The sequence below is a fragment of the Rhipicephalus microplus genome, chromosome 6 (assembly GCF_043290135.1).
Source record: "Rhipicephalus microplus isolate Deutch F79 chromosome 6, USDA_Rmic, whole genome shotgun sequence".
Lineage (NCBI taxonomy): Eukaryota > Metazoa > Arthropoda > Arachnida > Ixodida > Ixodidae > Rhipicephalus > Rhipicephalus microplus.
The window spans coordinates 174,951,269-175,095,447 of record NC_134705.1 but is presented as its reverse complement, the minus strand read 5'-3'; the positions used below and the strand labels follow the sequence as shown (position 1 = coordinate 175,095,447).

Below are 144,179 nucleotides of genomic sequence, written 5' to 3'. Positions count from 1 at the left end.
GTGCTTAAGCGAGTTTAATGCTCCTTCAGCTTCGCGAACGCGGCTTCGGCTTCCTTCAGGACGTCGTTCAAGTGAGAGGGGGTGGTGACCGGCAGCGACTGCTCCGTAGTGGCCGGGTTGTCTGTGTGCACGGGAATCGTGTTGGCCTTGCGGTCAATGGTGGGTTCCACTGTCGAACCGTCCTCCGCGAGAACGCCGGTGTCTGGGCTTTCCGTGACGGTACCGAATTCATCGGCGCGTGTGGCGAGGTCGAGCGTCGCGGTGACGACAGTCGCTGGAGTCGTGGCCGCCTCTGTTGTCTCGTAAGTGGCTGGGGTGGACGTGACGTCTGCGGCCCGCGTGACCACACCCGTGACCTGCTGTGCTGCTGTCCAGTCCGTACCGTAGGTCGGCGTGGTGACCATGAGTCCGTCGGTGGTGGTGGCGCCCGTGACTTGACCGGCCTGCGAAGATCCGAGGACTGCGTGCGGCGCCTCGTTCCCGCGGATGACCTTGATGCAGGGAAAAGCGAAGTTGGCGATGGGCGTCCTGACGTCGCGGCACGGAACCAGCATGATGACGGGACGGGGCCTCGGGAAGAAAGGCAACGGCAGCGCCGGGAAACCGCCGTAAGCGCTCGCCTGGTAACTGAAGGAGCCCTGGTAGGAAGGCTTCGCCCATGGACGCTGCTGGGGCGCGTGGCAGTTCCAGTTGGGCACGTGGTGTTCGATGTGGCGCAGCTGGTCCTTGACCTCGTCTACGCGCCGGAGCAGGCTTGCCTTGACGGCCGGCAGCAGCTTCAGCATGGTCCCGCTGGTCCCGGCGACGACCAGGGCGGCGGCGACGAGTGCGAACAGAACGAACCTCATGGCGGATTCGAGGAACTGCAAGAACAAAGAGTTGCAGGAGAATTAGAACTAACGTCGCTTGGAAAAAAAAAAGTTCAGAACACAGCAAGCTCGTGCATGCCTGCTTCATTGAAAGCGGCCGAAGACTTCGAAATACAGCTCCCCCTCAGCGAAAGCTTCTCGCAACAGTGGTAGACGTTGAAAAGAAAATTCGGGAAAGCATTGTGTGCCGAGTCAGTTCCTGCAGAAGGGCTGCCCTTCGTGGCCATGCTTATTCCGCGGTCATTGCTAACGACCTTTGATGTCAAGCACGAAAAGCGATTAGGGACAAGTAGTAAAGACGCTAAAATCGGAACGCGGCCCCGTGATTCACTATCGAAGGAGAATATCGCGTCCATTCATATGCGGATTGCGCGTTAATGTGTCAATTAGACGTCTCTGAAAACACGTGGCACATTTGAATGCCTCTCACAAAACAACCGTACAACGCGAGAACACGTGGCTGGTCCAAACGCACCAATTATGGCAGCAAAACAGCTGATGTATAGACTAAGCGATGCAAGAGAGGTCGCTTCCAACATATTCTCTAGCGTCGTTCTAAATCCACGGTAAGGTTGTCAAAAATAGGCTTAGTAGTGAGGCTAAACGCACACAATTGTTCTTCCCAAGTGCCAACGCGACGGCACAGTGCACGTCTCACAGACAGACACCCGACAAAAAAACGGCCCGAACACGTTCAAACTAGTCCGACATACGCATAGCCAATGCTTAAGAAAAACCGTTCTACGACTGTTCGAGAAAAAAAAAAAAAAAACAGGTAGGAGACCTTCAAACTTACCTGCTGCTTGTGGAGAGAACTTTTGGTCACTACGATGGTTGCGATTCAAATGTTCCCCTGCTTTGCCTGTCACTGGCAATATACCCCTGTTCCGCTGGGCATGCTGGGAAGCGGAGAGAGTGAAATGCTGTCCGTGAGAAGTCGGCCAATGAGGTTTTTCAGAGATTCTCTTGGAACTCAGAAGGGGCAAACGGGAACAAATGGGGAAGGTGGGATCCGAAGCAGGTGCCTCCTTTTCTCTCATTCTCGAGGGGGTGACGAAGGAGAGAACCTGTTCTGCAGTCACGTGATCAACTGAAAGCGTGGCGAGGGTATATGGAGAGGAGATAACTGCATTGGGATTACTGGTCATAAACATCCGTGTCATTGTCATCCGCGTCATTAACATCCGTGTCCTTATCATGTCATCCGTTTATGACAAGATAATAATAAACTGATTGATTGGTTACAGTGATGTGAGTTCGTCACCACCCTTGAGATGAACTTGCCTGAAGATGTATCCCCCTTCCCACAATTAAAAAAAAAAAACCATTTGCTGGCTTTCTTGCTGCGCGTTCGATTTTTCTGTTTGTGCGGGAAGTTGCCGCTCGTCAGTAAAATGAGTCATGACGGACGGTGCCGACACGGGGCATTTCAGAGCGAATCCTATTATACTTAGTACTCCGTTCTTTATAAAATATGCAAATTTTGTGATAGTTGAACGCTTGAGCTATGCGCGTAAGCTAATCATAGGCTCCTTCATTCTATTTTCTCCGCTTGCGGAGTGAAGGACTCCCTCAATGATCTGTTACACCCAACTGTCTTTTTTTTTTCATTTATTGAAATAAATAAAATGAAAGAGCTGGTGCCATTTCATGGCAATGGCTACTTCTTTGTTTTGAGGGGTGGCAGGAAGGGGGGGGGGGTGGCTAAAGGAAATAAAGATTGAAAAAAAAAAAGGTAGCATTGCGTTTGGTGGGCTCAGTGGTTCTGGTTTTAAAACATTACATTTCTCTATGGCCCATGCGAGGACTACAAGCGATCTAAAATACAGTTGTCATCACAGATATCTTCAAAGAAGCGTTGAAAGGCTTTCATCGCTTTATGACAAATTTTCCTGACCTTTTGCCGTTTTCTGTATCTTATATCGTGGTATCTAGTCATGTATCACGTGCCGCGATCTGCTTGTGAGGCTTGCCACAGTACGTTGATTTCCGGATTACATTGACTGGCGGGGATATGATGAATAACGATGTCCTAGAGGGAACGGAATATATTACAAAAATTGGATGTCTGTTTTTAAGATAACTATATATATATATATATATATATATATATATATATATATATATATATATATATATATATATATATATATATATATATATATATATATATATATATATATATATATATATATCAACGGATGTTACAACCCGATGTTCATCTTCTCAAGTGAAGCGCAAAAAAAAAAAAGGGAAGCAGATTCGTCGCATGCACAGAATTCATCACAGCGTGAATGATTCACTTCATCTGAACGTTTCTAATGCCGCTGTGAAATTCGTCGCATGTTTGCCACCAACTATGTTCGTTCGGGTTATGCTACCGCTTCGAAACATTCGTGCTTAGAAAGGTCGCGGTTATTTGGGTTCGAAAACATCCAACGAATAGCAGGACAATCGCGATTTTGCGATATTGTCACACTCCTTATGTTGCACCTATATTTCGCGACCAATGCCTTTGTATTTCGTTCCCTCCCTACCCCAACAATATGTCGGTTCGGGAATCAAACCCTAGAGCATGGCAACGCGACGCCTGTTCTTTCAACGAAAGATATAGGAATGTGTTAGAAGGGCAAGAGTGGGGGCTAGTTGGTTGAACATTGTTGAGACTCACACCGCGCTGGAATTAAACACACAAATAAAAGACACACTGAAGCACAGGTAGGACACACACGAGCGCGAACTAACAACTGTTTATTCGATGGAAATGTGACACACACATATATAGGTTGAAAGGAGAGAAAAAGAAGAAAAAGAAAGAGCGTGAACATGCGCACTGCCCACCAAGATAAAGCGCCCATCAGTGCTAATCAAATCCAGCCTTGTCAACTATCTAAAATGTCTACGTAAAAAAGTATATTCATTGTTTGACAAATGAATAGATGGCACACTAACACATTTGTCCTCACCAAACCTGCGCATCATGAAAGCTTCAATGATTTCTCTTTCCCTTTTGTCTTCTGATCTGGATAAAACAATGGTCTTTTCAAAGTTCGGCTTACAATGACACTTCATGCAATGGGTAGCTAAGTTACTGGGGTGACTGATTTGCTTGCAGTTATAATCATGCTCGCGTAAACGTGAGTTAAGGCACCTACCAGTTTGCCCAACGTACCAATTTCCGCAAGGCAAAGGAGTACCATATACAACATTTGTTTCACATGGAACAAATTTGTTAACATGCCTAACCGAACATATGTGGTTGTTCCCTTGGTTGCCGCTGTTTACTTGGTGACAAAGCGAAATTAATTTGTGAGGTGCCGTAAAGGTCATGGGTATGCCATGCCTACTTGCAATTTTTTTCAGTCCATGCGAAATGCCGTGAACGTAAGGCATAACAATAGGCCTCTCCTCTGGCTTCTCTTTTATTCCTACGTTCGTGTTGTGCGTGCTGCCGATGGTTTTTAAAAGCCTCTCGGCCAAGGCTGTGATTAAGGCATCAGGGTAATCACTGTCCCTAAGTCTATCAATCTGCTTCATCAAACTACGTGCAACCATGTGGTCACACGACTTTTGGCAGCTGTTTAACATGCACGCATATGCAACACTTCTTTTCACAAGCTTGGAGTGACCCGAGCTGTAGCTTAACAAACTTTTATCACCTCTAACGTCATATTCCCAGCACATGTGTCCCTCACCTTGCGAAATCATGATGTCTAAAAACTTTATGCCAGAACTTGTGGGCAACTCGTAAGTGAAATCAAGACCACGAAATGTTGTTTTAAACATCGCGACAAAAACTTCGGGTTTTATGTTGGCACATTTCGACCTAGGGAAACATAATAAAAAATCATCAACGTAGCGGAAACATGCCACAACGCCGTACCCTTGCAATCGGGGTTGCAATTCACGATCTCCTTTCGCCATGTACAAATTCGATAAGATCGGCGCCAAGCACGAATGTTGGAACTCATCGCAGTGGAAGACCCTTTTGGGGTGAGCAACTCAAACGGTATTATTGAATTCCTAAAGAAGGGACAATCAGTGACGTGCATATCTATAGACGTCAAGGACATGTACTACAACATCCCACAAACTGAGGCCATTACTACGGTGCAGGAAGGCATTGACACTTACGGGGTTGTTAGATTTCAAAACGAGTGTGGGATTAGTGTTCGTAGTTTTTTGGATTTGCTGCGCCTTTACCTTCAGTCATTGTACGTGGAATTCAATGGATCCATTTTTGTTCAGAACGACGGTATCTGCATCGGCTCGTGCTTGGCGCCGATCTTATCGAATTTGTACATGGCGAAAGGAGATCGTGAATTGCAACCCCGATTGCAAGGGTACGGCGTTGTGGCATGTTTCCGCTACGTTGATGATTTTTTATTATGTTTCCCTAGGTCGAAATGTGCCAACATAAAACCCGAAGTTTTTGTCGCGATGTTTAAAACAACATTTCGTGGTCTTGATTTCACTTACGAGTTGCCCACAAGTTCTGGCATAAAGTTTTTAGACATCATGATTTCGCAAGGTGAGGGACACACGTGCTGGGAATATGACGTTAGAGGTGATAAAAGTTTGTTAAGCTACAGCTCGGGTCACTCCAAGCTTGTGAAAAGAAGTGTTGCATATGCGTGCATGTTAAACAGCTGCCAAAAGTCGTGTGACCACATGGTTGCACGTAGTTTGATGAAGCAGATTGATAGACTTAGGGACAGTGATTACCCTGATGCCTTAATCACAGCCTTGGCCGAGAGGCTTTTAAAAACCATCGGCAGCACGCACAACACGAACGTAGGAATAAAAGAGAAGCCAGAGGAGAGGCCTATTGTTATGCCTTACGTTCACGGCATTTCGCATGGACTGAAAAAAATTGCAAGTAGGCATGGCATACCCATGACCTTTACGGCACCTCACAAATTAATTTCGCTTTGTCACCAAGTAAACAGCGGCAACCAAGGGAACAACCACATATGTTCGGTTAGGCATGTTAACAAATTTGTTCCATGTGAAACAAATGTTGTATATGGTACTCCTTTGCCTTGCGGAAATTGGTACGTTGGGCAAACTGGTAGGTGCCTTAACTCACGTTTACGCGAGCATGATTATAACTGCAAGCAAATCAGTCACCCCAGTAACTTAGCTACCCATTGCATGAAGTGTCATTGTAAGCCGAACTTTGAAAAGACCATTGTTTTATCCAGATCAGAAGACAAAAGGGAAAGAGAAATCATTGAAGCTTTCATGATGCGCAGGTTTGGTGAGGACAAATGTGTTAGTGTGCCATCTATTCATTTGTCAAACAATGAATATACTTTTTTACGTAGACATTTTAGATAGTTGACAAGGCTGGATTTGATTAGCACTGATGGGCGCTTTATCTTGGTGGGCAGTGCGCATGTTCACGCTCTTTCTTTTTCTTCTTTTTCTCTCCTTTCAACCTATATATGTGTGTGTCACATTTCCATCGAATAAACAGTTGTTAGTTCGCGCTCGTGTGTGTCCTACCTGTGCTTCAGTGTGTCTTTTATTTGTGTGTTTAATTCCAGCGCGGTGTGAGTCTCAACAATTAGGAATGTGTATTTTTTGTAATTAAATAATGAAATATATACTTAATTAAAAATTATGTAACGCTACTCATTAACTGTTACTACATATGTCCCCGGATCGTTTGTTGTATTTCAGGATTGCATCTTTGGTTTTCTCTGTGGATCGAGCTAGCATTGTTCAAATATGACATGCAGATGCCTCATCGTCTGTGTTTTCTGCCATATTTAATATGCGATATGTGTATGTGTGTATAATTCGTCTCCTCGTGTCATACCTCGTACAGGGAGCCCGAATATTCACCAAGTGGACGTAAGAGATGTTTGATAGCATTGTTATAATTCTTCAGAGAAGGACAAATGTCTTCTTTAGTAATACAGCTCGCCCAGACGGGAACAAAAAGTTACACGAAGCACACATACACAGCGCCGTGTTTGAGTTCTTGCAACATTTTGTCACGTCTGGTATGTTTGGTATGTACAAACTGGTCCCATGACAATCTTGTTTTTTTTTTTACATCGATAGCTTGCCCGTATAGCACAGTGGAACAACCTGTCATGGATACACAAACCTGCTACTTCGTGTAGAAAGCCAATAGTGAGCTACGAAATCGTTTTTGGAATGTAACCGCCTTCCGCCGCGCTGGTGTAGCTTGGACGGGTGCTGGCTTGTTGACACGAGGATTGCAGGTTCGACTCCGCATTTCAATGCATTCGAAGTGCCAGGTGCCATTTTTTTTTTCAAGGGAGCTCAGAATTCGTTCGCGGTCAACAATGACAAACGCAGCAGTGCTATGCCAGACACGGGTGCACCCACAAATTCCGAGATAAAGCTTCCTTCCCTGCTTTACGTTCCTTTCGGCATTCATCGTCCTCTGAACGTTCGCCATCACCTGAACGTGTCGAGCAGGGCGCAGTGCCCCAAACCAGGCACTGCACCGTGCTCCCGACCGGAAATTAGGTGCCTTTTCTCATCTTCTAACCACTACCACCACCAACGTGTCGTTTGCTCGTCAACCAGCTTGTCCGCGCACAGGTGCGCTTATCAAGCTCGCCCGGCGAGGAGAAACACTCGGCCAGGAGGAGGAGACGACCCGACGAGCGAAGGAAAGTAGGAGACCACCGAGACTGCCTTGGTACACAACAAAAGTTCGGACACCCATGCGGCCTTTTTGCGCGGTTCAAGTGCGCCGCAAAGGTGTCACCGTTAATAGGCCTGCACTGAGGAAGAGCTCTTTGAAATCATAACTATTATGATATGACATATGCATCATATCCAATAATCTCGTATGGGCACGTTTGAGTCACACGCGTTCTCACGTGCTCATATGATATCGTAGGTTGTGTCTCACACCTGCCATATGAGATTATTCGCACTGCCTTTGCACTACGTAGCGCAAAGGCCGTGCAGAAAAAATTGCGTGTTTTTATACATGTAGGTCAAGCCAGGCAGAATATATGAGTTTGGAACGTAGTTCACGTACTCGAACTTATGCTAGACTATTTAGGACTCACGTATTGTTCGATTGTGCTGTTTATGCATGTTTTGTGTTTTACGGCTCGGCATATTTTACCTGTCCTGTTTTTTTTTGTTTATTGCATATTTCGCCCACTTAGCGAGAAGAAGTAGCCGGTGTCTTCGTAAAAATCGACCTCCAGAAAGAAGTGAGAGAGACGCTTTTTCGCGCTCCTGTTTTGCAAGAAATCAAACCTGAAATCGCGAGAGTTCGTTATCGTTTTCTTTGAGTAACGACAACCATCGAAGCGCCGCCCACGAATGCCATCACTCATCAGCTGACGGCTTCTTCCGTTAACAATCTTTGTCCTAACGCTTTTCTAGAAGTTTGGCTGCTTGGGCTAGTTGGTATCACCTGACGATAGTTATAGCGCGAGAACGAAACGACGTGTCCTTCCTGTCTCTTTGTCGTCGTTCTGTTCTCGCGTTGTAACTATCGCTTTTCTAGAGTTTCCTCTGAAGCAAGGTCAGACATGACTGGTCTCATCCTTCGTGACACACTTCATGCAGTCACCATTTGTTCAGAGATAACCGTGGAAGAAAAACTGCGTGTTTCATACTAAATCAGCGTCTATACTTCAGTCATTTTGAATACTAGTATTGATGTGTCTGGAATCGAGACGTCTAATTCCTTGCAGAAATAACCCGTATTGAGATACGAAATAGGCAGAGTCGCTAACATAACCCGGCGAAACAGGGGGGAAGGGAGGGGGGGGGGGGGGTACCTGCTTCGCGCTTACTAATGATGGGGGGGATTGGCGTTGGGAGGGGGGGGGGAACTCAGGTTTGGTGTACACATCTTGCTCGCTGAAAATGCGCATAGGTTGGATGCACTTAGACGTGCGTGGTCTTGTAAATTTTCTATAAGTGACGAAGAACATGGCGTCAGACTCTTGCTGCACGTGAGAGGGTGTCTAGGGAGGAAACAAATGTCTGAAGTGTTAAAAAAAACAGAACATACACAAGTTTTTTGAACTTTCTTGATGAACCCCAGACATTCAAGCGGTGAAAGGCCTAACGACTGGTTACCAGAAGAAGAAGAAACAAAGCAAGAAAAAGAGGCCAACCATGCAGTTCTCACATTTTCTCGAAATGGTCAAGCATGGGAGGCAGACAAAGCACAGCACCTGGCTGGGGTCGGTATGTGTCGATTACCGAAGGAACCCAAGACAGCGCGAATAGGCATATTAGAGACGTGGCGTGGTATGTATAATCACGTTTAGTCATGCTCGTACTTACTGTGAGCATGTGGCCTGCGCCGAAAAAAAAGGCGTGTTTTTATGAATGTGCTAGATGGCGGGGGGGGGGGGGGGTAATTCTTCAAAAAGGAAACGAAAAAAAAAAGCGAACCCAGTGACTGCCTGCAGCTGAGTGCGACGGGTCCCCATGAAAACGCCGGAAATTAAGATGCCGGAAACTGAAATGCAGAAAAATGAAATTCCCGAAGAAAATATAACATCTAAAACTACCTGAAATTTGTTCATTGCTTAAATGATTTTCATTGATTCGGAGGGAAATATACGCGGTGCGATGTGCTCCCGAAATGCAAATTGGTTACGCTTACGCGTTTAACAAGCACGTAGGTTCTAGACACTTTTGGACTTCGCAACTTTCACGACGTATAGGCGTCGTGACTGTATACCCAACATGGCGGTCATTAAGATGAAGGTGGTCGACCCGAGAGAGACGGTACCTATGATAGCGCAGCATGCCACGCCACGTGTATATCTGGACGACAATCAGCGTGCAATTGATGTGACGTCACATGTCTGTATATATATGCACATCGGCGCTGAATAAAGGCACAATATTCCTGCCGAACTGTCTGATAACGTTATGCAGTATCAGCTCAGTGTTTTAACCTTACACTGTAGCACGGCCGCTGGATGAAAAAGTGCATCGTGACTGTAGTACTGTATATTTTTGGCAAGCACACTAGAATGGGGCAGTGTGCCGTCTCGCGCCCCAGGCGTGGCTCTTTTCGCGATGAGGACCAGCGCTGCCTCACACCGTACTACTGGGTCGCTACCTGTCGGCGCCCCGGTGTTTCACAACGCCTTCGAGATTGGTATACTTGCAGTTCCCCGGCTGGTCGTAAAATATATAAAAAAAGATTAGAAAAATGTATATAGAAGCAGACCAGTACGTCCCTGACATTTTTTTTTGTTTTTTAACAGCGCGAGTGCTTACTCTCCTGGCTCACGCAGGTAAGTTGTGGTGGTGTAACTCGCCCGGTGATAACGTTATCCTTCAGGACCTGCTCGTTTGTTTCGTCTCGTGACTTTGAGTTAGTGGGATAGCTAGGCAAGGGGTACATACGGGTCAAAGGAATACCGATGCGCTTCCTTATCCCTTCTGCAGTTAAAGCAGTAATGGCGAATTCCACTGGTAGATCCGGACTCGCCGCTGAAATCCTGGAGCTAGCACTCGGATGATTCCGCTAAGCCGGATCTGCGAGTGGAACACGTGAATGTCCCGCCTGAGGTCGCGCCAGAAGTTGTTTACACATACGTCACTAAACCAACCCTGCAAACTTCCTCTACATAGCCGATTATCTTCGGTCGAGACTTAGGCTATGCTACAGCTATGCACACGGCGGGAACGCACGTGCAACTCGTTCTCGCTGCTGCTACTAGTGCTCTCGCTGTCGCTCAAAGCAAACCAGGAGCAGCACGTCTAACAGCATCAAACAATGCCATTTTAGAAATGTCAACCCGCGCAGAGGGCACTGCCTCGAAAAAAAGAATCGCTCAAGGCAGCTGCAGGCAACAACGCTGCCCGACTGTGACGGAAATGACGTCAACGCATTCTCGGAATTCCGGCGAAATCCGTCTTTGCAAGACGGAGTTATGAAGCGTGGAAACTTGGGCAAGTTGGTAGGAGATAACTGAATGCAGGAAGAGCGCAACCTAGAAGTAGTTACTAGTAGTTACGGAAGCGAAAAAGTCAGCGCTCTTTTCTATTCTTGTTTTTTGTTTTCGCTTCCGTAGTTACGAAGTAACTACTTCAAGGTTGCGCTGTTCCTGCATTCAGTTCTGCAAGATGGAGCACGCGGAACGCTCCGTCACGGAGTGAGTTGCTCCTAATCTGCCAGTGGAACACGCGAGCTTGCCCCGAATCTACCGGCGGAATGCAGATTCTCGGCCGCGGAGCGAGAAAACGTGCTCCTGCTCGACGAGTGGGAATTCGCCATAAGCTATAGCAGACGATCTGGATCCCTGTTCTGCGGTAGGAATTGTGCGAGCTCGACTACGCAGAAGCAGCCTTATTTATGAAATAAATACATCTATATGTGTTAGGTGTGCTTCAATCTTACAGATACCTTTAATTTCAATCGTGTTTTTCAAAGACCGAGATAATGCCGAGAACTTAGTTCGTGGTATACGACGATCATGTGCTCACGTGAGACCACAAATATGGCGACTGTTGCGCTGGCGCACCTTGCCGACGACGTCACGGTAATGCACTGTGGAGTTCGAAATTCCTGGTGAGCTCAACAGGTGATTAACCAAATGCGACCACTTGAAAACAAGTGGAAGGTGCAGCTGCGGACGTTGCAAAGCAACGGTGATTGATTGATACGTGGGATTGCACGTCCCAAAACCACAATATGATTATGAAAGACGCCGTAGTGGAGGGCTCCGGAAATTCCGACCACCTGGGGTTCTTTAACATGCACCCAAATCTGAGAACACGGGCATCGCCGCCTCCATCGGAAATGGAGGCGTAAAGCCGCCTCAGTCGGGATTCGAACCCGCGACCTGCGATGCAACGGCCGAGTACTTTGGACACTAGACCACCGCGGTGATGATGCGGAAAGCAAAGCCCATTCGCCCCCCAAATTTTTTTAGATCATCGAGACCGGGACGGAAATGTTTTTTTTTTTGTTTGTTTCCTATTTCTAGAGGGTCAGCAAACCTTTTTGAAAGGAGGTTCAGGATTGGCTAGTGTACAGCGAAAAAAAAAAATGGCTTGGAAAAATGGATCGAGCGTCCCCTTTAGAACGGGGCGGTGACAAATGCGACACCTGGCTTGACAAATAAACAAAAAAAGTTCCTTGCAATTGGCAACTTCACTTAATGCCTTACTTTTTTTTTTGTTGCGATTAGATCTACCTTATCATGCCAAAACACAGTCTGCTACTACTATGTTTTGTCCAGGATATCGTCTTTAAGAATACAAATAACCTTACGATTTTACAGCACGACTGAGACAACGGACGAAAAACACGTAGAAAAACACGATCTAAGAATGATGGTCGTGATTCGTTTATCAAACAAGATACACGCGATTTGACCAGCCGCGATTTGACCAGCGTATACAACAGAGCCCAGAAATGGAAGCTTTTCAGTACGTAGCTACCGGCACCATCACAATGGTGTAGTAATTCACAGAGGCAAGTTCAAAGGATTAAAAGAAGAGAAAGCATAAACAGATGCAATGATAAAACACAGATAAAACTACAAGATACTCGATCTCGGTGTCTGACGTTTTTTTTTTCGTTTTAGTAAGTCAGCTGCGATAATTTCGCGCTCAGTCCGTTCGCTTGAACTGGTGAGCAGCCGCACATCTTGCAATGCTCAGCTGCCCCGCCGCGGTACAGCCGTTACATCTGGTTAACAACAATTGCCCCACCGGCGGTGGTCGAGTGGCTAAGGTACTATAAGACCCCACGTATCAATTGCAATACTCAGCTGTTAATAATTCGAACATTCACTTGTGAAAACAGGAATGTGTTGAAATGTGGGCGCCAGTGATCGAGCGCTCGTGTTTATTTCGTCCATTGTCTCAGTCGCGCTGCTCCTTTCTAGTGCTATGACGGAGACGATAGTGATAGCGCGAGAACAAAACGACGACACAGAGACAAGAAGGACACGAAAGACAGTTGTCTCTGTCGTCGTTTCGTGCTCGCGCTATAACTATAGTCATGCCATACCAACTAGCCCAAGCTGCCACACTTCAAAGCTATGACGAAACTCCCCCAGATCAGCAAAGTTGACTATCGCGACATGAACGAATCGGCTGAACTAAATTTATTCACAAGATGGATGCCCCCAACAAATATCGCATCCATCCACTGTAGAGTGTCAAATTTGTTTTATTTACATATGTACATCGGAAAATAAATAACGCAACACAGGCCTTCAAAATACCGTTTGGTGCTTAAGCGAGTTTAATGCTCCTTCAGCTTCGCGAACACGGCTTCGGCCTCCTTCAGGACGTCGTTGAAGTGAGAGGGGGTGGTGACTGGCGGCGACTGCTCCGTGGTGGTCGTCGGGTTGTCTGTGTGCACTGGAATCATGTTGTCCTTGCGGTCAATGGTGGGTTCCACTGTCGAAGCTTCCTCCGTGGTGGCGCCGGTGCTTTCCGTGACGGTACTGACGTCATCGGCGCGTGTGACGAGGTCGAGCGTCGTGGTTACGCCAGTCGCTGGAGTCGTGGCGGCCTCTGTTGTCTCGTAAGTGGCTGGGGTGGACGTGACGTCCGCGGCCCGCGTAACCACACCCGTGACCTGCTGTGCTCCTGTCCAGTCCGTTCCGTAGGTCGGCGTGGTGTCCAGGAGTCCGTCGGTGGTGGCGCCCGTGACTTGACCGGCCTGCGAAGATCCGAGGACTGCGTGCGGCGCCTCGTTCCCGCGGACCACCTTGATGCAGGGAAACACGAAGTTGGCGATGGGCGTCCTCACGTCGCGGCACGGTACCAGCATGATGACGGGACGGGGCCTCGGGAAGAAAGGCAACGGCAGCGCCGGGAGACCGCCGTAAGCGCTCGCCTGGTAACTGAAGGAGCCGTGGTAGGAAGGCTTCGCCCACGGACGCTGCTGGAGCGCGTGGAAGTTCCAGTCGGGCATCGTGATCGAATGAAACAGGCGGCGGTCGATGTCTTGGCGCAGGATGTCCTTCACGTCTGCAACGTGCCGGAGCAGGCTGGAACCCAACGAGAGGCTGGCCCGGACGGCCGGCAGCAGATGCAGCTCCGTGCCGCTGGTCTCGGCGACGACCAAAGAGGCGGCAACGAGCACGAACAGAACGAACCTCATAGTTGATTCGAAGAACTGCAAAAAAAGAGGTACAAGAGAATTGGGAATTACTGCGCTTGGAAGAATGTTCGAAACATCCCAAGCCCCTGCATGCATGCTTCATTGAGAGGGCCGAAGACCTCGAAATACAGCACCCCATCAGCGAAAGCTTCTCCCAAAGGCGGCAGACGTTGAAAAGAAAAGAGAAAGCATTGTGCGGAGAGGCAATTCCCCCAACAGGGCTGCCATTCGTTGCAACCTTTACTCCGCGGTCGTGCATAAGTGCATTTTTGCGAGGATGCAGCAAAAAAGAATGTGCGACATCAGCCACGTGGAGTGGTTGACGGGAGTGACGCAATGATTGCGGCAAAAAAGTAAAACACGCATGGCCTTGTACCGCGTAGTATACTATAAACGAGACTTGCAACGGAAGAAGAGAACGGGACAGAAGCGCCCTGTGCTTCGTTCGCGATATTTTGCAGTTTTCTGCAGCAAAGAAAATAGACGCCATAAAGAAACGAACAACCAGACAACGCTGTACTTTTTACGGTGTTTATGTCCTCTGCCGCGATACAGCGAATCCTGATAATATTAAGTTATCCACCGCTATCAATTAAGGACATACATACATCCTCACTTTAATCTGCCTCTGGAGGAGCCCCGTGCTCGATGCCACAGATGAGAAATTCTCGGCAAGTGCAATGGGTCAAAAAAAAAAAAAAAGCAGCGTGATACAATGCGCTGTGACAGGGCAGCGCCTTTACGGAGACTCGTAGGCCCAGCAAGCGCACGAGTGGACTTCGCTGTGATGAGCCATGCGAGGGACCCGATAAGATAGTATACTATTCGGGGAAAAGCGGGGCGATTGGTCATGCTTTCCGGAGCGATTATGGGACGTTAAAATTCTAACGCCGCCACGTGATTTGCTATCGAATGGGAATATCGAATCCGTTGATATGCCAATTGGGCTTAAGACGTCGCAGAAAAACGCGTGGCATTGGGGATTGCCTCTCGCAAGATCAGCCTTCGACGCGAGTGCACAAGCCGAATCAGATTTCCCAAACGGTCTGGTCGAAACACGTGGCTGGTTGAAATGTGCTAATTATGGCAGCTAAATGGCTGCTGTATAGACAAAGCGGGGCAAGACACGTCGCTTCCAACATAGTCCCTAACGTCGTTCTAAATGCACGGGTAGGTTATGTAGGCTTAACGCATACAATTACTCGTTCTTCACAAGCACCAACGCGACGGCATGGGGCACGTCGCACGGACACCCGACAGAAAAACGACTCAAACACGTTCAGACAAGTCTGTCATACACATAGCCAATGTTCGAGACAAGCCATTCTACGACACAGAGAAGAAAAACAACAACATAAGAACGAAGAAAGCATAGGTCTTCAAACTTACCTGAGGAGCTGCTTGTTGAAATAACTTTTGGGCGCTATAGGACGGTTGCGATCCAAATGGCCCTGCTTTGCCAGTCGCTGGCAATATACCCCTGTTTCGTGGGGCATCCTGGGAAGCGGAGAGAGGGAAAGGTACGTGAGGAGTCGGCGAATAAGGTTTTCCCAGACGTTCTCTTGCAGCTGAAAGAGGGCTGACGGGGGACAAATGGGGAAGGCCGGACCCAAGTTTTTTCGAGGAGATGACGAAGCGGAGAACCTGTTCTGCAGTCACGTGATGAGCCGAAAGCGCGGCGAGGTTAGAAGAGAAGGAGGTAGCTGCAATAGGATTACTGGTCACGGTCATTTGAGTTCGTCGCCATGGTTAACTTGACTTAAGATGTATCCCCCTTCCCGCATTAAAAAAAATACACTTTTCTGGCTTTCTTGCTGCTCGTTCGACTATTCTGTTTGTGCGTGAAATCGCTGGCCGTCAGTAGAATGAGTCATGACGGCCGGTGCCGAAGACACGTGGCATTTCAGAGGCACTGTGTCGTGTCTCCCAAGGAGCTGACATGTATGTGCCTTCTCCATCCTTCTAGAATTACTCAACAACATTTCAGAGCGAATCCTTATGCGCGCAATCTCATCATGGTCACCTTCATTCTACTTACTCCCACTGCAGATTGAAGGCCTCTCTCAATGATGATTTCTTACACCTAGAAGTTTTTTTTTTCTTTATTCAAATAAATAATATGAAGGAGTTGGCGTCATTTTCTGGCGATGGCTACTTCTTTTCGTTGGGTAGTTCGCGAAGGGAAATAAAAACGTGGACAAATTAAATACTAGTACTGCTTTCAGTGAATTCAATGCTTCTGGTTTAAAATTAAACATTACATCATTCTTTGGCCCGTATAGGAGCGCGATGACCACAAGCGATCGAAAATACTGTTGTCATCACAGACAGTCGTATCTTCCAAAGAAAAGCGCTGAAAGGCTGTCATCGTTTTAAGACGAATTCTCCTCACCCTTTGCCGTCCTCGTGTACGGTATCTATATCGTGGTATCGAGTCATGTATCACGTGCCACTACCTGTTTCTGAGAGGTGCCACAGTGCGTTGATTTCCAGATAACGTTGCCTGGTGGAGATATGGTGAATAATGACGTCCGAGAGGGAATGGATTATATTAGATAAACTGGATGTCTGTTTTTGAGATAAATATCAAATCTATCAACGGATGCTTACAACCCGATGTTCATCTTCTCAAGTAGAGCGCAAAAAAAAAAAAAGTGGATTCGACGGATGCAGAGAACTCCCCACAGCTTGAATTATTCGTTGCATCTGAGCGTTTCTGATGCTGCCGTGAAATTTGTCGCATGTTTTCCGCCAACCATGTTAGTTTGGGTTATGCTACCGCTTATAAACATTCGTGCTTACAGTACCTGCGGCTACTATCTAGATTCAAAAACACCCAACGAATAGCAAAGCGATCGCGTAATTGGTGATCATTCTCACACTCCTTATGCTGCACCTATATTTTTTCGACAAATACGTTTGTATTTAGTTCCCCCCCCCCCCCCCCAACAATGTGCCGTTGCGGGAATCAAACCATCGAGCCCGGCAATGCACCGCCTGTTCTATCGTTAAGATATTTAGAAATGTGGAATTTCTTTGTACTGAAAAAAAATGAAATTAAGCGCTTAATTATAAAATCACGTAACACATGTAACACTACTCATCAACTGTCATTACATGTCTCTCCGGATCGTTTCTTGTATTTCAAGGTTGCATCTTTGGTTTTCTCTGTGGCTCAAATTAACTAGTATTGTTTGTTTAGCTACGACACGTAGATGCCGACATGCGTCTGTATTTTCTGTCATATTTACTATGCTTCACTTTCCCTTTTTATTTCCTTAAGGGCCCCCTCAAGGGGGGTATTACATGAGGATCGGGGTTACAATTGGGCGAAATATATACATAATGATAATACACAACTATACACACAAAAATATATACGTAAACAATATATATATATGCATTTGTAATTATGCACATTGTTCGTATTACTCGTCGCCTTGTTGCATTCCTTGTACAGGGGCCCCGAATATTCATCAAGTTGGCGTAAGTAAGGTTTGAGAGCGATGTTGTAATCTTTCGGAGCCGGGAAACGTCTTTTTCATTTTTCGGGATAGAGCTCGGTCAGGTGGGACAAAAAGTTACAAGAAACACACATACACGGCACTCTGCACGTGGGCTTCTTGTGAATTTTCGCCCTGCTCAAGGTGACTTGACTGGTCCGCCAACATTTTTTTTTTTTTTTGCGCTACGGTGGACTCATGTGTGGCGTACAGAGCTTGTTCGCGTGAAATGCGTATAGGTTAATGTATACCTAAACGTGCGTGACTGTAGGAAGAACACGGCAGCAGACTCCGACGATAGTTTTAGCGCGAGAACAAAACGACGACACAGAGACAATTAAGAAGGACACGAAAGACACCTTGTCTCTGTGTCGTCGTTTTGTTCTCGCGCTATAACTATCGTCATGCCATACCAACTAGCCCAAGCTGCCACACTTCTAAGAAGACTCCTACTGCGCGTGAAAGGGGGGTTCCAGAGAGGGAGCAGATGTCATTACTGAAGTTAGTGTAAAAAAAAAGAACAAGCCCAACACAGCACACAAAGAAGTTTTCGAACTTCGTCGACGGACCCCGCACATTCGAGTGGTGGCAGGTCTGACCACCGCATGGCTTCCTGAAGAAGAGAGAGAGAGAAATAAAAAAAAAAAAAGAGAAACGTGTCAGTTCTCAGAATTTCTTGAAAATGGGCAAGCATGGGAGGCAGACAAAGCACAGCACCTCGCTGCGGTCGGAATGTGTCGATGACCGGGCGAACGCTTTCAGAAGAAGGGCAAGGCCGCGCGAAAAGTCATTTGTTGTTGGTGGTGGTTCCAGGAAGAATGAGACGCCTGATTTCTGCAGCCCGTTAGGGAGCATGGCATATAGCTCCTTGGGGAAGATAGTTAGAGCGCGAGAACAGAACCACGACACAGAGACAAGAGGGACACGACGTCGTTCTGTTCTCACGCTATAACTATCGTAATGTCATATGCAGTAACTTCATGTTGTACTTCTTGTGTCGTGACCCCTGCGCTGCCCATTTGAAAAAAAAATTAATAATAATCATTGTTGGAGTTTAATGTCTAAAAACGACCATATTACCACGAGACACCGCAGCGAAGGGCTCTGGAAATTTCGACCACCCGGGGTTCACCTAAATCTAAACCCACGGGCCCTCAAGCATGTTCGGCTGCATCGAAAATGCGTCCACGAAACCACAGTGGCGACATTTTGCAGACTTCTGCCTGGTTGGCAAGAAAATAACCTTTGCTGCGCCTTACGTGGTAATGTTTGGGTGACTTGGGTCGAGATGAACTAGTATATTTTAAGATAAAGAGAAAGGTGCCAATTTCTGTCCACAACAGTGTACTAGGATCTTCTGTCCACGAAGTGGGGACAAAAGGAAAAAAAAAAAAGAAAGAATCGTTGAGTGCGCAGTCATGGGTGGCGGCAGCACTTGATCTTGGAAAGGGCAAACACGTGTTTCATCTTAGCGTGGGAGAGAGTGTTCTGTGCTCCCCTGCAGTTCTTCAGAGGGTGTTCCTGGTATTTGGACTTCTTTCCCGTGTCCATCTTGGCCTGTCCTGGCAAGTTAGAAAGGAGGCACAGCCCTGCTGCAAGTGCCCCTTTGGCACCCAGTTGTCCACGCAGGTGCTTTTTTTTTTCACAGTGTAGTGCAATGGTACCGTGAAAGTGTTTCTGTGCCCCAAAAAGAGACGTGATCTTTTGGCCCCGTCCTATCGCCCAAACCGGTGTCGCGCTTGTAAGCAGTACGGTGGAAGTTGTCGAAGGAATGCTTCTGGTATTTGTAGAAGCACACGAGGTGGCTTGGGGAGGGGTTAAAGGAAATGGCGTGACTAAAAGATTTCAGATGGAGGACCATTTCTCCTTGTTTGCTCTGGTTCACTTATCACTTCTTCTGCCTGGAGTTCCTTGAAAGCATGCAGCGCGGGTCGGGTGCCCACTGGGGAATGCGATGAAGGAGCGAAGGCGACGAAAAAACCTATCACGGGATGCCACTCATGTATGAATAAAGACGCACCCCTTTTTTGCATTCCCTGACTTTTTGTAACTTCTTTTTTTATTAGCCTTGTGCCACTGACTCGCCCAACATGACAATTTTCCGTAACGAGAGCTAAAAGTGCGCGCTCGAGTAATGCAACCCGCGCATGCCAAGACCAATACCAGGACCAGCGATGGTCCTGGTATTGCGAGCGTTCCTGGACATTCTTTGTAAACGTGACTTCCAAAAATACATTTGAAACGTGCTATGTTCACGATTCTGTGGGTGAACGACCTTTTACGTGTACATCGTTAGGTTCACTCTGCGCTCGCACAATCCAAGAAATGGTCGCCTTCAGCCACTGTTGCCCGAATGCTTTTCCAATGTAATCAGGCGTGATCCTGGTTCCATTTTATGTCCGCCGAATTCTGGATTTCATACCCTCAACTAACCTTCTTCCGTCTTTGGCTGCGTTGCCGATCTGCCGGTATTCAGTCTATCTATGTGGGTCGGGCATATCTCTGGACAGAATAACCCGGAACTACCCCGACATTTTTTTTTTCCGCCCAGGCACATCTTGTGAGGTGGGCGCAGCAGAGGAGCAAGGCGTGTGTAGAGGGGGGTGGGGGGCAAAGTTTGTTGCGTACGTTTATTCAGTTATAGTCACTTAGGCTGCTAAAAAAGTTTTTCGAAGACGTGCTTTCTTCGTTCGTTCACCTGCATTTTATGAACCGGTTCACGGAGGCGCTGCGCATGATCGTTTCACGAGTTTACTACGGCGGCGTCTGCACCGTGGCCGTGGTGGTGTGCGTTTCGAAAAAGTACAGCACCTACGCGTGAAGTAGTGCCGGTACGAATGAACACCTGCAAATATAGCTAAATAAGTCTGCATTGTTCTTGTACAACCATTACAGGCTGCCGAAAATCTTTTACTTCATATAAAAGACCGTGCAGCACAAGATGGTTTCAATTCAATGCAGCTTTATTTCAGGTGTGCCCTGAGGCGACAGAGGCTAAAGGCTTTAATCACCTGACGGTGGCCTCTGCCCCCCCGGAGTTCGGAGCAGGTACACAATGCACAAAGCATAACAGTAACGTTAAAAGCCACACATATACAAAAGATAAATTATGTATAAAATGTAGCTGTAATGAGACGCTACGACAGTGGTACCGCTGCACGACCCGTACCGCTTACCGTACGAGCGCTATGTTGTACGTACAACACGGCGGCGCTCTCGGAGGCCCGATTCGAAGTGATTTTGGCGTAGTTGTTGGAATTTTCGCTTTCTTCTCAGCAAACGACTCTTTTGAAGTGGCTTCGCTTGCCTTCAGTTAGCTAAGTTGGCGTAGTTTCGAACGCGTCTAACTACAAAATCGATGTAAACAAATCGGCACCATAAATGCTTTCGCGGTTGGTGCGCAGTTCATCTGTATTTACTTCTATTATTACTAAAATGAAGTTGTAACACCATAGGCAAGCATTCTCGTTTTCTTTTTTTTCTCATTGTTCTTAAACGTATTAACAACCCGATAGGTGGCGCCACCATCCCAGTCGGGGCACGTAAACCACATAAACGAAACTATATATAAGACGCTGTCCACAACTAACATTTGCTGCACGTTAACGCCATTATATTAACGTCCGCTATCACGCTAACGGTAAAGTGTAACTATACAATGTCGGCACCCCACAGTCTTAGGGTACACTTTCGACAGAAAAATAAAATGCAGGACCGTTCTTCCAGCTGGACTGAATGGTCCAGAACAAACTACCTCACCGTTTGTTTTTTTTTCTCCCATGCGCATATTTGTCGCTGCGTCATAATTGCCTACGGGAGGGGAGGGAGGGTTCGCCTCATACGTTCATTCAGTTATGGCTTGCCAGGTTTGTTAAGAATGTTTTTAAAGAAATGTCTTGTTCGTTCATGCTTTCACAGGAAAGTACTCGAAAACAATCAATATAGCACAGGCCTCTTACAAGACATCTGCACACTCGTATTCGTTTCTGTGTCTCGTTGCTGCTTCACTTGCTGAAACATCCCCTGCACGACGACAGCATCGAATGGACCTGTTTAAACTGTTTACAGGGGCACAAAGAAGCTAGACAATCGAGCGCCAACTCACGCCCGACTATATGCTTGTCTGCAATTCGGCTATTTCGCTTGCATGTGTCTCACCTATCTGCTACGGTGCTCCAGTGGTTATGGTGCTCGTCAGCTGACCCAAGCAAAGGACGCATCATCAAATATAGACTCCGATTTCGGCGGATGCAGAAGTGCTTTAGGTGGTCGAAATTTCCGGAGCCCTCCACTATACGGTGCCCCGTTTAATCATATCGTGGTTTTTGGGACGGTCAACTAAATAAAGTTGTACTTTTTCAGTGCGCACATGCAAGTGGTATTCACTCACTGGTGTGCACTCATTGGCATTTATCATTTTGTCATTCACCCGGAGCTGCACTGAAATTCATGCGGATATACTATAGATAAGTTGAACAATACGTATATACTGACGCAAAAATTTTGCATCTTTTTTGTTTTTGTTTGTTGAAATGGGTAACAGACGCCCTTTACGGCTAGAAACCTCGTTTGCACGAGTGCGCGACGGTTATTTATTTAGAAACGCTTTTAGAGCACCCAGTTTCGGTTTCAAAGAGCAGTTCCGGGGGCAAGGTAAACGATTGGGTAAACACGTGGTCACGTGACCATGCAAAACTGTGACGTGGCGCCACGCACGTGAGTGAGTGTCGCACTGACAGCCAGCACACGCGAAGCCACAGATGAGAAAAAAAAAAAAAGGCAAATCCCACGTACAGTGGGAATCAATTATATGCGAAGTACGAATGAGAAATGTTGATATGTCACTTTAAAATCAGCACAACGTTACGAGGTGGAGGTAAATGATGCCGTACATGACTTCCTTGTTATGTTTATCATGTTTGGATGTGTTGTTTACGTTCGTCATCTATTTACGTCACGTGATACCAAATTTAGTATATGTGGAGCTAGCGAAACGTCCGCGAGCACGCTATGAGCGCGGTATGCTGCCATGTTCTTACATGACACGCGTGTCAGGATTATAGTGTTTGCACCGGTCATATATTTCGTCATCCATTGACGTCACGTAACACCAAGTTTGGTATACGTGGAGCTAGCAAATTGGCCGTGAGCGCATCATCTATCTAGCGTTGACGCGCGCGCACGCTGGACACAGCGACGCTACGTTAGCAAAACGCGCTCACTTTACAGTCTGACGCCAGGCGCGACCAGCGTCCGTCGGCGCGGCCCGATGGCAACCAGCGCGAAATGCGACAGGCTGCATTTCGCGCCGATGCGTTACTTCCAAAATAAGGTCTCTCTCTTATCGTGACGGAGGGACGCCGAACGCGCTGAAATGCGCACGCGTCAAAGCAGCGCGGCGCGCACCTGCGAGTATATGGCAGGACCGGCGCCTGGCGTGGCGACGCCGGCATGACGCGACGAAACGAACGCCGGTGAGCACGCACATATCACGTCACGTCGAAATGTATTGGCGCCTTGACAGTGGCATGTAGTCATGTTCTCACATGACACGTATGTCATGATTGTCATGTTTGCACCAGTCACATACCTTCATTATCCATTCACGTACTGTAATACCAAATTTGGTAATGTGACGATGGCGAAAGGGGCGTGAGCGCATCATGAGCGTGCATGTAGTCATGGTTTTACATGACGCGCATGTCATGATTATCATGTTAGGGTCTGTCGCTTGTGTTCGCCATGCAATCATGCCATACAATACCAGTTTTGCAACATGCCACGTGAACGAAACCACCGCAAGAGCTGCAGGATCATGAAATGTAAATCATGACATTCATGACACACATATCATGATTTTCATGTCACGACTAGTCAAATATGTTCTTCATACAGTCATGTTATGCCATACCAAGTTGGGTATGGATAACATTCTTTGAACAGCCAGGAGAGCTAAAATTTGTAGGCGGCTAGATAGATACGCTCAAAGTCGCCGAAGTTCGCTAAAAAATGTTTCGCATTTAAAATAAACCTTGCGCAAGCGCTAGGTGCGTTTCAGCAACCAGCCAACACAAACTCTGACGTACGTTAATTTGTGGTTTACCAAGATTGACCTTGGTTTACCTCCGTGGTGGTGTTGTTCTTATTGCATTGGTGGCACTCGCTCACAGAGGGGGATCGGCCAAGAACCGTGCGGCAGGATCTTTGGGTTAGTTGGTTATGTATTTCGAATCATTCAATAGAGTTTCAGTAAAACATAAAACAAATCTTAAATGTTGTATGAAGACGCTACGCGACCTAGCAGTCAGGCAATTATAGTCTCGTAGCAAGAAATAATAGTATCAATGGACTAACAAGATAATATTCTTGTTTCCATTATGTACGTTTACATTGCCCCTGCGTTGATGACGGTGTCGAGAGGGGCTCCGCATCTTGCCCATTCGCGTGTCATGCACTGTAAAATCGATTTTAAGCATGTTCTGGGCTATAATTGGTCTTGATATCTCGTAAATGTTGTGTATGTCTACACATAAATCTATCACGCCTCCGAAGTTTTGGGCCAGTGCTTCTTTAAAGGCCAACTCCGGCAATTTTTCGAGGTCAGTGGATCTCAATGAAATTCACCGAGTACGTTCACTTGCACGTTCGCGCCATTCATTCGCACCACCTGTTTACGGCGTAAACAGGTAGCGTCATCTGGCGGGAATCGTGTGCACCTAAGCAGGTTGTGTTTCGGTATTGCGGTTTTTTTCGCAATGAACAATTGTTTTGGAATTTTTTGAGCATTTGAGCTGTTCGGCACGTGAGAAGAGTATCCAAGGAACATAAGAGCACCATTAACATGACATGGACAAAAAATCGCCGGAGTTGGCCTTTAACGCTCTTTATGAATACATTCTCAATAAATATATGTGCTAAGAAGCTCCCGCTTGTTAGCTCTCTGTGCTCTACGTTCGCCACACAAGATATTTATGATACTGGGAACTTGGTAATGGCTGTTTATGAAATAAAACTTCAGAATTTAGCCACCCTCTGCTGGTGTGGAGGAGGAGGTTCAATGAGCACTAATCCTAAACTAAGGTTATGTCGTGTTGCCAAAATAAAAAAAAAATTACTGTTAACTAAAACACACGCCAAAACTCAAGTGATTTGTAGTTCAAGTAAAAAACTCGTAATAAAATGAAAACAAAAAATATTTGAAAAACATTCGAAGCACCATTGCGTGCGCATCGCGAAGAAAAACATGGCGGCCAACGTAGCGTTAGCGTTGTGTTGAAGTCCGCGTCGTTAAGTTGTTTACGTTCACGAATAACCCGTGAAATATAATAAAAAGTAGCCATGGGATCGTCCAAGAAACACAAGGACAAGGATCGCGATCGGGGAAAGACAAAGGAAAAGAGCAAGGACAAGAAAAAGTCGCGTCGTTCGCGCTCCAAGTCCAGGGAGCGAGACGGGACCAAGGAAAAACATCGTCACCGCGACCGCAAACGCACTCGCACCGCCGTTCAAGATGAAGGACAACCCGTGGAAAAGGTCCGGGTCAAAGAGGAGCGTGAATTGTCTCCTCCCAGACCCAAGCAAGACCCAAGCGGGTCCGAAAGTGAGTGACCGTGCCGTGACGGCTTGCCTCGTGCGTTGGCAACTTGGCAACACAAACCACTCGCCGCGATCGTTTAGGGGTTGCGGCGCTCGAATGCTGACCACAAGGTCGCGGGTTCGAATCTCGGCTGGAGGCGAAACGCTAGGGGCCAGCGTACTTTTAAGATTTAGGTCCACGACGGAGAACACCAGATGGTGCGAATTTCCGGAGCCCTCCACTGCGGCGTCCCTCAAAATAATATCGTGATTTTGGGACGTGAAATCCCAGCGTTCAAATAAATTGTCAACGAGAATCGTTCGTCGTGCGTCACTCTAACAACATCTCTATTCTCAGCGGTGTCTGCGGCAGTTGAGTGCGTAGAACGTTTTACACTCGAGAATATGTAGCGCGTCTGAGAAGAGAAACTGTCAGCTTTGTAACCCGTGACATCGAATCAGGGAGGCAGTCACATTGAATCATGATGTAAATTAATAGAAATATGCAACTGCGTCATATATTCCCCTTAAGTTACCCCATACGGGCCCTTTAGCGTTCAAATCAGCCTATCAGAAAGCGTGCTTACGAATAGAGCACAGAAATACCCGCGTGAAAGACATATTGCCGACGCTTTCATATGCTAGTCTTGAAGCGCTATCAATTACGCTGTAAACAATCTACTACAAGCTGCATGACGGCAGAGTGAACAGTTTTGCATATTGTTTGCACGTGTTTCTGTTTATTCAGACGCAGGAACACAATCAAACGCAACGGAATGGTTGAAAAGTACCACATTTCGTGCTGTTACAGTTTAGGTGTAGACGTGAAAAGTTCAGCTTAATTTTTATCACTGCTTCTGTAGCTGTTCTGTCTGCATAGTCGAAGAACAGCCCTGTATGTTTAGCCCTCATATATAGGTTTAGCATATGAAATAGTCTTGTGGAAGGTCATCCAACTGCAAATTGCAAGTTTCATTGTATTCTCTGAACACCTCCTGTGCGGCCATAATAGGGTTTATGCTCTTGTACTTTCTGATGCTGTTAAGAGTTGCTTAGAAGTCTGCTAACCTCGATTCATTTGGGCACTTTACCTGATGCTTCACTCGGTTTTATAATAAAATCCGGGGGAAAGTTTTGCTTCTCGATATCTGACTTTACCCTCGCCTGTAATGGTGAACGTGCACAAGAAGAAGGTAACTGTTTGGAGCTCACTTATTTATCCTAATCCTTAAATTTATCTGATAACATGTTCATAGGCAATAGTAGCTTCCAGAGCAAACAAAATTGGCTGCAGCTGAAGATACGGCTAAAGCTGCTCATCACTTCGATTTTATATTTTTGCCTCTTCTGGACTGCATTAAAAAATGCAAATCACCATAATTGGAGTGTGTGTGGGTGTATACAACTGAAATTGTGCTCGTAGAAATGTGAAAAAAAAAAGAAAAAAATTCTCTCTTTTCTGTTGCTTTTGTGCTCGTGGACCGTCAATCTTAAATCTAGCAGACTGGCAGTACTCCAACAATTAATTAATGTGTTGATTCTTTTTTAGGTGATACTGGGTATCAAGACAAATCTTCCCTTAGCATTGAGGAGACCAAGTAAGTTTTTTTTATTATTTTGGTGCTTGTTGGTGGTTGGTTTGGTGCTGCTTGTTGTTCACTGTACCACATCTTTTCCTTCACTTCCACAGCAAGCTACGAGCGAAACTCGGGCTCAAGCCTCTACAAGTTGATGGAGGAGGAATTCCAGGTACGGTTTATTTGGGATGTTTTCTTTTCAAGCGAGTTAAATATTTTGGTGGCAGTGGCGTTGTACGTAAAAGACCTTTCACCGGCAATCTTACAGAAACGCAGCTCTTGAAGGTGCACCTGTCACAGGCACGTTTGTATGCACCATTTTCTAATAATTGATGCTGTCTCAGTCGTGTACTTGTCGGCCATCAGCTGCTTCTGATGCGGTGATCTCATATTTTATTGAGTGGACTTGTAATTTCATGTTCCTACTTTTCATTGTTGGCCAGATACAAATGCATGTCCGTGATTGTTGCTTAGAGCAACCTTATTGTTTCGCTTTTACGCACGTGCATAAATGTTCCATTCCCAGCGTGGAGAAAGGGAAAAGCTAAAGGGATCATTGTGAAGTGCAATAGTAAAAAGAAAGAAAAGCAGTAGTTAAGGTATGCACAGCCCGAAATTCGCTTCCACCCGTTTTCCTGGCAGGGCAACGGCTCCTAAATTTTTCGTACTTACCTGTAATTTTCTTTTCAGTGATAGTATCACGATCTGACATTTACAGATGCTGGAAGGAATATGTGAATATTGTGTACATGAAAGATATGTTTTGTTCATTTACATTCGATTCGCGTATAGTTATAAGGTATTTGCTGTTTCAACTTCCAGTTCTTGCTTTCTTTCATATTTTTTTCTCTTAGTCGAGTATCCTTTCTTACTAAGCAGAACAGATGGCCATCGCACTAGCTCTCCTTGATCCACAAAGGACTGATATTTATACGGACTCTAAATCCGCTGCTAGGGCCTTCGCTTCGGGTTCCATGTGCAAGGATGTTTTTTAGAACTCTCACTTTCAAAGAACTCATCCACCACACTATTATTTGGTTCCCTGCTCACCTTGGCTTGAATGTCAAGGGGCCTTCCCAATGTCAATGTGCTAGCCCACTCCAAGGCGCGAGGCTTCACTTACCACGCCGAGACTTGTGCTTCTCAGACAGAGGAGTCTTCCCCCCAGCTTTATTTTGACTACCTTCAACCAGATCACGAAGCACTATTAATTAGGCCGTAGGTCCTTTCCATTGCCACACGAAAAGTTGTCTAGGCCACAGGCAATCTCTCTTTGCATGCTTCAGGCAGGAACATACCCTAGCATCGTAACCTACAGCCGTTACTCCGATATTTCAGAACTATGACGGACTGCCACAATTGCAGTGATTTTAACCACATGCTCTGGAGGTGCCCCTTTTTACAAGAAAAAAAATGAAGAATTTTCCGAAAATTCCTTTCATTTAGTGCTCGCTAGTCCGGTTCTCATACAACAACTCAAGGCTGTCCAGAATGCCCACGATGCGGCGGGGAGGTTAGGCCTTCCCGTCCCTACGTGGGAGCAGCCTGTGATTCTGCCCCTATGAAACGGTGGTGGAATCCCTCAGGACCCCAATAAAAGTTTTTCGTCCATTCATCCATCAAGTATCCTAGCAAAGCATGTTAACTGGAATTTATCTGGAGTAAAGAACCATTCCTTTGCTTTTTGAGAACAACTTCCTGCCAATATGTCCTCCCTTAAGTAAAATGTACAAGGTTTCTCGTCCAGCGTCTCCTTGGTAATTGGACTTTCCATATAGCATATGACCTTTAGCCACTGCTGCGGTCTGTTTCACTGTTCTATGAAATGAAATGACCGTCCCTCTGTAGAATAACTGAACTGTAAAACAACTGACTGTACAATGTCTAGATCATTGTTTACATTGCGATTACATTTCAATTGCTGTAGGATACATTCCATCTGCTCTCTGATGCAGATTTGATGCCCAAAACTTTGGCATTAAATTAAGTAATTTTTATTAGTTTGTAGACATTTGGTCATAATTGATGCCACCAAGGGTGAAATAAACCAAAGTGGTCAAGATTAATTCAGGTTTCTCCACTGCAGCGTGCTTCATAATGATATTTAGTTTTGGCACTTGAAACTCCAAGAAGCTTTTCTTTTGCATAATGCCGTCCGTGTTTGTAGGTCTCGGAGATGTACCCGTTGGTGATGCCAACGAGGACGAAAGGAAGGAGGTCTTTGTCAAGACCGAGAACATGCAAGCCAAAGTGGAGGCGCAGAAGCTGAGGGAGAAGATCTCGTCGAATCGGGAGAAAAGGAAAATCGCTGAAAAGTACAGGTGAGCGTGGTTACCTGCCTATGACAGGGGACATGAAAATCCTTTCGGGATTGCTGAGAAAATAGATCCTGCGAAAGCGTACACCGCCGTAAACAGCTTAGCAAAATTCTGCAATCATGCGTGGAAAGAAGAGTTTTAGAAGCAGAGTGCGGAGTTAATGTTTTCTCAAGTTCACTGTCTTCACACAGAGGCTCGTCCTCGTTTTTTTTTTTGGCCTAGGAGGTGCCTGATTTCTGTCGTCAAAATACGGATAGTATGCATGCTATCCGTACAGCATTCGGATAGCAGGCTATCTGATGTTCATGCCATTTGTGCTACAAAATATGGATAGCATGTAGCCAACATAAATCGCGAGGTGTGTTTGGATCAGATACACTTCTTGTCACATGATACTGTCACGTGCTGGTGCTGCGCTCTGTAGTCTGCTAACGTTACATAGTGAGCCACACCTGTGCATACAAACCATAGCAAGAGTGAGTGGTCATGTTTACCAGATGCTGTCACGCTCGTGACACACGCTGAAAGAAATTCTAGACTCTGTGCCATCTTTCCATGTGTCGATTTCGATGCACTCGGCGGGTTTAGAGAAAACACTTAGAGGGTGTGACAATTCTCTACTTGTTCTTGACGGATCCAAGAAGATATCAAATTAATCAGTTTGTAAGGCAATCAAACTCTGATACTGTGGCTGTATGATGTCCTGGATAAATGGTTAAAAACCCTTTTAATTCACAGGTTCCTCAATCTTACATTGATGGTTATTTAAGTAAGTAAAGTTTACAATCTAAGTGCAAAATTTGCTTAGCGGGTGTTAATTTTTATGCTCACCATCTAGAATCATAAATGCTTTACAAGTGTCAAGTGAAATGTAGCTGTTTTTGAAAACATATACCATAGTTTCATATGCTCAGTATGCTACATTTAGAATGAATGGGTTTACGGGCGTGCATAAGCCACCTTACTTTCGTGGTATGCAGTATACAGTCGCCGACCGATTTTTCGGACCTGGCGGGGACCGAAAAAAAGTACGAAAAATCGAACAGTTCGAAAAATTAGTTTTTGCCAAAAATCTGAAGTTTATTGTATCAGGCAGGTTTAAAAACGTTCTTGATGCTGCCTTGCCTCAAACTACGCTTGGAGGCAATTTGGTTTGCCCGTATTTGCGCCAAGGTGACATCGTCGCCGTAAACGCTCGACAAAATTGTCACCGCGTTGGCGATCTCCGCCGACGACGGCTGCGGGCGGTCGTCGTTGTCGTCATCCGACGACAATGACGACCGCCATCCGGCGTCGACCGTCATCCGGCGACATCTAGCTGCGAACGTCCACTCTCTATTAGCTTGATTATGGCAGCTTTCTTCTCCATCGTCAGGGTCGTATACTTCCCACGCTTCTTCACACCACCTGGCTCCCGCGATGGCACAAATGGCGGAGCCATGCTACCGAGAACACAAAATTCGATGCCGCAGATAGCCGCTGCGAAGCACACGTCTCGACGCTACGCGACACAACCAACACAACACGTGCAGAATGGCGACTGAAAAAAGCTGCGACGACAATAAAAGAATCCTTCTTTTGCCTCCTCCCCGTGCGATGTGATGACGATAGTGCTGACCGAGGACGAAAAAACGGCATCCATCACCGCGTCTTTTAAAAAGCAAACACGGCCTCCGAAACTTAAAATATGGCGTGCGCATTCCAATCTCGGAGGCAGGAAAGGTATTTGAAGACCAAGCTTAGCCAAGCCGACGAAAAATCCAACATGGCGGCGTTCACAATGGTTTGGGGCGTGGCACAAAACGAGCGATTGAGTCCGAAAAATCGAACTTTCAGGGGCAAATTCGCCCGAAAAATCGGTCGAAACAATGCATTAGCTCTATGGGATCCCTGACGGTGCATTTATGAAGTCCGGAATATCCAACAAGTCCGAATTTTTGGAGTTCGGAAAATCGGTCGGTGACTGTATTCAGAGGATTCATATTGGATACATTAGAAACTTGATTTAAGGAAATCCAATTTTATGAATACCCCGATTGAACGAACCAATTCATATTCCCCGCACAGTTGCCCTTAGGCTGTTTTGCTTACTGTTTTAACGAAGTTCCCGATTTCACAAAATGATTCGTGCTTACCCCCAATTTTGTTAAATAGAGTTTTAACCGTACACACCCTGCATAGAGAGAAGGCAAGTTTTTGCTTGCTATGGGGCTCGCACCATGCTGAAGCACTGTCAGGTTCCTACGATTGAGAGAAGTGGAATAAAAATAGCCGGCATAATTCAAAACGCTGGTGCGACTACCTTAATGTGTTTTTTTTGATAGCGCACTGTAGCGTCCTGTATATCGATGCACTGTCACATTCCAGGGAGGTCAAGGGTCTTGGGGAGAGTGACGAGGACGACGACGCTTTGAGATGGGTTCAGAAAAGCCGCAAGCTGCAAAGTGAAAAACAGAAGGCTGAGCAGAGAGTGAGTGTGGTGTATAAAAGAGCTTGTGCTTTCATTTCATTGGGGCCCTTCCTAGCAAACATGAAGCTTGTTAAGATTTTTGTAATCGCTTTGGCTCAATTGTTCTGAATATCATAAAAGCTGTGTTTATTTAAACTGTATTATGAATTAGCAGGTGAGTGCCAGTAAGATGCAGATGTTGCATTATTTTCTTTTATAGAATACTGGTAAGGTGTTGTTCATGATCTGAGAATACCTGTCAAATGCTCTTCGCTGCATCCTTATTCCTCTACTTGCTTCAGTCTCACAGATCGTATCGGCATACAAGGCATAAGCCTGAACGCTTACAGAAAGGACGCAATCTAAGTTGAAGAAGATGCAATGAACCATGGTACGGAAAATTATAGGTGTAACACTAAGGCACAAGAAGAGAGCAGAGTGGGTCAGGGAACAGACAGGTGTTAACAGTTATTTAGTAAAATTAACAGCAGTAATGGATGGGGCATGTAGCATGGAGGCAGTATAACTGCTGGTTATTAATAGACTGGACTCTAATTGAAGGCAGAAAATAAGGTGGACTGTCATGATTCAGAGTTCACTTGGATAATATAGCCGCAATTAGTGTGGGACCACTTTAAATGGAGAAACATGAAAGATTCCTTTCCTCACAGTTAGTGTAGTCAGGCTGCTAATGGTGATGACAAATGATGAAAATGGGTCTGCTGTTTTTGGATTTCTCGAGATCACTGCGGCGTGGATGTGTATTAATAGAAAGGACATGTAGTATTCTTTATTCTTTATTCATCAGATACCCCGCAGCACCCGAAGGCATTATAGCAGGGGGGGTTACATCAATAAATGACGTACATCTCCGTATGTAAATCCACAAAATGCTTAGAATATTTTGCATTGCATGGGGTGAAGGTCTGTGAAAAGATTTGAGAAACAGTTTTTTGAATTTGTGTTTCTTTAGGCAAAGATGTTAGAAGAGATGGATGCGGAGTTTGGTATTGGAAAGATTGTCGAGGAAGAATTCAAGCCCACGAAGGTAAATTTGGATTGCTTGTCTCTGCTGCTGATGAAACAATGCTCACTCCCGTCTGTTTTTTTTTTCCTCTACCAGGAGTACACAGCCAAGCACCTAAAGGGACTTGAAGTTTTGCACAGCACTGAACGCTTCAAGGAAGGACAGTCTGTCATTTTGACATTAAAAGACCAAGGTAACAAAACTTTCTCACCCATGCAGCTGCCTAGTAGTGAGGGCTGTAACGCTAAGCAGAAGGTGACTTACGTAGCGACAAAGCACTAAATATGAGCACTACTGTTTGTTATTTGTTGGTCTGTAGTGTTTTTCTAGATACTTTGTCTTGTCTTTTGTGCACGAAAGCGGGGAAATTGTCCGAGAGGGCTAGTTTTTTCTGCATCGTACACAGCTAATCGGATGGACGAATTATCTAAGGAAAGCATAGGGCACATTATTTGTGATTGCTTAACTCTATTGCAACGATTTGCTCTTCAATTTAAAAAAATTGAAGTGTGTGAAAAATTACTCGCTAAGAAGATGGGATCCGAAGCCACAACCTTCGACTTACGCATCTCATGCTCTACCAGCGTGGGGATATAGCTCTGACGAGTAACCATGGCATATCAAGTAACGCAATTTGTTAACCTTTTGTGCCATTGGAAATTTAGGTCAGCTGTTGTCTCGAGAGGCTGAACAGTATTATTGTCAGTTGCATTGATTATGAATGTTTTTGAGGTGTAAAAGTACCTATAATGTGACATTGTTTGGCATTAACCAGCGAATGTGTTTTTGTGATGTGAGATGTGTTAGTAGTGCATTGTGTTATTGATTTGGCTGCATAGCGTGCCATTTAAGTTCATCAGAAGTAAGTTTTCATGCTGAATTGTGAAATATTCGGCATCAAATTTGCAGCTGGCATGAAAACATTGCACAAAATGTTAGCTGTAATCATGTGGTTTCATAGCGCACTGTGTTGACGAAATGTTTTATATTTACTTTCCTGATACTATATCAATATTTTTTCACATCAGGGATCATTATACATAAAAGTTTAGATTGTAAAGAAAAAAAAGGTAGCAGCTGTTTCATGATAAGAGCTTTCTATTAGAGAACATACTGCCAATATAGTGTCATGGATTAGAATATTCGAATAGCACTTTTTATAGGGGATATTAAAGGTTTTTATCTACCTTCTTGTAGCCCCGCAGCAGTGGTCTAGTGGCTTAGGTACCCGGCTGCTGACCCGCAAGTCGCGGGATCAAATCCCGGCTGCGGCGGCTGCATTTCCGATTGAGGCGGAAATGTTGTAGGCCCGTGTGCTCAGATTTGGGTGCACGTTAAAGAACCCGATGTGGTCAAAATTTCTGGAGCCCTCCACTACGGCGTCTCTCATAATCATATGGTGGTTTTGAGATGTTAAACCCAACATATCAATCATCTACCTTCTTGTATGAACGACACCGCATCTTGAGGTTTATTTGCAGCCGTTTTTCTGTGAACGCAGTTGAGATTGTTAAAAAAACAGCGCCTTTCTGCTTTTGTTTTAAAGGTGTTCTTGATGAAGGGGATGACGTGCTCGAAAATGTGAATTTGGTGGAAGCTGAAAAAGCGGAGCGAAACGTGGAAAACCGCAAGGGCAAGCCTGGCTATCAGCCTTACGATGACACTGAAGTTGATGAGTTTGGAATTGTAAGTTTGAACACTTTTGCTTTCATTTCTTTTTGAGGGGACGGCTTTGTACTCCTTACTAATCGACATTCTCGAGCATTTTGACACGAGCACCGAGCGGCACTCTCGTTTCTTTTCTAGATGCATCTGGTCAAGCACTTGCGTTTGGTTTTCAGAGTGTTAGTGAAAATTCTTCAAAAAATATAAATAGTGATTATTTGTTCCAGTGTGCGCAGAAGTGTGAAGATGATGTGAAGCCACCGCTGCAAAATGTGCAGCCACTGGCTTCCATTCTCAGAGCACTGAAAGGGCACTGGATTTTTATTTTGCCGAACTTGTAACAGAACTTTGGAAGTTTCCAGTGTTGATGCCTAGATGCTAGCAGTAATATAACTTCAGTGTATCTTGCTCTCATCTAATTCTACTCTATTCGTCCTTCCCCATGCTTCCAGGTAAAGAAAAAGTCTCTCTTGTACAAGTACGACGAAGAGATCGAAGGCGTAAAGCGAGAAAAGTTCAGCATAGGTAAGTTCCATCCCTGCATCTGCTGTTTGCTTTCAAACGAAGATGTCCCTGCTCTTAGCCAGTTAAGGCTTGAGCTTTCCCCACTTTCAATCAGTCCAGGTTTGAAAGTAAGTGAATCAAAGCTCAAGTAAAAGAAGCTTATTTACTCATTAAGAGACGGCACATAATGCAATGGAAAACACTTGTGTGAATTAACCACTAAGGTACTCATCGAGCTGTGCCAAACCATGAATTGCTGTGGAACGGCCCGAGAACAGGCTGCAACGAGTATACTGGCTTGAATTCTAGAAATTTTTGCTCTGTTGAGTTAATTAAACACACATGTGTCGAGAAACCTAAAAAGAGTAGCATCATGGTGCCTTGGAAAGCATCGAATTTGTTTTTACGCTGCTACATTAAGAAGGCTTTGGTAACGATTTCGATAGTGAGAGGACAGTTTCACAGTGGCGGGTCAGCACAGTCTGACGTAGTTCTAAGTCGTGTGGTGAAAGCAACTTGTCACTTAGTAGCACCAGGTCGGTGTGTTCCACCAGGTCGGTGGAATGCGGTGTGTTTTGCTAGGGAGCTATCCTCGTAGTGTCCCATTCGGCCTTCTTTGATTGGCTGGAGCTGGCAAGCAGCATGCCGCCTGTTTCCGGTCTTTCTGCCGCAACGTCATTCTGATGCTACGCAGCTTTCACAACTCTTGACACAAATGAAAAAGACAGAATGCATTTCGCCACAACGAGTGCTGCCCCCAGAGATTCGCTTTTAGATGCGCATCTTTGAGGCTGTGCATGGACTCTAATCATGTTAGCCCTTGTGTTATGTTTAACGTGAGCACCCGCCTAACGTCCCTGAAAGGTCTGCGCGCATTCCTTGCATCGCTCTTTAAGGTGGCGGTTCTACTGTCGCCATATTGCGAGTAGTTCTGGAAAAAACACCAGACGGCGCCACCAAGTCAGGACTGGAAGGCCAACATTTCGGAGGTGAACTGCCACACGTGTGCCGGCGCACCACACTGCATGACGAGGGGGTGCAAATTGCGCTGACACGGTTCGAAGAAATGAGGCACTGAGCAGGGGCTTTTTTTTTCTCCCCTTCAACGACACCTCCATCTCTCTCCATGCTCACTAGCCCCTGACCCCTGCGGTCGCTGCTTTTCAAGAGATCCCTCATGTAGGCTGCGTAGCCTGCTTGGCCAGCTGCTCTACGTTCCATACAGCGCCGGAATGCGGGGTTGAGAGAAAAACTCTATCGCGGAGGTCACAACAATGTATACAACGGAGATCAAAACTTGGACTATGAGTATTCATGCGAGGTTCAACGGAACAGTTCGTTCTACAAATAATTGGGGTTGCTGGAGCATGATGCGGTTCGGTGAGACAGGAGAAGGCAAATTATATTTGACTATGTATACTTCCTTCCCAGTATGACCTAAGCTTCCGAATTTTCAAAACAAAACAAAAAAAAACAGGTAGTTAGGCAAGTCGCGTGCTAAGAAGTGCGGCCGCTGTGACTCACGGTGCCCAACACGTGCCGACTGCATAATCATTAGTTTTCCCCACAATGCGTAGCGTAATTTATTTCATTAGAATTGAAACTTCAGCAGGCTAGTATGACCACTGCCGCTCTCCCACCAGACCTGCTCAGTGGGAGCATAGTCAAAAGTTATCCGCCTTTCTGCCTCCCTGAAGGACCTCACTTGTCGCGAGTGCTTCAAAGCAGAAAAAAAGAGCCCTGGTGCCTCCTTGCTGTCCCCGCACCGAAGTACTTTCTTACAACACGCCATGCATTCAGCAAATTTCATGCCACTTCGCTTCGTTGTTACTGGCTGAAAAATCTGCAAGATTTTCAGGCAGTAGCATGATTTTAGCCAGTTTATGCAGTGAGCAACGGAATAAATATTGCTCGGTTTTGTGGTTTATTGAAACCGATGACGGATATTCACAGCCGACTCCGAGAGAAGAGTTTGCAAGCGCCCGCGTCCCCTTAGAGCGAGTTTGCAGTGATTGTGAGGAACGCCGTCATGGGGTACTCCAGAACGTTGGTGTTCGCGCTTTTCGGCGCTATGGAAATGTGCGCTTGTCGTATATAAAGGCGGAAAGCGAACACGCGTCCTCAACTCCTGCCGCACCATAGTTTTCCCCAGAGTAAATAAATGAAATAAACACGCAGAAAGTACTAAACAGACTTCATCTCATTCCTGTAGGTGTGCCTCGTTTCGTGTTTGTGCTGTTTGTTGTGATGGGTTCATACCAACAAGCGCAGCACGTCTGAAGCTTCGTATATTTCACGGTAAAAAAAAGATATAATACCTTACCCACGCACGTCTGCTCAGTTCGCTCGTATCGCTCGTTTGTAGTTCGTTTTTCTGCTTTCTTCTGACTGTCGTCGCACAGCCCTCGCTTTTCGCTATAGTCCGTGGGGGGTGAGGAAGGCGACAAAGACGTGCACACATAAAAGAGGGACTTTCCAAGAATTCGGCCTTTCTTTTACCGTGAAGACGCTCACCCCATCCTCTCGGAGGATACTGCCCACCTGTTTTCACGCTCTCCCGCGGTACCGGGCAGCCTTATGAGACTCTGAGGGGAGGAAGGCTTACAGATGACGGTGCATGGTTTGAAGTTAGAAAAGACGTTTCCTCCTGAGGCAAAATGTTTTCGCACGCCGCATTCGGGGAGACAGGGAACCTTCAAAGTCAGCACTTTCCTTATTTCTGTTTAGGTGGCGCTAGAAGAAGATTTTCGTTGTAGTGATAGGAATAATGTAGATTTCTCAATATTCCTGCAGTTCTTGTGTGCGATTCGTGTGCATACGTATACCACAAGACCATAACTGTTATATTTTAGGCTATGCATGCTTAGATTTCAGCGCTATTTCAAGATAACAACGATTTTGTTGATGTTTACGGCACGATAAATTAGGACAATTTGCGAGCTTTGTTTCGCATTTCTGCTTGCTTTATTAAAAAACGCTACGTTGAGGAAATAGATCAGGGGTTCTAGTTTATCTACGTGCAAATTCAGCTAACGAACTTCAGTAGTTCTCCGCAAAAATGGGCCACGGTAGGTCTATCTAATGAGAATATTGCCCAATTTAGATCAATATAATTAAAAAGTGAGGGGGCGTACATAAATAAAATTGAGCACTCAAACAGAAAATGCCATCCTCTATATACACCCATAAAATGAATTTTCTCTAGCGAATAGGTGCCGGATAGTCCGCATCCACATTTACTAAATTTGCCTCTATTCAAAAGCTAGTCAGCAATACAGTAAAAGTGCTAGAATAATTTGCTACGTTGAGGAAATAGATAAATATGTCTTAAATGTTCTGCGCAAAGAACAGTGCTGTAACTGCAGCAGAGTTTTCAGAAAATGGTCACTGCTGACACACAGTCAGACCAAACCATGTAACTAGCGCTTATTCTTGGCTCTCCCTACGCAAATTCTAAATGTTTACTTATTTTTAATAGATATGTTTAAAATGTACAAAAATTAAGCTTTTCAATGACACATAAACCAACTATATAAGAAAAGAAAAACAGCCGCCACGTCAGTTGGAAAAGTGACAAAAACGATGTGTTCGTGCCGCCGGAGTGAGACCGCCGCCTTAAACATCTCAACACGTTCACACGTGTGTGCAAATCTTTCATGTTTGTTTAAGAGTGCTATTACTTTACATTTCATCCACTTAGTTTCTTTTTACGCTGGGAATGTGCTGGCAGGTTCGGTGTGCCGACGTGGTCAAGCGCACCATGACGTCATGACTCGCCGTTTCTTGCTTAGCTTAACACGCTCCAGCGAATTGGACATGTCCACCCATTGTCAACTCTGGCAATTGGACTTGTCACCTAGCTACCCTGAGAGCAATCAACATTGGATGCATTCGGGACACAGAATCAGCATGATAATTGATGGTGGCGCAGACAGAGGACACATGCAAAAGAAGACCCGTTCAGGACAACATAGCGCTGTATTGTCTCGAATGTGCCTTCTTTTTCGGTGTCCTCAGTCTGCACTACCATCAATTATCATGCTACCATACCAACAGGCCCGCGGTGCTCTAGTGGCCTAGGTACTCTGCTGCTGACCAGCAGGTTGCGGGATTGAATCCCGGTTGCGGCAGCTGCATTTTCGATGGAGGCAGAAATGCTGCAGGCCAGTGTACTCAAATTTTGGTGCACGGTAAAGAACCCCAGGTGGCCAAAATTTTCTGAGCCTTCCACTGCGGCGTCCACCATAATCATATGGTGGTTTTGGGACATTAAACCCCTCAGATCATTATCCCAAATCTCTGCCCTCGTTAATAGAGTTAGCAATATGTTATGCCTCATCATCACTTTGTCCATTGCAGCGGCGCTGGCTTGCATGTGCTGGGTGATGAAAACCTTAAGATTGAACTAGACTGCATATATGCATGTTTCTTGGCACCAATGTGTGGAGAGGGTTAACAGTGCACGTTGAAGGAAATGTCATTTTTGTGATGCTTGAAATTGTGACAGTACTTCTTTGAATGGATTGTGTGACACTGTTGTTCTACTCCAGGTGCAGGTCCGACAGAGGCCGATAAGGAAAGGGAGTTGGAGTTGGTACGAATGAAGCTGAAACAAAAACAGAAGGCACGTATGATGCAATTACTACGGAGGGTTATCAAAAATATTTTTTTCAAATTTCAACAGTATGAAAAAAAAATGTGTATTGATTAACCCTGATTGCTTTTAAATTCCTAACTTGAGCTCGCATATTTCACATAAAGCATAGGTGTGGCTTCCCCTGACAGGTTTTTTTTTTTCATCCACTTTAGTTTGTTTTCCACCTTCTCATTTCCATGTTTCCACTGAAAACTGCCACTAACATAGTGTACATTTTCGTTGACATTATTATTTATTGGGTTTATTGCTGTTTCAAACAAACAAAGGCTTCATCACCTATTTGTCTTGTCATTTGTTTTTACAGCCAAAGTACTTTGTTAATCTAAAAATTCTGGTAGTATTATATATCAATGATATTGACACCTAATGGTTTAGTCTGTCATGGAATTTGTACAGAGTATAGAGGTGGTTTGTGGACGCATGGTTTAATGGTGCCGCATAAAAGACCCGAACATTTCACTTTTCATCAAACCCTGTGCACACACCTGGACTTTCTGCGTTGTGCGGTTGTTTTACACCATTTGCAATTAACTTTGCAGGACAGCCTCATCATGCCTGCACCTCAGATTGCTACCGAGTACTTCACACCCGACGAAATGGTAGGTGAAATTCTTAAGTGAAGCTATTTATGAGGTGCCAATTTTGGTGGCGGTGTTGTTCGCGAAAAATCTGGCACTGGCTGGGTGCAGAAATGCAGCCTTTGAAGGTACGCCCGTTACATGGGCATTTGTATGTGCCGTTTCCCAATAATCGATGCTCCCTCGATCATGGGCGTCTTAGTGATCAGGCATTTTGGGTATGGCAATGAGGTCTTTTGTCGATGTGACCTGTCATTTCACCTTGCCCGATTTCATTGATGCCTGGGTACCACAGCTCGTTTCCTTGGCTGTGGTTTCGCTAGATAGTAGATAGGGACACTGGGAATCTCATTAATTCATTCATGCCCATCACTGATTAGATGACAAGGCATTTGGCTATGGTTTGGCTACATCACAGCCCTCACCTGTTGTAGGATATTATCATCTGAGATTGCAGAAGGACCGTTTTAGTTCTGGTACATACGTTTTTTTCCTCGCTGTTCGTGAACTTATGCACCCTGTTATTAGAATGCCTTGTGGCGGGGGAGTTCGTGACCTACTTCAGTGGATGTTTTCCAGCGGCGGGGCGCCTTTCTTATGTGACCGGGCCATGGTGCAAAGTGACCCTCCGTACTCGCACCAGTTCCGCACATTACTGTTGTTGCCTGTAGCAGCTGAGGTGTTTCGCTTTTGAGCACTTGGATGACGGTCCTGCATGGAGGAAGGAACCGGTTAGGAGGGACTAATGAACAATGCGACACAAGGAAACAGAAGTACGTCACGTACGCACATGCTATAAGCTTGAAAAACGGTTAGGGGGTACCAATGCGCAATGCGACACAAGGAAACAGGAGTACGTCATGTACGCACACGCTAATCTTCGCTAGCTCTCGTGTTCCAGATAGTGCAAGCGGCCTTGGAATTTTTTTTCCGTTCCTGTAGCGCTTGTTATTCTATAATTGAGTCAAGCGATGCATCTGCATGGGTTTTCACAGTGGCTTGATTTCTCATAGCGTACAGGGAGATGAAAACTTTAAGACAGCTTCATTTTTTTTTAATACATTATGGGTTTGGGACGTTAAACCTTACCAATTATTACATTATTATTTTTTTGTGCATTATAGCACTGAAATTTCGCTGCGTGAAGGTTGCGTGTATGGATCACGTCTGGGTCACTGGTTGCGGGGAGACATGAGGGCTTGCTTGTCTTGCATATTTTATTTTTCATTGCTCAAACGCAGATGATCACAAGAGGCTTTCATAGGAGGCGCAGCACTGCTTCTCTTGCTGAGATACTCACTTCTTGTGTGCTTGTATGAACGCGAGAAGTTGCTGAGAGTCAATTTCATCGTCATAAGCTCAACTTACGGCTTGCCAAAGATCCGTGAAACATTTTTTTTCCTTTATTTGGATTAAAGGCTCATTTCTTGTGATCTAATTTGTTTCTGTCTTTCTATTCATGCATTGCAAATGGCCAGAAGAGTCAGTGTGTGCAAAAGAAAGCCAGAAATAAAGCTGCGGCAAACTGTAGTGCCGACGCTATCTCCTTAAACGAAAATTTGCTGCCAGAGGTTAGTGTGCGAAAGCGTACGTACTTAATTTGTAGAACCTCGAAGAGCTTATTGTGGAATCCTAAAGAGAAGAGAGAAGTCATGTAAATTGCTTAGTTCTTTGCATTGGGTACTATGGTGCCATTAGATAAAATGGTATATTACAAACTATCATTGAATGTACCTAGGCATTTGCATGTAATATGCGCGCTTAAACAGTTACCCTGAAATGCTTCACGGCATGAGAGTTTGTCTTCTGTCTTCCATGTGTTCTCTCTCAAGGCAACGTTCAAGAAGACCAAGAGAAAAGTGAGGAAAACGCGCAAACGTCAGACTTTCAAGGCAGATGACCTAGTTCCACTACCTGGACACGGGGACGACAAAAAAGACCATGGATCACGGTAGGATGCTTTCAAGCTTCCAGCCTTCTAATATACAGAGCCTGTCCGTGAAGCAACTCTTTCCTTACCATGCCTATTCAAATCATTGGCAATCAATGCTTTGAATCATCAAATTTGTTGTCTTGAGTTTGTTTCTCGTGCACCTAGCACTTCCAGGCAGTTAGTCCAGTGACTCAACTTTCGGGGTCAGTTTGAGCTAGCCCAATCTAGGCAACTTGGTGATTTTTGACAGATCTTTGCGCGGACCAATGTACATGTGTTCTTGGGAAAATATCCTTGGCAGAAGAACTGGAGAGAAATGCGTGCCGCTAGTTGGTATGTTCTAGTGACATAAAATTTCTGGAAAACTTCTTGGAAGAATTCTTCCAAGTCAAATATCAATTTATGGTGTCAGCTTTGCAATTTAATAGTGTTGAGCACTAATAATTGACTGAAATTTGTGTCGGCTATTCACATGAAGTTTTTGTTTGGGGTCGGGGAAGATTTATTCTACCAAAAATTATTTACGAAGGTCTACTGCATGTAAATGTTGTGGAGTTAGCCTTTTTAGCCAGTTTCTAGTAGTTTCGGTTTTTCTTGTATTGTTATATATCAGACACAGGGCCACATCCAGCATCGCTAGTTGTTCCCATAGCTTCGTCGTCACATGTGCATGGCTGTGTACCTGCGTCCCAAGAAATGCACAGTGCTCAAAATAATTTTAGGTCTGTTTTATGAACCGGCACGACACGAACCAGTTCACGAGATGCTTAACCTTGTCATTTGTTTCATTGCTGCAGCAATGACGACTTCTGAACTATGCCATTCATTTCTAAAGGTGCAGGAGAGGTGCAGCGCTGATGTACGATTTTCCTGCACCTCCTAGGCTGATAATGCTTGCTTGGTGCAGTCGCGCACTCTGCTGGCCAGTCGCGCACTCTGCTGGGCAGTCGCACACTCTGCTGGGCAGACGACGCATCACTTAGGGGTAGGCGCCGTACCAGCCTCCACTAATGCGGTGTGTTTTGCTAAGATGTTTTCACCTGATAAACTGACCACATGTGCGGTTTGCTATCAATCAGTGTTAGTTGGACGGTGTACATTAAGCGCACAGAAATGAGGCCGGCACTTTGTCATTAATTTTGGGTGTCGCGCTGTGCCTGCACCGCTGAAGTCGCATTTCACAATTTCAGAACTTCTCGTGCACAGCCGTGAATGGTTCTGAATAGGGCAGGTGAATCGAACGGACCTCTTGCATTTACAGCTTCATTGAGTGACGAGAAGCTTTGAGTTCAAAGAATACAGCACCTCAGCTTCTAGCTATGACAGCGACCAGCTATCAGAGCTTGAAGACATCAGGATTTGTTTGGGCTTTCCGGAGCTGGTTTCGTTCATGGCCTCACGTGGTCTTCTCCGCCACGCATGCGTGACTGCTGACCTTTGTGCACAATCTTAGAGTTACTCTACATATGTGCGAGGTCCACACGTCGCGGGGATGCGATGTGCTGGTGTCGGCTGCAGCGCTGCTCTGCACGACAAAAAGGCCCCCTGAAACACATTTCGGCCCTGCACTGCACAGCATTGCAAGATGTTTCAGGACTGTGCGAAATTTCGTTTTTAATGCCATTTGCAAAAATACAAGTAAATATACTTGGCTGCATATTTGGAGCACCGATGCGGAGAGAGGTGGCTCATGGAAAGAGGTGGCATTATATTTCTTTCTTTACAACATAAATTATTGGAAATAACATTTCGTTATGCCTAGTTTGATATGCTGCAATCGGTGCTGGAGTACTTTTGAAACTGGCACAGTCTTTCTTCCGGAGACATAAAAAATAACTATTTTCTTGCTGTAATGACAGGGTTAAGGATGGTGGGTTAGGTAAAAAAACTTTGTTAAAATCCTATTGGTTGTACCTAAATTGTTAAAAATAGTTACTTGGGCAGGCTCCCTTGTCAGTCAACTGCTGTGACCTCTCTCAGAGATTTCGTGACAGCCTGTTAGATAGCGGGAGTGGCGTCGAACTGGTGGTTTTTCTGGCATCTTTTGTGCTTGGGAACTAGAAGAAGTATTGCTGGGCTCATGTCAGGGCTGATACAGACCTAACACAGCCATGATGTGTGCCCGGTGGATTTCTAAAAGCTCGGAAAAGGTCAGAAAGGTCACTGTCTCAACGTTGTTCCGGCCATCCGATGAGCTGTCACAGAGTCTTCGAAAGAAGTCGCGTCAATTGACTTACAGGGAGCATCTGCAGTGTGAGAGTGTCTTGCGCTCAATATATTGATGCCTGAGAAAGCTGTTTTGAACAATCTGAAACATATGTACCGATCGAACTAATCAATTGTTTTGATCAGACTCATCCTCATTACATTACAGACAGACCCTATGTTGCAGTGAATCAAAACTCCAGTGATACAAAGTAAGGAATTCCATGTACAGCAGCAGGAGGACAGGGTACCTTGGCATGTCGTTTGCCTCTGTGAAGAATCACATTTGAATGTTGAGCTAGAATGGTATGCTTTCGTCTTATGCCGCTGGCAGAACATTTACAGAGGCAGGCTATGGATTTCATTGAACAGCCATGTGCAGTAATATCTTGTAACTCGGAAGTAGTAAAAGCCGGATGATATATCTGATTAAGTGGACTTTTTAGATTAGAAAAGTTGCGGAAATTGAAGTGAAAAGTCCAGTTCCATCAAAGCACTTCACTACTACTGACCAGCTATTTAACAGGAGTTTGTAAACTATATCCCATAGTACATTTGTGCTTCAGTGTGAACCAGAGCGTGATTTCTGTTCACATTTTGAATGCTTATTTCACTTATATCCAGTCGAAGGTTTCTATAGGGGCAGACCGTGTCAATTGCCATTGACTGGCGTAATTTAGGGGTTCCAATCAATGTTGAGTGCTTTTCTGTGTTCGAGTATGACGGTTATGGTCATGTATTGCTCCCTTTTGTCGTCACAGACGGCGTCGTGAGAACAACTTCACAGAGCCCGTCTTCGTGAATCCCCAGAGTCAACAGTTCTTTGACGACGCCGCAAAGCCACCTGAGGAGGAAGGCAAGTGAGCTTGTATCTGTTAGCGTATTGCATCTGTATCTGTGTGGGTAACGTTTAAATGCTGAGCACTTTAAGCGCCGGCTCATCATCCATCCAACCCGTTTGGCGTGATCACGCTCATAGTGAAGCACTCAATAGAGCACAAATGTAAGCTAGCAATGCTCCAACCTGGGTTGAAAGAAACGAGCAAGCTCTAAAGTAAAATGTAAATAATCAGAAATAGTCAAGAAGTAATCGTTTTAATCATCTTAAAAATCGCTAGAACATTTCGAGAACATCGACATGACTCCAGCAGGGTGCAAGAGAGGACGCCACTGCCTCGCCGAGCAAGGGAATGCTCCTCCCCCTGTGTTGCCTCTGCGTTGGTGCTGTGTTACTTTTTGTCATCCGACGGAGGAAACAACCTGACAGAATTCGCTGCAGACGACGTGTATCTCGACTGTCTTAACAAGCAGATAGTCGGTAAAGCGCACCAGCAAGTAGCCCATATGTCGCACACCGAGTTTGTAAATCTACCTAACAATATTTTACTTGCGCCGGGGAAACCCTGCGTGCTTACCTGAAACATTGCCATCATCGACACTTTGGTAAGCGAAGCAGCGGGAACTCTACAAACGGGAATCGCTGGGTGCTCGTCTGGCGTACTTGCTCAGTTTTCACAGTGGTGGAACCGCCGTACGTTTTTTGCTGTTAAAAATGGCTTGTGAAGGTGGCTGATCGTTTTGCTGAGGCTTACACATTTGCCCTTCTTTAGATGTGCTCGGTCCTGATGAGGACTTGACTGGCGTGGCAGTGGAAGAGGACGACACCGAGCAGACTCTGGAAGCTGCGTTAACGAAGGCAAGGCGCTTGCGCCTCGCCGAGGGAAGCTCTTTGCAAAAGGTGGGCCTGCACTCCCCACAGCACACTAGTTGTCGTGTGTTCTTGCAGTTGTTTACATATTTTTGTATTCTTCAAACAGACAGTACTGCTCACTTCATGCAGAATAAATAACTGCCTCCGCAAGTGTGAGGCTCGGGAAATGAAGAACGGTGTTTTCAGATTGATCCAAACTTTGTCAGGCATCTCCAATGTCACTGTAAGCTCATGACCTATGGACAAACTTGCTGACACTGTGTAAGGCTAGGTGTAACGAATAGTTTATAAATAACATGACTCTGCCATGGTTCGAGTATGGCATGGCATACTCGAACCATGGTATGCCATGGTTCGAGTATGCCATGGTTCGAGTGATAGGACTCGGACCAAACCATTATCCATGCCTGTGGGGGCAGTTGTCTTGTCAAACTGTGGTGCTGTGAGTGTTCCATCTGGCTGTGTTTTTGTGTGGTGTCTTGTTTGAGACTTCTTGTGGACAAAAAGTAAAGGTTGTTGCCATGGTACAGTTCCTTGAAATCACAAGTCAAAGAAACCAATATTGAAGTTGGTACCATAAGTCAAAAGTGACAATGATTTCGAGGTGTCATTTTACATGTTTAGTTTGCATGCTTCGTTGTGTATTCATTATTGTCAGCCTGTTTTTTTGGTTTTCTAATAGATAGCAGAGTCTGCAAGATTAGCACGTGACCAAGATGATGTGGAAGACAAAGCAAGCTCGGCGAAAGCCATTGTGCTAAACTCCACGGCCGAATTCTGTCGAACTCTTGGTGACATTCCCACGTACGGCATGTCTGGAAATCGTGATGAGGAGGCCGAAGAGCTCCTGGTATGCAATATCTACAAGATCTTCATCTTGTCACACATGGATTGCATTTTTCTAAACCAGACTTTCAGCAGTCTAGCAAGTGACGTTTCTCTGTCTAATAAGAGGCCCGATTATCTTGCAGGACATGGACATAGACAAAGAAGAGGAAGATGAAGAGGCGGGAGATGCGTCGAAACGCGGTGCCTGGAATGAAGTTGACATTGAAGAGAAGCCTGTGGAAATCAAGGTACCACATTTAGTGGCAACTTATTGTCCATTCACCGTTGGCTGGAGTAGGGGCCATGCTCAGATTAAAGGAGCGCATTGCGTAGTCTATGTGGAAAGTCGGTGCCATTATAGAATTGCAGAAACAATGCTGATGTCAAGAAACGGAAAGAACGCTTTAAGTTCATAAGGAACGCTCATCTTTAAGTTAAACTGATGTATCATAATCAAGAGTAACTAAGTAGTACTACCGGCACACAGATGAAGATCACGCCGAAACATGACATCGACATCAGGCCTCCTTCAAACCACAATTAAGCGCTCTTCTTAGTTGCGATCATACCATTCTTCGGTCAAGGGAGAGGTTTTTGGAACATATATATATCTATCCAAATGTGCATATCTATCCAAATACTTGCAACGTGAACCTGTGTTCCGTCTGCACTTTCTTCAGTGCATTCGTGTCATATTGTCTGAATATCAATGTTGTCGGAGTAGTACATATTCTGACGTGCGCGATGTGTTGGCTTTGTGGTGGTGCTAGTGCTAAATGCTGCAACTTGCCTTGAGAAAAATGCGAGAGTGGAATCCAGCTTCAATACTTGTTTCATGGGACATGTTTTTAATGTATCTCATGGCGCGAAAAGAGCACGAGAGAAGGACAAGCGCAAACTATCAACTAAATTTATTCGAAAAAGCGCACACTTATATATACAGGTCAACAAAGTCACAAGTCATATTAGCAGAAAGTAAATCTTTTTAGTGGTAAGCACTCAAGTAATATATCTCGATGGCATGTAACGTGGTTGAGGGCTTTGCCAGACACGTGTCGCCTAATCTATTAATAAAAAATTCTTCCTCTATTTCTCGTGCAATTTTTCCATTCATTCTTGCGAGCACCCTGGTCTCTGATAGCGAGGGTGCGCAGCCGCACTCCCTGCAGTGTAACGAAAGATTTGAATAATGTGTCCCCGATAAAGACGCCTTACATTCTAAAAATCTATTGTTTACACACTGTCCTGTCTGTCCGACATACCATTTTCCACAACATAGTGGTGTATCATAAACTACCTTTTTGGAACACTCGACCAATTCATCACGGTGCTTGATGTCGCACCCGTGGACCTGCTCGCTCTAAGTAACTTCTTACCGACAGCCGCACAAATCTGGCCAAGCTTGTCTGCAGCAGAAAAAAACACACTACATCTGAACCTGTCCCCAACTTTCTTCAGCTTATGGGAAACCCCATGAACATACGGAATGCTTACAAAAGGAGCCACTTCCTTCCGCTTTACTCGGCTTATACTTCGCGCTTCCAACTTCAATTTTTGCAAGACCCTTTTGTTTAGAACCGCTAATTGGCATTCTGGGAACCTAGACTGCCGAAGCCTCTCAATCTGTCGTGCAAAACTCTCTTGCATGCGGTGTGGGCACGACTTCTTGAGTGACGCTCCCAGACAGGCCATTGCAACACCGTTCTTTACTATTTTGGAAATACCCGAATGTCCAACATACGTGGCTTCCACCAAAAGATATACTGAAATCTAAGAACTGTATGCAACCCTTGTCAGGAACCTCATAAGTAAACTTCAGCCCCGACCCCAACTCTTTGATAACCTTCAAAACATCGGTCCTAGTACATGCACACCGACAGTCCTCAACAAAAACATGTACATAATCGCCCATGTATCTGAAGGCCTTCACCACCGCTGAGACCAATGCAGTCTATAGGCCACGGTCAACACTCAAAAAGATTTCACTCAAAACTGGCGCGACTGTTCACCCAATGCAGACCCCCTGACCTCCCCGTTCCAACCAATAGCAGTTGACCCCAGGGGTACCGACAGGAGCTTAAGAAAGAAACTAGTAGATGCGCCACACCTGTCCCGAAACCTTAGTTCGTCATTATCTTCTTGAATGCAATTCCTGACGCACACCAGAAAGCTGTTAATTCGCAATGAGTAGTGTAAAAAGGTCTTCCACGTCTACACTGAACCCTGACAGTACTTTTACGGAACCTTCCATAAGAAACCTTGACACTTCCTCTGAATTCTTCACCCGGAAAGGGTTCACCACACAGAGGGACATCAGAGACTTCTAAAGAAATCCAGACACCTCGTGCTGCCATGTCCCACGCTCGGAAACAATAAGGCGAAAAGGGTTTTCAGCCTTGTGCGTCTTCTCAAGGAAAAACATTTCTAGCACGGTGCCTTTCACTTTCTTCACCGCTAAGCACAGGCTATCAAGTTCTCATCTCTTGCAAAAGCGCTACTGCTTTCTTCTTAACATCCCCTGGCCTTTCTTCAAATGCCTTAAGGTGCTTTTTTTACCGCTGCTTCGGCTTTCGCCTGGAACAGCCCCTCCAGCAAGAGAGCGAAGGTTCCTTTCTTATCTGCCACCATAGGCCTGATTTACCTCCCGAGGAAATAGTAGACTAGGCCGCGTGTGTTCGTCACAAACTCTTGTACAAGCATTTGTGGTTTCTGCCTGGCATTCGCAATGACCCCTGCGCACTCAGCAATGCAACGAGCGTTTTCCGCTTCCGGTATCCGATGCGCCACCATTCTTCCCATCTCCAAGGCCTCAGCTGCTTTCAGGCGGGGCTCGAAACAAAAGTTCGGCCCAAGTTTCAACATCTTCTGAACTCTCTCACCATCCACAACGGCGTCTCCCAACACGACGACTCTTTGCGGACTAGCCACCTCCTTCTTCCTTCCTGGCAGAGTTGGGTGCACATTATTCCACAGGTGTTCTGTCACACGATGCCTTGTTCTTGTCCATTTCTTGTACGACGGTGGAGGCGTACCACATCCGTCCCAACCACACACGGACTGAAGGCAATCGTTGTACAACCGAGCCTGTCGCTACCATTTCGACGATAAGATGCGGCAAATCTATCTTGAGTGGGACGATGAAGCCATCCATAAAGCAATGCTATGTCGAGCAGGGCACTTTTGGTAACAAAAATGCCATGAAGTCATCCTAGCACGGCACAGGCACACCGCATGAAGGCCACAAGGACAGCCAGATTAGTTAACGAGAGGTGCAAACACTAAAAGAGCCCAAAGAACTAGTGATGTATTTCAGCAGGGTGACTTTTTTAGTGGTAAAAGAAAGAGTGTAAATATAAGGACTCATTTTCTTTCTTAGACACAATAATAATGACAATTAAATGACAATACCAAGACAAGTATAGGGGATGTTATTAGAAGTATCATATTTACTCGTTTGAGGACGACGCAGCGAGCAATGGAAAAAAAAATGGTAGGTGTAACGTTAAAAGACAAGAAGAGAGCAGAGTGGATTAGGGAACAAACGGGGGATAAGGATATCATAGTTGAAATCAAGAAGAGGAAATGGACATGGGCCGGGCATGTAGCACGTAGACAGGATAACCACTGGTCATTAAGGGTAACTAACTGGATTCCCAGAGAAGGCAAGCGGGTTAGGTGAAGTCAGAAAGTTAGATGGGCAGATGAGGTTAAGAAGTTTGCAGGTATAAATTGGCAACAGCAAGCACAGGACCGGATTAACTGGCGGAACATGGGAGAGGCCTTTGTCCTGCAGTGGACTTAGTCAGGCTGATGATGATGATGATGGTTTACTCGTTTAATGAACACACTTTTTTTGTTAATAAATTGGAGCAAAGTTAGGTGCATTTATTATCCGGGGCATTTAATGAAAACTTTGTTGGGATGAGTGAAAAATGCGGTAATTAAAAAAAGTTAGGTCACTTAGCCATTCGCACTTGACATACTTTTACACTAATTAGAAACAGATTATTTGTTGCACTTCACTCATCTTTGCTGGTTGAAGGGGCTATCTTCTGCAAGCTGTCTATGCACCGCCCGTGTGCTTCATGAAAGCGTTCCGCGGCTTCCTTTTCTTGCAATAACAGTGGTATCTGCTGTGATCTCGAGGGGCCTCCAGAAGCATGCGCTACGACACTACGATGCACTTTGCCAACTTCGTGGCAACCTTGTACGACGACTGCGACGGTATTATTGACATTGCAACAAGCTACCACTGAAGCATCAAAACAAACCGTCTATGAGAAGACGTCAGGAGTGTGAGGGCACGAGGCACATGCTGGGCGCCGGAATGCAGCGCACGTGTGTGAGACCCCGATGGTGGGCAGGCGCGCCACGATCACGTATGAGATTGGTAAAAGAAAGGCTCGTGGCAGCGACCCGAGCTGTGATGGGAAACACCGGAGGATGAGCTGTGGCTGCGGTGTGGAGCTTCGAACTGTGAAGGTCAGGAAGGTCAGTGTCGCTGAAGCGGTGAAAAAAGCTGCCTGGTTCTGAATGATGTCGGCGTAAGAGGCCCGGAAAGTGGCCGTCGACCTTGGAAGTACCGAGTGAGGCTGCCTGAAATTGCCGCAACCTCGCACAGCAGTTCTTGGGGGAACTGCAGCTCTCCCATTTCTAGTCAGAACGAATGTCACCCACACTAGTCATCAGAGAGAGTCATCAATGAGGCCATTGGCCAGTTGGGTTTGACCAAAAGTGCCGAAAATCACGGTTCAGACCGGGACGCCGGCAGTGAAGACAAATGGCACATTGGGCGGAAACTACCGACGATGAACGTAGGAGCTTGAGGAGGACATCGACGGCAGACTCAACAAAGCAACAACGGGATGAACACTAAGAGTGTTTTATTACTGAAACACCGTTTTGGCTAGAGACAGTTTAGGGCTAAAAATTGAACTCTACTCGTATTGAAGTTCTGGTTTTGGTGTATAACCCGTTATTGTGTGTGTTTGCTGTGTTACCGCCGACTCGCATGTCTCTCTCAATTTAACCTTTCGCAAGTGCTCCCGAGATGATATCGGGACATTAATTGGCTCATGACACAAGATTAACGACAAAATACAGCTGCCATCTCACTGTCCGCATGAGAAATTGCTGTAGAGAAGGTAGCCTCTATCTTGCTTTCCTTGAAGTATGCGCGGATAACAACCGTAAAGGGAGAATCGGTGTGCTACCATGTTGCGGAATTCATTCCTGGGGGACAAGCAATTTTTTTCGGTTTTCCAGAAACCTGTGACGGGATGGCATCGAATGGCCCTATGCAACAGCCATGGTGACAGCAAACTCTGCCGTCATTGCTTGAAAATTGTGGGCATGGAGTTAGGCCTTATAATTCCGTATTTGCAGGAAGTGACTGTAGGTTGACACGGGCAGTATTATGACCTTTGATCACTGTGTGCTCATCAGCTGCAATGCCTCTACACTCGCACTGTTCGTAAATCTCGCTGTGGCTGACAGATAATAAAAACAGATGGGGACTTTCTCCACACAGATAGAAAGAAGAACAATACGTAGTAATAAAAAAGTAGTAATAATAGTAGTAATAATAATAATAGGCATAGAAATAAAAAAACGTGGATTCCTTCTTCAATGTAAAAAACTAAAGAGATCCAACGGGCAAGGAGGTGCCAGGTTTTGGTTACAGGGACTGCAGTGGATGAATGTAGGTGGCGCGTTCATTACGCATCAGAGAAAAAAGGTCCAGATTATGACAACTGAAGTTGAGGGTGAGTTTATTATGCGAGTGCGTTCATTGCGGGAGTAAATACGGTAGTTGTAATGTATATGTAAAGGAAGGAACGTGGACGAAGAGACAACTTGCCACCGGCAGGGACCAAGCCTGCTACAGAATAGCAAGACATCTTTCCGTTCACTTTTCTTTCTTCACATTTACATTACAATTACTTTTAAAATAACATCTCCTATACTTCTCTTGGCATCATTGTCTGTTAATTACCATTAATGTTTTGGAGGTGGCAACATACACGGTGTGTTGCCGCATTGCTTGAAAGCAAATTACATTAATCTCAAAGGTCATCTTGTGGTCACTTCTCAAGATGCGGAGCAACACTACACGAGTAAAAGTTAAGGCAAGAAGTTTCAAGACATGTACCGACTTCTCACCTAATTTGTGTAGTCCTGAAACACTGCGATCTCTTAATCAGTTGCCAAGTTTTCCATTCTGCTAGAGTATTAAGATACGTGCGCTTCCTATTCGCACGCTGTTGCTGAGGTTCTAATTTTGCTAGAGTATTAAGATACGTGCGCTTTTTACTCACAACGTATTCACGAACCTCGGCCTGTACAACTACAGCATAAAAATCTAGCACAGGTGACCTACAAGTGTAGCAAAGAAGTTGCAGTTAGTGTTCGAAGTGCCAGCTTCAGAAAGGGCTGCTTCTGCCGGCCCCTCCATGAATAATGCCTGGCACATGGATAATGCCTGCCACTCTTCATTGGCAAGGTTAGGGACTAAAGCGCCCACTTACCAGGATTTACCGCTTTGGTTATCGGTCACTTGCGGTCTGAGCATGGCGCCCTTTGGTTGTGGGTATCATTTCTCCCGCTTTCGTTTTCAGGATCGTGAGAAAGAGCCTATTTTGGAAGAGGAACCTGACCTCTCGATTGGCATCTCTGGTGCACTAAGACTTGCAGTGAAAAAGGGTAAGGCTATTGAATCTGTCATGCGCGGGGCTTTCTTTCGAGAAGTTGTCTTGATGTTCCTTGTTACTTAGAGTGTCTGGTCACAGCTGTGACATTTGTTTTAGAGCTGTACTTGATATTTACAACACGGCTGCTACAGGGAGTGTTGGGAATGATTGAAAGGTAACTCTCGTGAAATACGTCGTGAGACACTACGATGTCTTTAACAGCTACTCTGCTTTGCGGTAAGGTAGCGTCATTTCTTCTGACTTGTTGAAAGTATGAAACCGAGGAAGGAATTTTGTTGAATAAGGGGTAAGCAATGTTATTAAAAAGAAATAGCGCATACATCAGGGAAAGTAGCTGGTAGCAGGGTTCAAAGGCTTAGAAACAACATAGCAAAGTTTATTAGAAAGTAGTGGGGCAGCTACAGTGGAGAAAACAGTGACAACGGTGCCCTCCCTCCTCCTTTACATCCTGCTCAGCCTGACTTCTCTTTCCCACTCCTTGCCGTACTACACTGTGCATGCCAATGCATTACCCTCTCTTCTTCTCAGCCTCACATGGCTCCTCCTCACCCTGACTTCACTTCACCACTCCTTGCTGTACTTTACTGCAAATCGCTATGCTACGCTTTTACTTCCCTTTACACAGCTGTGCCGAGTGTTTAGTGGTTGCCTATCACAGTTGGAACTCAAGCTTAATTAAGCAGCACCGCTGTTAAAGAAAAGAAAAGACTCGTCGTTTCAGTCGGGTCTGATGTTAAGGAGCTTCTCCTGTTGGCAGTGCAGAGTGCAAGTGTTACTCAAAGAATGAGAAGGGTAAAGCTTTATGCGTTTTAGGAAGTACAAGACTGAAATGTGATTTATTAACATGATCTGGACCCTGTCTTATTTCTTATACAGAGGTACGGAAAAAAAGAGGGAGTCATATGCGCACATGCTTCTTACATATGTGAATTGCTTTCTCCAGTGCTGATGCGTTCTGATGAGAGCTGTTTACCATGTTGTGATCTCTTGGTTGTGTCAGTTACTGCTTGAACATAAACGTGCCCAGTTCATCATTTAGTATAGACGCGTATAAGTCTGGAGACTTCATGTGTGGCACGATTCGTTTGACAGTAGCTGGAATCTTGTGTGACATGCACAGTAGTCAAGTCTGAAAAAACACTTCTCATGACATCTTCTGCACGTTTTAGGGTAAAATATCAATGCCACCGCACAAATCTAGTAGGCAAGCCTTTGAAAACAGAGATAGAGTCGCTATGAAGGAACAGAATCAGATGAATGCGATTTTCACTGTGCTATGTCCATGAATGTACAGTCTTAGAATAATTGATATTGTTTATCTTAACTAATCAGAAAGTGGCAGTGGCAAGAAAAGCCCCTCGTGTAATCATGTGTATTAGTTTACGGCCACCTTCGGATGTTCACAAACTACCGCTGTATGCATAGTCAAAGCTTGATAAAGCCAGATCTGACAAGAATACTGTTCTTGAATTTTATATTTGCTTCCAGTACGTGAATTGAGTCTACATCAGTATCATCCTGAAACAACTCATATTTACTTTGTCTTATGGGGCAATTCGTTAAACTGATGTGTGCCTATGACGTTGAAGGTCTATGAGCTCTGCTCGAAGGCATTCTCACTCGTACCTTGCTGAGATTTATCACCCGCTTTCTCCGGTCGCTTGTTTTTAGCGGTGGGTAATGAAGGCTTATTGTTAAGGCCCTGTTCTTTTGGCAGTGGTATTTGCATTCACGGAGTGAGATCTCTTGCAGGCTACATCGAGACAGGGGAGAAGGTTGTCGTGGAGAGCAAGAAGCACAGCGAGCTGCACGCACAGTCGTTCACCATTGAGGAGAAGTTCTAGTGAGTACCTGCTTGGTCTGCACTCATGTTATACTAAGGGCTGATAGTAAATGAAGCTGGTAGGAAAGATTGATGGAGACTGGAGAGGGCATAGATTCTTGAACCTTGTTGATCGAATCAACCAGTGGTGCAGCCAGGGCATTGGTTTGTGTTGTTCAACCCTGCTCGCCCCCTCATTTCTACATTTTGTATTGTACATATGTGTGTACAAACAGAAACACACAAAATGGGCATGAAGGGGGGGGGGGGGGGGCTGTTTGTTGTCGTCAGAACCCCTTCCTGTGCAAAACAGAATTTCAGTTGGACACCCCTAAAATTGGCAGCGACGCAGTACTGACTATTCGAGCTGATAAATACAAATACAAATGCCACTTCTGTGGGTGAAAACAGCTTCATGCCTGCAGTAGCATACAAAACTAGGTGAGTTAGTTTAGCTTCGTGGTGTAAAATGTGGCACATTAAGACGACACACAAAAGGAGGAGGAAACAGGACAAGTGCTGAACTAGCAACTGTCGTCATTATTGCAAAGAGGAGAATACATACTAACAATCGCTCTGGGGATTGCTTGTTGTGGGGAATCATATACACTCAAACCTCAACATAACGAACCTGGTTATAATGATATATTGTTTATAACAAAGTAAATGAAAAGCAGTCTGGCAATAGGTATAGTGTTAGAAATAAACCTTTATAACGAATGTTTGGACGTGAAATGCAACTTTGTTACAAACGAGGTTTGAGTGTATAGGTCGGACTGGCACCTGCCTTAACGAGAGGCTCCAGCAACACAGCAATACATTGAAGGGCACACCCACTTCATATTTGTTTTTCCATTGTCACACGTGTGGATGTAAACCTTTCTTCGATAACACGCATGTCATCTTCAGACATCTGGATCAAGGATCTCGTGAAATCATTGAAGCATTTCCCCATTCATCTATCTACATGGTTTTGAATGCAGCTAACTTGAAAAAGCGTGACAATTATGTGCAGTTTCGAGAATGCGCTTGCAGCGGGATTGTTTGTGTTTATTTGTAATGTAGACGATGGTTGATAGTTCTGTGCTTGCCCTGTGTCCTCCTTTTTTTGTGTGTCGTCTTTATGTGCTGCATTTTACGCCACGAAGTTTCATGTCATTAGCAACCTTTTTTAAAAAGCCTTTAATGTTTTTTTGTTGCATTCACTATATGTTTGGTTCTCATTAGATATTTTAGAACTTTGTTGAACTTAAGCAGAAGTGACAAAAAAAGTTAAACACTCAGTGCAGCAAAACATAACCACCAACTCACCCAAAGTGTTACTGTTGGGAGAGATATGTTGCATTTGGGAGGAGATTTTACTGAGAAAAACGTCTAGCTGCACTCGTAAGTGCAAAACCATCCAATTTATTGATGATTTTCATTTACGGAGATTATTTGTTGCATTATTTGCATTATTGCTGCTATGGTCAATAAAAGAACTCGGCAGATCCGATGTACCTTGGAAATTGACGTTATGGGTAGCATGCGGAGGGGAGTTGACTGTGTTGTAATTTTTTTATTGAGCGAAACTTTCCGAAGTAGCACTAAAGATATGTGCAAATGCACAGACACACATGTCCAAAAAGCGGTAAACTGTTATGTAGTGCTTATACTCACGAGGATAGTGGCCCTGGACACTGGTACACAAGTCAAACTTGGTGGACGGCACTTAACTACAATTGATGTTAGCCCATTGGGACGGCTGCATCATATGAATACACATGTAATGTTTATGAAATTGTATAGTCAGCATCGCAATCGCAATGGACGTTTCACCAACATTACGCCTGAATAGTGTCGTTTTCTAAAGAAGTGTCAAGACCTGGAGTGGCTCTGTGGTAGAATACTTGATTGCCATGCAGAATGCTTGGGATCCATTCCTACTGGGGCCCTGATATTTATTCTTTGCATTCGTCGGGTCAGCACTGCCGCTGTTAGCTGTCTTCTTAATGCTCTTGCTTAAAAATGACCAATGTGTGTTTCTGCCGTTCCTTGGACTGAGTCATGAGAACTTTGCCATCAAATTGTGCAATAGTCAATAACCTGTGGAACATACCCGCACATGTGCCACAGCTATGCGAACTTATTTAGACATTTACCTTGCAGTGACTGCTAGTGGTGGATGTTGCAGCATGTATAATAATCACTAAATAACTAATGAACAATGTTTTGTAAGTATAATTGAATTGTACGCTGGCACATTGGCAGAATCCAAGCTACTGAGTGCGCTGAGGCATATTCATATGGCAGGATAGAGATCTTGATGCATACCCTGTCATTACATTTCAATGCTATTTCACTTCACCTGTTGCTGTATTGAGCGAGCAAGGCTTTCTTTTTGTATTTTTTTTTTGTTAATAATGGGATAACTGCAGGGGTGTGAGGGTTGTACCTATAGGTATAAGTAACTATAAGGGGCAGCTATGTGCAGGGAATACACAAATGTATCAATAACTTAACACAGTTTTATAGCGAACAGGATACTCTCATGAAGGGAAAATTTGGTTTCAGTGGAAACCTTCGTTTTCTGCTATCGGCTTGCAATGGTTTATTTATTTATGCTTCTTAATGTTTCGGTGAAGGTCTATTACCATTTTGTTACTTCTAGATGGTTACTTATTGAAGCTCCTCTTGAAATCGAGCCTCCTGTTGCGTAGATAAAGGGGTTAACACATGATACAATAAACTGCAGCCTGACTCCGTGTGTTGCTGCTGCAGCGCGTGATTCGAAGGCCATAACAGACCGTCGCCTTCTTCGTCTATCTTTTTCCACCAAAGTCCTCGCGCACCGAATTTTTCGAAAATGTTTGCTTCCAGTGGGGGCATATGCTGAACGGCCCGTGGGACAATAGTTTCACCTGGCCAAGATCCTGCCTTGTCGGCCGTTTTTCTTTTTATGTTCAAGGTCCACTGGGACTCGCTTTTCCACTTTGCCTTCGAAGCACGTCGTCGTAAACAAGCTGTAGCATGGTTGGTAAGGCTGGTGTAGATAAGCGGGAAGAGCACGAACTCTCTTCGCCATAGAGTTTCCTAATATACTCTAGAGGGCACTCTGGCGCTAGTGTCTATGGGAGCTGCAACGCACGGCGCTTCAGCGAGCATGGGAATGATGGGTAGTACACAAATTTGTCTAGTCTTCGTACTTCTGGCCTGCTTTTGGCTCCGTGTGTGTTTGTGTGGCTTGGAGCTGTTTTCTCAAGAAACAAAAATCAGCAAATGTTCAGCGATTGCGCTTCATCACTTTATTCTTTCAGACTTACTTTTCCAAATCAGGTCACGAAGTTCCGAAGGGTTGAATCTTTCTTTCAAAGCAAAACCTAAACACAGTAATAAACGGAGCTGCAAGTACGATTCGCCGCCCGCAAGTATGAAGACTAGGCAAATGTGTGTACTGCCCATCATTCCCATGGTCGCTGAACGATCGCAGCGCCAGAGTCACCTCTAGTTCACTTTAGGAAACTGTATGCTCTTCGCAAGTAAGCCGTCTGAGACTTGTTCCGCCAGGCTAACTTTGATTCTTCGGTAGAAAGTCACCAGCTTTCTGTTGTTTTACGGGGTTCGGCTTCTTTTTTATCTCCTCTGCACACAACAAGCATGGATGCAAGTTGCTTTTGCCCTTTCTGTGCGCTAGTTGCCATTGCGATTTCAACCTGCCACGTTGGTCTGCAGGATGAGAAGTTTTCTTGTCGGTCCTTTGTTGAATTATTTCCCTGCCTCTCAACATTCTTACGTGTAGCCAATCTGCACAGCGAAGCAGCGAGTGCACCTAGCTCTAGAAATTCAAATTTCGCGCGCTCTGCGACGTCACTGACGCTACGTAACCGCGTAATCCTCTTGGTTATCCTGCGTATTCCTTATCAGTAAACGCTTGCGAGGTCCGCTTGACGTCGCTGTAATGTGTCGCTACTCTAATCAATTATCCGTGGCGAAAGCGTAGGCGGCACATTTTTCTCGCAAATTCCATACGCGCGTCCTAGTTATATAAACAGTTAAAAAAATGTGGTTAAGTGCCGCGAAGTAAGCGGCTGTGCCTTAACCGAATGTGTGTTGAGGCCCAGGGGCCATTCCGTCCTTATCAAGGGGAGTGCTAACCGTCTCTCCTTTTATACAACACACCGTTAAGTAGTTGCTGTCAAGTTTATATAGGCACCTTTCTGCGGCCTCTCTAAGTTCGCGGTCCCGTTTGATACGCCGTAATCGCTGCTAATTAGCGTTTCCTACGTGGGCTTTTTTGTTTTACTTCGATTACTGACCCTTCTGCGGGTTGGCCTTTTAATTGAGACCGATGCTGTCCGCGCATTTTTAATGCCTCGTAGTAAAATTGCTACTGCTTGTGCGAGGCCCGTCCGCGTGAATTATGCAAACTTATTTCCCGCGACTGTTACGGGACGGTAAGGAAAGGAGAAAACGCGCCGCCTGCATTCGTTTTGGGTACTTTATGGTAACTAAACGACAGTTTATCGATCTGCTTCATCAAAAACAACCGGCGTGTTGTTCGTTTACTTGTTTATTTCGTGTGCGTGATGGAGAAGCGCCCGACTGCACGTCGGCGCGGTGGAATGTCGCTGTTGTCGCAGGTTAACTGTAATCTTGTTTTTTGTTTAAGCCGACCGAAAAGGCTTGTCGAACTGCTTTGTTGATGAATTTTATTATAGAATGGCTTGCATGTTACGTCACGGACGCAGCTTGTGAGAGGAACTTGGACTCCACAATGGCGGCTTTGACGACAAAGTTGCGTTTGTGTGAAAACGCTGCGGCATGTGCGGGAATAATGAAATAACCTGCGTGTGACGTATCAATCCGACATCGGCAACGTCACGTCCTCACATGTTGGTGCTCCAACACGGCGGTTTTAGCGCCGTCAGTGCAAGCCATCTATGGATTAGTAATCAATTTAACCTTCGACGACTCGTACAGTTTCACTTTTCTTTGGGGGGGGGGGGGGGCAGCAGCGTTTGGTGTAGAATGTAGTGAAGAGCGTCATCGTACGTTCCGTGGAATCATAGGTGCGTACGTGAACGGGCAGAACAGTTTCGCGTCAGTTAGTAAGCGAGCCGTTCAGAATTGGCGCGAAATTCAAACATTGGCTTGGCTGGCATATTGTCTCGGTTGGCCGCTAGGTAGAGCAAGCTTTGGATCGTTGGCATAAGTTAGCCCGGCTTGATCGTGGGTGCAATTCTGAACACTGTGAAATTCAGCACCTCAAGATAAGTTATGCCATTTTTTGAGTGTTTTATTCAGTGCGTAGAGAATGTTTGCCGAAGTTGAGCTTTTTAGATGGGAAGGAACTGTGCCAGCTCAATTTCGTCTAGAGCAATAGAGAGCAAAAGGAGAATAACATTTCATGGCTGTATAATCCTTAGTTCTTCAACTTAGGTGTATCGAGAAAGTCGGGGACGTTAACCCCAACCGGCTGCTTTGAAAATTTTAAATTTATTTAAATATTCAAGGGTGGGGGGTATGTACGTATGTACTCCTCCTTCTGCCTCCCTTTACGCACTTGTTTTCTAGTCTGTACATCAAAACAGGAGGTAGACATGTAAACATAGACACAAGAGATCTGAATGGAATAGTTTGTCTCGCAACTCTAGGTAGCACTGACTTAATCATTCAGATAATGTATACGAGTTAATAAATTTTAGAAAAGACGACACAAAAGCTTATGTTTCTGTTTTTTTGCCCTTCTTTTGTGTTTGTGTGTGTTATTCTAAGCTTAATTTCTAATTTGTACCTTTGTTGCCTCTATTGGAGGTATTGAGCTTTGCCTAAGCATTTTCTTTTAGAAGTTGTTCAAATATCAAGAAAATGTCAAGCCCCCCTGTTTCCCCCATTCTTACCTCTCGGGACTTCATATCGAATATAATTTCTTTTTTGCAGGGTTATCTAAGTTGAAGCAGGGGTGCGTCCTCTTGCCCTCAGCTTTTTTTTTTTTAAGTATGAGTCATGCTGCAGCATTGGGATTAGTGCTAGGGCATGTTGCTTGCATTATTGCTTATTGCAGTCATTATTTTCTCTTATCTTGTGTCCGCACAGTGATGATGACAAAGCGAGCCGTCGAGAGCGTTACTGTGGCCCAGTGTCAGACTTCAAGGAGAAGGACTCGTACAAGCCGGATGTGAAGCTTGAGTACATCGACGATGGTGGACGGATACTTAACGCTAAGGAGGCCTTCCGCTACCTGTCGCACAAGTTCCACGGCAAGGGCTCGGGAAAGAACAAGGTCGACAAGCGGGCAAAGAAACTTGACCAGGCTGCGGTATGGAACCCCTTGCTAAACGTTTTGCAAAATGGAGTCCTCGTTTGGAAAGACGGCCATATGCATGCGCACGAAAAAGGTAGGGTGGCCGCCCCCCCACCCCCACACCCAAAATGTGGGTGGGTGCCGTCTGCCCCATACATTGACCTAATAGGGACGGATGCACGTCGCCAAATCCTCGCCCCCCCCCCCCCCCCCCCCTCTGCACACGAGTATGGATGCAAGTTGCTTTTGCCTTTTCTGTGTGCTGGTTGCCATAATGAGACCATGAACGCTGAGATTGTGGTAAATTAGCCATTGCTTCCTAAACTACTTACTTATCACTTGTGGGCAAAATGCACACTCATTTGCACACTCATTTGCACACTCATTTGCACACTCATTTTGGTAAATGCAGCGTCGTGTTTACAGAGACATTGAACGTTGGGTGATCCGGTAAGAATTTCGAAATACTGTATTTAAGTGTGGCAGCTTGGGCTAGTTGGTATGGCATGACGATAGTTATAGCGCGAGAACAAAACGACGACACAGAGACAAGAAGGACACGAAAGACACAGCGCTACACTAGCGCTTGTGTCTTTCGTGTCCTTCTTGTCTCTGTGTCGTCGTTTCGTTCTCGCGCTATAACTATCGTCATACTATAATTAAGCTTCTATGGAAATGCTTTCGGTCAGTGGATTACCTTTGTATGGTATTTGATTTGGATATCATTTATTTCACAGGAAACTGTGGCATGACATTAGCTATGCAATAATTAGATTATTAAATACAAAGTAATTGAAAGTAATTGCTATGCAATACATTGTAGTCTATTCTCACAACTCGGCTCACTTTAAATTGAGTCATGAGAACTTTGCCATCAAATAGTGCAGTAGTCATGCCTTTATAAACAGGTGATCATAATGTGCATTGGGAAATACTGGAAGAAGACACGAGAGGAAGGCGGCTGTTCTTATCATGTGACCATGATTGCTAATATTTATCGATATCACCTCCAAGGTCTCACTTGGAGTGCCCTGAAATATACAGTATATAGGACTTTGGCAGCTAAGCTGTTGGTTGCGTCACTAAGCAAAGGACTTGGGTTCAATTATGAGCCGCAGTGGCCACATTCCGATGGTGGAAACGGTAAAACACCCGTGTACTTAGATTTAGGTGCATGTTAGATAACCCCAGGTATAAGGAAATTGAAACTATAGTTCCCCTTCATAGTGTGTCTCATAATCATATTCCGGTTTTATCACCTGAAACCCTGGGTTAACTTTAATTGGGACCTTCTGCACGAGGGATGTCATACAAGTCAGGGTTAAACTTGTGGCAAACATCGCGTCCTTCTTAGAAGAACAATCAATTAGCCTGTTGGTGTAGTGGTTGCACTCGGCTGCTGAATTTAATTTCATGAGTTTGACCTGGGTCACAGTGGTTGTTTTTTTGATGGACGTGCAGTACTAGTGCACGTGTTTTCCAGAGCCCCTTATCTGGGGTACCTTGTAATCTTGTCATGGTTTTGTGACCACAAAAACTTCTCACATTATTATTGCCAGCAACATACCCTGAGCTGAGAGCCACGCCCTTCTGCTCACGATTGGAGTGCTAAGAAATAATGGCAGGAAGATTGCCCCTATGCTGTGACTTTCATCGGTATAGTAGGTTGGCTTCACATGGTTTATGCTAGTCCACAACCGGGTCCCACAGTTTACAAGATCCCTCACTTCTGATGCGCTTTGTTTTATTTATTTATTTATTTTTTTTTTCAAATTGGTGCTTCTTGCAGAAATTGAAGCAGATGAGCTCAACTGACACCCCTCTGAGCACACTCAAGTTACTTCAAGAGAAACAGAAAGAACTGCAAAGTCCGTACATCCTGCTCAGTGGAGGATCGAAAGCACTAAACCAGTGAGTCACATCGTTTTTATGTATGCAATTCAGCTCGGTTCACCAATAATGCGCACGTCTGGGCACTGCTGATACAAATGTTCTTTTCTGTATCTTTTTTCAGGAGCTCGCTGATGAAGCCAAAATAACAGGTTGGATTGGTTTTATTCCTTTTCATTGTAAATAAAGGACCGTGAGACATCAGATGTGTTGGTGCTGTCGAAATAAAAACTGTCACTTCGATGTTTCCTTTATAAGCAACAGAATTTTATTCGGAATATCTTGTGTGCACAGTAGTGGACTTCGGAGGACTAATGCAAACAGAAATATGGCTGTGACAACAATGGCAACTATGATGGCAACAGGCCGGACGGAAGCGTCACCTGTCGTGCTACTGTAAAAACCGCATTTGCTTTGTGACGCTATTGGGCCGCCTTCGTACGCTGTGACGGCTTAGCGTATTCTCCTCCTCAAATAATTATTTCTGAGTGGAAAAGAACTCGCACGGTCCCATATAATATTGCTTAAGACAACTCTAAAGCGGAGCCCGCCATGTGATCCTGTCGTTATGTTGCTCGGCTGCCTAACCGGAGGTTGCGGGATCTAATTTTGATCGTCAAGGCTGCATCTTGGATAGAGGTGAGAATGCTGAGGCCCATGTGCTTAGATTTAGGTGCACGTTAAAGAACCCCAGGTGGCCGAAATAGACCTCTACAGGGGTACGTCACAGCGTGACGTCACCGGTGCACGTGCAAGGAGGTGGTTGGCAAAACACTCCCACTGGTGGCTGAGTGGTGTGCAGTCGCTCGGTGCTCAAGCTTAAACTTCATCTCACAGTGGCAACATTAGATGTGGTATGTGTCAGAGAACATCTAGGTGTATGGTAAAGTGAGTGGTGAAATATTTGCCACGCTGGCTGGCTGTTTATCTCGCATAAGTGAACACCCATGGCAGCCGGTGCGGCGAACAGCGGCATGGTCTTCGAAAATGTGCAGTGTTGACTGTGGCGTATAGTGTGCATTCAAAGGCATCAACAGTATTGGTTCACCTTTACGGACGGTGAAACTGGGAATAGTGTGCGTGGTGTGTGCAGTGCGAATAACGCGATGCGTCCTGTTTGCGAAAACACTGGTATTCTTTGTGGGCTGGTTGCAGTAACTGGTTGTCGATGGAACTTCACTATCTGACATTTTAGTCAAGGTAAAAATGCATTTGACTCGATCATCTGCGAGTGGGTACATCTCAGTGCATGTGGGACGTGCAAAAAAATTAAAGTGCATGATCTCCGGGTGATATTACGAGTACGCATGAGCTACCAGCACGTTGTAGCGTTCCCGAATCTGCATATACGCTTCAACACGGCTATAACTCGTATTATCGCATACCTGCTCGCATACCTGAAACATAGTAAAGATTTCCGTTTATTTACTTTGTACTTTTACGGCTCGATACTTATGAAATGACAATGCACATTAGAAGTTTGTGTATCAAGCCTAAAGGAGCAGTATAGGTATCAAAACACGTTATAGGTGTCAAATGCAGCAAGGTAACTGTGCCAGATAATATTACATATTTCTAGGTTGTCGGGTTTCGCACCATATGATTTTTCACTGGGTTATTGAGAAACGCAGCGGCAGAATTTCACTTTCACGAGGTAATGTTAACCTCAGCCCAACGCATGGCAAGAAGTGTTTCTTTTTTTTATTCATCTCCGATTTAACTTTTGCGCAATGAGTGAGAATCTTATCCGTGACGTCGCACACAGCAGCACAAAACGATGGTGCCGCCAATGCTGTACCTCGTTTAAAACTCTATTACACATGCCGCGATGAAAATTGAATAAGTTTAAATCCATGCGATGCGAATATTTCTCAAAGTGCCAGTCACCATGTACATTCGAAACGTTCGCTTTCGAAAAAGATCAAATTTTTTTATGGCTGCCATCTACGTGGGTGAAGCCCACTGCGTGCTAGTAACGTCTCTCAGTACTCTAAATGAAGTTTCTCCATCCATTCATCCATCTACGACAAGCAAATTTCCACACTATGAGCAGTGACCCTTCCGCGAACCCCCTTTTTTCAAAAGCTGTGACTTTAGAACATAGCAATGTAGAAATTTCTGTCGAAGGCATGTAGACACGCAGCTCTGCTATGCAGAAAGATGCCGCCGGCGGAACTTTCTTGCCAACCAGCACCTGCTCCGAGAGAGGGTATGGTGGGCGGGTTGCCCGCAGTGACGTCACACTGTTTACAAACAGGGAGAGGTCTATTGTCGGAGCCCTTCTCTATGACGTCACATCGTGGTTTCGGGACGTAAAACCCCAACAATTCTCATGATGCGAAGGCTATCTTTTTTTTCCCTTCTCAGTCTATTTGTTGATTCTCTCTCCCTCCGTACACTTCAAAATTTTTTCAACTAATGTGCACATTTGGCAAGCGACGGTGTCATGGGATGACGTCATCTTGTGATGTCAGATAATGACTATCCCCGCTGGTCGCGGAATCGAATCCCGGCTGCGGCGGCTGCATTTCCGATGCTGGCAGGAATGTTGTAGGCCCGTGTGCTCAGATTTGGGTGCACGTTAAACAGCCCCAGGTGGTTGAAATATTCGGAGTCCTCCACTCCGACGTCTCTCATAATCATATGGTGGTTTTGGGACGTCAAACACTACATATCAATCATAATGACTTTATCACGTGATGATCTTTTGTATTGGTCACGTTGATGCCACAGATGCCGACGGTCAGTTTTCCCATTTGATGCAGCATCTAAGACTATCGCTTTAACAAAATGCACCTAATTAAGAAAGCATTCAAGTAGACTACGCTCTAACGCTGTCTTAGCAAACAGGTGCATGGACGCTTCGAGCCTTCATTTGAACCAAAGTTGCAGAAACTCTTCAAACTATGCGTGCAAAAATGCGTGAAACACTATGCGGTCCTCCCGTGGTGGTTTGACATTTGCAAATGCTAAACCTACACTTTGAATACAGATTGAGCGCGGTGCATCGTTGCGGGAGAAAAGAGAACAGGAAGGAAAGGCAGACAGGAAATACGATGCGACCTATACGTTGGCGGCCCTTCGCCTTCACGTCGCACTGGGACTCGAGGGTGATGGTGGGCGATTAAGGGAATGATTGAAGCCACGCGTAGGCGTTTCAACGCGTCGGCGTGGGGTCTCGGCATCTTGCTCCTAGGAGGGAGAGTACGCGTTGTTACGCATATGTGCTTTGGGCGTAAAAGTCATGACCGCACGTACCCGTTAGAGCGCGTCAGCACGGGACTTTCTCAAAGGTCTGACCCCAGGTATTCGTCGCATGGCGTCGGAGCGGGTCTTTTTGACGCGGCGTTGAGCCGTCTCTCGTATACAGAGAAAGAGAGCGTGGCTTCGCGTAGCCGTGCGCCCACTCTCTCTATACAGGGAGAGACACTCTCCCCACTGCGCCCACTCTCTCTATAGGAAGAGACACTCTCCCCACTGCGCCCACTCTCTCTGCAGGAAGAGACGGGGCGCGTTGCTACGCGAAGATGCGCGCCCACTCTCTCTATAGGGAGAGGGCGTGGCGCCGCGTCATTAAGCCTCGCGCTGCGACGGATACGCGGCGTCAAACCTTGTCACTCGCACCCGTTGCAGCGCGTGGAACTTTGATGTGGCGACACGCCCTCTCTACCGAGAGAGTAGGCGCGCAGCTTCGCTTAGCCACGCGCCCTCTCTCCATAGGGGGATAGCAAAATCGTGGCTCACGCAATGGATTGTGGGCTATGGCGCCCGTCTGCACCGACTTCCGGTTCGAGACTCCGTGATGCTGTGCGAGCATTATTGCCAGTGCCGGCGCTTTTTGCGTGTTCCACCTTGCACTCGTGGTGCCCCCTTTTTTTACAAATTTCTCCACAATACCTTGCAGTGCTATGCGGCATGGTTGAATAACAAAACTCAATCACTACGAAATAGTTGTAATAGTGCGAGCGGTCATTTTTTTTTCGTTAAAGCGGCTTGCACCTCCGGACGCATGCTTGTTGTTTTACAGCAAAGGTTATTATCGCGCATGTTTTGTCACATACAGTGATTTTCTGCGCATCATAGGATCACGAAATATCCGTTCATTCGTTTTCGTGTTGCCCACGTACCCGTAAAATGATTTATTTACTTTTTGGTTGCAATGATACCATTCCGGGCTCGATACAGCAAATGGCCGTAGTAATGCGTTTCGAACGCTATAAATGAAACGTGCTCGCAGTTATCTTTCTTTAATCTCTTTCAATGAGGTGTCGTCCGTCGCATGCTCGAACAATATTTTTCAATGCATGCAAAATTATCCGCACTCAGCGTACAGCTGCGCAAGATAGCCCTTAAGGCTATGAGTCGGAGTATAACACGACCTATCGGCACTACAAGCTTCCAAGTCTGACATAACAAAGACGCCATACCGTGCTGCTCGTTGCTTCAAAAGCGACTTAGATCGTTTTACGTTCTACGATACCATTATTTGAGTGGCCGTTTTGTTTTGTGGGCTTTATATGCACTCGCCTGTTTCAATCAATGTTATAGACAGTTAGCGATGCAGAGTATTCAATAAAGATATACTATATCGGCATACTTCATTGCGCAAACTACGCGTACATACGTAGACAACGTACGTATATTGACATATGATGATTGATATGTGGGGCTCAGCGTCCCAAAGCCACCATATGATGAGAGACGCCGTAGTGGAGGGCTCCGGAAATTTCGACCACCTGCGGTTCTTAACGTGCGCCCAAACCTGAGCACACGAGCCTACAACATTTCCGCCTCCATCGGAAATGCAGCCGCCGCAGCCGGGATTCGATTCCGTGACCTGCGGGTCAGCAGCCGAGTACCTTAGCTACTAGACCACTGCGGCGGGACATTGACATATCTCAGCATGTGAACATATGTGTGAATGATCTTAAAGTGGTCTCGGTACGTGTATGCGCTCGAAAAATACTGAATCGAGGTGATCCTGCAAAAATATCACTGCGTGTTTCAAAGAATAATCGCACGCTGTGCTCGAACCCCATCTTTCAACGTTCCTCGTTCTCGCCCATGTTCACGTCTCGCTTCGTTCTCTGAAATTTGCGAAATATCATGTATCAATTCACAAAAAAAACAATTGAACGCAATCATTGAACAAGCGGCAGAAAAAACGTCACAGAATTGCACGTGTTTCCTCCCCGATTACACTGCGCAGCAGACACATGGAAGCAGCAAAGAAATCGGCCTCGAACCGGAAGTAGCGTAGCAGACGACGCGTCGGTTTGCTCTCCACCTATTGGCAGGGGGTGCGGCGCCGCATCAGAAAGCCCCGTGCCGACGCGCTGTGAGTGTGGTCAGGCCTTTGCGCGGTGCTGCGCCCTCTCCATGTGAAGAGAGAAGGCGCGTGGCTACGCGAACCTGTGCGCCCACTCTTTCTATAGGGAGAGGGCGCTGCGTTATTGTTCCACGTAAGCTGCAACGGGTGCTGTGCTCTCTCCATGTGTAGAGAGAGGGCGCGGCGCCGCGTCATAAAGCCTCTTGCTGCGATAGATACGTGAGGTCAGGCCTCGCCACACGCACCCGATGCTGCGCGTGGAATTGAGACGTGGCGACACGCCCTCTCTCTAGGAAGAGAATGGGCGCGCAGCTTCGCTTAGTCAGGTGCCCTCTCTCAATTGGCAGAGGGCGCGGCGCCGCGTCAGAACGCCCCGCGCTGCAACGGGTGTGTGGGGTGGTGGTGGTAGTGGTTAGAAGATGAGAAAAGGCACCTAATTTCTGCAACCCGGTCGGGAGCACGGCGCAGTGCCTGGGGTCAGGCCTTTACGCGGTGCCGTGCCCTCTGCCTATGAAGAGAGAGGGCGCGTGGCTACGCGAAGCTGCGTGCCCACTCTATCTATAGGGAGAGGGCGCTGCGTTAATGTTCCACGCGCTGCAGCGAGAACGTGTGGTCGGTACTTTACAGTAGAGTGGTAGATCCCCCAGATCTGTCAAAGGACAGGGATTCATCAAATTGTTCTATTATATCCTTTAAACAGGGATGCATACAATTTATTCGACCGTATCGCCAGGGGAGAAGTGAGAAAATTTAAGGTGGAGTCGGGCATATGTCCCCTCCCTGCCCACAAATCCGCTGACGCCACTACAAGGAGCTCCTGTGGCGCATGTTTAATTCCGATGGCAGTGTAGGAGTAAGTTTTTCTGCCCCCTTTGGAGTAGGTACATTACAAGGAAAAAGTCAGCGTGGATTCAGAGAGGCAGTGACTCGGCGGTGCAGGAAAAGTTCGTGAAGAGCAGTTCGTCGGATCGTGTCGCCAACACTGAAACTACTACATACGAGCCTAAATTCAGCAGAATGTGACAGTAGAATGGAAAACCTACACGCTGCTATGCCTGCGAGTACGCAGCGAACGTCCATGCCTCGGAAAAAGGAAATCTGTGTCAAGGCCAGCACGCGAGCCCGCCTGACGCGATGAACAACTCAACGGCGTCAACACGCGACGGCGCCTTTCTGGTGCGCACGTGCAGTGAGTCACCTAAGCCAGTGAGCCCGTCGAGTAAACAACCGGTGTCTTCCTGTCTGGCGGGTCTGACGCAATGCCTGGCGACGTCACTCGTGCTTGGGTGCAGCCACCTGCAGCGCAGCCTATCCAGATTTGATAAGAAAGAATGACGCGGCCCAGCGGCACCCCCATTGGAGGATTCTGACCTCCCGACCAGCGGCGCTTCTGGTTGGACATTTGGGTTGGACCCGGTGCATATAAAAGAAGCCCTCCAGCGCGTCGCGAGCAGCAGTCCTGTGTGAGAGCAGACATGTGTGTCGCAGTTGAGCTATGTGTTAGCAGACATGTGTGTCAGAGAAGAGAGCTATGTGATAGAGAGTTGAGCTGTGTGTCAGAGAAGAGAGCTATGTGATAAAAAGTTGAGCTATGTGTTAGCAGCAGACCCATTTGAGAGCAGACCTATGTGTTGAGAGGAGAGCTCGGCTCTTCGGGTCTCTAAGCTGTCGGCCCCAGTGCCGAATTTGTAACGCCTCTGTATATATATGCTGTACATAAACCTTGTTTAAATCACCGTCGTCTCGTCCGCTCGTCTATCAGTTCTGCGCAGAAGCAGTCGCGAGCTGAGAAACCTACGCTACCAAACGGCTGGTGACCTTCCCGGTGGAATTCGAAGCAGTGGCGCCTTCGGGACCGTGTTGGCGTCGCCGTCTTTCGAAACAGTGGTTGCAGCGGTGAGATTCGAGGCACCCTTCGTAACGTCGTCGGAGGCGCGCGTCGTAACAGTGGTTGGCAGCTGCGGGATCGGCCGGCGTCAGCGACATCGATGCGCGTCGCAACAGTGGTCGGCAGCTGCGGGATCGGCCGGCGTCACGGACAACGATGCGGTGAGTGCCTGATGTTTTCCCCTCAGTTCACCAGACTACTCTAGCTCAGGTTGTAGTAGTTTAGAGAAGGGCTGTGTGAAGTATTGAAGTGAGCTTTGATCGTTTCAAGCAAAGTCGAAGTGCTTTGAAACCAAAGTAAATGCGGAGGGGGTAAACACGGGAGTGTGAAAAATTGCTTGCGCGTCTTGCTAGTTGACTTATAGTGGGTACGGCAAGTAAATTGTTAACAGGGGCAAACAGCAAGAGGCTAGTGTGAACGATGGAGAACCTTAAAGTGAAGGAACTCATCGAAATTTGTGAGGAACTCGGCATTACTTTGGGCCGTGCGAAACGAAAACAAGCGATCCTTGAGATCATGAATGATGAGGGGGTGTCGGCTGAGGAAGTCGATGAGGCCTGGGTGGATATCAAAGCACGCCGCGAGGAGGCTGAAAGGCGAGAAGCTCGCGAAGAAGCTGAAAGGCGAGAATCTCGTGAACGTGAAGAAGCTGAAAGGCGAGAAGTTCGTGAAGAAGCTGAAAGGCGAGAACGCCGCGAGGAAGCCGAGAGACAGGAGCGCCTCGAGTTGAAACGAATAGAATTGGCAATACTACAGTGTTCGCAGGCGCCTAGCGTAGCTTCTCCAACAGTTCAGGTCAGCGGTTATAGAATTCGGGACCAACTGCCACCGTTCGTAGTAGGCGAGGACATGGCGAAGTATCTCGTCAAGTTTGAACACGTCTGTGAGCGAAACGCTTTGGAGCGGTCTCTTTGGGCGCAGAACCTGTTAGCTCTTCTTCCCGGCGAAGTTTCCGACGCGATAACTTGCTTGTCGAGGGAAGCGTTTGAGAGCTATGACGAGGTTAAGGAAGTGCTCTTGAGACGTTATAAGTTGTCACCCGAGGATTTCAGGCAAAGGTTCCGGTATGCTAAAAATGGGAATGAGTCACACGTTGACTTGGCGTTTCGTCTTAAAGCTGATTTAATTGAATGGCTCAAGGGCGAAGTTGTTTATGACGACCGCGATAAAGTGGTGGAATGCGTTGCATTGGAGTAATTCTACCGCTGCATCGAGGAGGATGTCAAACTTTGGCTGCAGGACAAACTTGGTGAAGTGCAGCTAAACAAGGCAGCAGAGTTAGCTGAGGAGTATTATACTCGCCGAAAGTTGCATAGCAGGGCAGTGCGCCTAGAAAAGGATGAAAGGAAAGAGGGCTTTTCAAGGAAACCTGATCAACGGAAACCCGCTCCGCACCGTAATTTCAAGAAGGACCCGTCTCTTATGAAGGACAGGGTAGGGGAAGGGCAAACAGAAGCGGAGAAATCGAGTGAGGTTCCTAAACAACGCACTGATACCACACGGGCGTTTGAATCCCGGAGGCCACTAATCTGCTACAACTGCAAAAAGGAAGGGCACATCGCGATAAACTGTAAGCAAAAGTTTGCTTTTGCAACAATCCGAGAATCGGAAAAAAACATGCGGTTGTTGGAGCCGTATATCCAAGAAATTAGTGTGAATGGGCAAACGTGTCGAGCACTTCGTGACTCAGCGGCAACCATGAATGTTGTCCATCCTTCATTAGTGTCTCCGGATGACTTTACAGGAGAATGCGCGTGGATCAGGCAAGTCGCCGAAGAGCAGAGTGCTTGCTTACCAATCGCCACGGTTGTCATTGAAGGCCCGTTCGGTAAGCTTCGCACCGAAGCGGCTGTGTCTGCCGTGCTTCCCGATCGTTTTCCTTATCTTTTCTCCAACAACTCAGAGCAGCTTCTCAAAGAGCAGGGTAAATCGTTCTTCCCCAACTTAGCGTACATGGCCCTCACGCGATCGCAAGCGCGGAAGCTTTCGCAGGAGCTTGATCTTGTTCAACGTGGTGAACTCTCAAGTGACCTTGTCGGCGGGTCGACGGAACCTCAGAGAGGAAATTTTCCGCGTGAGTCATGTGAGCAGTCACTCGAGCGGCCTGTCGCCGAAGCGACCGGCGCGGTATGCGTAGCAAGGGGAGACGACATGGCACCATTGAATCAGAGCGAGAGGGCTGCAATGCTCTCGCCTGTAGCGGAAAGTAGGAGTAAGCTGTCGAGGGTTGATCCAGAGACGCTCATTCGAGAGCAGCGTGAGGACCTCTCAATTAATGGGCTAGTGGAAAGCCACATAAAAGCTGCACAAGTGTTGTCGAAGGAGTACAACGACAAATCGGTGAAGAAGCGCGCTTTTGAAGTTGATAATCAGATAATGCTGCTGCAGCCGTCCAAAAGGAACAAGCTTGAGGTTCATTGGGAAGGGCCCGCCAACGTAATATCGAAGCTTTCCCATACGAAATTAGGAAGGCGGCCGAACAAAATCTACCACAGTAACTTGAGGAAACCATACGTTCAACGTCAAGCAGTCGTAAATCTGCTGTTGAATGCTCCAGAGGAAGAGGGAGCAGAAATTTGGAGTTCTAGTGATGTAATCGAAAGGGGATTGGAGGTGATCTTGGAACAGTTGACCCTAGAGCCTAGGTTAAGTGAAGTCCAGAAGAAGGAGCTGAGAAGGAATGTTCCTTAATATAAGAAATCTGGACTCCCTTATTGTAGTTACACAGATGTGCAACGTCGCAAGTATGAGCAGCTGTTGGTACCGCATAGGTATCGTCGCCTAAAAATGGCCGGTTACTGAGGTGGAGCATGATGCTCCAACAGCTCAACTTAGAAGTTCGCTACAAAAAAAAGGGAAAGCTAAACGCTAATGCAGACGCATTGAGCAGTGCGTTCTAGCTAGTACCTTCTGCACCTTTCGGTTTCTCGCTGGCGATTCGGAACAAAATTTTGACCACATCACCACCTGGGCTGAGTGCTCTCGTCAAGAGTGAGCTCAAGGAGCCAACTTCATGTTCTATTCTAATTCGTTACGTTGTTTTGCGTGTAAAAATTTCAGTTGTCGTTTTAAGAGTCTTTTGTGTCCCACATGTGCCTCTTGATGTAGAGGGAACGAAAGTCCGATAGACACGTAGCTAGGTATACGTTGTACTATACTTTGTCTGGTGTTCTGTCGGGTGACCGAGGGCACTTGCTTGTGTCGTGTGTTGTCTGTTGTCGATCCGTTCTTGACAAGTTGCAGAACCATCGACAATGCTGAAACCAAGGATCGTCAGAAGAGACGAGCGAAGCTGGTCGACAAGTTGTGGCGACAAGCCAGTGGAGCTGGGATCCGTCCTCAAGAATGGGATGTGTTCCCGGAACAGAGTCAGGAGCTGTATTCTCCCCATGGCCCTGGAGGCGAACCTGGAGGGACCTGGCGAACGAGCGCGCCTGACATCCGAGCCACGTGGAAGCAGCTCGTCTTTCCGGCGCATTGTCTGGCGGCGGGGGTGCTGTTATGCCTGCGAGTCCGCAGCGAACGTCCATGCCTCGGAAAAAGGAAATTTGTGTCAAGGCCAGCACGCGAGCCCGCCTGACGCGATGAACAACTCAACGGCGTCAACACGCGACGGCGCCTTTCTGGTGCGCACGTGCAGTGAGTCACCTAAGCCAGCGAGCCCGTCGAGTAAACAACCGGCGTCTTCCTGTCTGGCGGGTCTGACGCAATGCCTGGCGACGTCACTCGTCCTTGGGTGCAGCCACCTGCAGCGCAGCCTCTCCATATTCGATGAGAAAGAATGACGTGGCCTAGCGGCACCCCCATTGGAGGATTCTGACCTCCCGACCAGCGGCGCTTCTGGTTGGACATTTGGGTTGGACCCGGTGCATATAAAAGAAGCCCTGCGGCGCGTCGCGAGCAGCAGTCCTGTGTGAGAGCAGACATGTGTGTCGCAGTTGAGCTATGTGTTAGCAGACATGTGTGTCAGAGAAGAGAGCTATGTGATAGAGAGTTGAGCTGTGTGTCAGAGAAGAGAGCTATGTGATAAAAAGTTGAGCTGTGTGTTAGCAGCAGACCCATTTGAGAGCAGACCTATGTGTTGAGAGGAGAGCTCGGCTCTTCGGGTCTCTAAGCTGTCGGCCCCAGTGCCGAATTTGTAACGCCTCTGTATATATATGCTGTACATAAACCTTGTTTAAATCACCGTCGTCTCGTCCGCTCGTCTATCAGCTCTGCGCAGAAGCAGTCGCGAGCTGAGGAACCTACGCTACCAAACGGCTGGTGACTTTCCCGGTGGAATTCGAAGCAGTGGCGCCTTCGGGACCGTGTTGGCGTCGCCGTCTTTCGAAACAGTGGTTGCAGCGGTGAGATTCGAGGCGCCCTTCGTAACGTCATCGGAGGCGCGCGTCGTAACAACGCACTATATTCTGGGCAACTCTAGGACTTCGGCTTTCTCCTCGCTTGCTCCGGCGGCGCGGATTCCGTACCAATCGTGGGTTCGGAGGCTTTGCTCTACGCCGGAGTCGAGTCTACGCCACCGGCTTCTCCGACTCTGCCCAAAGCTCTGCCATTGGAATTCAACATTAGCAAGCTATAGTCGGGGTTTGCTCGACTACGGAGAAATACACCAACGATCGCTGCAATACGTCCATCATCGCGCTGCACTTCCTTTCGATAAAACTGACGTCAGTGAGTGCCGGCCAGCCATATATTGCGTTCAGCCGTTATGGGTATAGCTACGTCGCTTTCGCGTGTAAAATGCAATGATCATGAATTGTCAAGCTAAAGTTTTGAGGGGCGTGCACAGAGATATGCACCACGTGTTAGCTCTGTTTATATTTCCCTTCAGCTTTGGTTTTGCGCCTGTCCCTTCTGCTCCTTTCGTCTATCATTCGAGCATCGTGAAGCGTGAACGGCGTCAATGCCTTCTAACTAGGTGGAGCTTCGATTCCGATGAACGACCTTAGACCAGCCAGTACGTAAGCTGCACGCCAGGCGCGAACGTAGTAGACTTGCGATATGCCCACTATAGCTTTACACAAGAACGTCGGTTCACCGTAACACCACAGCAAGAAAATATGCTGCGTACAGCATATTTTTTTGCTGTGGTGTACAGCATATTTTCTTCGACTGCTTCGGATGAAATCGATTTCCACAATGCATGCGATCATTCGGAGTTTTTTTTTTACATACGCCTGTGAACTGAACGTCAGATGCAAACGTTTCAGGGCGCGTCTTTTCGGGGTGTCTGACCGAGAGAGTTGCGCCTGCAATGAACACCAAGAGTGACAGTCTCTTACGCATTTCTGTTCACGATGATTATAATAACGGTGATATCCTTGCTATGATGGCGCTCACCTACAAAGGAAGATGGGCCTAGAGCACTTCTCGGTTACTTTATACTGGGGCTCGCCCCCACTGTGGGAAATAGGCCAATAATTTAGGGGTCTTAAAAAACGTTATAGAATTGCGTAATAATGTAGGTTATGTAATAAAAACATTACAAATTTCACATAAAAGTTTTGATGCTCGCTCAAATATTGAAAAATATGTGTTATTAGTAATATAGCTAATGGATTAAATCAATACCCTACTTTTCACTGACTGAAAGGCAGAATCTCTTTTTCTTCTCAGCCGACTGTGTTGATACGCCGCCCTCCTCCTGAAGTTTATGTATCCGAAGTGGTTTCGCACTGCCACCATAAAAGACAACAATGAGTGAATGAATTAAACCTTTGTTGCATAGCAGAGGACGGCTCAATAAATATTTTTACGCATCCCAGGTCGGCTCACGTTTGACCAAGCGACGGTTTCCGGTGATGACGTCATCATATTGTGTCACAAGGAGACATTATTACGTGATCATTTTTTTGTATCACTTTTGTTGACGCTGCACTGTCGCGTTTGATTAGGCATCTTAAGACGTTTGCCTTAATTTACGCGAGCGAACACAGACAACGCGACTGTAACAGTAAGGCACCAAGCAGCTTCATTATGATCATCGATGAACTATTAGTTAGCACGAGAGAACACAGCCGTAAAACACACACACACACACACACACACACACACACACACACACACACACACACACACACACACACACACACACACACACACACACACACACACACACACACACACACACACACATTTATATATATATATATATATATATATATTGTTCGTTTAGACCTGTTCTGCTTTACGCGCTCAGCAAAGACACAACCACACGAGACGCTAGCTAGCAAGGGACTGTTTATTGATGGCTGCCGCGCCGCGCGCGCGCCCTCTCTCAAGGTGGCCAGGTGAGGTGGGATCATCCCGATTTATTAAGCGGTGGCCCGCCTGGTACATCCTCCTTTTTCTTTAGGTGATGTAGTCGGCAAAGCGCGTCGGTGCTCTACGTGGCCTAGTTGATCTTCTGAGACTCGAGTCGGCTGCTTCTTGTGCCTGGCAAGTGACCTTATGCTGGGACGGGACCACGTCGGGGTCCCTTGATGGTTGACTTGCAATGGGTGGTGCACGTGCAGCTGACTGGTTCAGTAGAGCATCCGATGCAGGCGCCTGTTGTGACGGATGTCGTTCCTTTCGTGATGCGGATGCTGTTGTCAAATCGGGCGCTGTATCTGATGTTGAATGTTGTCTATGCTGTATAGGCGACGGGATTATCGGTGCGACATCCTTGTCATCCAGTGGGTCTAAGTGTTCGGGCGTCCTTTTTAGATGCTGACGATTCCTTCGATAACGCCGGCCTTCATCTGTACAGACTATGTAAGATCTAGGGCCAGCAAGTTTCTCTACTCGGGCTTTCGGAAACCACCCCTTGTCGTTTCTTATTCTGACGACGTCCCCTTCGGAGAGAGGTGTGAGAGGTATGCCTTTGCCGTGATCCTGTGGATGTTTCCGCACTGACGATGTCGAAGCCGATGAGAAGTCTGGAAGTCGTCCCCGAAGCATCCGTCCCATAAGGAGCTGACTTGGTGTGCGTCCGTCTATCAGGGGCGAGATTCGATAATTGAGCAGTGCAACCCAAAACTCCTCGCCAGCGTACTCACTTTTCTTCAAGAGGCGCTTTACGACCTGTACCCCTTTCTCAGCTAGACCATTGGCCCTGGGGAAGTGTGGACTGGATATGGTATGAGTAAAATCGTATTTTACTGCAAACTGTCTAAACTCTCGCGATGTGAACTGTGGTCCTCCATCGGTACAGACTTCAATGGGTATACCGTGGCGAGCAAACATGGTCCCTAGTGTGTCCACTACGACCTGACTTGTTGACTGAGGCAACTGTTCCACTTCTGGGTAGTTGGAGTAGGCACAGTACGCAACCAGGTAACGCTTGCCCCCATGGTCAAATAGGTCGACACCAATTCGCTGCCACGGCCGCGTTGGGATTTCCCTCGATAACAGTGGCTCTGAAGGTTGCCGGTAGGCAAAGTGCTGACATGTGGCACACTTGCTAATGAGTGACTTGATGTCAGCATTCATCCCAGGCCAGTACATCAGAAGGCGTGCTCTGGCTTTGCACTTGCTCATTCCCAAATGGCCTTCATGAAGACGTTGCAGCATGGATCGCCTCAGACTCTTTGGGATTACCACCCTGCTGCCCCGCAAAAGCACTCCATCAACATATGACAGTTCTGACAAACATGGAGCTAGTTCGCCTGAGACTGGTCGTCCTTCCTGGAGTGCCTCCACCACTTGCTTGAGGTATGGGTCCGCCAGGATTGCAGAGGTCAGTTCAGTCTTCGTGTTCTCACTTACGATGCTGGCTAGCACGCGAGTCGCATGGATGCATACGTCTTGTTCGCTTTCTCCGTCACTCGGTTGGGTTCCTGGAATTCGGGACAGTGTGTCCGCCACTAGCAGATGCTTCCCAGGAACATATTGCAATTTGATATCAAAAGGCATTAGCCTCAAGAAATAGCGCTGCAATCGTGGCGGCATTTCACTCAGGTTCTTTTGTGAAATAGCAAGCAAAGGTCGGTGGTCTGTTTCGACTGTCACTGATAACCCCAGTACGAACTCCCGGAAACGCTCACAAGCAAACGTCACGGCCAGCGCTTCCTTTTCAATTTGGGCATATTTTGTTTCAGCCTTTGAGAGCACCCTTGAAGCATAACCCACTGGGCGCCAATCTTGGTCATGGAGTTGAAGAAGAGCAGCACCTACTGCAAAGCTTGATGCATCAGCTGAGAGTTTCGTTTGCTTCAATGGGTCAAAAACTGCGATCACTGGAGCCGATGCCAAAGCCTTAATAAGATCTTTCCATTCTTTGTCATGGTGAACTTCCCATATGAATTCAACATCATTCTTTATCAATGACCTAAGGGCGTCAGTTCTTTTTGAGAGATTAGGTATGAATTTGCCAAAGTAATTCATAATACCTAAAAACCTTTGAACTTCCTGTTTACTCGACGGCTTTTGCATGTTGGCAACGCATTCAATGAGACTAGCATCGGGTTTTATTCCTTCTTTGCTGATACAATCTCCCAGGAATTTAACTTCGGCCTTCGCGAACAGACACTTTTCTTTGTTCAGTGTCAGGCCAGCCTTTCTCGCTGCCATCAGTGCTGCACGCAGGCGTTGATCATGCTGCTCTTTTGATGCACCCCAAATTAAAATATCATCGACATATACGCGTGTGCCCGGCAGGTTTTCAAACACTTCCGTCATTGCCTTCTGAAATACTTCGGGGGCGGACGCGATACCAAATGGCAGGCGCAAAAATCGGTATCTTCCGAACGGCGTGCTAAAGGTGCAGATCTTTGAAGTGTCTTCGTCTAAGGGGATCTGGTGAAACCCGCTATTGGCATCAAGCTTGGTGAACATCACCGCTCCTGCCAGCTCTGCTTCTATTTCTTCACGTGAGGGTAGCTGATAATGCTCGCGTTTAAGGCTTCGATTAATGTACCGCGGGTCTAGGCATATTCGCATGCGGCCATTCTTCTTCATAATAAGAACAAGTGGACTCACCCAGTCTGACGGCTCTTCCATTTTGCATATGATGCCCTGCGAGACCATCCGGGCCAACTCCTGCTTAAGTGGCGCTCGCAGTGCGTGTGGCACTTTCCTCGGCGGCATGATCGTGGGGCGCGCATCATCCTTCATTGCCAGCGAATATGGTCTACGGATGCAGCCCAGACCGTGGAATAACTCCGGGAACTCGGTGACCCAGTCGGTGCTAACGTCACTTCTTGAAGATACATCGTGAACGCGGGAAATCAGCCCGAAACGTTCTGCTGCATTCAATCCGAGTAGGACTTGCTTGCCTCTCTTGACCACAAAAAAACTGATATTCTCTTGCTGCTCTCCTAGACGTAGTGGCAGACTGATAACGCCCAAATGATGTATTTTGCTTCCTTCGTAGTTAGTAAGTACTGTGGTCGATGGCCGCACCATGGTCGGCAAACGCATCCTGCGAAAGTACGAGTACGGCAATATGTTCGCTTGCGCTCCTGTATCCACTTTCAGTTCTGTCGGGTGCCCGGCAAGGTCCCCTGCCACCGTCCAATCCTGATTTTTGGACACGTTTCTGATTTGTACCGTGAGAACTTGAATGTCTTCATCGGTAGCGTCCGAGGACTCCTCCAGTGCATCTTCTGTTGCAGCGACGCCTAACTCATGAACGCCGCGTCTACTCCTGCAGCAAGCTGCAAAATGGTTTCTTTTGTTGCACAGCGTGCACGTTTTTCCAAACGCTGGGCAGCGTCTTGGTCCGTGAATCTTGCCACAGTAGCCACAGCGTCGACGTTGTCCGCTCGTACGAGACTGTCCGGCAGCGTTTGCAATTTTTTCGACTCTCTGCACTTTCGCTTCGCTTTCAAGAGCCCGGTTCTGCGTTGCTGCCAGTTCCGCGGCTTTGCAGATTTCTACAGCTGATTCTAGGGTTAAGTCCTTCTCCTGAAGCAGGCGTGCACGTAGCTTCTTGTCGACGATACCGCACACTATCTGGTCCCTCACCATCGAGTCCCTAAGTTCGCCAAAATTACAAGTCTGTGCTTTCAACTGAATATCGCGCAAAAACTGTTCGAAAGGTTCACCATCCTGTTGTTGCCGACTGCGCAGAACGTACCTCTCGAATGTCTCGTTGCACCGAGGCGTGCAGTAGTCTTCGAAGGCTTTGACGATCGAGTCATAGTCCTCTCGTTGTTCTGCTGATAGAGGTAGGGTGTTAAACACTTCAATTGCCTCTGGGCCCGCGACGTGTAGAAAGATGGCAGCCTTCTGTGCTGGCGTCCGTTTCTTGTTGGTCTCAGTAGCTTTGAAGTAGAGTTCGATTCGTTGGCGGAACTTTTTCCAGTTGTCGGCCGGAGTATTTGTCAGTACAAGTGGCTCGGGTGGTGGTAGGCAGTCCATCTTCAGCGCAGGGTTCGACTGTTACACTTCTGACACCATGTTCTGCTTTACGCGCTCAGCAAAGACACAACCACACGAGACGCTAGCTAGCAAGGGACTGTTTATTGATGGCTGCCGCGCCGCGCGCGCGCCCTCTCTCAAGGTGGCCAGGTGAGGTGGGATCATCCCGATTTATTAAGCGGTGGCCCGCCTGGTACAAGACCTACCATTACCTCTGTCTCAAATCGCATCTGATAGCCTGCATCGATCCCTGCTCAGATATACTCCTTTTTTTGATTTTTGGCTTTTCTTTCTATATAATTTTCCTTCAGTCCCAAAAAACTTTGTTTGAAAAACCGCCCCGCCGCGGTGGTCTAGTGGCTAAGGTACTCGGCTGCTGACCCGCAGGGCGCGGGTTCGAATCCCGGCTGCGGCGGCTGCATTTCCGATGGAGGCGGAAATGTTGTAGGCCCGTGTACTCAGATTTGGGTGCACGTTAAGGAACCCCAGGTGTTCTAAATTTCCGGAGCCCTCCACTACGGCGTCTCTCATAATCATATAGTGGTTTTGGGACGTTAAACCCCACATATCAATCAATCAATTTGTTTGAAAAACCATAAGCCTTTTACTTAAGATCCTGCCGCCCGGTTCTTGGCCGATCCCCCTTTGTGGGCGTGCGCCAGAGTATCAAGGATCATCATCATCATCAACGCGAGAGTGCGTGACAGAAGAAGAACAAGGGCGAAAGGCCTGGTTGCGCAGCGCGGTCACCGAGGCCCACAGCCATGGCTGCGCAGGCACCGATGATCCTGCTCCTTGCCGGCGCTCTCGCTTGCCATGGTAGGTGGACCACCCTTCCGTCGCGCTGTCCAGATAAACAAACGTAGGCATCACAGACGCCGGCACAGCGCCAGCCTTCGTGGTGTCTTTATACATTTCTTTTCACCGTCCAATTCGATAGGGCTCCAGTGCTTCACGAGCCAGAAGTTCGGCTACAAACTACAGCCTGTAGAACAGTAGTGCACGCGTGACGTGTCGTCGCGGTTCGAACTGCCGCTGACGTCGCGGCGATGTCCCCCTTTCAAAGGCGCATGCGCTGATCTTGCGTTCACAGAGAAGCGAAGTGCGTTGAGCCGCGACGGAGAGGAAGCGAAGTGAACGCACTGTCTGCGCTTCGCTCAATCGGTTCGGTGACGGACCCCGGGACAACGAACGTTCTCCCGTCCGCGGCTGAGATGGGCGTTGTTTGCATGCGTACGATCAGCAACACTGGAGGACATTCAAAGTTGCCTTGGGTTTCGGGAACTTTGGGATTCTTTAGCATGCATTCAGTGTACGTACGATTTTCGGAAGAATGGCTAGTTGGGCGTGTTGGTAATCATCCGTAACATACTGCGCAAAAAAAAAAAAAAAAACGGACGGAAACACGAAAGGAGAGAAATGGACAAGACAAGCGCAGACTTGACTGTCAACTGAAACTTTATTGCAAGACCGAGTCAACATATAAAGTGAAGGATAAAAAGCAAGGGAGGGCATAGGGGGAGGAGAAAAAAGGCAAGAGGGACTGAATCAACAAAAACCAAGGACACATCAGGAATAGCACGCGCGTCGTACAATAGCAAGAAAAATTGAACTCTTTATCGTAAATGGCCACTGAGGAAGCACTCACGCACGACTCGGAATTCTTGTGAATATGCGCAGTCTCAATAGGTTCCCGCACTCTTTGGTTCTTGTTCCGAAACAACACAGAAGTAATCGCCAAAGAGCAGCACACAGCAGCATTTTTTACAGTGGGCTGCTAGATGAAGGCCGGAATGGCCTTTCAGAGAATTAAAACGTTCTCGAAGTCTACAATTCAGACAGCGACCTGTCCGACCCTCGTATACACGATTGCATGACAAGGGTACGGAGTAGACAACACCGGCGATACTGGATACATAATTATGAATATGACTAACACCTCATGTATTTCGCTGGACATATACCTGATTGGCGACTCGTCTATACTTTAACACAAAGTGGATAACTTGTTCCTGGCAGAAATAACCACTTGGACGTTATGTCTTGGTGCAACCTTTTTAGGCAGCATAAGAAATTTCCTGTTCTTCCATATGTTCACGGTTTTACCCACCGCCTAAAAAGGCTTCAAAGTTCTCCATAAAGTTCTTCCCTCCATTCTGTCGTCGTCGTCGTCGTCATCATGATCATCATCATCGTCATCCTGATTACGTCCACTGCAGGACAAAGCATGTTCCGCCAGTAACCCGGTCCTGTGCTTGCTGCTGCCAATTTATACCCGCCAGTTCAATGATTACTTTCAATCAGTTTTTACTGTAGATGACGGAATCGTACCACCCATACAATCTTCAGACCATTCACCAATAGAACCTTTGACAATTACCGAGCAAGGCGTGCTCAATCTACTCATAAATATCGATACCAAGAAGGGCCCTGGACCTGACAACATATCAAACATCTTCCTTAAAAGGTATGCAGAATGGGTAGCTAAATATTGCTACGTAGCTGACGTATCAGCGGTGAAAAGACGAAAACGAGGAAGTGCTCTGTCGGTTGCGCGTGCTGCTTCCATCTTAGTCGACGCCATACGCATCATTTTGAATATAGATTTTAAATAGACACACCTCGTGTCATTTTTACGTAACAATATTTATGTTGGATCTTTAATAAATTACTGCAATCATGCACTATCCCCGCAGTATAGAAAACTGCAAAAATTATACCAATACACAAAGCAGGCAGCAAAACCATGCTTTCAAATTACAGGCCAATATCACTAACTTGTTCTGTGTGTAAATTGTTGGAACATATGATATAGAAACAGATAAGTATTTATTTAGAAAAAAATCATATCCTGTCTCCTGTACAACACGGTTTCCGAAAAGGCTTTTCAAAGGTTACTCAACTTTCAGAATTAATACACGATGCAGCCACGTCCATTGAGAACCATAAACAAATTGACCTCATCTTCTTACACTTTTCAAAGGCATTTGATCGCGTTTCTCATACAAAATTAATAAGTAAATTAGAAGTTACTTTTGGAGATAGCACCATTGTTCACTGAATTAAGGATTACTTGACCAATCGCTCACAATTTGTACAGTTACAGGACACCACCTTTAGAATAGCAGCAGTCACGTCAGGCGTGCCACAGGGCAGCGTCTTAGCACCAATGTTATTCACAATATTCATTAATGATCTGCCTCTCTCAACAGTAGTAAAACTATGGCTCTTTGCAGATAACTGCGTACTTTACCAAGAAATCAATACTCCTACGGATCACCTAATTATTAACCGAGCACTAGAAGGTGTACACACGTGGTGCAAAAAATGGCAAATGTCCCTTAATATTGGTAAATGTGTCTTCATGACACTAACTCACAAAAAACACAGGTCCAACTTTTCTTACACGATTTACAACTGCCCCTTAGCCACAGTCTTTAGCCACAAATGTCTAGGAATAACGATTTCAAACGACCTCAGATGGGATACCCACATTGATAATATTACTAGCGCAGCCATAAAAAGACTATTTTTATCGAAAAGACGTCTTAAACTCGCACCACCAAATACAAAACTAATAGCTTATACCACCCTCGTCAGATCTGTATTAGATTATGCCAGCCCTGTCTGGTTCCTGTATACCCACCAACAGATTAATAAAATAGAAGCGGTTCAAAGAAAAGCAATAAGGTTTATTTTTGGCAAGTATAGACTGACAGACTCACCGACGCACCTACTCATTAACGCTGGCCTTTTAACACTACAAAACCGAACAAAACTAACAAGACTAAAACTATTGTTTCAACAACTCCACAACAAAATAAAAATAGATACCTCAAGGTATCTATCGTTTTTTCACAGCAGACCAACCCGTCATAATCATTCCCATACTCTTGTAGAATATTCTTTAAACACTATTTGCTTTAAATACTCATTTTTCCCTCTAACTATTAAAGATTGGAACTCGCTGAAACTCACGTTGAACACTGAATCATCCATAAACTTGTTTACAGCTGCGATTGAAAGCGAATTGATTGCCTCACAAATCGCACTAACAACATCACATAATCAATAAACGAAATAAACGAGTCAGTGTCATATTGCTAATACAAAAGTTTTGTTTTTTATGATTGTTATTTTCAAGTGACATCTTTTTTCGATTAGTTTATTGTTCATAAAATTATTTGAATAAGTTGTTCAATAAAAATGTCTACTTGTTTTCCCTACCCCATATTACAAATGCAAGCATTATCTTTTCGCGGTCGTTTTTAGCGATAACCTAGTTCATGATTTTGTTTTGCTATTACTAAAATATTTTGATTGCGCGTTCTTTAATAGCAATGTATAACCTATTATTTGCATGCCATTTTGTAATTCCGGCTTTTTTGTGTTTTCTATCAATATGAATCTGTGTAAACAAATATTCGTTTTTATATGCCTTCTCTGCTATAATCTCTGATGAGATTAGCACTATTGTTAAATAAATAAATAAATAAATACCCGCAAACTTTTTAATCTCATCTGCCCACCTAACCTTCTGTCTCCCCCTAACTCGCTTGCCTTCTCTGGGAATCCAGTTAGTTACCCTTAATGACCAGCGGTTATCCTGTCTACGCGCTACATGCCCGGCCCATGTCCATTTTCTCCTCTTGATTTCAAATATATATGATATCCTTAACTCGGGTTTTTCCCTAATCCACTCTGCTCTCTTCTTGTTTCTTAAGGTTACACCTACCATTTTTCTTTCCATTGCTCGCTGCGTCGTCCTCAATTTAAGCTGAACCCTCTTTGTAAGTCTCCAGGTTTCTGCTCCGTAGCTAAGTACCGGCAAGATACAGCTGTTATATACCTTCATCTTGAGGGATAGTGGCAATCTACCTGTCATAATTTGAGAGTGCTTGCCAAATGTGCTCCACCCCATTCTTATTCTTCTAGTTACTTCAATCTCGTGGTTCGGCTCCGTGGTTATTACCTGCCCTAAGTAGACATAGTCTTTTACAACTTGAAGTGCACTATTACCTATCTCGAGGTGCTGCTAATTTCCAAGGTTGTTGTACATTACTTTCGTTTTTCTGCAGATTCATTTTAAGACCCACCTTTCTGCTCTCCTTGTCTAACTCCGTAATCATGAGTTGCAATTCGTCCCCTGAGTTACTCAGCAATGCAAAGTTATCGGTGAAGCGCAGGTTACTAAGGTGCTCTCCATTAACTCTTATCCCTACCTGTTCCCATTCTAGGCTTCTGAAAACCTCCTGTGAGCACGTGGTAAATAGCATTGGGGAGATTGTGTCCCCCTGCCTTACTACCTGCTTGATTGGTATTCTGTTGCTTTCTTTATGAAGCAATATGGTTGTAGTTTATCCCCTGTATATTTCTTCCAGGATGTTTATATATACTTCATCGACGCCCTGATTCCGCAGTGTCTGCATGACTGCTGATATTTCTACTGAATCAAACGCCTTCTCGTAATCTATATGAAGGCGATGTATAGTGATCGGTTATATTCTGAGCATTTCTCTATTACCTGAATGATAGTATGAATGTGATCGATTGTTGAGTAGCCTGTTCGAAATCCTGCTTGTTCCTTTGGTTGATTGAATTCTAATGTTTTCTTCACGCTGTTAGCAATTACCTTTGTAAATAGCCTGTATACTACAGAGAGCAAGCTTATCGGCCTGTAATTCTTCAAGTCCTTGTCATCTCCTTTCTTATGTACTAAGATGATGTTACCATTTTTCCAAGACTACGGTACTCTTCCCGTCAGGAGACACCTCGTAAACAGGGTGGCTAGTTTTTCTAACACAGTCTGTCCTCCATCTTTCAGCAGATCTGATGCTACCTAATCCTGATAAATGCATTTCTAGTCTTGCTCTTCGAAAAATCAATGGCGCTTGGCTGTTTACCTGACGACTGGAAAAGTGCCAACGTTGCCCCTATCTTCAAAGCTGGAGACAAAACGCGAACAAAAAATTACAGACCGATCTCGCTAACTTGTGTAATATGTAAATTGATGGAACACATTATCTATTCCAATTTAATCTCCCATCTTCAAGATAACAACTTTTTCTGCACTACGCAACACGGTTTCAGAAAAGGGTTGTCCTGCGATACTCAACTAATTGAATTTAGTCATGATATAGCTGCCTCGATCGACAATGGATGCCAAGTGGACTGTGTATTTTTAGATTTTCAAAAAGCCTTTGATTCTGTATCACACAATTTATTATTACTTAAACTGTCTGCTCTAAATATCCCTCCCTCTTTGTTGAAGTGGCTTGAAGCGTATCTTGTTGGTAGAAAACAGCGGGTTGTTCTCGAGGGAGTGAATTCATCTGAAGTCGATGTCTTATCAGGGGTCCCCCAGGGATCTGTTCTGGGACCCCTTCTTTTTTTGATATTTATAAATGATATAACCCAACAAGTATCCAGCCGCATGCGCATGTATGCAGATGACTGCTGCATATATCGTGACGTCACGTCTGCTCAAGATTCTGCTCAACTACAAAGTGATCTAAATGCTGTGTTATCATGGTGCACCACATGGAACATGACACTTAACTTTTCAAAATGTAATACCGTTCGCTTCACAAACAAAAAGAACATTCTAAATACGAATTACTTTCTTGGAGACAATCGTTTGGAAGTTGTGTCTAAATATAAGTACCTAGGCGTTTTTTTTACGAGCAACCTATCCTGGAACGACCACATTGAATACGTCGGTGCTAAAGCGAGCCGTGTATTGAACTTCCTGAAGCGTAACTTTAAACAGGCCCCACCTAAACTAAAGGAAACGCTCTATCTTTCTAACGTTCGCTCAATTTTAGAGTACGGTTGTGTGGCTTGGGATCCAGACACTAAAATATGTACTAATGCGCTAGAAAGAGTTCAGAAACGAGCAGCGCGTTTTGTGTCTGGTAACTATGATTTCACTAACCGCTCTTCGTGCATTCGTAAACATTTGGGTTGGCCTCTCCTGCAGGACAGGCGCAAAATCTTAAGATTAAATCTATTTCATAATATTTATATTGGTAGCACTGGTCTAAATAAAGACGTGTACATTAAAGATCCCACTTATGTATCCTCTCGCCTAGATCACTCCCGCAAAGTTCGCGAATACCGATGTCGCATAAATACTTACAAAAACTCCTTCTTCCCGAAAACCACACACGAATGGAACAACCTACCAGAATATATTGTATCCACCCCGCCACCCTCATTTCAAAATGCTCTGTCACAATTTTTGTTGAAATGAAAGATGCCAATTTCTGTCTGCATTTCTGTTTGTGTTTTACTTTTCCTTGATTGCCTCGTGTTCCCGAGAATGTGTACACACTGTATAAGCTGAGCATGCTTACTTGTTTTGTTATCGGTATTCATACCCTGTATCAATTTCAAGTTTTATGTCTCCTCCCCCCTACTGTAATGCCCAAATAGGGCGCTGTAGGTACTCGAATAAATAATAAATAAAAAAATAAAATCCTCACCAGCAGCTTTGCCTCTTTGCATGCTCTCCAAAGCTTTTCTGACTTCTATCATTACTGGTGGGGTGTCATCTGGGTTACTGCTAGTTCTCATAGTATTAAGGTCGTGGTTGTCCGGCTACTGTACAGATCTCTGTAAAACTCCTCCGCTATTTTAACTATATATCATATCCTGTCATGTACGTCGTCAAACACTTTCTGCCAAGCAGTGGCACATACCCATGGGCGGGTATGTACCACTGGTATGCGGGTATGTGCCACAGGTGATAGACACTTAGTATCTACCCAGGAACGACGAAAACACAAATGGGCTATTATAAAAACATTACATCGGCACCGTTGACCTGATAAATGCAAAGAATAAATGTCAAGGTAGCAGGAATCGAACCCAAAAGCCATGCCAGGTGTCGGAACTACTTTCCAAACAGATCGCCAATTTTATAACTATTACAAATGTACTGCTATGATACAGTCGTCGCATAGGCTTAAAGTCAATTGTAGTTAGCTTCCATGCACTGAAGTTTATTTTTTTTCCTCGCGAGCATCAGCGCTTCATATCAGCTTCTGCTGTTGCTAATACGCATGTTCCAGTTGGCATCGTTGTGCAAGTGCAAACTACTGGTTATATAAACATCTGCAATTATTCAACATATGTCTGTGCGTGCAACATTTATGTATATATCTAGGGTCATTTCGTGACGTGTCGCTCAATAAAAAAAAATTACTACACAGTCACCTTCCCTCCGCATGCTTCGCATAATGTTGATTCCCAAGGTACGTGGGATCTGCCGGTTTTTTCTGCCACCACGGCACCGTACATGCAAGGAAACCACTACAGTGGTACCCACTGTAGTGGGTACCACTGTAGACGATGACGCTGATAACGATGACGCTGATAACAATAACGATGATGATGATCACGCACAATGACTGGCTTGCGGAGTATATGACGTCTCGATATGCTCTACGATGCATTTCGTATGACTGGAAACAACCAACGACCACGAGGGGAACGTGCACAGACCTCGTCTTTGCCAACTTCAGCCTAGATCCGACGCCACGAAGCAGTTATGACGAAGGCAAAACAAAACTCAACACAGCGTACCAGTTATGACCAATAAACATTAACTGTACACCGCCGTGTCACTCATTTACACGCGTGAGTGGTTTATGTTACGGGTGATTTACGGTAACACCGAACGGTACCGACTGCTTCGCCCACTCATCATCATATCACTTAGTGGATATGCCACGACCTTTTTTTTTTAATCCGACCGCGTGCACGTCTGCAGGAGCCGCAGCCAGTGTGAAGAAGCAGCTGGATGTATGGTACCTGGGCAGCCTGGACTCCGGCTTGCACGGCATCCGAGGGAAGGTCTACGCGGCCTCCGGAGACACGCTGGTGCTGAGGGACTTCAGCTACGATGGTCGAGCGCCAGGTATACGTGTTGCAGGGCATCGCTCTCGTTGTCGCAGTGTTCGAATACCGCTCTCACAAATACACTCGGTTAAAACATCAGAAAAACCGGTAACCACCACCCAAAACACCGAGACGTGACTCCATTCCACTCACCCAGACTCAAACTCACCAGAATATTACTCATCCGGACTCACTCAGACTCAGACGCCTGGCTCAATCTGAGCTTAGTGAGTCGGGTCATGAGGGAGTTCGCCGTCCTATGTACACATGTATAGTGACTTCATGGTTGGTTGAACCTTGGGCTTTTGTGATTGTCGACCTGAAAACGACCGAGCGACGATGTAAAACGAGTGCCTCAACCGTCGACCAAGTTAACAGCGACCTTCCTATTGTAAACCGATTACCGGTGGTTAACTCTCCTCTATATTTCAGGAGCCCGCTTCATTGTCGGCAGAGGAGACTCTCCGGACGGAAACGGCGTCCTCCTGACAGATGACTCTGGCAGGTAAACGCACGTGTTCTATACTTAGCATGATGTTCTCACGTTTTTCCACCTTTCCAAAGAATGCTTTTTGCCTGTATTTGCATACTACGCCGGGTGGCCGGTGTTGGAAAAGCTTTGACTAAACGCGAGCAGGTTATATGCCCTGAATGACGGGTATGTTGTACACTGTCGTCCTTTATGAAAGGGAACACGCAAGCGCGTGGCCCGCGCTCTGCAGCGGCTGCCTACGGGACCATCATCAACCGACAGTAAAAGAAAAGACGTTGGCTTTTGGCGTCACCTATTGGCAAACGAAACAACGAGTTATGGCCGCTGGACAAGCGCTGCAAGCTACCGTATAGGCAGTCTTTGTAGAGAGCAGGTCACGTGATCGCGTGTTCCCTTTTATAAAGAACGGCAGTGAAGAACTGAACTGCTGCTGCGCATATCTTGCGCCACGTGTACCATACATTGGCTTACTCAAATGCTTAAACGCTGAAATAATGATCGCTAGGATTTTTACGTAATGATGTGACTGAGGCATATCGATCGTAGTGTGTACACATATTAAGTTTATACTTTCTTGCACTCAGTATGTTTACATATATTATGCATGATTTGCGTGTGCAGATTACCTTACGGATGAGTTTTGGAGCCATCATATCAGCCTAGTTCACTGTGTTTAACAACTAAACGAAACGTGTAATGGTAGACGCACATGCCTAAAAATGGCTGGCTTGGTGACATAGACATTCTGTTACCTCATTATTCTCGTTGTGGTAGACAAAAAATTTTTAAAAAATGTTCGTTCAGTAGCTCATATGCCTTATGCAAAATCGTCCACATAAGCAGCTTCGCTAATGTTTACACTGCTATATTTTTCGAGCCAAGACTAGAGAAGCAGGCCTCATCAATGTGTCCGTGCAGGAGGTTATGTTGCAATCCTAACACTTACTGTTTTTTTTCTTTCTGCTATCTCCTGTAAGGAAAAATGCTACAAAATAAGAACTGAAGATTAGAGTATCTAAAGATCCATCACTGACGTATTCCATCTTGAGAACGGAGTTTAGGACAGAAGGAGCGAGAAAAAGGTAATAGGGACAAAAAGAGATAATATAGAAAGAAATAGAAAGAGACAGATCTATAAAATAGATAGTAAAAAAAGAGAGAAAAAACGAGGAAAGCAGCCTAGTTACACTATATTCCCTCAGGATTGGTACTAATATTAAATTGTTACCACTAGTGTCACTCTGCCTTGCTTATCCCCCCCCCCCCTTTTTTTTTGCTTAGCAACGAGGCAATCAAGGCGTACCGAAACCAGACGCTTGTTCTCAAGCTGACACCTGGTAACAAGATCACAGACTTCAACTGGTTCAGCGTGTTCGACAGGAAAGCAAAGGTAACGCATCATAGTCTGTCGCACCAGCGTCGCGAATGCATCGACACCTTACAACACGGTGACCACTTGTAACAACTTTGCGCCCTCAAAGTTATTTCAAGCAAGTAAAATATCCTTTTGCCTAACCGTAATTCGCACAATTGAGGATGTAAGGACGTTTTTATTTCGTAAATTGCTTCAAATGGCAATGTTTCAACTAAAACACTCTTTAGGAGGTAGGGGTTGTTACTAGAAGTAATTGTAATGTAATTATGAAGAAAGAAAAGTGGACTTAAATATAACTTGTCACTGACAGGATGACCCTGCATGCGGCGTTTGAATAACGCGTCCGATGCCCTACCAGTGCTACCACTGAGCTACGATTGCGGTCATCCACCCCCCCCCCCCCCCCCCCATCCACTTTATTGGGTATATATGTGCGTTTAAACGTGCATGAGAGTGGTAGGGTTCAAAAACGTTTTTGTTTTCAAGTTCTTTTTTCTAAGGGTCTCAAACCACCACGAGGTCGAAATCTGTTGCGGTATTGCTGTTGTAAACGAGCCTTCAACGAACACGAGGCCTTCAGCTACTTTTCGGTGCCGTAATGGCGGAGTAACACGAGTTTGATGATCCAAATGTGGCCTTCGCTTATACAAACAACTCCTTCCTTCTGTATACGCTCTGTTTTTTTGGCTTCATTCTCCTCCTAGCCCCAGTGTTTCTCGTCGCCGTGCGAGGAAGGTGATCAGGGGCGTGCGGATAAGACAAATATGCTTTTTTTGGTGCTGACGCCACCATATTGTCGTGATGACGTCACTAACTACGCCGGGGATAGCGAAAGGCCCGGGGAGGAGCACCCCGTTTTTGTTTTTTTTTGTTTTTATTTAAAATATCCTGGCACGTCCGCGGCGCGTAGCGCTGCCACGTTTGGCAGTGTCGATTGTGACGTCAGTTTGAACTTGATGCGCGTGGATACATGACATATTAAAAGAAAAAAAATATTTTAGGTCGTTTATGGGGCCGTTTATTTTTCGCTTCTTTAACGCAGAGGAGCCTTGCTCACGTTGAAATTCGGGCCGACCTGCATCTGCCGAGGGCGAGGACGGTGGCAACGCACCTGGTTGGTGAGCACGCGAATGCAAGCGCCATCGTCATCGAGGACAAACATACGTTGCTGGTCAAGGATTTCTACTTCGACGGCTTGGTACCAGGTACGGTGGCTTCGTGGCCGTGGGACAGGGAGTCCCATTGATGTGAGACTACGTGGCTATTACTCGCAGTGACCGCTAGGCGCGTAGCCACATAATTTTTTGGAAGGTGTGCTTCACTACACTTTTTGTATGTCCGTGCACGTTCGCTTTTACTTGTGCCTGTTTAGATATGCATGCAAAATTGAAAAAAAATAATGTTCTGGAAAGGAGTGCATATGCCAGCATCCAGCAAAGGCCACCATGGTGGCCGTTGCCGGGTGCTGGCATATAATTGAATGCCAGTTCCTCTACAAAAAAAATGATTCATTTCGCCACAAGTACGGATCAATGAACAGGACAGCAACAAATTTTTAATGTTATACGAAGTAATTCTGGCAGATAACCCCTCCTACATTTCGAGTGATCTTCGTTCTGCCTATAGCTTCAACGCAAGCGAAGCTGAACGTAGCACATGCAAAAATGTTATTCGCATGCTGATCACAGTCAATACAGGGTGCGCGCGACTACGCCTGGCCTTTCAAAGTACACAACATGCGCCGGAACCATGCAGCTTCCCCCTCGGGTACCCCAGATGGCCGTTTCGCGCGCGGACCGGTGCCTTTGTTCATTGCTTGAACCATGCTCGTCGACGTCGGTTGCCCCCACACGATTTCATTCACGTATAACGTGCTACGGCCGGGGCGACGTGCAACCCGGACTTTTTATGGAGTGTCACGGTGACGGCAAATGCCTCTGAAGTGTGAATCAATAATCAATATAATTAGCAACGACGTGCAACCCGGACTTTTTATGGAGTGTCGCGGTGACGGCAAATGCCCCTGAAGTGAGAATTATTATAATTAGCAACGACGTGCAACACGCACTTTTAATGGAGTGTCACGGTGACGGCAAATGCCTCTGAAGTGTGAATTAGTATAAGTAGCAACGACGTGCAACCCGGACTTTTTATGAAGTGTCACGGTGACGGCAAATGACTCTGAAGTGTGAATTAATATAATTTGCAACGACGTGCAACCCGGACTTTTTATGAAGTGTCACGGTGACGGCAAATGCCTCTGAAGTGTGAATTAATATAATTTGCAACGACGTGCAACCCGGACTTTTTATGAAGTGTCACGGTGACGGCAAATGCCTCTGAAGTGTGAATCAATATAATTAGCAACGACGTGCAACCCGGACTTTTTATGGAGTGTCGCGGTGACGGCAAATGCCCCTGAAGTGAGAATTATTATAATTAGCAACGACGTGCAACCCGCACTTTTAATGGAGTGTCACGGTGACGGCAAATGCCTCTGAAGTGTGAATTAGTATAAGTAGCAACGACGTGCAACCCGGACTTTTTATGAAGTGTCACGGTGACGGCAAATGCCTCTGAAGTGTGAATTAATATAATTTGCAACGACGTGAAACCCGGACTTTTTATGGAGTGTCACGGTGACGGCAAATGCCTCTGAAGTGTGAATTAATATAGTGAGCAACGACGTGCAACCCGGACTCTCTATGGAGTGTCATGATGACGGCAAATGCCTCTGAAGCGTGAATTAATATAATGAGCAACGACGTGCAACCCGGACTCTTTATGGAGTGTCATGGTGACGGCAAATGCCTCTGAAGTGGGAATTAACATAATTAGCAATAACCACTGCTGCAGATTCAGCGCGGTAATTCACCCCTAAACTTCGTTATGCCATTTTAGACGGCCGAGTGACTTCATGATGTGTGTTTGAAGTATCACGTTCACTGGCAGTCTGTACTTCCGGGTCTTTATGATCACATCCGGCCTTTCAAAGTTAATATCCGGTTTTCACTACCGACCCGCGTTTAACTCCCGGCCTACAAATCTTTGCACTTCATGTTCGATGAAGGCGAAAATGTTGTGGGCTCGTGGGATCAGATTTGGGTGCACATTAAAGAATCCCCAGGTAGTAGAAATTTCCGGAGCCCTTCACTACGACGTCTTTCATAATCATACCGTGGTTTTGGGACGTCAAACCCCACTTATCAATCAACTTTTTGCACTTCACTATGTCGGTGACTGCCTACGGCTAAGGAAGGCCTCCGAAACGAGTTCGGTAGACGATAGTCGGCACATCTCGAAAACGGTGCACAATAAGACTGGTAAAGGTGCTGGGATATTAATATTTCAAGATAATCACGTTAATAGGTGGCGCTGTTCTTGTGGCGCTCAAGGTTGCCATTGGGTAGTTTTGAAAAAGGAGCCGGAATGCGAGCTAAAGGTAGTAAACGTACCCACATCACTTACGTCTATCGCCAAATTTGTAGTCACACAGAACAGCATAGAACTTGAGTCCTTATTGTTGTTATTCAATAAATATAGTTTTGAAAATGAAAAAAAAAACAAAAACAAATGTTGCATCAAGTGCACAATTTTTTCGACCTTGATTAGTCTTTGAGTTGCCAAAAATGACTCAAGTATTTATTTATTCATCCTCACAGCCAATGACATTAGAGAAAATGGCGGATAAAGATGTGACAAAATACAGTGAGTAAAAAAGAGAAATGCAGACTTCAAAAAGAATAGTGTTTGTGCAATGATGGCGTTATATACCGCCTCACGAAAATGATGATTATCACCGCTTCCCCGGCGTGAAAAGTGATTTTGTTCGTTTTGTGTGCCCAGTATAAAAAAAGTTTCGAATGTTACAGAATATAATGTCTACGTCATTGTGATAATCGAAGGTTCGAAACGTAGTGCGGTGATAAAATTGATGTGCCGCAAAAAAAAAGCTACGGTAAGTTCAAGCGGCTCAATTTTCGATGTGTTGCTAAAAGCTGAGTGATAAGGCTGAATTTAGAGGATCATACTGCTAGTATAGGGCGATAGCAGTTATAAAAAATGCGAAATTATTCCTGGTGATATTACATTATATAGGACGATATCAAGACTCATAGCAAGTGACGAGGTTCTAGTGCAATGCTAACGGAGATGTAAGTAAGCAGGCTGTTTGTATTTCGGGCGACACCAATAGCCCTAAATAATCTGTCATTTAGTCATATAAACCACATTTTATACTAGGTTGCACAGCAACTACATCAGAATGGTTAGTGTAAATTCATTTGCTAGAGTCGCTAGAGCCAGAACACTTTTGGAACATTCCAGCCAATAAGTCAGAGGAAACATTAAACGTTGACACAGTTTTTTTTTTTTGCATGACGCCGGAGACCGTAAGCAGTTCATTAGATTTACGATACTTTCAGATCAGCTTCAGTTCGGTGCTGGTTTTTGTCAATCGTCAAGTTCGCACGGGAACACACGCTACGCTATCAGCATTAGAGGTTAGTAATTTTAGAGGTTTAAAGTATAGTGAGTAAGTATTTAACAGAAAAATGCAAGGTTTGCGATGAAAGGGCGACACTTTCACATATACTATGGGAATGCTCGAGTTTAGATGAAAGCAACGATGAAAACCACGAAGAGGCAGTTTCGGACCGCAGGACACGCTGGGAGGGGGCTCTGCTCAGCTCCTCATTCGAACAACAACTGTGGGCCGTCCAGCGAGCCGAGGAAGCCGCCCGAGCCCAAGGGCTCGTGGCCGACGCCTAGGCCCGCCCCAAATCAACTTCGCTGGACTTCATAAATAAAGTTATTCTTCTTCTTCTTAAAGTATAGTGAAAACGCCACATGATTATGAGAGACGCCGTAGGAAGGGAGCTTCGGAAATTTAGACCGCATGGGGTTCTTTAAAAGTGCACCCGATTCTAAGCACACGGCCCTAGAGTGTTTTCGCCTGCATCAAAAATGCGGCCGCCGCTGCCGGGATTCGATCCCGCGACCTGCGGGGTCAGCAGCCGAGTGCCTCAGCCACTAGACCACCGTGGCAGGCTCAGCATTATAGATTGACTTCTGCCTATACTGCGGGCCGTGGGAGCGTTTGCCAAGATCGTCATTGCAGGCGCGCCGTGCGAAGCGCATCTACTTTCTGCTGGGGCGATGACATGCGCGCGCATTGGGCGATGCGACGGAAGTATACTTCGAAAACAGTGGGCTCTTTTTTTTCCCTTTCTTATTCTTTTATCTACGCTGGAAGCGCAGAACTGCACGCGAACAGCAGGAAAAAAAAAAACTATACGCCAGCGCTTGCGTCGTATCTTTCTCGCCGTCCGTGTGCACAGCTCTGCTCGCCCAACGAAGATTGACCTATATATCCGACTAGTCCGATCTACACGTTCAGTAACGCCATTGTTACACAAGCGAGTTAACCATGGTTAACCGCCTTGAATCGCGGTTCGCGCCAATCAGAATTCACTGTCGTTACACATCGCAAAAGCGTCCTCGGTCATGACGTTAAGGCTAAAGTCCCTCTACAAAGGTACAGGGGCTTTAGTTGAGGCGGCTCACTCACACTCCACTGACGCCGCCATTTTTTTGGTTAACCGCAAAACCAAGGTTGTCAAGCTCGGCTTCCTACAATAGTGATTTCGCGTACCATGTAACATAAATGGACCGCGGTCACACGTAACCGTGATTACGTTAACCGCGGTTTACGCTACCTGCGTAACAGGGGTATAAATTATTCTTTTACATCTGAGTAATAATAAAATTGGCTGCTAAGTTCCCCAAAGTCAATGCTAGATGTAGCGAAAAAGTAGCCATGAAGCCCACCTGAAATGTTCGTCGCCAGACGGGTTTCTAACGTAGCCAGCAAAGAGTGACCACTGACAGTAGCCCTCGTTCCAATGAACGCAGTGAGAGGAGCATAGTTTTTAAACAAGTGTGCCGTAGTATGGCATTTATACCACACGTTACTAGCATGGAGGAAGAGAGAAAATTCGGATGGAGCTTCACATGGCAATGTTGAAGTGGAAGGTCAAAATGGCGGACGAGACGGCGATGTCGCGAGCGTTTACGTCAGCGTCGTAGAGCGTGAAGAGGCGTTAATCGGTTTATGACTACTGAGAAACCGAACTGCGTCGCAGTTTTATCACCGCGTGACAGCTTCGGAGCACGGCTACTTGGCGCCGCCTGCGTCGCCGGAATGACCGGATAGTCATGAGCCGGTGGTCACGAAATATGTACGGGTGAAATGGGCATGGTTACTCGGCAGGCAAGTGCAACTCATGGTCGGCAAGATTTTGCCGCGATCTGCAACAGGCACTATCCGGGAATCGCTGGCCGGAATGGGCGGCGTCAGAGGAAGTCAAGCGAGCTCAGGCTAGTGAAACCACGTGACATTTACTGTCACGTGGTTCCTCTTCCATGAACGCTGATCTGGGTTAAAATATTTTCTTCGTGTTTTTTTATTTCGTCGCTGCATGCAGACACGTACTTCGTAGTTGGAAAGGGCAACGAGCCGGGCATCCCGAAAGGAATCAAACTCATGAAGGAAAAAGGAAGGTGAGTCTTCGAGATTGTAGATAACGTGTAGATGCCAGATTATATAGGCTGCAGGTTGAGTGCAGATGCTAGATTGTTCGTGGGTAACGTGAACCGAAGCAGGCAATGACGAGATCACACCCATGTTGCTGCTGTCCGCTTGGCGGCCACTTGGGCGGGCACTTGGCGAACGTAATATCTAAAGCAGTGCAAGCTATACGGGACAAGAAGTAGACACAACGTTTACTGGCGACTGACAAGTTTATTAGACGAAGCGTGAAAGAAAAACACGCAGAAATGCTTCTTCTAATAAACTTGTCTGTTACGAGTAAGCATTGTAAGTGTCTACTTCTTGTCCCGTAGTCGGCGCTACATTAAATGGAACTATACCAACTAGTTCAGTTGTCGACCTTGCTACACTTGGCCCACCATTGCAAGCACCATGGTTGTGCGCCACTGCTCACAGCCAAACTAGATTTCTTAGGAGAGAAAACAACCACACCGAAAGGAAGAAAATCGAGACCCTCCCGATTAAGAAGGCGGGTAGCCATTGCGTTATTCCCCCATCACTATAGATTTGAGCGGGAAAGACGAGTCACTTTTAATAGACGGCCTGTATTCACGCATTCCCCTTGTAAAAAGATAGCCTGTATTCCCCTTGTGACGTAACCTTTTGCCGCGCGCGCTCCGCGTGACGAGGGAAGGAAGAGGGCGCTTTAGGTGGACGACAAATCTCCGTCACTCCGCTTTCTCTTGGCGAATTCGAGAAACATTTTGCGGCAATCGATCCACGAGGCAATAAACACTGACACTGAGGTCATTCAGTGGACGCTTGGAAAACGATAGGCACGAGTATAATTAGCAAATTTAAACTTGCCATAATTAGACGGGAATCGTTGAACGTACACAGTACCAGTGCACTGGGAATGTACGCCGGCGTGAACTTGCGTCTCACGCTTCCCGAGAACATAACCGTGGACGACGTCGACTGGTTCGCGGTTTCCTGCGCCAAGTGCACCAGGCCCCTGGTGCAGGGCACCATACCGAAACGCATCGACGTGCCCGCCAACCTCAACACAAGGTGGATCAAGAGGAAGGTGAGTGAGGAAGACGCTTTCGTGTTGTTGTAAAATTAGTGTTTCATAGCGAAAACTCTTACCGAGCAGTGTTCCCGACTGTTATTCATCGCGTCGCACTGACCTTGAGCCGCCGGAGTGGCAGTCATGACGTCACGACACGCCATCCGCTGTGGAAGGGCGTTGCAGTTGCGCTCGCTCGGAGTCTCGCCGCTTCTATACCACGTGATTAAGCCCAATGTAACGGCATCCGTAGCCTTAGCGAAACCGAGATACTTCTCGCTCGTGACAACAGACAGCGCAGCGTTCCTTGCATAAGACGATTTTGCGGACGTGTTTGAGTGCCACCATGTTGGGCTGGGAACCTTTTGTGTTTTCTGCACCTTTAACAGCTAAAGAAACAGTGTCATGGTAGACGTATACGCAAGAAAACGGTTTGGTTGGTACATACGATGTGAGAAACGACCGGTCATGGGCGATGTGGAATCAGCGACAAGATTGCAACCCCGTCCCCTTCAAGGCAATTCCGTAATCACCTTGAAGGGGATGCGGTTGCTATCTCGCCTCCACGTCCATGTCACCAATGACCAGTTGTTTTGCTCGCCACTAGATGACGGGAATATAGAGGCTGTGGTTGCAGTCGGTCCCTCTTAAACTCGCTACAAGGAACCGCCGGTGCACGCGGGTCGCGCTTTTGCGTGTTCCCTTTATTATAATTGACGCGATACATTAACAAGAAAACATCTGCTTAACAGCCCTAGATGGTGGCACCCATTTGTCTTGCAGGAAATAGTCTTATAAGCGCCGTTTTCCTCTCTTCATGCGACACCAATTGGTCCAACATCACTGGATTATTGATGAAAATCAACTGAGGGAGCCATTTAAAAGAGCGGACATTCTTTTTAGAATAGGTTTTTGCGGCGCCTGGTGGAGCAGATCTCAACCTCGCGATTTCTACTTTGCCTCCGAGATTCGCGTTGGCTGCACGGCGAAACTCAAGGTTAACCCAAGGAACACACCAGTGCACAAGAACACCTAAGTGATAAGGTTAGGGACTGCTTTTTTCCCCGGTAAACTTTAACGCAGGCCATGTACGCAAGGAGGCTTTTTTTTATTTTGCTTTATATTCTCTGAAACAGAGCCACTAAGTGACGATGTGGTGCTCGCCGGACCACGCACCATTTTTGAGGTTGTCACGCAGCATACGACCCGTCCTGGTCGCTGCACTGTGTTTGCTGCATTTATGCGAAGGGTGTTGCGTGGTGCTCCCTGGCCTTCCGTGTCTTCGTGTGTTGCATTTACAATAACGGGGCGTTGAATGTTTCCTTTGCGTGCAGCATGGGCTCAATAAAGTGCCCGGGTAGCCGCACGTTGTGGCTTCGTGTTGATATATCAGTCACACTATAGTGTAACCAATCCTTTCGCTCTGCCGTGTTATTGAAGCGAAAGATACAACTCGGCGACTACTCAGTCGCTGTCTAACCCCGATCACAAGAAGTACATTATCGAAGTCGCAAAATCCGGTGGCGATGGCACCTTGGCGCTATAGCTCCAAGGTGTCATCGCCACTGAATATATCCGACGACTACTTCACGAGCGATGTTGGCTCCTTTCCTAGTGCAGACCGCGCGGGCATCATTGGCTATGTGTTTCGCGGGACCAACTTCCTTACGCGTGAGCAATGAAAGTGCTACATATCAAGGTACGCATATAACTGCGTCACCAGGGGTCTCATGGAACAACCAAGGGTGAAGTTCTTCATCGTCCTTGCAAAAGTAGGCTGTATATAATGTGGCGCACGTCAGTGACTTGGCGGCCTATAACTATCCCTAAGAAGAGAGCAGAGTGGATTAGGGAACAAATGGGGGTTAAGGATATTATAGTTGAAATCAAGAGGAGAAAATGGACATGGGCCGGGCATGTAGCGCGTAGACAGGATAACCGCTGGTCATTAAGGGTAACTAACTGGATTGCCAAAGAAGGCAAGCGAGTTAGGGGGAGACAGAAGGTTAGGCGGGCAGATGATATTAAGAAGTTTGCGGGTATAAATTTTTAGCAGCGAACACAGGACCGGGTTAATGGAACATGTGAGAGGCTTTTGTCCTGCAGTGGACGTAGTCAGGCTGCTGCTGCTGCTGCTGCTGCTGCTGCTGCTGCTGCTGCTGCTGATGATGATGATGATGATGATGATGATGAACTATCGCTAAAGTGATCGATTGCCAATGTGGCGGCCAGCCAATCGATCTCTTGTCGCTTTTCCCCAGATCGGTAGCCGCGATACCGACACGTTCCTCGCGCATCGGGGTTCTGCTCGTAGTGTTTGATCGCATAAGCAAAACGCTAATTTATCTTATACCGTCGCTGTGCAGACGCCACTTACAGGCATTCAAATAAAAACCATTGCCGCCATGGACGGCTGACGAAAGAGTGTGCGCGCGCAATGCACGTGCATATACAGCTGATCTTGGTACGGCCCCGCCGCGGTGGTCCAGTGGCTAAGGTTTCATTGGTTAGGTCTAACGATTTCCTGTTAAGTGTGGAGCTCTTAAGGGGCCCGGGCTGTCGTCGTCTGATGTAGCTTATGGCGTAACGCTTGCAGAACCACGTGTAGCATAGCCATCTGTGGCATATTGAGGACGCGCTTGCGCAAAGGAGAATTCTTCTCATGTGTTTTCTCTTGTTCTTCGAGTGCCTCGATCACGATATCAAGTGCAGAACACTTCACGGACCACTCCGCCGCGGTGCTCTAGTGGCTAAGGTACTCGGCTGCTCACCCGCAGGTCACGGGATTGATTGATATGTGGGATTTAACGTCCCAAAACCACCATATGATTATGAGAGACGCCGTAGTGGAGGGCTCCGGATATTTAGACCACCTGGGGTTCTTTAACGTGCACCCAAAGCTGAGCACACGGGCCTACAACATTTCCGCCTCCATCGGAAATGCAGCCGCCGCAGCCGGGATTCGAACCCGCGCCCTGCGGGTCAGCAGCCGAGTACCTTAGCCACTAGACCACCGCGGCGGGGCACAGGTCACGGGATCGAATCCCGGCTACGGCGGCTGCATTTCCGATGGAGGCGGAAATGTTGCAGGCCCGTGTGCTCAGATTTGGGTGCACGTTAGAGAACCCCAGGTGGTCGAAATTTCCGGAGCCCTCCACTACGGCGTCTCTCATAACCATATGGGGGTTTTGGGACGTTAAACGCCACATATCAATCAAAGCTGATCTCGGTACGTGCGGGGTGCTCAAACGTTGGATGTGAACCTCTTCGCGATGAACTCTCCTGAGTCGTGTACCTCTGGACCTTGTCCACAGCTCCGCTGCGCTGTCCTAGTTTGACTTTGGGCGCCACATTGTATTTATTCAAAAATATCAACAGAACCCGAGGCTATTATTGTAGGGGGGGGGGGGGTAGGATACACAAAATAGAACATGCTTACATAAAAGGAAAAATATATTTAAAAAACCAGATGAACACAAAAAGATATTAACCCAACTGGAGCTATGAGTGTATCAGTATATCTCAGAAGGACGCTTTAGTTTGGCAGTCAGCAATCTTCCGTGGAAGCCGATTCCATTAGGAGATTGTGTGCTGAAAAAAAAAGGAGTATTGGTAGACGCTTGCTGACATGATTTGGCCTCAAATAATACACACAAAAAGTAAATAAACACTCAACGACAAGCACAAGCGGCACATCCAACTAAAGTAGACCGGGTGAAAATCCAGACTTAACTAACAACATACAAACATGCGCAGTCTTCACACAGCCTTACGCTTGTCTGTATGTTGTTGCTTAAGTCTGGATTTTCGCCTGGTCTACTTTAGTTGGAAGTGCCGCTTGTGCTTGTCCGTTGAGTGTTTCTTTACTTTGTGTGTTTATTATTTGCGGCCAAGTAATGTCAGTAAGCAAGTACCAACTAGGCCAACAATCAGTATTGGTAGACGCTTGTTCTGCAAAAACATTCTTTTAATTTTTGAGGGTGACCAGTTCTCTTGCATAAGAATCCACATGGAAGCCTACCTGTCTATAGTGTTCGTCGTTAAGCTTGCTGCTTGTGCGGTTGAAGCAACTGTAAGTTAGGCAGTTAAACAAAGTTGTTTTGACGTATAACTCGACGCGAAACAATGTCTTGCTGCCCGGGACCTTTACAAAAATAAATGCAGTACGCAGTATATATATATATATATATATATATATATATATATATATATATATATATATATATATATATATATATATATATATATATATATATATATATATATATATATATATATATATATATATATATATATCTTAGAAGATCTTAGAGGTGGTTCCAAAACCTGGTTTTGGAACCACCTCTAAGATCTTTCCGACTGGGACACATTCGCACGCCAGCTCCGTCAGATTTTCGGTTCCTCCAGTGTCCGCGCCGAAGCAGCAACAAAGAAGCTTGCTGAACGCATTCAGCCAGCGGGTGAATCATACACCTCGTACATTGAGGATGTTCTTGCCTTGTGCAAGCGTGTAAATTCAGCTATGCCTCAAAGCGAACAAATACGCCATATTATCAAAAGCATAAATACCATCGCATTCAACGCCCTTGCGTCGCAAAACCCTACCACGACTCAAGATGTCGTCACCATCTGCCAGAGACTAGAAGAACTTCAGTATCTTCGTCTTTGTCATGATGCCTCGGACATTCGTCTTCCTGCGGCCCTCGACATCCGTGCCCTGGTCCGCGACATCGTTCGTGAGGAGCTTCACGGGCGCTGCTCTTCTTGCGCCCCACCGTCTACTTTAGCCTCAGCTCCAACCAACTTGCGGGACATCATTAGGCAAGAGATTGCATCTGCGTCACATTCACCTTGTTCCGTCGAATCCAGACCTCGTCAGGTACCAACGTACGCAGAAGTCGCGGCGCTCTCAGCACCCACCACTATCCCAGCGGCTACACCAGGTGGCCATGTACCTGTGGCGTCAGTGTCACCCCCGATGCGCCCACAGCCGTATTTTCTGTCGTCTGCACGCGCTTCTATATCTTCTATATTCTATATCTATATCGTCAGCGCATCATCCACCTCAATCTCACCGACTCTTCTGTATCGGAACCCGAACAGCGCATTCGTCTCGTCACCACTTCAGATTATGTTCTTTGGCCATCCCGAGAAGAAGTAATTAGCGTTTATTGCAGCAACATTGTGGATGGCGACGTGCTTCTATTACCTTATGGCCACACGGTAGGTACATCGAGGCATTCTGATCATTCCAGGCCTCGTTCGTTTTTCTGAAGGGTCTGCTTTTATTACTGCGTTAAATCAGACCCCCGAACCCTTATTGTTGCCCTGTGGATCAACAGTCACATGCGCTATTGACCCGAATCCCGTTGCAATTGTTGCCCTTCCAAGACAAGAAGACCTACCAGAGCCAAGCACGCCGCCACTTAACTCTCCCACTCCTCTATTGGTCACGATAAGCCCTGATTTGACCGCAGCCCAGAGTCAAGAATTGCTGAATTTATTGAACAGACATCGCCATTTGTTTTGACGTTCATTCCGCTGTCCTTGGTATGACAACTTCTGCGACTCACCGAATTCAGACTGACGGCTCCCGAATAAATCACCGGCGCCCATACCGCGTGTCTCTCGCAGAAAGGAAGATAATCGAGGAAAACGTATCAGACATGCTTCGACGAAATACCATACCTCCTTCCTCGAGTCCGTGGTCTTCGCCAGTTGTGTTGGTGCAAAAGAAAGACGGAACGGTACGTTTTTGCGTTGATTACCCAGCACCTCCACCACTTATGAGGAAGAGCTTTATTCGAGGCGAGCTCGAGCTGGCACACGCTGATGATGATGACACGTCCAATTGATAAAGAGGAGTCGGTGATTGCGCTCACATATATATATATATATATATATATATATATATATATATATATATATATATATATATATATATATGGGATATGGCACAACGGGAGCGTTGTCAACAAGGATAAATATATTTATTTCCCAACCAACAGTTTCGGGAGGGGTCCTCCCTTCATCAGGGGATGAGTTATACTGACATGAATTTCCAAACTTCGTTGCTGCCGCGTCCCTCTCGCCTTGAAAAATGTTTGTGAGAGTGAGAGAGAGCTAAAAAAAAGAGAAAAAAAAACAAAAAGAAAAAAAGAAAAAAAAGAGGAAGAACCACTGTCAACACTGAAAACGAAACCAAATGTCCATGTACGTCCACATCCGGTTCTTATCCCGTGCTGGTCAGTTCTCGACGTGTGTCCGGCCACCCAAGATTGTCGCCGCGGTGGCGGGATGGGTCCGTGACGGCGTGCGTAAAGAAAGGGTTTCCCCGTAATCGGTCGGTCGGCATGCGGCGTGCGTAAAGGAAGGGGCTCCCGTTAATGGGTCGGTCGGCTCTTTTTACCCTTAATCTTCGTCCGTTTCCCTTCAATGGTCATCAAGTGGTAGGCGAACGAAAACACTTTGTATGTGCATGTGGAAAAAAAGAAAAAAAGGAAGAAAAGAAAAAAGAAAAAAAAACGAAAAACAAAAACAAGAAAGGACAGTGCACACGTACGAGTCAGTCAGAAAAAAGCATGGTCTCCAGCTATCAATCTTTGTCACCAATTTCCTCCTGGCTTACTTCTCGGAAGCAGTTGAGTTTTCCGGGGTCCTCGTTGATGCCGGCTACTAATGTTCGAAATTTGAAAATAAAATATGCCTCACGCTGTTCGCGCTCGCGTCTGTTTGAGAAACCGGAAAAGAGTTACGCTGATATTTTCAAAACTGTGGTTTGGCAGGCGCAGATGTCTAGATAAAGGTAGCTTCGGCAGTGAAGTGGCGTGGTACCGGTGATTATATATATATATATATATATATATATATATATATATATATATATATATATATATATATATATATATATATATATCAGAAAAACTTGCCAACGCCGCACTAGCAGTACGCGATTCCCGGCCGATCGCGCCCTACGTCACCGTACTACGTCACCGTATATTGCGCACTACGTCACCATGCATCGCCCGTTCCCGCTTTCCCACTTCGGTCCACGCGGAGCGATTCGTGAAACGACGGAAGCCCCAGCCAACATTGAGATCCTCGCGGGACCAACGCCGAAATCTTCGCTTCTAGCGTGAATGTTCCCCTGTCGCGTGAACGCTGGTTGTGGAGCGACCCCAAAACACGTCACATGTCACGTTACTTATCCCTCCGCGATCGCGTTCGTCGTGTGAGTACAGCTTTAAAGAACACTCGATGTACAAAATTTCCGGAACTGTCCACTATACGGCGCTTGTCATTATCATGTCTTGGTTTTGTGATTATTATTATTATTATTATTATTATTATTATTATTATTATTATTATTATTATTATTATTATTATTATTATTATTATTATTATTATTATTATTATTATTATTATTATTGACATCCCCGACAGTGTTTTTTCGGCAACGACTAAACGCACTCTACGAAAGAGCCTATAAGGTCTCTTTAATACTGCATCAGTTATCGCATTATGGGTGAAATCTGTTTAAAATTTTTCAATACTTATCTTCACATTTCTGCTGTTTAGGTGGTATTGCTTCCGCTAATTTAATCCTTGATTGTTATTGTGTTTATATGTAGCGTAAATGAGTTACATGTATTCTTTCTCTGATTGTTCACATGAAAAGCTTTTCAATATGTATGTCATCTCTCGTCTGCCGATGTGCCGCGCCAAGTCCTCCAAGCCACCGTCTGGCTTTGACAGGCCTGTTATTTGTATTGTACAACTCAAGAAGACAATAAAGACTATTATTATTATTATTATTATTATTATTATTATTATTATTATTATTATTATTATTATTATTATTATTATTATTATTATTATTATTATTTGGCTTCGCGCAGTATACGTGATATCTTTCTTTTTACGATCGGGCTACCAGCTAACCACTAATAATCCCTCGCACACCCGAAGGCATCAAGCTCAGATATCCACTCTTTTTTCGACATTCTTGTATGGGACAGTCACGCCTGGGCCTGCTGAGAGTTCTGGACCCGCCTGACGACCCGAAAGACTACAAGAACTGCGAGACCGTCGTAAAAGACACGATTCAGGTGTCGTGGCACCTGGAGAACGACCTGATCCACTTCTACGTGCGAGCCATGGGTGGTCAGTATTTTTGTTTTAATTTGTATGCATTATGTCTGTTATGCAGAAAAAAATATGCAGAACGAAAAAAAAAGTTCATTTCTCTTTGGAGACGATGATTTATAAGCAATTGTTTTGGGCAGTTTTCTATAGCGTAATGTGAAAGAGTCATGAAGCGTTGCACGTACCGACCCAAGTAATTTCGTGTGTGCGAGTTCACCGTAGAGCTATTTGCTTATTTCGTACGGGTACAAAACCGCAACGTAATCACTCGAAGAAGGTGACGGCATCCAGAAAATGGTCTATACATAAGGGTACTCTATATGCTACTCTTACCTAGAGGTAGCATGCACAGTAACTATAGTCTATACTTGGCGGCAACTCATCTTAACGTTGGAGTGAAGGCTACGAATATAGTGCCTAGAATATATTCTATAGGCTCTACTATATGTAGGTGGGGTTGCCGCACCTCCATGTTGCTCCGCTGTGGGCCGTTCCACGCGCTTCCCGCACAGCCGCAACGCACGTGCCAAGACCCCTGCCGCACGCAAGCGGGGGACAAATAAGCCAATTGGCGGCGCTCTTTCAGCCTCTGCAGCGTCGCCAGCGGCAGGGGTTCCGGGCACGTGCGTTGCGGCTGTGCGGGAAGTGCTTGGAACGGCCCTATAGTAGTAGGGCAGCTTGCGGTTCCGTCGAGGTTTTCTCGCTTCCGCATCGTTGGCGCGTTCATAAAAAAAAGAAAAAAAAGTTCTGAAAACGAGAAACATTTTTGATTTTCCGGTGTACATTTTAGTGTCCCGTTACCAGTATATTTTTGTAAGAGAATCCATAAGCAGCGTGCTCATCTTTCCTTGGAAAACGGGTTGCCGAGAAAAGTTGGTAAGAATTCTTTCGAGATGAACAATAACTGTACTTTATCCAACAACTTCCCGCAGATGTCTCAGTCGCATTATAAATCGGTATATATATATATATATATATATATATATATATATATATATATATATATATATATATATATATATATATATATATATATATATATATATATATATATTTATTTATTTATTTATTTATTGTGTGAACATATCTGCAAACATATTTTGGATTCCAATGGTGAATTCTAGTGGCAGATTGAGGGTGGTAGTCAAGCGTTTCAATGAGAGAGTCGAAGTGGATTCAGAGTGAAAGTGACTCCGAGAAACAGGAAAAGTTGCTCTGCCGGAATTGGTGTGGTGGACCGGCGCTTTGCGCTCGTTCGTCCGCTTGGTGGCGCCGCCTCTCCCGTGTGTTTTGCGGCAGCTCCGAGTCTGAAAGCTCCATTTCTTGCACGAGCAGTTCATCGAGTCGTGTTGCCGATGCTGAATATTGCTTATGCCTTTTAATCCAACTGGATTCGACAGCGGAATTGGCGGAACGGAATAGCTACTACCAACGCCTCCTATATTTCCCGTGCCTGCCGGATGAGCGCGAAATGCTGGTTATCTATGGCGGCGCTGCCTACGTAGGAATAAAGGTCTGTGTACTTGGCCTTGGAGATCGGCAATTTTGGCGTTTGCTACTACTTTCAAAGGATGCCTTGTATTAAAAAAGTTCCTTGCTGAATGAGGACGTCACTTACGTAGGGTTAATTATTTAATTACGTTTACGCCTTTTTAAAACTTTTAACGTTGTTTTTGTTGCATATAAGCTCCAAAAAAACGTAAAAACTTCTTTGAAGGCACCCCTACTTGAGTGGCGTCATCACCATAGTTTCGACGACCGCCGCTTCCTAAGTGACCGCCGATAATCCGGCAGGCACGGGGAATCTAGGAGGCGTTGCTACTACACGCAAGGTATTCATTCTGGGCAACTCGAGGTCTTTCACTTCCCCCTTGCTTCCATGCTTGCTCCGGCGACTTGGATAGTGTTCCAATCGCGGATTGGAACGCAATCCGCGCTTGTCACTTTAAACACTTCGCCCAGCTGATATATTTTTCTGAATAATACATTTCTCAGAATTTGTGGCTATTCTTTTCTTTTTATTATTGCCTTTTCATGTTCATCCCACTTCGTGACTATACATTTTAGCTATTCTCTTTTTTATTTTCAGCGTTTTTTTTCCATAAATTTTTGTGTTACTTTTTGCGATGTTTTACGTATAAGTTTATTTGACAATCTTATGCATGATTGACTGCCATTCCTGCTGCTTTGCCAACTTATGAACGGAGTCGGGACCTCGTAAAGCTCTTGATCTTTTAGTCCTGTAATCCTCCTAATCAAAAGGAAATGATTGATTGATTGATTCAAAGGCGTTGCTCGACGCCAGAGTCGAGCACTCGCTCCCAGAGTCGATCAGCTGCTCTGACTCTGCCATTGGAATTCGTCAATTTTTTTTTAGTGGTGGCGGGAAAACGGCGCACCACACTGCTGCATGCTTAACGCAACGCTTTTCATAGTAAAAATAAACTTCATTAACGACGTCATTCCTATCACAGTAATGCACTCTACGTTGATTCTCAGCAAGGGGCCTGACGTGCCTCGAGCCTGTCAACTTTGGAACGGCGACTGCAAATCATTATAATTAAACTGATGTGATGGGATAACGCAAATAGTTTTGGCTTTTCAACACGAAAGACGACTGAATGCTGTTCTCATCAAGCAAAAGAGAGTAGTATGTTCGGACCCCGCTCTGCTACTAAACAATGTTGCGATAACAGCAAAACAAGGAACACAAATTTCTGGGAGTGACTATCGATCAAAAACTCAACTTTCTCACCTTAACACGCTAAAAGATAAGAAAATAAAGTACTCATAAACACCGGAGTTCCGATTGAACATGCCTTCTCCGCTACTGGTGTTCGATAGTGGGCAGTATTTTAGATTATGGTCGCGTTGTCGAAGGCTGCGCAAGGGAGTCCTGCACTCGAAGTCCCGACCCTGTACACAATCTTGGTCTCCGTTTGTTCGGTGGTGTTTATAAAAACATCACCGGTGCAAAGTTTATGCGCACGTTGCAATGAATGTGTCGCCGAAGAATGGTAACAACCATGTTCTGAGGATTAGGGCATCACCTGATCGCACAAGCCCATTGTCACGAAAGCCATTGTCACCAGCCATTGTCACAAGTCATTTTCACGAAATGTGGCTCACGCTTGCGTATGTCGCAACAACTCGCAAGTCATTTTTACGCTCCTAGGAGCACTGCCACATGTATGCCGTTTCCGAAGAGGCACTCAAACAAGCCACCAAGTCTGCCCACCTAGTGAAAAAGGATACTCTGCCCAGACCACATGAATAAGGAATTCCGCGTGCTTCTACAGACGGAGTATTACGCAGACAGGAGTAAAAAAACGAAACGCCATGTCTGCATTGGCGTCGTGACAAGAGATTGTATACTGTCTGTTACAGACTTCCTCAGTCCATGCTCATATTTGTAGCTGAAGTGTACATCGAGACGAAAACATTCCGACCAACTGCATGAAAAACACGTGTCTTTCCACTCTGATTTAATTCCTGGAGATGATCCTCTTGTACCCTTGTCTGCAGTGCCGAACTGCGTAAATGTGGCTTTTTTTAAATAAGCTGTAAACGACATCATTCCACGATTCCTCACTTGTAGCCTGGTGTCTGGTGCAGCATAGCCTCAGCTGCTTTTGTGCCATTGAAAACCGTATTAACAAACAGGGGGGGGGGGGAGGCAAGACCCCGCTGAACCCACCTTTCCCCATGATTTACGCGAATGATGACGGGCTTCTCAGCACGGCCTGCCTTTGGTTTACGACTTTCCAGGACTAAATGAGGCAAGTGCACAGCTCCTAGAATACATCAGAGGCACGCGACCGCCATTATTGCCGAAAACCTGCATAGCCCTTAGACCTCAACTAGTGACGAGGCAGATAAGAATGAGGAAAGGTATCACCTTAAGCCCCCCTCCCCCCTGGACGATTAGGAGGGGAGCGCACCGCACCTTTCCACGCGCACGCCTGTACGGTAGATTCACTGTCAGAAGTGATAAAAAAGCTGCTGTCATTGGCTCACGTAGGCCAAGTCTCGCGAAATCTCGAGGGGAATAGCGATGGTGTATAGAGGAGGCGGTGTGTATAGACCCATTCCATGTTTGTAAACACAAATAGGCCGATGTCGACATTATGGGTAAAATTATAGCGATGTCCGCACGTAACTTCCGCCATAAGCGCTGAGGTCTGCGATGTGCGCCAACAAACAAAACTAAGTTGTGAGACGCGACTCACATCCAACCGTGACGCAGTTCGTCGGCATACCGTTTTTTTTTTCCTCGTTGCTGAAAACCCAGCATAAACTGCGGCAGGCAGAGCGTCTTTTGCCTACTAAGACTGCGCCGTCGCATTTTCGTGACGTAAGTCCGGTGGAATTTGTCTATACATAACGAGCTATGTTGCCCCGAAATACGCACTACGTACCCAATCTATAATATGCGGTTCTTCTGCAGCTGTCAACATGTGGACCGCATTCGGCATCAGCGGCGCTGACGACAGAAGCAAGATGGAGGGTGCGGACGTAACCGTGATTACCGTCGTTGGTCCGGACAACAAGGTCTACGTGGAGGACTACTTCCTCACGGAAAAGAGTCAGGTGACGGGCATCCGGGCGTATACCTTCTTGCTGTTGCCAACATCAAATTGCTTAACATGAAGCGTGCTTAAAACACACACACGCTCTCTCTCTCTCTCTCTCTCTCTCTCTCTCTCTCTCAATTTTCTGTGTTTACATTGCAATTGTGTTTTTTTTGCCTTTGTTTCGGTGCATGCAGTGCTCTAGCAAAGGCAAAGGCGTGTGCCCGGATATCGCGCAGTCTGGCAACGACGACCTGAAGGTTATTTCGGCCTCCTTCAGTCAAGGCATTGTCGAAGCAGTATACTATCGCAAGCTGGACACAGGTACGCGAACCACTGTAAGAGTGGTAAAGCTTTGTAATGCCCACTCGGACGTCTCCTTGAGTATTGGTTACTGGTGCCCAGCGGAATGCGCAAGCTTAGAGATGCAAGGAAGGCGGCGTTGCCTGCGTCGAGGTCCCTCTACCCGACGAAAGCCGACCGAAACGACGGCGAATAAATCTTCCGCGTGCAACACGTTACAGCTCGTGTTTCAAAACAGGCTACATAGTGTGAGTCAAGAGCCACAACTTCGCCGCAAAGGGGATGCAATGAATGCGATAGCAACATGGTGGAATGTAATAGTTTACGACGTGAGACAGGCGTAACCCCTTTAGATAAGAGCCACAGCTTCGCCGCAAGAGGGTGCAAAGAATGCGATAGCAACATGCTGGAATGTGATATTTCACGAAGTGAGGCAGGCGGAACTCCTTTAGTTTAGGGAAACACGGTAGCGCTGTTGAACTAAATGACCGTCGTGTCGACTATTCTTGCAACGTAATGTAAGCGGTGAAGGCGCAGTGGTCACTCTTCGTCGAGGTAGACCTTTGTAGAGACAGCTTCTGCGCGACGGCGTGCTACTGCACCTGATTGATCACAATTCGCCTGCCGGGTGCGACGCACCTAGTTACGCTTTGCATGGCCTCCGCGATCGCGGGCACCTTTACTTGGTTTTGCTTCGCTTCCACGATATGAGGAGGAGGAGAAAAACTTTATTTATCGCAAGAGGGGGAAATGCGGTGCTGGAGTGTCAGAGGAGCCTATCCAGCGTAAGTCTCCGCTACCCTCTTGGCCCAATCCAAGAACTGGTTCTGGACCACAGGCGCCGAGCTTCACATAGCAGCCTCCCACTGCTCCTTACTGTTAATGTGTGGAGAATTAGGTGGTGGGTTTCGAGTACACCCCCACATGATATGGTCTAGGTTAGCTTTTTGCCGACAGAAAATGCACAAAAGAGAGGGGTATATCGCAGGGTTTATAAGATGACGAAAAGATGGGGCAGGGAACGTACGCGTCTGTAACTGGCGCCATAGTATTTCATGGTAGCGCGAAGCTCTATGGTGTAAGGGGGGGGGGGTATATAGTGTGTCGTAGGCGCTACTGATTTGTTATATCGTGGACGGTCAAAAGACGATCTCTCGCGCTGCAAAAGGCCGCGTAGTCTAAGGCGCCATCAGAGGCCTGCACTCGGCCGGTCATTCCTCGAGCACAAGTATGAGCCGCCTCATTGCCACTCAACCCCGCATGCGCGGGCGTCCATATGAGAGCAACGTCCTGCGTGGGAGGATGTTTCTTGAGAATTGAAAGGGCAGTTGATAAGATGCGACTTGCACTAAAGTTACGTATGACAGTTTTAGAGTCACTTACAATCGTAGTGATATTGGGGATGGACAGACCTAAAGCGATGGCAGCCTCATCTGCCTCCTTCGAAGAGTTGACAGTGATGGATGCCGTTGTGAGCACCTTTCCGTTATAATCGACACCAGAGAGGGCATAGGATGAGGAGGATGGGTATTCTGCCGCATCTACATAGAGCCCGTCATTGGCTTTATGCATTTTTTTCCGAAGAGCTTTCATGCTTAGTATGATATGTTAGATGCGTGTTTTCAGGAAGGGACAGTATGGGTAATTAACTGTGTATGCGATGGGAAATGTTGTATTTAGCATTGGTGAGTGAGGTGAAGTCAGTTCGGGTAGACGATAAAATGTGGCGACCTGCGCTTGTGGTCGCTAGCCTTGCGTATTTAGCAGTTAAATGAGCTTCACGGATTTCACATAGGGTATTTATGACTCCTGTCTGGTGGAGTCGTGCGTTAGAGGTATTGATTGCATTGCCTAGCGCGTATTTGTAAACTTTGCGGAAGAGGGTGTTGACCGATTCCTCCTCTGCTAATTTAAGGTGAACGTAAGGTAAAGTATATGTAACTTTACCAATCACAAAAGCTTGTATTAGACGAAGTATCTCCGACTCTCGGAGCCCTCCTTTTTTCCCTGATATTCTTCCTATGATTCTTAGCGTGTTTTCAACGGTATTGTGTAAAGCTTCGAGTGTGTGCGTATTGAGTCGGTTGTTTTGGATAAATAAACCTAGCACACGAATGCGTGATACTCTAGGAATGAGGCGCCCATTTATGTGAACTTAGATCATTGGAACGTGTTTGTTCCGACGATGAGTTGGTAGAAGGAGTAACTATGATTTACTCGGGGTACAATAGAGGTTCATCTGAGATGTTAGTGCTGCTATTTTATCTACAGCTGTTTGTAGGGTGTCCTCACTGTGTCCATCTGAGCCTTCTTTAACCCGTGAGGTGATATCATCGGCAGAGATAAAGAAGTTGAAATCACGAATACGTTGAAGAGCGTTGGGTATAGGTAGCACAGCCAGCCTAAAAAGGATTGGAGAGAGCACTGACCCTTGAGGCGTTCCGAAGCTGCCTAGTGTATAGGGTGAGGAATGTTCTGGTCCTAATGGTAATGTAGCCTTGTGGTCTGTGAGGAAGCTTCTGATGTAAGAGTACATGTTAGGGCTACAAGATATGCGGTTGAGGCCAGCATATATAGCTGAGTGGGCTACGTTATTGAATGCTCCGTGTATGTCCAGAACAAGGTTCGCCTGAGTATTCTCGCTCTGGTTAGGCCACGCATTCAGGTAGCTTCTGAAAGGAAGCATGTGGAGAAAGTTGTTTAGTTTTTCCTCGAGTTTGGTTACTTTTTCTTTAACTTTGTCAACCCTCTCTAGTTTTTCTTCGACTTGGTCGACTCGCTCTTCGAATGACAATGTGGGAGTAGAGATTTTTTGTTTTTGCGCAGGTGGTTGAGGGAGGAGCTGGTGGTAAAGAGATAGGTGTAAGGGCGAGAGATGAGGCAGGCAGGTATGGGGAGGTAGATGGTTGTTTGAAGGACTAAAGCTCTAGGCACAGTTTTGCATTCTTTGCCCTTAATTTAGTCATTGACTCCTGCCATAGTTTGAGCTGCTTTTGAATGGAGCTTTCAGGGGAGGCAACATCAGCCCAGCTCACCTCGTGTCCAGGGCCAGTCCGGGGGCTGGGGTCTTTGTAATGCTTTTGTGTCGGCTTCGGCTGCGGCTTTTTCGGCTTTGTCGTGTTGTGATACTTGGTGAATGTCTTCTAGGGGCGTTCTTGAAAGATGTGCATGGGTCGAGGAATGGAGCTGAATCTTGCTCGAAAGCTGAGGGAGCATGCTTTGGTTTGGGCATGTAGAGCTGTGGTGAGCCGGTGGGCTGGTCACTGTTGCACACCACACACTTAGGTTCACATTCGTGATCAAGAAGCGGGTTCGGAATGCCACACATTGGACATAAAGACTGAGGGGAGCCTGGTCTGTGACCATATTTGCGGCAGAGATGACGTCACATTTTGGCTATCTACGATGTCATGGTGACGTCATATGTTGTCATCACGCGATCTTTCGCTTTTAATGAGGCATATGATGCCTACGGCTTGATAAGTGAGTTCTCTCGCGAGTAGGTAATAATCACGTACGCCTCTTCGAAAGCCCGACTCCCGATGCGAGTTCTTCTCCCTGCAGGGATTTGTTGATGTAGGAGCTGCCAGAGTGATGTTGATAAGTACTAGTACTACTTCAAAAAAGTAACAACGTGGTTATAACGTAGTACAATACATAATTTCATCGGCATACCCAGTCTATCACGTGTACTCAGTAGCCTTCTTATGTCTCCACTGCGCATGCGTCTAACTTCGCACTTCTTGAGGTTTAGTTCCGGTTTGCCAAGAACAGCCTGTCTGCCCGGGCTACTGTCACAGCTCCTATGCGTTGATCTGAAGTAGATCGGGGGCCCGGTTCAGTTGGGTTCGGGTTTACGGAGGACCAAGCCTATTCGGAATCACTTACACGTCACGCATGGGCTATCGCAACCAATCCTGGGCCCTGGTACACCAAAGTTTAAAACTCTTCGTAATGCCACATGATGCGGCCGCGACCGCTGCAGCAGCTGGTGCTGAAGCCAGCCTTTGCTTGCCATTCGACGCAGGAGACTCCAGAGACAAGGTCATCAAAGCTCGTGGAAAGATGGCCGTGGTTGCGGCGCAAGGTCCGGTCAACGAGCAAGAATCGGGCACCATACTCTACCACACCATGGTAGTGACCAGACGTAAGAGACCAGTTCCCCATAACCTGTCCTTTGCTGCCTTGATAACAATTGAATGGGGCGACTGTAATGTTACTAGAGACTAGAAGTTGGGCCAGTCGGCACAGTGCTAGTCGAAAGTTCCCAGACCACTATCCCATGTATTCCCAGGGCAGCGTGGCCTAAAATCTTGTGACCCCCCCCCCCCCCCCTCCCGACCAATTTATTCGCAGAAAAAAAAACGAAAAAAATATATTAGGCCACTTCACACATGCGCCAACAGCATGGCGTCATGCGATCATTACACATAACAACCCAGGAACATTTATACTCAGTTACGGCCTAAGAATAAATGTAACCTCCGCCTTCAATGATCCCCATCCCACCTAGGCAGAATTTTCATAAATGACCCACTAATTGCAATCGCTTATTTACGTGACGTCAGAACCTTTCACTTAAATCAGGCTTGTGACTTGGCCGTAGGCGCGTGTTAGTTTAGAAAGCTTTTGATAAAAAAATTAATTTTTGGCGATTTCATCAGAAATTCTAATTTCAGCGCTGACAATACTTCAGAGTAGTGTTGTCACCGACAATCGTGAAGCACCATATCTATATAACGTACTTATACACTCTCGTTTAACGTACTGTCTTCTAGTCTGGTAGACTACAACACGGTATAATTTAGGTACACTTCAAATGCTTCAAAACCGTGCGCTTCGTGCAATAGAAAAACTTGGGACGTATGTTGAGCACCCAAACATATTATTCCAAGAATAAAATATAAAGGCGCCCGAACTCCATAGATATAAACTATGACTTGAAATCGTGCGGCAATTCAAGTCGGACAAACAATCTTTCCTAAGTAAATACAGCGGGAAAAACGGCATGTCTGTAACTTCACGAATTGTTTAGCGTATGTAGTAGAACAAATTACGGGGATCAAGAACCTGCTGTTCGAGTTCCGAGCCTCCTCAATGACTATACCTTTACCATAGATCTCCTCAAATCCGGAATAAGAAAGGAAGCGTATCAAAGAACAGCAAAATAAGTATTATTTTCATATGACTAAAGTAAATAAAAGAATGACATGGTTCTCTATCAAATGTTATGTATTGTTTTGATTTTCTTTTTTTTCTCTTCCCACATGTGGCTTGTGAGCCCTAGAAGTTTTTCCAAAATTTTTTATGTGTGTGTGTGTGTGTGTGTGTGTGTGTGTGTGTGTGTGTGTGTGTGTGTGTGTGTGTGTGAGAGAGAGAGAGAGAGGGGGGATTAGAATAATGCAATTTTTTTTTCTGCTTGAGAGTTGCGTGTGCATATTTTCTGTTAAAATTGTGCTAGTGTTTTCTTTTTTTTTTCTTAGTGCTATATGACTATGTAACATTTATCTCAGATGTAGTATTTGATTTTCACCTACCCTTTTATATTTGTAAATGTCTTTTTCTGCTGCTGCTGCTGCTGTATGGGTGGCACGGCTCAGTCAGGCAATGTTTGCCTTTAGCCGTGTCTCGTTAGACAATTCTACAATTCTTCTTAATAAACTATTAAAGAAAAAAAAGAAAGTTCAACAAACATTCAACACTTCCACTCACCACTTGACCTTTTTTTAGGCTCACCAATTCAAATCGGGTTACGAAGTTCACGAAGATCCATTCTTATATTCGAATCAGAAGCCAAAAACACAGCGACACAGCCACTAGCGAGATCGGAGATCGAGAAAATCCATGCACTGCCAGCCATTCCCGTGGCGGTTGAACAATCGCACCTCTCCTCTGAGGGTCATGGGATCGAGTGTCGGTCCGTGCACTGCCAGCCATTCCCGTGGTGGTTGAACAATCGCACCTTGCCACTGTGGTTTTGGTGCTCAACTTCACAGCCGAAGGTCAAAGGATCGAGTTTCGGCCACATTTTCGATGAAGGCGAAGACGCTTGAGGCCTGCGTGCTTAGATTTAGGTGCACTCTAAAGACCCCCAGGTAGTCAAAACTTCCTACGGCCTCCCTTGTAATCGTATCGTAATTTGGGGACCTTAAACCCCAACGATCCTTACTCAAACGACGATCGCAGCGCTATAGAGTTTCCTGCAGTAAGTACTGTAGGAAACTGTCATCCACGAGCTCATGGCTAACCACTTGCCTGCCGGCTATTAAAGTAGCTCATGTCTTTATTCTTCAGACATTGTTTTCACTCCACCAGTCCTCTTTTTCAACTGCCGTCAGTGGCAACCTTTTGATGCGGTGCCGTCAACGAGTCCGTATGCCATTTAATCTGCATAATATGTAAAACGGGGGGGCCTGGAGGCTTCTCAAGTGGGATATGTCCTCTTTCTCTCGTGCCCTCGTGTTACACAACGCACTGCTTTGTGGACAAAGTAAAGTTTTTATTTGGTTTGATCCGAATCTGCACGCTGTCATCGCAGAGACCGTCACACTGGATTTCGGGAGACCCACGCCGGCATTCAACTGCCCGAAGCTGACGCCAACGGCACAGCCCGATTCCGGCGGTGGGACCAAGGAACAGTTGGTCGGAGGACGCGACATGATTGGAAAAACGAGCTTCACTGCCCGCATCGGACCCACGGGGAATGCGACCATTGGTTATCAGGCGATCACAGGTACGGTCCACCGCGGTGCTGTAGCAATTGAGGTGCTCGTCTGTTGACACCAAGGTCGTGGGTTTGATTCCGGCGTTGGCGGTCACATTTTTGCATGGACACGAAACGGTAGAGACACCTGTGTTGTGTGTGGCGTCCTTCATAATCATCGCCTATAGTGCACCACTTGCAGAGGAGCCACTAATAGCCACCTAGCGGGCGGCACCGGAGATAAAACGCGTGGTTCCCTTTAGCGAGAGATGGCGTAATTTTTCGTTGCATGGTACAGCGGACCAGCAAGCGAACTTTTCACCTGTTATATCATACCAGTAGCATGCATTAGATAATTGTGGGGGTTGGCCGCTGCATCCGCTGCAACATTCTCAGTGCACGCAACTCTATATGTACGCCCTTTTGGTCGGAGCCTATAGCCCTATACTTTACTTAAATTGCAAAAAAAAAAAAAAATGTTCTGATGTATGCTGTTTTGCATTGTATGTCATGTTTTCGATAGGGCTTTATACAATTATTACCGATGTCACTATGTCTGTGTAATGTTAAGCAGGTCAGCACTATATTTAATAAATAAATAAATGAATAAATAAATAAATAAATAAATAGCCAAATGAACGAAGTCATTTCACCTTCGGATGAATTGTGGCAGGTTTGAATCAATTTCACCTAATTCAATCGCTGAATTACGCTTAACTCCCTTCTCTTTAGTCAGTTTGAAGGGCCTTCAGTTTACTTTAATTATCACGTGTCTCACTTAATTGGTTATCACAAGTTTCACTTAATTGGCATTTAGTTGCGCGTATGAGCCAGTGCTCCATGCCTTCCCCGGAATCAGCCGAGCGCTGTAGAACTGTTCTACGCGGCGCTCGGTTCGCCAGCACGATGCGCTAGAACCTATAACCACAAAAATATAAAAGTTGCTCAGCGTGTGCGAATGAGTGGGCGGCATGTCACTCCCATGCGGGAACATCGCGCCGTGTTTGTCTCCTCATAGCCTCCTAGATTTCCCTTGCCTGCCGGATTATCGGCGGTCACTTGGAAAGCGGCCGTCGTCGGAACTATGGTGGTGGCGCCACCTAAGTAGGGGTGTTTTCAAATAAATTTTTACGTTTTTAGAACCTATATGCAACAAAAATAACATAAAATTTTAAAAATGCGTAAACGTAATTATAACGAACCATACGTAAGTGGCGCCGTCATTTAACAGGCAACTCCTTCAACGAAAGGCATGGCCTCCGAAATTAGTAACAAACACCGCAATTGCCAATCTCAAAGGCCGAGTACAAAGATCCTTATCCGTACGTAGGTAACGCTGCCATAGATGACGGGCGTTTCGCGCTCATCCGGCCAAGCAAGGGAAATCTCCTGCCGGTAAGAAGAGTGGTTTCTCTGCGCAGATGAAATGCTGTACAGGCCCGCGTGTTCAGATTTGGGCGCACCACTAAAGAGCCCCGGGTGGTCGAAGTTTCCGGCGCCCTCCACTACGGCGCCTCTCGTATTCATACGGTGGTATGGAAGGCATTAAACCCCACATATCAATCAATCAATCAATCAATCAATCAATCAATCAATCAATCAATTATTCAATGAGTCAATCAACCAATAAATCAATGAATCAATGCACAGCGACCTATGCGCAACTCTGCTTCCGTATGGAGCATTACTCTTAGAGCTCGCCTGGTGCTGGTGGTAGCGTAAATGGCGCGCCATTCGTTGGCGAAAGCGGAGGAAAGGCGCTTCGATTGGCACCGACTCCAGCTGCTTAAGGCGCGTTTACACTAGACCGTCACGACACTGACATGACCACGACTGAAAACACGAGGCAGACGCAAACCAACGGCTGACGAGTCGCCAGACCGCATGGTCACACTAGGCTGACGACGACGACGCCTGAAAAGACAGCATTTCATCGTAGTGTAACATGATGAGAGACCAAAAACACCAGCGAAACGCATCCGCGGACCTGCCGTGAGCGTGCCATCGGGAGATCGTGTCTCTGTTTTAAACGACCACGAAGCGGGCAGTCTTGGTGGAGTTAACAATGCCCTCTTCGAGGCTGCCGAGGTGTCGGAATAGGCAGCCCGAGCACCCAACGGAAGTATTTTCTTTGCTTCCCTACTGTGTGCACCACCCCCATTATGGAGGGGGCTGCGCTGTGTAGCGGGAGAGGGACAATGACAGAGCGGGGAGCATGGGTGAAAATGAGGTGCAGGTATGCAAGTTTTGTCGGTGTCCCTGTGTGTGCCTCCAATGTGACTGCAGAATTGGCCAACGAAACACTGTGAGCTCGACAAAGGCGGGCGGTGTCTTCGCGAGACCACCTGCTGACTGTTTGTGTTTTTGCGGTGTACCTAGGCCGACGACAAAAGAAAAGACACTTCTAAAGACAACCCGCAGACCAAAATCGGTGTCTAGTGCAAACGTGCCTTTACAAGCCTTCGCTGCGTTAGTGACGGCCGGGATAGACTGCGAAAGAAGCGTGCGCAGGTGCAGTCTAGCATGTGTAAAGGGTATGAGGTCTCGATGGCAGGTACGGCGGGTTCTTTTTAGAGGCTCCCTGCCGTCGTCCGCATAGCCGATCTTCGCCAGTGAGGAGACGCGTTCTTAGAGAGGGAATGAACGTTTATTTACCTGAAGTAATGAGATGGAACTGTACAGTGATTCAGCAGAGATTCAGCTCAGGTTTTCCGCTGAGATATTGCAATCTGTACAACAGAGATTCAGCTATGTACAAAGATTATCTACAAAGATGTACAGCATTATTTACAAAAAGCCTTCGGATTTTATAGCCCTTCGTGTCCTTACACGGAGTTCCGAAGAAGCCGGTGACCACTCTTGCCACAAATCAGGTGGCGAAGTCTCAGTGGTCCACCCGTCAGAAAGGGTGCAGAAATTGGGCCACTCGTGAGAAAAAGAACGTGGGTGAAAATGTCCAATGGTACACAAAGACGCACCCGGCCCACGCCTTCAAGCACCTTTCCTTCCTCCGTGCCTTCAAGGCATCGCAGGGCGAGGAGGTAGGGCCTGGTGGAGGGGGAAAGTTGTGCTCCTTCGGGGAGCACTTCTAGTACACTCTATCCGGGGAGATGGCCGCTGACACGAACGTTAGCAGCGGTCCAAGGCTGCCTTCTGCTGTGTTCCAGAACTTTCTCGAACATAGCTGTCCAGGTGCTCGTTTCCTGAGGACAGCCACAGTGACGCCCTCTCACGCTTCCGAACTGTCAGCGCTTTTGTGGTGACCTCGCGTACTAGGCGACAATAGCCGAGACGAGAAGTAGACTCTATAAGAACTGCCACAGTGGAGCCGTGTCGCGCTGTTCGAACCCGATTCAACGAAGGGTTGTTCACAAAGCTTCCGTCGAGTTACACGTAACCCGGCCACAGCAAACTGTCAGGCCCACCTGCAGGACAGCGTCGTGCTTTTCGCTTCTCTTCGGGTGCCGATATCAGGGAGAAAGCCTTCTCGCAGACTGGCTCACGCACAATGGCATCTGCTTAGACGAACTGCCGGGTCAACCGTAACAGCCGGCCATGGTTTAGTCAGTTAAAGCTGGGCATGTTTTTTATTCTTTTTTTTTCAACCCGTGCTCCAAGGGAATTATGGTGGCAGCGTTCGTCCGAAAGGTGCGCACAGATTTGCAACGCTGTCTTTCGCAACCTTTCTAGAACTAGTTCTACAAACCTTGGTTTTTCGTTTCTGCCGCAGTGCCGAAGGCTGCGTATAGCTTCTCGCGTGATCGGTTATTGACTGTCTTGTGTGTCGCATGCACAGGAATGTTCGGGTGGGGCATCTCGTGGTGGATAAACGGCGAGCTGATTCCTGTGCTACACCTCGAGCGGGGCACAGCGTACACCTTCATCCCAGAAGGCGGCCACAACCAGTCCTTAAACGCCCAATACCATCCTTTCTACATCACCGACAACAATAAAGGTGGTGGTTCCAAGGAGCAAAACAAGTCCTTGATCGGCAAACCGGTATGTGTCCATTTTTTTTTCAGATACACGAAAAAAAGTGGCAGCATATCAACGGGGTGAATGATGAAGAGTGGGGTGAAGCATCCGTCCATCCAATCGTTCTTGATTCCGTCCGTCCATGCGTCCGTCCGTGTGACCGTCCGTGCGTCCATCCGCCCGTCCGTGCGTGCGTCTGTTCGTGTGTCCATCCGCCCGTCCATGCGTGCGTCTGTTCGTGCGCCCGCACGTCCATCCGTGCGTCCGTCCCTGCATTCGTCCATGCATCCGCCCCTGCGTCCGTCCATGAATCTGTCTGTGTGTCCGTTCGTCCATCTAGTCAACACTCCAAGTACCACCATCTCGCATCTTTTCATCATATATTCCGCATATAAAAGCACCGCCATCCAGCGGACATTCCAAGAACTAAGCGAGAGGTGGCACACGCACACTTTCTTACGGCTTGCGCTTCGTGTCTACTTCCCACCTTTAACCACCTCGGGTTCATGGTATATACTAGTTCACTGTATTCATGGCACTGGGGCTCAACGCTCGCTAAACCTTTCTAAAACCAAGGAGGTTACGCCCAGCGAGTATAACGTAGCAACCCTTTCTTGTCAGATAGTGTTCAATGTACATGCCAATGGCTGCTAAGGGGGAATGAGAGACAGGAAAATTCAGCTTTTAGTTAACGCGCACGCTGCGAATTTTTTATTGTTCAACAACGCACAGGAGAAATCTCCCACCGGCACCACCTTGCAGGCCTAAGCGTAAGATACGTTACGTACTACGACGAGGGACGAACGGGTGCCGCTTTAAAAAGCTTCGCCCCTAAAAAGAAAAGAAAACATCGGTGGACAGAACAGTATGTACAGTGGTTATTGTTGCCATTGGATGGACGGTGTCATGTCGTCGAGATGGCTTTATGATTTCGCATGGTAGAGTACCTAGAACTCTAAATCGGTAACTATTTATTCTAAATATAGAAAACACACACATGGTGAGCACTTGAACTTGACTCGCTTGGGTGAAGCTCAGCTTGCTGCTTCGCGGTGGAGTCACTGGGTCATGCTTCTGCGGCACGAAAGACATGACTCTAAAACTTCTCAGACATTTTATTGCCATGACCATCAACATCGCCGTAAACTGGCGTCTCTCATAATCATATGGTGGTTTTGGGACGTTAAACCCCACAAATCAATTAATGCCACGACCATATAGTTTTAGTTTTAAACATTTTTGAGCACGTCGCAAACGTTTGCACATGACAGCACACGGCTGCTAATGCTACGGATACCACATCGAAACAACATATATATGGTTTTCATAAAAATCGACGCAGCACATCGATAGAGCAAGCGGTTTCGTGTCGGCAGAATAAGACTTACCTCGAGGCATACGTCGTACACGGTATTATCACGGATGACCTGAGAAATGCATATTGCAGCGACTCGGGCGTCCTTGTCTTCCGTCGTCTGCTCCACATCATAAACTTGACTAACGAGCTTTACTTATTTTGTTGGATGTTGCTGAAAAAGAATGGCACGTGCATACAGGTCGGCGATCTCGCTCGTGAGTTGACTCGCACGGGCACTACAGACTCGGATCGAGCCATGATTCTGAGTCTGAGGGAGTCCATTTAGCTGAGCTGGAGTTTGAGTCAGAGTCCGGTCGAAGAAAATTTCCGTGAGTCTGACCCCCTGTATTCACGAACGTCCCTTGACTCGAATCTCGTCCTTCACTTGAACGAGCGGAGCACAGCGCCGCCACTTGTCTAAAAATGACGCCGCCTTTCCCAAGAATCGCTGCAGATTATCTCTGACATTGGGTGACTTGCTCTGCCTATAGACGGCGCTGTCGTCGATTTTCTCAAGTCAAGGTCAAATGTTGAGTGAAGGGACGTTCTAAAATACGGGGGTGAGTACACGAGTGGGCCCTTGGCGCAAAACACATTTAATCGGTGGGTCTGAGTGAGTCAGCAATTATTTTGCGACTTATAAGAGCACGTGCAAAACAACCACATCCTTCTGCGTGGTTAAACTGGCTGAAACATCTTTTCCATTTAAAAGTTACTAGATTCTACACAGCTGCCAATGCGAGCGACAAGTATTAGTTTCGCAGTGCTAGCTTTTGTAGACGAAAATTCGCTTGAAAGTATACTGACTTCAATGACTAGGAAAAGTATTTCGTTTAATTGTTTTCAAACATCTATAAGCTCATGATCAGTGTAATGGTTGAAGCCCTCATGCATCTCTGAACGTTCGGCTTTTGAGCCCATCAAACATCACTACAAACTAGTGGGCCAAGTCCGGGAAAAGTTTGCACAAGACTGAGTCTGGGAAATGCTGCCAAAAGTAGGAAAGACAAAACTCGATTGGTAGGTGCTGTGATGAAAAACGTTGTTCTAGTTTCAGTAATGATTTGAGGATGCATAAAAATTTATTAGAATATGCAGTGGCTTAATAGAAAGTTAGGACATCTTTGAATAATCATGTTTTGGGGGCGAAGCTCCTTAAGGCGTGGGTCTGTCCATTTTCGGCGTATGTATGTAGCCACCTCTAGTTTAGTTCTTGCATTGTTTGCTAGATAGCGTGGCTACCTCTAGTTTAGTTCTTCGATTGTTTACTAGATGGCGGGGAGCGTTGTAATGAAATCCGTTCGCTGTTGGCGCGCGCTCGGAGTTGCCCGATGTATGAGCGCGCAAGGCGGCGGCAGCACTTGCTCGCAGACAGAATCCCAATGTGCGGGACCGCGAGGCAGAAGCGCTTCGTGAAGCTGCCCGACGCTGCCGCCAAGATCCCAGCGTTCGAGAACGAGAGGCGCAAGCGTCACGGAAACGGTGCGAGGACCCTGCCGTACATATACACACACAGTGGTTCTCACATCTTTCTTGATGATGTAGTGGGCGAACTTTCACTGAAAAGTCAGGGTGTTACCGATGATTTCCCCTCAGGAGCTTCGCCCGCTCATCATCATTCACCCCGTGGATATGCTGTGAATTTTTTTCCCCTAGTGTTTAGCGGTAGTGTTTTTGCGAGAACATCGCCGTTTTAACTCGGTAATACCGAGGTTTGACGAAACAGCGAATTGTGATGATTTTTTCTAGACAGAAAACAGACTCTCCCCATGTGGCAAATCCAGCCTTCCAATCAAGGGGGAAGGGAAGGGAGGGATTTGTGGAAGTAAAAAAAATCAAGCAGCAGACAGGCTCACCCCCCCCCCCCCCTCGGAATAGTATTAGTGTAATGAAAATTTCCAGACAATGATCGAACTCTTGAGTGAGTACTGGCACGATCTTGAGGCACTCCAAAAGGAACGAAAGGACAGGACAGGCGGTGCGCACCACCTGTAATCTTCCACACGTCGTATCTGACCACAACATCATTTATTGCCCGGCAGATAACCAGTGTTACCAGTAATGAACAGGCCGACCGAGTTGCTCGCGCAATTACATCAGGGCCAACACCAACCTTTGTTGGTCCACACACAGTAGCCTCCCCAATAGAAGGAAAGCGGCTATTGGAGCTGGAGGGGGACCCACCCGCTACTGGTAGTTGCTTACTTTTGGAAACGCAGCACACAACTCGGTATCCGGCTGTCTGCAAACTTCTTTACACATGTTGAACTGTATAGATCATTCCAAAGCTTCAGGAAAATCACACACGAACAAATGCCTTAGATTTATGAATCTCGACACTCGCAGTGTGTAGAGCCGTTAGAATGCCCCGCTGTGGAGCCTTAGTTGTCGAAAGTTCAGCTAAAATTAGTCGGGAGACACAAGTTCGAGCGTGGCAGCACGTGCCGTGTTTAAATGCGGGGGAAATGCAGAAACTGATGCGCACTTCATTTCAGGCCACCGTAAATAGTTCTCGGTTGTATAAATTTAATTCTGAGAGCACAGCTCAGCGGCAAAATTCATTCACAAATTAAAACACCACAAAACAAGCAAAACCAATACTCAAGGGTTTGCAACAATGTATACATTAAACCGATATTCTGGTATTGAAACAAGAGAGATCACCCACGTCTCAAATATAGGGACTACACAACACATTGCGCTGAGCTAATCCCGCTTTCCTGCAACGTTCGTGGTTTCTCAGATGCTTTAAGTTTGCTTCACGGCAAAACAGGCACGGCGCGCTCCCGTCTCCACGCTCCACGAAACGAAGCCCCGCCTCCACGCTCTTGTGCGCCTGCGCCGATAAGCTTCGATGCGCGGCCGCACCGCTAGCGATGGCGCCCTGCGGAGCGCAGCCATGCGGCGCGTGTTCGTACTAAGAGTGGACGACCCTGTGCATACCGAGCGACGGACGTGTCTGTAGACGACACCATGGTCCCGGACAACGATGAACCACAGAGTTTCTCGAAATCAACTAGAGGGCACTCTGGCGCTGCGATCGTTCAGCGACCATGGGAATGATGGGTAGTACCCACATTTGCCTAGTCTTCGTCATTGCGTGCGGCGAATCGTACTTGCGGCTCCGTTTATTGCTGTGTTTCGGTTTTGTTTTGAAAGAAAGATTGAGCCCTTTTCAACTTCGTGAGCCAATTTGCAAGGTAAGTCTAAATAAAATAAAATGGTGAAGCGCAACCGCTGAACATTCGCTAATACTTGTTTCGTAAGAAAACAGCTCCGAGCCACACGAACACACACGGAGCCAAAGGCAGGCCAGAAGTACGAAGATTAGACAAATGTGTGTACTACACGGGCCATTCTTCCCATTCTGGTTGAAGCGCCGTGCGTTGCAGCTCCCATAGACACTAGCGCCAGAGTTCCCTCTAGTAAGTATTGTGGGAAACTCTATGCGATGAACGACCGAGCGGTCGAGCTGACATTCTCGAAGCACAACGGCTGGAGCGACGCGCTATGGCACCCAAAACTGATTAGATCGCAGTCGAGAGACTGGCGCCGTATTCAGACGAACACGTACCCTAACCAATACGCACACTTTCGAAAGTACACCCCTCCGAATAGAGCGCTGCACAGGCCAATTTTTCCGGCCTGAGCCCGGTCCAGCCCGAAAACTTCATGTACCGGCCCGCCCAAGCCCGGCTCGGTGTTTTTAAATGCGGCCCCGTACCTGCCCTGGTCCCGAAAGCTTTGCGCCCGGCCCGGCCAGTTTCAGCGAGTTATGTCTTGAACATAAACGAGGCACAGAACACTCTTCGGTTATTGTGAAGATACCTTCCTCGGACAATAGTTTTATTAAGTGTGGTGGAACTTCTTTCAGTGTCACGTCTTTTCACTTGTATACTCTGTGTTCTTTTGGTTAATTACGCCCGTAGCACTACGGCGAAATAATTGAAGGGTAATATAAAATGTGGTCTATTGTCGGGTAGCCTGTATGAAATCCTGCTTGGTCCTTTGGCTTATTGCACTATAATGTCGTCGTAATTACAGTAGATATAATTATTAGCTTAGTTATATTAGCTAAATATAGTTGTAGTCATAGCTGGCCGTCTCATCTACGCAGTGCTAGCCACACAATATTATTTTTGCATAAAAAAAAACGACTACAAAATACCCTCAAGAAGTGGAAAAAAAATGACAGACATTTATAGTTTGAGTCTACATAAATTGCATGCGAGCCGGGGCTGTTGAGTAGAATTAACACGTCTCCTGCAAACGTCACTTATTGGGCCATGCAATAAATTAAACACATGCTCTTGCTACTTCTGGAATTCGAGTCATGTACTCCTTCAAATAAGCAATGATGACACTGAGAGAGATAAAACCCTGTATTCAAAAACGCTGGTTGACTTGACTTGCCACGGACTTCAATGCTGCAGAAACACGCTTCGAACGCGCTGTCTTTAGGCGATGCCAAGGCAGCACAAACTCACAGACGCGTTTCAGACGCGCTGCATTGAAGGTGATTTCAAGTCAAGTTCAAGTCAAGCATGCAGCGTTTCTTTGGCAACATCTGGCCCTCTCTCTCGGTGCCGTCATCTTCCTTCGTGAGGCGACCATCATAGAGTTTCCCAAAATTAACAGGCACTGCGCCGTGCTCCCGACCGGGTTGCAGAAATTAGGTGCCTTTTCTCATCTTACAACCACTACCACCCACAAATGTTAACTACAGGACACTCTTACGCTGCCATTGGTCGTTCATCCACCATGGGAATATTGGGTATTGCGCGCTTCTAACGCTCTTGTTGCTTTGTTTATTATTGTGTTTTAGTTTCGTTTTGAATAAATGGTTGGACCAATAAGTTAGCTTTGTGAGTGGATTTGAATTGGCGAGCCTAAAAAGTAACTGCGTAACATTTGCCGAACCGTCGTTTTGCGGCAATGCGGATTCAGACCACTCAAAACCCTGTGCTACCCATCGTTCCCATGCTGGCTGAAGCGCCTTGCGTTGCAGCTCCCATAGACAATAGCGCCAGAGTTCCCTCTGGTGTACTTGTAGGAAACTCTATGGCGACCACTCCTAGCGCCGCCTACCCCACCCCTGATACGTAAACGGGGCTCTGCCACAATTTGGGAAGTGTCATTGAAGTGCGCTGTCAAACTATAGTGACCTGCTTTTCGCAAGCAATGCCTAAAATGATCGCGAGGGTTGGACACACATGATGTGATGGCAGCCATTTTGGTTTCTAATTTTAAGTGGTCAATTATATATGTAAAATCATGCTTTCGAACGAAGTTTAAGAAAAAAATTAAAATGAACATCTAATAGTATGAGCGCATGTTTTATGACGAAGTTAATTACTAAGGGCAGTCTTTGGCATACTTCCACCTGTAATATGGGCTAAAACATAAAAGAAGGGTACACTTCTTTGTGCGAAATCTCATGAAGGTACAGTTTTTATTTCCAACTTCATTTCCATTTTTCAAACCTGCAAGAAACAACCTGTCCTGATTTACCGTTGGGAAAGTTTTTGGAAAACATTCTCATGTTCACCACGGTGATTGACAAAAAAAAATAACGCTCTCATGATCGAGCAATCTCATTCGTACTTTCTTGTCAATTGATTCTAACAAGTCGTCGACATATAAAAGGCGGCATATATAGATTCTCTATTTTGCATTTCATAGCTCAGCACAATGAACATTCGCAGCGCATTCGATGTAACCTGGAACACTGAACAAAGCTATACACCGCTTTTTGAAGTGTCAAGCAGTTTCCACGTTTGTACTTTGTTTCTGTATATTGAAAAGGTTTCCGAGTTGAGAGTTGGTTTTACGTAGAGCGTGCTGTTCTAAGCTGTCAAGAAATTTAAACTTGGAGTATTGAAGGATCAAGCACACGGGGTGGGGGGGGGGGGGCACACCTGCAAGGAGTGTCCCGTTCACAGCTAGAACACGAGGGGGAGTCGGGAGCACCCTGAACCCCCCATGATTTATGCCGCTGTCCACAACAACGTTGATTTTAAGCCTTTTTTTTTCTTGTGCCTAACACACTATTGCAGGGCCATATGCTGTATGCGGGAGTAACTATCGACCCATCTACCAACGCCATTCGCACCTCCGATGGTAAGTGCCGCAACGTTAAATAAATTTATCAGGGACGAACCTCAAAGGGACGCTAAGGTCAAGTAATACGTTGACGTAGTTTCAGATACCTCGTGGTGCTTGTTTCGTGCATAGGAAATGCTTATATTCAAAGGAAAGCACGTTTAAGAGGTGCGCATAGTGGTAATTTGAACCGGCTGCCTAGCGGCCTTCTGGACTAGCCATGCTCGCCATTTACTCGCTCTACTGCATGCTCGCGGCCGACAACCGGCGCAGCGGAGGAAGGGGTTTTCACGCTGCACAGCCAGGCGAAGACAGAACTTGCGTCGTTCGCAAGGGCGTAGGCAAAATTTTTTTTTCAGGGGAGCGTGTGGGTGGGGTGGGGTGGGGGCACCTTTTTGATCTGAAGATCTGAGTCTCGTGTCAGTTTGTGCCCCATCATCATCATCACCACCACCACCACCACCACCACCATCATCATCATCATCATCATCATCATCACCATCATCATCATCATCATCATCATCATCATCATCATCATCATCAAAGGCCTCTCCCATGTTCCGCTAGTCAACTCGGTCATGTGCTTGCTGCTGCCACTTTATATACCGTAAACATCCTTGTATCATCGGCCCACCTTACTTTGTCTCCCCCTCATCCGCTCACGTTCTCTGGGAATCTAGTCAGCTACCCTTAATGACCAGCTGTTATCCTGCCTACGAGATCTATATGCCATGGCCAAAAAAAAAAAATCGAAGGGTGGGGGGCATGGGTCAGTGTGTCACGCCCTGACTACGGCGCTGCTTTAGGGCTGCCGTACGCTGTGGCTTGTTGTCGTAGTCGCTTAGCTCCGTGTGTAACGTATTGAGCGTTCGCTCGCAACGCGAAGTTTATTTACTTTTGCTTTTCGAGAGCCTTGATGGATCACTTCTCATCAGCAGCAAAAAATCTATCAATAATGCGCCCATTTAAAGGCCCCCATACATGGTAGCCTTTAAAGGCCACACCCTGCGCTCTGGGCGCACACCCCGAGATCGCAGGGTGTGGCCATTTGAAGAGGGCCTTTGACGAGCGCAGGGTCGTTCTTCACAGGGGGGGGGGGGGAGCAATGGTGCGTCGCAGTGCCCCACCTTCTTCACAGAAGTTAATATGGGGCACACGGAATGGGCCAGGCACCAGGGCGGGGGTGACTCTCCCTAAGCAACCCAGAGATCAAACCTTACGAGAGGTGTTGCAGTTGTGCCGGAGACTATTCAGCGAACGCCTATATTCACGGTAATTTTTCAGAATGATGACGTACCAGCGGTGTTAACCGCATATGATAATCGAAACGTGGTCTTCCTTTATTCGAATGTTTCCTTCACTCGTACCTCGTTTTTGGCCCTTTGACGAACAGCAGGAAGAGTAAGAGCGCGGAACGCGCGTACGTGCTAGCACAAACAGCCATGTTCTTGTTCGACCAGAGGACGGCATCTGCTCCTGTTGACGTCTTCAAGTCACCGTTGTGGCGTCGCGGCGAAAGCTGCGGATAGCGGTAACACGTAGAATAGTGCGATGTTTAACCGAGAGAACTGTGGCGTTGCGATCGCTCAGCCACTTTAGTAGTAGTGCTAATTACATGAATGGGCTGTACTCTTCGTGGTTGCTACTTCAAATTCTCTTGCGCCTTTGTTTAGAGCCGTGCATCGGCTCTTTCTTTTTTTTTTGTTCCAGATAAAATGGCCGCTCGTTGCGAACCTCGGGAGCTGACTTGAATCGGTTGGCCTAAAAAGGGTACGGGTGGTGAAGTGGGACTGCCTAACTCGTACTGATGTGCGTTGCAGCACCCATAGAGACATCAATATAGAACCCACAAAATCGGCCACGTATCTGCGCGCTTCGCTGCAAATGTCGTCGAAAGACGATAGTCTTCCCTCTGAAGGCGTTGCGTGAGGTATGGCCGCAATCTGGCAGTAATCTCGAAAACGAAAGCTTGTTCAGAACGCAGAGCCACTGGTAGGTGGCAGCACTGTGTTGTCTTAGCAACGCGGCATAGCAAAAAATTGCCCGCAGCTTCCCTCGGGGGAACACTGAGGAGGATGCGGAGCATATAATTGGTTAACGGGGTGTTAAAGTGCGACTTACTTGTGTCGATGGCTAAATTGGTTAACGTGGTTGTGAAATGGGGTGTTAAATTGCGACTTACTTGGGTCGATGGCTAAATTGGTTAACGTGGTTGTAGGAGGGGGTGTTAAATGAGTGAACACGTACACACGTATGCGAAAGGGCGGCGCTGGTCGAAGGGACGTCGATCATTGTGTTTGTGGATTCGTTGGAATTCATTTCACCGCGACCTTGGACGTCGACGCGCCGTACAAACCAACCGACGAGCGGCAACTGAGCGAGCGAGCGCCGACCTTGAGTATATATACAGCACGACGGCGAATGCACTGTCAGCTGTTGAATGTTCTCGAAGCGCGACGCCACATGCGCGTCCACTGGAGAATCAGGAGAATTGTAGATGTCGAACGCGGTGTGTAGAGGAGGAAGGGTGCACAGATGGTGGAGGAGTGAAGCGCGCGCTGTGTAGAGGAGGAAGGGATGCACAGATGGTGGAAGAGTGGGCGACGGCGCGTCGGCGCATGCGCGCGCGTCAGCTGTCGAATGTTCGAGAAGCGGTGCGGACGGCGCACTACAAGGCGCGAGTATAAGATGCTCCGCATCTAAAACACGCTTTTTCGTGCGCAGCGTCGCATAGTCAGTACAGCGAAAGAAAAACTACTCTCTAGAATGAACGTACCTATGCATTTTGTAGTATAAAGAAGAAACACGCCACATAATACTTAAGTATTGATGTTGTACCTCAGATATGCATAACATTTGCTTTTTTGATCTACGTTGTTCACAAGTATGAACGCAGCCACCAGGTCAAGATGTCTGGGTGTTCAGCAAGTGCTTAAACTTTGACTGGGTGGCTGAGTCTTTTCAGTAGACAGACATACAAACAGAAAGACAGGCCAAGATTTCCGTGTTGAAGTACCCAAGCAATACTATCGTCTTAAAAATGTCGGCTCTAGCCTCAGCCATCGGTTTCCTCCTAGAAATAAACTGCATAAATATACTTAGTTCAATGGCGCTTGCTAATTCTTGCGACGTCGAGCGCTTGTTTCACTCAGACTCAACGCCTGTGTCACTCGTTTAAGGAAAGCAAGTTGAACGCTCTGGTAAACTTGGTCAGGGAGAATGACATCGATGCTCGGCCAAACTTAATGTTCGAAGTATAGTAACGACGGACCTTTAGCTATTTAAGTGCGTAGTATTTACATTAGCCAAAGAAAATACTCTCGGTTGGAACGGAAGCCAGTCAGCGTGCGACTGTCCTTCCTGATGACAAGATCGATGCTGTTCTGGGGGTGGAGCTGGCATTTTATTGCGATATCAATTATATGGACAGTCTCCACTGATTCTTGCCGTCGTCGTCGCCAGCACCGCCGTCATTCACGTATATGTATATATACGGGGAAGGATGCCCTAGCCTCCTCTTTTTGCGGAGCAAACATCACCTTTCGGGCCGGGGTCGTCTGTGCACGCGCTTATCTCGTGAGCGAAGAAGGGTGGGGGTGGGGTGCTTATGGTTGCCGCGCTATCGCGGCAACGATGAGCGCGCGGCTTGTGCCCCCTCCCCCCCAAATGCAGGCGGGAGCTTCTATGGGCTGCGTTCTCAACACGAAGAAACGGGGCCAAAAGCGTACCTGGGGTGGTCGTGTTCTCTTTACCAGCGTTTTGTAGAGTTAAGTGAGATCGGGTCTAAATGAGTTGACAGCCAGCCTCACTTTGTATAACAGTGTAATTTATCGCTATGACATCGCCGCAGGAAACTTGGTTACTCGGCAAGCGCATGTTTACTACAAATAATATTGCTCCTAAAATGCTAGCCTTGCTTTTTAAAAGATTCGAATATGTTGCTATCGCATTCATTGCTTTGCCCTTTTTGGTGAAAATGTGGAGCATCGCTTAGTCGCACGATGTCGCGCTTCGGCGATGGCGCTGTCCACACTTCCACTTCGCATGCTCGCGTCTCGTGCCGAGGAAGACACCCACAAAAATGTCGCTTCCCTCCCCCTCTCTCACCTGGCAAGGTTGACGCAGGCAGCGCCTGCAAGTAAAAAATTATGGACCACCTACCCAAAGGGAACCCTGATGGGATGCGAAGCAGCAGCGGTGCACAAGGCGTTGGCCCGATTGGAGCTGAAATCGACTTGGGTGCTGGAAGAATAGTTTGAAGCGAAACTCGGTGTAGCGTTTACTCGAGTAAACGTTTGTTTGAAACGCAAATATACGGAAGGCGGGCTTGAGTTTCGTGTAATAGTCATCGCAGGCAAACGAGCCAAAAAAGTGTTTCCACTGGACGTGCGGTCTAGCGTTGCTGCGTGTGGTGGAGAAGGTGAAGCGAGAAAGAAGTCTGTCGCAAGCGGGTGGAGGAGCCGGCAACTGCGGGTGAGGAAGATAGTGTTATCAGTCGTTGCATGAGCGCGCACCTGTACGTGATGTCAACACGTAGCTGCGACTTGACCTGCTTGGCACCGCTCCAACACCTGCGGCGAAAGGAATGCGTTGTGGTACGATCGTACGGACGTACGTCGGTGTTACACGCGTCAGTCAAAGAGATGCTTCGCATCTAAAAACCGACTGCTCGAGCTGCACAACCGTTCATTGGCCAGCCCGTATATGTAGGCCCTGGATCGCGAGTTCGGAATTCAGTCAAGGGCGTCTTTATTTGACTTTAGCTTGAAGTTGAAGGCAATGCTTCTCCCTCACTTAATAAATAAGTATGATAAAGACGAAATAACAATTAGTCATTCCCAAACCATACCCAATTACGCAACAGTCACCCAATACCACCACTTCTCTGCGACGCATTTACTCGAGAAACCGTAGAAAGATGCAGGCGGCTTTTTTTTCTGTAGGTTGTAACCGTGTATATTGCCAGAATTGTGCTGTACATTATGAAACTCTATTCCCGCAGCATCCGAACCGCTGCTTAGTTTAAGCGTGCGTAAGAAAAAAGAAAAAAAGAAAAGAAACGTTGTTGCGAATTTCCAGAGTCCTCCACTACGATGTCTCTCATAGCCGCATCGTAGTTTTAAGATTAAGAAACTCCAACAATGTATAATTCAACTCGACTATACTCGCAGGCGAAGGACGCTTCTGCGAGTACCGGTCTACGCCCGCAAGTTATAAGGCCACGACTGTCGACGACTTCTCGAAGAGCGTGAAGTTGGTCTGCGACGATAGCGGACCTAAGACACAGTTCACCTGGACGCCAGACGAGAACACACCCGACACGCTTTACTACCAGGTTCGTGCGCGCCCTGTCACTCGTAAGCGCACTGGGACACAGTGACCACGCACGCGTTCTGCGCACACACCCGCTGCAGCGCTTCAGCGCTGGGCTTTCCGACGTGGTGCCATGCCGTCTCCTGATAAAGGTGATAGAGGGCGCGTGGCCACGAGGATCTGCAATGATCGGTGGTGAAGTCCCTGATGGATGGAAACTTAGCAGGATGAGCATGATATATAAAGGGCGACAAAGCTGACGTAAACAACTATCGTCCTATAACAGTGACATCAGTGGCTTACAGGCTGGCGATGCAGATTATAAAGGAAAGTCTGCAGGCATGGATAGATAATGAGAGGGTTCTGGGGGAACTTCAGAATGGGTTTCGAAAACAAAGGAGGTTGGAAGACAATTTGTTCCTACTAACGCAGTGCATCGAAATAGCAGAAATGGAACACAAGTCCCCGTGGCTAGCATTTTTGGATATCAAGAGAGCGTACGATAGCGTGGTTCAAGAGGTCTTGTGGGGAATACTGCTCACACTAGGTGTCGATGATGGAATCATTAAGCGCTTAAAGTATATCTATAGAAGTAACAAGGTGAAAAATGGGAAAAACAGGTATCCGAGCCCACGGAGATAAAACGGGGGCTTAGGCAGGGGTGTCCCCTGTCACCTTTGTTATTCATGACGTACCTACAAGGATTAGAGGCCAAAATAGAGGGGAGTGGACTTGGCTTCAACCTCTCTTTCGTCAAACAAGGTAAACTCATTGAACAGGCACTACCGGCATTGATGTACGCAGATGATATAGTGCTAATGACCGACAACAAGGGAGATTTGCAGAGATTGATGGATATCTGCGGTAATGAGGGAGATAAGTTAGATTTCAGATTCAGTAAGGAAAAATTAGCAGTCATGATTTTTAATGATAATGAAGGTAGTGAGCTTACGAGACAGAAGGTCAGGCTAGAGATAACGAATAAATACAAATATCTGGGCGTATGGATTAGCAATGGGACCGAGTACCCAAGGGAACACGAAATATACATAATGACTGAAGGAAACAGGAATGCAGCGGTGATAAACAATAGGGCACTGTAGAATTACAGTAGGTATGATGTTGTAAGAGGAATTTGAAAATGTGTCATGGTTCCTGGTTGGACTTTCGGCCATGCGGCCTTGTGCATGATCAGAGGTTCAAGCAAGATTAGAAATTAAGCAATAAGGAATAGGTAGGCTTGCTTTAGGAGCTCACCAGAATACACCAAATCAGGGAGCACAAGGTGATATGGGATGAACATCATTCGAGTGCATGGAAACCAGCAGCAAGACAAAAATTGAGAAGAGATTGAGAGAAATAGAAAAGGAGCATTGGGCTAGGGAAGTTTTCAGCTACTTCACGAGGAATGTCGATCATACAAAATGCGAACCAGAAAATTCACGGTCAAATACTTGCAAAAGAGCATGGGGCCAAACCAAAATGAACTATCAGTTAAGAAGAAGGTGAAGGAAATGGAGACCGATATGTGGAGAATCGGCATGATTAAGAAGTCTGCACTAGAGATCTATCGAACTTTTAAGCAGGAAATTGCCAAGGAAAGGATCTATGATAATACTCGGGGCGGTTCTCTACGGTTTGAGGCCAGGACAGGAGTATTGCGAACCAAGACATATCGGGCCAAATACGAAGGGGTAGATACGGTATGCAGTGCGTGTGGAGAGAAGGAGGAAACTTCCAAACAGTTGATAATTTTCTGTGAAGGGCTTCACCCTATCGTTCAGGATGACGGCGCTGAGTTGTTCAAAGCACTGGGTTTTAGGGACAGGGAGGGCAAGATAGACTTGAAGTGGGTAGAATTAACTAGAAGGAGGTTATCCGATTGGTGGCTAAAATCAAGGCACGAGTGAAAATTAAGCCCTTCACTGCAAAGTACCAGTCCTCAACTTCACTATTGATTGAGAAAAAAAAAGGATAAATCAAGATTTTGGTTCAATAAGTATTACGGCTAGGTGGCGCTAACCGCCGCCCGATCTAAAGCGTACAGCCATATCAATCCATCCATCCATCCATCCTGCGCGCCCACTCTCTCCACGCAGCTTCCCGTGGCCACGCGCCCTCTATCGGGAGAGGGCACGTCACTGCGTCGGAATAGGGGGTGTGCCGGAACATAATGGCTTACAAGTATAGTGGGTACGACGTTTTTCCGAAAAAAGATGAATAACAACATAGTGGACGCTTTTCTAGAACACAAGAATAATCATTTATGGTGTAGTGGGTACTATGCAAGTATATTTGCTGTAGTTGCCCAAAGGCTTCCGAAAGGCTGCTCTCATACCTTAGCAATGTTGTAGGTCCATACGGAAACGTTTCCGTGCGTACGTGATCGTATACCTTTACGTTTGCGAAAGTCACGAAATTGTGATGCGGCATCCCAAAGCCTCCCGCGGGAGACTCGACGTGCTGTGCAGCTTCTGCGCCAATCAGGGCCGTTCCACGCGCTTTCCGCACAACCGCAACGCACGTGCCGGGACCCCTACCGCACGCAAGCTGGGGACAAATAAGCCAATTTGCGACGCTCTTTCACCCTACGCAGCGTCGCCAATTGGCTTATTTGTCCCCCGCTTGCGTGCATGCGGTAGGGGTCCCGGCACGTGCGTTGCGGCTGTGCGGAAAGCGCGTGGAACGGCCTTTACGGGGTCATAGAGGGTGGTTGCAAGCTTTGCGCTGGGGGGAGCCTACGTGCCGCGACGTCGCCACAAGCGCCTCAGTATGTCGACGGCGCCTACCGTTGTTTACAAACATGGAGTAGGTCTTTAGGTGCAGAACGCTTTCGGAGTGAGGCGGGGGCGGATCAATATATCTACTGTGACCTAAAAGGGCAGGAGCATGGCGTTCCCCTTTTTCATAGAATGCTAAAGGCCTGACCACACGTGTACCTGTTGCAGTGCGTCAGAGCGGAGCTTTGACGTTGTAGCACGCCATCTCCCGATGGAGGGAGAGGGAGCGAGGCTAGAGTGTACTAGAAGTGTTCTAGTACACTGTAGCGAGGCTACACCATGCTGTGGGCCCTTTCTCTTTTTAGCTTTCCATTGCCCTCGCACAGCACGCCGAGTCTCCCATGCGTGCGGGAGGGTTTGCGTACACTGGGATACCGAAACCAACACAATTTCGTAGTGATCGTATACCTGCACAACGTATACCTGCACAACGTGCAGGTATACGATCACGTACCCTACGCAGACGTTTACGTATGGAGCTACAACTTCGCTAAGGTAGGAGTAGCATGGTAACCTTAAAAAAAAAAGCCAGGCCTGTCACAGCGAAAGCTGAAAGGGCGGCCTTTCAGCAGCCTTTTTTGAAACACTCCTTGGGCAACTACTTCAAGCACACTTGCATGCGGTACCCACTAAGCCACAACTTGTGTAGTAGGGAAGCGTCCAATATCTTATTATTAGTTTTTTCGGACAAGCGTGCTGCCCACTATACTTAATTGTAAGACATTTCGTGCACATTCATAATGTCGTGGCTGACGAAGATGAATTCTATGCCGAGGCTTTTGTAACGGGATGAAGCAATCAACGACCCACTCGTCGGGACACAGTACGCATGGTGTGATGACTGGTTCTAACTTTACTGTTCTATAACGCATTATTACACACGTTAACACGATTCCTGTCCCGACATGAACCGGCATAGGGTCAGTCTGCAACTGAGTTCCAAGCACCAGCGTACCTCAGTGGTAGGAATACTAGGCTTTCATGCAGAGGGACTGCTTTCAAATTCGATTCTATTCTCAATATTTTTATATATTTATTTATTCTCATGTCACGTAATAATGGTAACGGACACCGAAGGAGGCGGCGGACAACTACGTTGCCAAAACCAGTCCTCATTGTGATGACACAGCAGCTGCCGCTTTAAAAGTTTAATACATTGGGGCTGTAGTTAGGGGTTCGGGGGGAGTCCAGGGGCCCGTCCCCGTCTTCCTGAAATTCGGATGGTGCATGGTGTGTGTTTTACCGAGGAGATTAACAAAAATAAAGACAGTTTCCAAAACCAAACAGGTGCACCCCCCCCCCCCTAGAAAAGAAAAAAAGAACTCCTGGCTACAGGCCTGGTATGAACTGTGGCTACAAAGGCGCAGCCGTCATCATAAACACGAGCGGCACCTTGGAAGGCTGGTGAACCCTTCTTCGTGTTGCGCGCTCTCAAGGCGAGGAGACTGTGCGAAATCCATTGTGTTACACTAGCGTTTCGAGATTGATTCAAAGAGCTGCTTGCCTTACGTAGTATAGCATTACCATTGGCTGCTATCGCATTCATTGCTTCGCCATTGTTTGCGATTACCGACGTTTTGTGCGTCGGCACGTCATTTCTTACAGTGCTGGACTCATTTTTACCTCGGTTGGAAGATACAAGTACACGACCATGGCGATACTCCGAAACCGACCCCTCCTCCTCCGCCACCCACCCGAAAGCCGACAACGAGAAAACCAAAACCAAAGCCAAAACCTAAACCCAAAACAAAGTCACCCACACCACCGGAGAGTGACTACTCGGGTGACTCGGGCGGTTCTGGCGGCTCTGGCGGCTCTGGCGATGCCGTTCGACCAGCGCTACCGCCGTTCTTGTTCGCCTGCGCTGCCATCCTGGCCACGCTGCTGCTGAGGCGACAAGCCGGAGCCCGACATGCATGGGCGCTCTTTCTTGCAGTAAACCGCTGAAACGCATGAGAATTGTCAGCGCTCCTTTCTTCAAAGCTTTCATTTTCAGCGTGGCAGGGTACTGTTCCCGGGAACAACCCAGCGGCATTCACCTGCCGCAACACTGTGAAAGCCATGCAAAAAAGTTCTCATCGAAATATGCGTTGGCCGGTATTCGCGGCTGTCAATGCTCGAGCGATCCGAGCAAGGTTCTTGGCGTGATGCGTCGCGACCGGCAGCTTGGAAGAAAGAAATTGGGGAGTGTTGAAGCACGTAGAAAAGGGATGTTTGTCGACTGCACTAACACGAAACCTAGCGTGAGGTGAATCGCACAGTGTCTTGAGAAAGGTCTCTCTGGTGAGGCACTACGCTATTCGCGACTCCAGCAATTCATGCGGCACCTAGCGGCAATATAGGGAAGCTCCGTGCTAAGGCCCAAACAGTCCAAGTGCCAGCCGTATACGGTAGAAGCACGGTACAGAATGGTGCCGCCCGTGAAGAAAAAAAAATGAACGGCCAAGCATTTTTCTACTTTCCAGGTGAGGCACCAGTGTTCACTTGTTAACACGAACCTATTTAATGGCCATTGTATCCAGTGATTACATGTCGCTGCGGCGCTCGATGTATGTAAACAAATTTCGCAGAGACGCGGTGCGCCATGTGCATTACACACACTACGCGACCACTGCAAGAACGTCGCTCGCGCTTGCGGGACCACTAGTGCCGACTAAAATAAGATGCTCTGCGTCAACAACCCGCTCCCTTTCTACAAAGCAGCGCGAACTGCAATCACACTGCTGAAAACAGCGACAACGGACGCAATAACTTCCGCGAATCCGCCATGCTGCAACTCCGCAGCGCTCTCTCATATTAATTCGAGTTGCGAATAGTCGGTTACAAGTCGGGGGGGAGGCCCCCCAGACAGACGATCGAAGTGCGGCGACCGGTCACCTGATCGATTAATGAAATAGTCCCGCTCTTGCTGTCGGCAATGTTCTCGGCAGGTGGGGTGAGCGTCCCTCCGGCTCATGACGTCAGACTGGAATGCACGCCCATTGGTGCAGGCTTGCGTGCCTTCCCCTTTCAGGAAAAATATGCCGCTGACGTCTAAAGAGTTCACCTACTATAGTTGTGCCAAGCCATAAACCTGGAACTTAGGGAAGAATGTTTTCGTTCCACTAACATCGTCGGTTAAGGACGGGTGTTAGGACATCATAGTCGAAATCGAGATGAGTAAATGTTCATCGGCAGGGCCTGTAGCGCGAATGCAAGATAACCGCTGGTCGTTAAGGATCGCAGATTGGTTTCCATGAGAAGACAAGAGGGAAAGACGGAAAGTTAGGCGGGCAGATGGGATTAGCAGCGGGCGCTGGATCGAGTTGTCTGGTTGAACATGGGAGAGGCCTTTGTCCTGCAGTGGGTCTACTTAGGATGATTATGATGATAGTGATGATGATTATGATGATTAGGAAAGACCATGTGGCGCCTAGCTGTCATTCAGGCTGCTGGACAAAGCTGCATGTCTCCGAACACACACTCACAGTGTCCCTGCAAGGATGCACAACGCAAGAAGACATTGGTGAAATAGAAAAATATATACATTAAAGCAGTCATATGTTCCTACACAGATGAATCCTGTCGAATAGAGAAAAGAAAAAGCCCTACCGACGCAAATAATAAAATACATTTATATGCATTTACTATGGAAGTAATAAAATACCGTGAACTGAAGGTATGCTGAAAAACCCGTTAAATAAATCTAAATTCACTGGAGATTCTTGGTGAAGCTAAGGACTATTCACGTGATTATAAACTAAGAAAAACTTCGTGGTGGACTATATTTACAACCAATGTCAAATTGGAGAGTTTATAGAATAAGCGGCTAAAATTATCATGATTGAAAGACAGTTATGATGACCAACTTTCAGAGAAACTCGGGAAGAAACTTTTTAACTTCCGAAGAACCAACAAAAAAAAGGTCGTACCTTCATTCATAAACGTCGAATCGTCGGTTTAGATGTTGCTAAATGCTTTGAAAGTCGCTCCAAGACGGACTTCTCACACATTTCACGGTCTCCGTGATAAAACATCACGGCATGTCCACGAAGTGATTGACGAGTGCGGGAAGCAGCGGGATGGTTTGGTGTTACCGTAAATCACTGGTTACATTAACCACCGACGCATAGAAATGGGTGACTACGTGGTGTCCAGTTACATACACGGTCTAACGAGTGGTATGTTGCGCTGAGTTGTGAAATTTCGTTTTGCCTTCGTTATTACTGTGTTATGGTATCAGATCTAGCTTGAAGCCGGCAAAGACGAGGTATGTGTACGTTCCCCTCGTCGTTGTTGGTTGTTTCCAGTAATACGAAATGCCTTGTAGAGCATCTCGAGACGTCATACACAGCGCAAGCCAGTCGTTGTTCACGATCATCGCTGCCATTATTTTCATCTTCATCAGCGTCATCGTCATCACGGCTACGGCGCAAGCCAATGCCGCCAACGTACAAGCCTCGATCTTAAGGAGCTTCGTCTCTAAAAGTGACGACCTTGAAGAGATCACAACTTCCTAACTATCATTTTGCGCCAGGTCCTCATGGCATTACCTCATTTGTTATAAAATCTACACGTAAGGTTGCACCCCGGATCTACATGCAGTCGTCAGTGCTCTATTAGAATTTCATGAGTTTCACCTGGTTAAAAGATTGCAAGAATATTTATTTTAATAAAAGATATCAACGTTTTAAACCCACGTTACGCAACATCAGGCATAGATAATTCGAGTATATTCTGGTAAAACTAATCAAAATAACTTCGCACATTCGTATAGATTATTGGCTAACTGTAAACGTGTCCTTGATTCCATACGAAAATGTATTCAAGCGTGGCTGCACCTCTTGGTGCGCGCACGTTGGCGTGTTAAGCAGAATACGACTTGCTCGGTGTAAGAACCAATTTTTGTATGAGCTCGACAAACAAATAAATTAGTGGGTACACGACATTGTCTTGTTGAATGAGAATATCTTTTCTTAATGACGGAGGATTCTATTGCGTACAATTCGGCCTGTCTGCTTGAACGTCACGGGTAAAAAAATGCTCAATGATTCAGAGCGATTCACCATGAGGGAGCATTAGGCAGCCCCGCTAAACCAAATAAGTAGCATGAAATCGCATTGCAAGGACTTGTCAGGCTTGACCTGTGCGTTTAAAAGAAATTATCGACGTTTACGATGTATACTCTATTGTATGTGTTTTTTTAAAAAAAGTGGTAATTGATTTAGAGTACTTGGTGTGTGTTTAGAAGAAGTGAGTAACGATTTAGAGTACTGTAGGTACTCTATGCTACGGGAGAGCACCGAGCCGTCCCGTGGGTATGGTGGCTAGAAGGAGCCACCTTCTAGCCACCATACCGTGGGCCTCGCACCGGTGCGCCCTCGATGCGCGCGCCCCCTTGCAGGGCGGAGTCACTGTTTCAAGGGGTGAGTGCCGCCTCCCGATGAGCGGCCGCCATTCGGCTGCCCGCGTCTGGTCGCGGCTGGTCGAGTGAGACACACGCGCGGCGTTTTCTCGGGCGAAATGTCCGAGTGTTGCGTGCTACTGTGCACAAACCGCTCGCGAAATGGCTATCGGATGTTCAGATTTCCGAAAGATCCGAAAAATCAACTCTTGTGGCTTTTTTTTTGGACCTGCGGCAACTCATGGATTGTTCGTGTTTGTGCAGCGTAAGTTATGCCATTTCAGCCGTTCGATAGTTATAACTTGAAACGCTGTCATACGGACACTTTTGATCGCGATCGAGTCTGATGCTACTGACTCCTACGCCAGCTGCAGAAGGACGCCAATAAACGT

At 46.5% G+C, this 144,179-nt stretch overlaps 3 protein-coding genes and 1 non-coding gene across 4 annotated transcripts; 2 read left to right on the top strand and 2 right to left on the bottom strand.

Annotated features, from left to right (window-relative positions):
• Positions 1 to 13,011: 13,011 nt before the first annotated feature.
• On the bottom strand, positions 13,012 to 15,474 carry LOC142765055 (uncharacterized). Its single transcript, XM_075865623.1, has 2 exons — positions 15,361 to 15,474; positions 13,012 to 13,986 (listed from the first exon to the last, which is right to left on the bottom strand). The coding sequence occupies exon 2, from the start codon at positions 13,969 to 13,971 to the stop codon at positions 13,105 to 13,107; it is 867 nt and encodes a 288-aa protein (XP_075721738.1). The 5' UTR covers positions 13,972 to 13,986; positions 15,361 to 15,474; the 3' UTR covers positions 13,012 to 13,104.
• Positions 15,475 to 24,695: 9,221 nt separating this feature from the next.
• LOC119167109 (U4/U6.U5 tri-snRNP-associated protein 1) lies at positions 24,696 to 63,463 on the top strand. The gene is made up of 21 exons (XM_037418531.2): positions 24,696 to 25,074; positions 26,599 to 26,647; positions 26,740 to 26,798; positions 28,794 to 28,947; positions 31,312 to 31,414; positions 32,367 to 32,441; positions 32,517 to 32,613; positions 33,967 to 34,106; positions 34,538 to 34,610; positions 39,140 to 39,213; positions 39,786 to 39,845; positions 41,657 to 41,775; positions 44,724 to 44,818; positions 45,573 to 45,700; positions 46,356 to 46,523; positions 46,645 to 46,749; positions 53,119 to 53,203; positions 54,964 to 55,054; positions 61,109 to 61,331; positions 63,106 to 63,227; positions 63,331 to 63,463. The coding sequence occupies exons 1-21, from the start codon at positions 24,813 to 24,815 to the stop codon at positions 63,353 to 63,355; spliced, it is 2,307 nt and encodes a 768-aa protein (XP_037274428.2). The 5' UTR covers positions 24,696 to 24,812; the 3' UTR covers positions 63,356 to 63,463.
• On the bottom strand, positions 59,067 to 59,189 carry LOC119168799 (U6atac minor spliceosomal RNA). The gene has a single exon (XR_005109488.2). It is a non-coding gene; the product is annotated as a U6atac minor spliceosomal RNA (small nuclear RNA).
• Positions 63,464 to 81,475: 18,012 nt separating the features above from the next.
• On the top strand, positions 81,476 to 140,357 carry LOC142765054 (protein Skeletor, isoforms B/C-like). Its single transcript, XM_075865622.1, has 16 exons — positions 81,476 to 81,586; positions 89,541 to 89,687; positions 90,101 to 90,173; positions 91,443 to 91,551; positions 92,579 to 92,741; positions 98,022 to 98,097; positions 98,987 to 99,173; positions 107,174 to 107,318; positions 111,748 to 111,890; positions 112,069 to 112,195; positions 116,202 to 116,321; positions 118,713 to 118,907; positions 122,674 to 122,876; positions 130,266 to 130,329; positions 135,483 to 135,646; positions 140,010 to 140,357. Exons 1-16 carry the CDS (start codon positions 81,532 to 81,534, stop codon positions 140,349 to 140,351), a joined length of 2,313 nt encoding a protein of 770 aa, XP_075721737.1. The 5' UTR covers positions 81,476 to 81,531; the 3' UTR covers positions 140,352 to 140,357.
• Positions 140,358 to 144,179: the final 3,822 nt, after the last annotated feature.

Bases quoted from the DNA above. Each gene is read 5' to 3' on its own strand.
- LOC142765055 (XM_075865623.1), bottom strand. From the start codon at position 13,971: ATGAGGTTCGTTCTGTTCGTGCTCGTTGCCGCCTCTTTGGTCGTCGCC.
- LOC119167109 (XM_037418531.2), top strand. From the start codon at position 24,813: ATGGGATCGTCCAAGAAACACAAGGACAAGGATCGCGATCGGGGAAAG. The intron at 44,819-45,572 runs GCAAGTGAGCTT...GCCCTTCTTTAG, and splicing joins AAAGCCACCTGAGGAGGAAG to ATGTGCTCGGTCCTGATGAG. The intron at 53,204-54,963 runs GTAAGGCTATTG...GATCTCTTGCAG, and splicing joins AAGACTTGCAGTGAAAAAGG to GCTACATCGAGACAGGGGAG.
- LOC142765054 (XM_075865622.1), top strand. From the start codon at position 81,532: ATGGCTGCGCAGGCACCGATGATCCTGCTCCTTGCCGGCGCTCTCGCT. The intron at 111,891-112,068 runs GTGACGGGCATC...CGGTGCATGCAG, and splicing joins TCCTCACGGAAAAGAGTCAG to TGCTCTAGCAAAGGCAAAGG. The intron at 118,908-122,673 runs GTACGGTCCACC...TCGCATGCACAG, and splicing joins TGGTTATCAGGCGATCACAG to GAATGTTCGGGTGGGGCATC.